Source organism: Bufo bufo, chromosome 3 (assembly GCF_905171765.1).
Source record: "Bufo bufo chromosome 3, aBufBuf1.1, whole genome shotgun sequence".
NCBI lineage: Eukaryota > Metazoa > Chordata > Amphibia > Anura > Bufonidae > Bufo > Bufo bufo.
The window spans coordinates 570,437,276-570,581,454 of record NC_053391.1 but is presented as its reverse complement, the minus strand read 5'-3'; the positions used below and the strand labels follow the sequence as shown (position 1 = coordinate 570,581,454).

The window sequence follows — 144,179 nt, the reverse complement described above, 5'->3', positions numbered from 1 at the left end:
GGATTTATTGCTATAAATTTAAACATGTTCCCTATAAATTTAAACTCATCATAGCTCCATTATAAATAGAAAGACATAATGTTAGTAGTAACAGAACTTTAGGTTCTACTAATATCTTGTTTTGGGCTACATAGGACATATACTTTTGGAGAAAATGAAAATATGATATGCAACTCCTCTCTTTCAATGACCTTTGGACATGTTGGAGGTAGCGATGAGCAATCAGTTCGTAACAAACCAAGTTTATTATGAACTTCCCAAAATTTCATCCAGCAGATAAACCCAAAGCTTTTCAGGTTTGTTTTAGACGAATCCTGTAAAACGGCGCACAGCTCCAATTTAACACATATGTTGATGGGAAAATGCACAAAGGAGGATAATCACATGACCCTGAGAGGAAGTGTGTGTTGGGGAGGTTGCCTTTATTCATTCATTCACAGGCCGACAGACAGCCTGGATTAACCAATCTGTGCTACAGCAGGCAGGAAGGTGCCCTTGCAGAACAACTAGAATGTCATTCTGTGTTGGGCTGTGATTGAGGGTAGATGGGTCTTGCAGTGTCTGACATAAAACGATCTTAGGCACAGTGAACAGCCACAATCAATCTCTCATTCTAATGTCAGGGAAAGTGAAAAGAAAGGGTAGAAAGAAGAAGAATGGTCTAGAATAGGGAAAGGCAGGGGAAGCTTTCAGCCAGTGAGTGAGAAATGAGGAGCTGAGGCTGGGTGTGCCTGGCAGTGCCTTCTAGCTGCAGTTACTGTCTTATAACACAGCTGCAGCTGCTGCAGAAGCTTAAAAGCAGCTACCTGCTAAAACATTTTTTTTTTTCACCAATTAAATTTTTTTTGTGTGTTGTTGTGCATTTTCATACGTATACAATATTATCTAATGACATTATAATCAAAATGAATGCTCATCTCATCGCCTTTAAGAATAAGATCAGCCTGAACCAAAGTTATATTATATGGCTGAGGAAGCCAAGATGAGTTCATGGCAAGTTCAGTATATACAGTATATAAAAAAATAATAATTGTGAACATAAACTGACATTGTATTAAAAGTTAGTGCTAAAGATATGAGACCATCTGAAGGAGTAAGTCAACTCCCTAAAACATGTCTGTCTGGAGGGGACAAGGTTACTTGATAAGGAACTCATATCCTTGAGGCACACCTGCTGTATGAGGTTCAATTTATATATTCATAATTATTTTATATATATCTCTGCATGGTATATTTAGTTTACAACATATGTTAATCAATAATTCATATAATGTGTTATCTATGTGTAACAATGTATCGATTTATATATATGTTATACCATGTATTTACCATTTACAAGGTACAGAAACAAATAAGTTTATGTTAATTGGATTTCTAAATAATAGTTATTCATAGATGTAGATAAATGAAATGTACAAGTTCCGATGCCTAGCATCAAAGCCGCTCTATAAAATTTTTATCAAGTCAATCTATATTTCAAAAAGATAGGAGAAGACAGTCAACTCCAACAAGTCCAGGATATAGGTAATTTAAAGCGTCAGGAAAAGACCTTCCTCAATGATTTATATAAAAAGGTCAACAAAGTCATGAGAATATATTATTAGATATTTCATTTTAATGCTTAAAAGTTGGGATGTTCACCTACAATACCGCAGTGCCATCTGGAGGCAGATGGGTAACATTATATTATTTAATTATTTGTTCTATACCATATTAGGAGTTGAGATAACGTCATGATGTTATTAGCATATGAATACACCCACCCTACCTGATTGGGAATCCCTAATCTAAAGGGGATGATTCTTAGATAAGGGGGGGAATAATTACTCGTGTGCGGAGGAGCATGGGAAAAAAAGTTAGCAAGAGGAAAAAAAGAGCTAGAGAAAAAGATCCATATATCCATTGATCCATCCATTCATTCAATCAAAAAGAAAAACTTTACCAGAAGAAACTTGGATTATTCCTTTTGGATTACTAGGAAAGTTCTTCAGAACTGGTCCCATCTGAACTCTGTCTACCTTTGACCCGGTAACGTATATTTTGTTTACTACTCGTGATATTAATAAGATATTTCTCTCGGTATATAGCCAAGAGTTCCCATATTGTGGGAATATATAGTGTTAGGTGCCTCCATAATGCTGATTATTCTCTTAGCAAAGATGCATATTGTTAATGGAAGATCTGACATTATTTAAAAAGAGGACTAAACCCTTGGAAAGTTATTTTCCCTAGTCTGATTGCCGAGTTGAATATTTTATCATATTGATATCATATATTTTTGATTGGTCATAGGAAAACAGAGTCAAGGGATAACAGTTATTTTCCTGTAAATCCGTGTTTTATTGTTATAGCCACTGATGAAGGTGCAAGAGTGCACCGAAACGCGTTTGGTATAAAGAAGGAATAGTACATGGACTCTGGACCCAATAAAGATCGCCCATACAGATAGGAATTACAGGCGATTATTCATCACATAATCTGCTGACGCAACTAGTCAGCTGACCGGAGGAACAGATCGTCACTTCCGATCTCAGAATCTGTAACTTCCTGTATTGTGGACAGCATACCGGTAACAGAGGAACACGCCGAGGACGCCGAGGAACACGTGCGCACCAACGACACACAGGACCGGAGCGCTCCCTGAGAAAGACATCCCCCTACAATAGCCTCCTGGAATTCGGCTATACGGGGTAAGACTATTTGTTTTCTCCCCCTCCTCTTAAGGTGACCGCTCCTTGGGACAAAAACCGACTGCACACCAGTGCAAATTTTTATCTTTTTAACTCATTTTTTCTTACAGTGTACACTAATGCAGCACCTACATGCAGACTGATCACCTGCAATAGTAGGTCCTTATTTTATAATTTCTATGCAAGTTTGAATTTCCTCCCAACTACAGGAGGACATATAATTGTGATTAATTAGCACGTTTGTTTTATTCAGTGATCCGCTGAATGGTGTGAATTGATATAATAAATTTATGGTTATATACCACATTTTACTCCTATATATATACCCATTCATTTGAGTGCCCTCCATCTCTTGACTATATTGTTATAGCCTGTTTGATAACAGAAGATCCTAAGTTTCTCTTGGTATATGAGTCAGTTTGTTAAAAGTATGACACTGGTTGTCATGAATCAATAAATCATACTGTGCTGATCAGATAGGGGTGTGTGAACACCACCGTGTGGTACATTTTGGATGTTACGTTGTAACTTCATCATTTGTTTTGCAGTTGTATTGTTTTTATATTCTTTGTTTTTATAATAAACGATTATATATTTTTGCATATACAATTGTTCCTTTGTTTCACTGCTTGCACAAATCAAATTAAGATACTTGATAAAAAGAACTTAGAGGCTTTTTTTATGTCCGCCTGAAGGATAATATATTTTTATATTTTTTTTATCCTCTCTTTTATATGAAGATTCTTTTTCATATAGAAGATATTTGACAGTGTGGGGGGAATAAGCTCAACATTGTACAACACGCGCTTTACCATCCAGATGATGGATATCAGTTAAAATCTCAGTATGTTTTTCTTGTTTTGCGAAATATAGCAACACAGAATACTAATATGCCACATGTGTCTTATAAAACAGAGGGTAGTGTTTTGAAATCTGAGTGATAATGTGAAATACTTGGCCGAAATCTGTGTCAGGGCACCTCCAGGCAGTTCAATTGTTTTTTGTTTTGTGAAATATAGCAATACAGAATACAAATGTGCAATGTGTGTCTTACAATACAGAGGGTATTGTTTGAAATCTCTAAGTGATAACACAAAATACTAGGTCAAAATCCATGTCAGGGCATCTCCAGACAGATAGTTTTTTCTTTTTGTTTTGTAAAATATAGCAATACAGAATATAAGTGTGTAACGTGTGTCTTATGACACAGAGGGTAGCATTTGAAATCTCTCGATAAAGTGAAATAGTAGGCAGAAAATCCAGAGGGTATCGCTTTAAATCTCTAAGTGAAGACAGGTAAAATACTTGCCAGAAATCTGTGTCAGGGCATCTCCAGACTGTTCAAGTGTTGGTGTCAGTTTCTTTCTGAATTTGCATATTTGAATGCACAGAAGAAATTAGGTCCAAATCTGTTAGTGTCGCCAATACTGCATTATTTCTAAAGTCAATTGGCAGTAGCAGTGTTCTCGGTGTGTTTGTGGAAAGGGAAGGGCATTTTATTGTGCCTCTCTGTCTTTAAGTTCTAGAAAACAGACTTGCAAACTGCTCCATACTTTGTCTGACTGTGTACATTAGTCCCAAATCTGATCTGATCGGTCTGGGTGAGAGTAGCCACACAGACAAGCAGTTGCCAAAGTTTAAGCCATTCCTATGTGGATAGGAATGCTCTTGTGGACTTGCAGTGACAGAATGATCTGCCCTACACCTCTTAATCCGCGACATTCCAACTTGCTGGAATTCAACATTGCACATGCTAGAGTGTCTGTACGAGCAGCGTAAAGCCGTAACCAATTTTGCTCCGCAAAGAGCATGTGTTGCTTTGAGGTCAGGCAGTGGCAGCTCATCGGAGATACGTGTCGGTTGCTGAAGCCCTTTGAAGAGGCCACAAATTTTGTCAGCAGGGGCAACTGCGGCATGAACGAGTTCATCCCCCTCATAGTTATCTTAGAACAGATGTTGATGCTCATGCAGCAGGGGACAACAGCGGAAGAAGGACAACTGGTGGAGGAGAAAAAGGAGCAAGAAAATGATGAAGATGGTACCAGCCAACACACCCAATTGTCTCAGTAGGAGGAGGAGCCGGAAACAACTGGCTCCTCTGGCACAGTGGCCAGAATGGCGACCTGTATGCTCACTTGCTTATGCACTGACAGGTATATCATTATTACTAGATATCCAAGCTTTTAGACCCTCCCTATCAAAGCAAACTGGGGGAATGTTGTTTTGCTCCCTCCAAAAGGGAGGCCAAATTACATTAGTATCAGGAAACACTGTGTACGCAACTTGCTGCAGCTTTTGGCAAGCATACTCCTGCTGCCAATGTGTCTAAAAGAGAGGCCCCTCTCTGCCTCCAGCAGAGTCACCCACCTCCTGCTGCCACAAGCAGTAGAAGTAGCAACAGTAGTAGCAGCAGCAAGATCCAGTTCAGTCTCCTCAACATGATGGAGCAGATTTTTCACATGCCGTGCCAGGCTGAGGCAAATCAGCATGTCAAGACCTCCTGCCTCAACAGTCAGGTTCAGGCCTTCCTACCCTCTGGCCTATCTGGTGGTGCGTACCATGTTCCCTAACCCCATGGATTTCTGGGCAGGCAAACTGGAACAGTAAACTCTGTGTATCAGTGTATATCTATATAAGACAATAATATATCTTTATTATAAAAAAAACTATGCAAGTTAACACACAAAAAAGCCCTTAATAAATTAAACACTTAAAGGGCCTAAGTGTAGGGAGTCAGACCCCCCCCGCCAATCAGATGTTTAAGGAAGCGGCGGCACTCAGTGGAGCTCTGGTTAGTGTCACGGCCTCCTCACACCTTACTAAGCACAGCATCGTCCATTGGATAACGACTGTGCTTGGTTTTACAGCTCAGCCCCATTCACTTAATTAGGAATGAGCTGTGCCAAGGACATGTGACTGATAAAAGTGACATTGTATAGTCTAGGAAGAGGCAGTCTAAGCAGTCATGAGGCACTATGGCATCTTTATACAGCTGATCAGTGAGGGTGCCGGATGTCGGACCCCAAACTGAGGATAGGCTCAATATCAAAATCTTGGAGAAGCCCTTTAAAGATGTAATCTAGGACTAGCATAAAGGTCTACTTATACCCCCAGAAATAGCATCACTCTTGTACATAGGTTATTTCTGGTTTTAAAGCTCATCTACATTTCCCCAAATAGGACTGAGCTGCAATACTGAAAACAATCCCTGGACAAGAGCAATGTTCTTCCTTTAAAAAACATAACAGGTAAATATATAAGGTAAACCCATACATCACGGAATATACACAATGTGTAAAGAATAAGTGTGTTTTATTGTAACGGTAGGCCTGAGGGGCTAAATATCTCGCATAAGAAAAAATGACTTTTGCAACGGTTTTGCGATATACGGATGTAATTGACAGTGGGTAGAAATACGGAACTGAGGATGCCTTAATGTATTTAGGTTAATATATAACTTTTATTTTGTCATATAAAATAAGTGAGACAATTAGGTGTATTTATATCTGCACTATAGAAGATAGGGGGCGCTTTGGGTCTATAATAGAAAATAAGGCCCAGTGACCTAGTCTATTGGCGGAGGGCGGGGATACTGAGGAGGAGCCTATAAGTCAGGACCCTAACTCTCCCTAAATGCTCGCCCTACTTGGCCTAGTCTACTAGATGTGGTTACCTCAATAGCTGTAGTCGGGGCACTCGTCCTGATAAGGACGACCCCCAGCCTCAGGAACCTCGGGCCTGTGCTGTAAGCCCTATGCTCTTACCTCCCTAGTGATTGATGATGGTACCTTTATCCAACGCGTTTCGCCGGGTGTAGACTCGGCTCGTCAGGGATATTGGTGGACAGAGCACCGGATGCAGTGGCTGTGCGTCTGTTCTCTTCTTCTGGCAGTGGCAATGTTCGATACTCCCGCGTCTCCTTTTGAACGCGCCGCTCCTCCCACATGGTGCGTCAGTCGTCACATGTCTATTCAGACGGAGACACCTATACCGAGGTACCGCCTCATTATGAGTACGGGCTCGCTGTGCTCCGTCACTGCCCGGAAGTGACATGTTCTGTGGGAGTGGTGAGTTACTATGGGGATCTATCTCCGCGTCCCCAGCTGGCTTAAGTACTGGGGACGCGGAGTAGGTGTGGCATATCTGAAACGATTTTTGTCTTTCTATGGCTTTAGTCTAATAAAAAGAACTAATTATGGAGGACAATAAAGACACTTGTGCATCAAGGCTGCATTATACTCAAGGGAGAAGTTGCCCAAAAAATAAGACCTATCTATATGTAAAAATGTGCCTATCTATATGTAAATATATACATACAAATGGAGTAACGACTGTTCTATTGCTTATGTAGGTGGGATAGTATTGTTAAACAAGAATCTATAGGTTAGGAGGAGGTATATAAAAAGTACAGTATATCACATTCTACACATACAGTCATGGGGGAAACATAGCCTATTAACACAATGTTATGATATAGAAATGCTGGGCTAAATGGTAACCAGTGGGGGAGGTAGATATACAGAGAAGAGGACCAGCATAAAAGCCAGACTACAGAAACAGACCCGCAGGAGTGAAAAGGAAGAAGGACTTAGTGTAGAGTGCCAGACAGAGTGGGAATTACAAGCCTAGCAGGCTAGAGGGAGAAATGTTTCCCAGCACTTTTAATTGACATCTGTAAATGACAGTACACATCAGCATCTGCTAAATAGCAACAGAAATGACGGATCAAGGAAATCCACCAAGAATATGGCAGAACTGGACATGGGCAACAGTGTGTGTGTGTCTGTGTGTGATGGAGTGCATGTACTCTGATGCCATATAGGAGAGGAGGAGCTGAGAGCACCTGTGCCCTGGTGCAATGCAGAAAGTGAAGATGTTGCTCCAATAGGCAAGTGTGGTGGAATTGTGGGTGGTCATGCTGAGCAAGGTGGTGTCAATATATGGGGGGACAATAAAGAGGTGGATATAAAATAATATGGTGAGATGTATGTATGTAGACTGTGAATACATATATATGGCATGTTAGCAGTATTAGGGAAGATGCTATGTAGTATGTGAAAAGATTAAGCTGGATATCATGTTGTAAAAAATGATAATAGAATAGCAAGAAGGAATGCTGGGTGATAATGAATTAAAGAGGGGGCAGTGGAAGAGGGGGTGCCACGACAGAGGGGGATAAGAAGTGCTGCCCTAAACTCCACCCCCACCTCTGTCCCTGCCTACTTACACAGCTCGTCCTAACCAACGGCGTACAACTTGGCTGCAGTCCCTCGCTTAGATACGTGCAGGGGCCTAAGAAGGTAAGAGGTATACCGTAACAGAGTCAGGCAAGCCAAAGTCAAAGCCAGGGGGTCACACTGGTACACAAGGAGCAAAACAATAACGAGGTCAAAACACAATCCGGAGTCAGAAGCCAAGAGGTCACGTCAAATCCATGGAGGTCACAAGGTCGAGGTCAAACACAGTGCAGAGGTCAAAACACACAGAGTACACGATATACACAATGCTGGTGAGGGTAGCAAGACCAATCACAGACAACCTGTGGCCAGTAGGTTACCTGTTTAAATAGTTCCTCCTGATGGGTCATGTGACATAGCCAGCATCACATGACCCGTCCCCAGCAACTCGGAACAGCTGAGCGCCGACTTATCAATATCGATGCTCAGTTCCTCACGTGCTCATTGTCTAGGGGATGCAAGACGCCAGCCACGCCAAGGAAGCATGTGCGGCCGGGTCCTCCCTGCCTGGTTGCTATGGAGATGAGGATGCCGGCCGCGTCCTCGCTCCTCTTCACTAGCGGGATGCTGGCGGCGCTGCAGAGGGGAAGCGCGTCGCCGGCTCCCCGTTACAGTACCCCCCCTTCCACGAGGGGCCAACGGACCAATATTCACAGGAGACAGGTTTTTCTGGGTGAGCTAAATGGAATCTCCTCGCCAACCTTATAGCATGCATTTTACTTGCTGGTACCCATCCTGGTACCCATCTTTCCTCGGGACCAAGACCCTTCCAGTGAACTAAATATTGCAAAGAATAACAAACCTTTCTCACATCAATAATCCTATAAACCTTGAATTCTAGTTGACCGGAAACCTCCACTGGCGGCGGAGGTTCCTGTGCAGGAGATACAGGAGACATATACTTCTTGAGTAAGGCTTTGTGAAAAACATTATGGATGCGAAATGAATCAGGTAACCATAACTTAAAAGACACTGGATTAATTATATCAATGATTTCATAAGGACCAATAAATCGAGGTGCAAATGAACCCGAAGGTACTTTCAGAGATAAATTCCTGGTAGATAACCACACCTTATCTCCCAACCCGAAATCTACCCCTCCAGAGCGCCTCTTGTCAGCATGAATTTTTTTAACCTCCTGGGCTTTTTTCAGGTTCAACTGAACCTGGGCCCAGACTGTGCACAGTTCCTTACCACTAGATCAGCTTCTGGAATCTGAGAGGAAGACGGCGAAAATTAATTAAAACGCGGATGAAACCCAAGATTACAAAAAAAAAGGAGACATACCAGTAGACGAGTTCACCTGATTATTAATGGAGAATTCAGCCAAGGACAAATGTTTCATCCAAAGATGTTGGTTGTCGGAGATGTAACACCAGGTGAAAGGCCGAAAAAAAAGACAGAGAGATATTACATGTCCGAAACTACATTCTCCGGGATTACATGTAAACATATTACATGATCCACAAACAGGGAAGCTAGAGTCTTAGCATTAGGTAATTTTGCCAGAGGGACGAAATTAACAATTTTGCTAAATCTGTCAATGATTACCCACACAACTGATATACCCTCCGAAAAAGGTAGGTCGGTGACAAAATCCATGGAAATATGAGACCACGGTCTACTAGGGATGGGCAGCGGTCGTAACTCACCCATCGGACGGGACATAGGAGTCTTGGACCTGGCACAAACCTTACAGGAAGAAAGATACATATGACTGGATATCTCTAGACAAAGAGGGCCACAAGTAAAACCTGGACACTAGTTCCTTGGTGGCATTAATACCTGGATGCTCACTGAAAACAGAATTGTGGCACTCACCTAGCAGCCGGAGACGCAAATGACAACAGGGATCTCAACTCTCCCGGAGGTTCAGGGAGTCTCCCGCTATTAGATAGCGGCTCCCTGACGCCCACATGTGAGACAATATCTCCCGGAAAAGTTTACTGATAGCAGAGCAGAGAGATAAGAGAAGTGACAGGACACAGAGTTTAGATTACAGGTTGAATTAACCCTTTAGGGTCAAATTGGCTTCTCAAGGAGATATATATGTTAAAGGCATCCCTCCTTCTGTCTCATTCAGTAGCTATATAACTATTGAGAGAGATGCATTTTTTTTAAATACATTTACACATTTAACCCTCCATTTTAATTATATAATTTACCCCAGTGTTAAATTCACCCCCCCTGGATGCTTTAATCATATACAGAAATATGATAATTTGGGGCAGGGTAATGAGCCCAGTCCTCCACACCATAGAGCAAAGTGTGCAGATACTGCATATGTTTGGAAAATGTAATAAAAAGTTCGTGAAAAAAAAAAAAAAGAAAACCTCCCTGAAATGAGAAGTACACCTCCCTGAAATTAGTTTTTGCAGGTTGGGATGTCTGTGACAAGGGACAAACAACTTATCTTTAGAGTATTGTACTGGAGCCAAGTGTTGTCCCGCAGTGATCTTGGTCTTCAAATCGGAGGAGACTGAAGCCACAATAATACCTGCCAGCAAAATAGGTTCTGTGGAGTATCAGGAGACTGAAAGGCACAAAAACTCCGGGATAGGGCATAGCTTTAACATTTTTACTTACTGGCCTAAAAGTAATGCAAAAATAAAAACGTTTTGCAGATTCCAAAAACATTAAATTCTTATGATCAGTAATTACTGTAACCTGATGTTTAGCTCCCTCCAAATAATTGCGCCATTCCTCAAAAGCCAATTTAATAGAAGTAATTCTCGATTACCAATGTCATAATTTCTCTCGGTAGAAGAGAATTTACGAGAAAAGAAAGCACAAGGTCTCAGGTTAGTGAGAGTTAATGACCCCTGAGAGAGTACTGCCCCAACTCCATCCTCGGAAGCATCAACCTCCACCACAAAAGGCCGCTCTTGGTCAGGTTGCATTAATACTGGGACATTAACTAAACACCTCTTGAGTGTTTTAAAAGCCTTTATGGCCTCTGGTAACCAATTCACTAGATCAGCTCCCTTCTTAGTTAGGTCGGTGAGAGGCTTGGCAATAATAGAAAAGTTCTTAATAAATTTCCGGTAATAATTTGCGAAACCCAAGAAGCGTTGTAACTAGTGATGGACGAACATCAGGCGGGACCGTTCACGAGCGCAAATTCACGTTCACAAGCAAATGTTCGCGAACAGGAAGTTCGCCGCGGGGCCCATAGACTTAAATGGCAGGCGAACTTGAAAAACCTCCAGGTCATATTTGCAGCCACAAAATACTTACAACATGGACACTGACATACCAGAAGTATTAAGTGAATCTGCGATCTACAAGCATTATTTTTTATATGCGAAATTTCGGTAAAGTATTAATCACAAGAGCATATGCGCAAGGAAGGCGTTGCCTACTACAGCAACTGGTTTGCACCGACAAGAACTTATATGGATGCGATGTTTGGAAACAAGATCAGCAACGAAGAACTCCTGGTGACTGTAAGTAATCTTACATTAAAGTAGTGTATTTGATTACATTTCACCTGCATGTCTGAACAATCGCTTTATATACATAAAGAGTGTTATGAAAAAAAATCGCCAGTGCGACTTTCTGCGATTTTATTTTCGCAAGTGCACACAATTTCACATTTTATAAGGTCTCACTAGATATTAGTGATTGTTGCACTAAGTATTCCTGTGACGCCACACCCACTATGTTAGTAGCATATGTGTATGGAAAGCAGAGAAATATCTTTCACATGCACATTGCACATCCATTGTCATGACGCACACTATATACCACACACACTATATACCGCACATGCACACTATATACTGCACACACACAGACACACACTACATACCGCACACACACACACACACACAGTTTATAGATTATCATTTGTGTCCAATTGGTCAGGACTCAGGAGAAGCTTTCTTTGTCAGACTGCCAGTATTTGCTGGTTCATTTAGAGTTACCCAGGGTGCACCACGGGGAGGTGAACCAGCTGTACATCCCATACCGTACCGTCACTTCACTAGACAGATACACCTCTGCTTAGCTGGACAATATCTGATAGCTCAGACCCCACCCACATACAGTCATAATACAATCCCATCTTCTAACCGTAACAGTAAGGCCGCGTGTTTTATCACAACTACGGACCATAAAAACCCGAGCTGCTTTCCTGCAGAGTGGACGAGCGCACGGCGTCATTGGTTGCTATGACGCTGTGCGTTTTTTGCCGCCACCGCTGTACAGTAAAACATTTGTATAGATCGTACAAGTGTATCGCAGTCCAGCTGCGGTGGCCAGAAGCGCACGGCGTCATAGCAACCAATGACGCCGTGCGCTCGTCCACTCTGCAGGACGGTAGGACAGGTTTTTATGGTCCGTAGTTGTGAAAAAACACGCCCTTGTGCAGGCGGCCTAAATCTGATATTTCCACTTCAAAGACTTAAATACTTTTTGCAGTTTACTTGAGTAAATTATTTTCAATACTATTATGTTTAAAAATTGGGATTATATGCTTGCATTTTTATCTTGCAGCGGATGTTGGGGCGGGGATACGATCGCACCCGATCCCACGCCGAGAAGCAGCGGATAGTGCAGCAGCTGTCATTTGAGCTCTGGCGCAAAACGGGTGTCAAACACTGACGTCTGGCCATCATAAAAAAATGGTCAGACATGAAGCGAAGACACGCCGCTTTTATAAGAAGAATCCGGGACGAAAACTGCCCAGGTAGATGCGTAAATAACTTTTGTATGTTTTGCCAACACTCTCTAATGTATACAGTTGCTAAGCAAAAGTATTCACCCCCTTTGACTTCGTTCTATTTTTGTTGCCTCACCACCTGGAATTAACATGGATTGTTTGAGGATTTGCATCATTTAATTTGTAGAAAATGCCCACAACTTAGAACTTTTTTTTAACCCCTTATGGATCGGGATCATTTTCACCTTAAGGACCAGGCCATTTTTTGCAAATCTGACCAGTGTCACTTTATGTGTGAATAACTTTAAAACGCTTTTACTTATCCAGGCCATTCTGAGATAGTTTTTTCGTCACATATTGTACTTCATGACACTGGTAAAATGGAGTCCAAAAAATTCATTTTTATTTATAAAAAAATACCAAATTTTCAAGTTTCAGTTTCTCTACTTCTATAATACATAGCAATACCTCCCTTTTTGATCGTTTGCTATTACACTTTTTGTGATGTAAGGTGACAAAAAATTGCTTTTTTTACACCGTTTTTTTTTCTTTTACGGTATTTACCTGAGGGGTTAGGTCATGTGATATTTTTATAAATAAGGTTATTACGGACGAGGTGATACCTAATATGTGTAGTGCTTTTTCTTTTCTTTTTTTTAATCAGTGATAAATGTGTTTTTTTATTTTTACTTTTTTTCTTAATTTTTTTTTGACCCAGACCCACTTGGTTCTTGAAGATCCAGTGGGTCTGATGTATGTATAATACAGTACAGTACTGATCAGACTTCCTGTGAAGGTGTCCAGTTGCCATGGTAACCATCACTCGCTGCCACAACAGAGCAGTTGGTGATGTGGAGGAAGAGGCTCCCCATCAAAAATCGGGGGGCTGAAAAGGCACAGCAGCCCCCGATGGGAGAGGGAGGGAGCTCCCTCCCTGTTAACCCCTTCCATACAGCGGTCCCTTCGGACCGTGGCATGGAAGGGGTTAAACGGCTGACATCACAGCACAGATGTCAGCCGTTTCAAGCAGAGTGTCAGCAATGTGCTGAAACTCTGCTTGCTAAGCGCTCGGCCATACTGGAAGTGAGAGGGGGCAGGCGGGATAATCTGGGCTTTTACTAGGCCATTCCAACTCAATTACATGTTTACCCTTAAACCACTCAAGTGTTGCTTTAGCAGTGTGTTTGGGGTCATTGTCCTGCTGGAAGATGAGCCTCCTTCCTAGCCTCAGATCACGCACAGAGTTGTACAGGTTTTGCTCAAGAATATCCCTGTATTTAGCATTATCTTTCCCTCAACTCTGACCAGTTTCCCAGTCCCGGCTGCTGAAAAACATCCCCACAGCATGATGCTGCCACCACCATGTTTCACTGTGGGGATGGTGTTCTTTGGGTGATGTGATGTGTTGGCTTTGCGCCAGACATAGCGTTATCTTTGATTGTCGGAAAGTTCAATTTTAGTCTCATCAGACCAGAGCACCTTCCTCCATACATTTTGGTAGTCTCCCACATGCCTTTTTGCAACTCACAATGTGCCTTTTTGTTTTTAGCTGAAAATAATGGCTTTCTTCTGGCCACTCTGCCATAAAACCCAACTCTATGGAGCGTACGGCTTATTGTCGTCCTATGTACAGATACCTTAGGTCTCTGTGCTGGCTCCTTGCCCTATTTTGGTGTGCGGCAGTCTCTTGGCAGGTTTGCTGTTGTGCAATGTTCTTTCCATTTGGTTATGATAGATTAGATGGTGCTCCTGGGGATCATCAAAGATTTGGATATTTTTTTATAACCGAACCCTGAGTTGTACTTCTCAACAACATTGTCCCTTGCTTAGGTGTTGCAGACTCTGGGGCCTTTCAAAATAGGTGTGTATACAGTGCAAGAAAAAAGTATGTGAACCCTTTGGAATGATATGGATTTCTGCACAAATTGGTCATAAAATGTGATCTGATCTTCATCTAAGTCACAACAATAGACAATCACAGCTTAAACTAATAACACACAAATAATTAAATGTTACCATGTTTTTATTGAACACACCATGTAAACATTTACAGTGCAGGTGGAAAAAGTATGTGAACCCCTAGACTAATGACATCTCCAAGAGCTAATTGGAGTGAAGTGTCAGCCAACTGGAGTCCAATCAATGAGATGAGATTGGAGGTGTTAGTTACAGCTGCCCTGCCCTATAAAAAACACACACCAGTTCTGGGTTTGCTTTTCACAAGAAGCATTGCCTGATGTGAATGATGCCTCACACAAAAGAGCTCTCAGAAGACCTACGATTAAGAATTTTTGACTTGCATAAAGCTGGAAAGGGCTATAAAAGTATCTCCAAAAGCCATGCTGTTCATCAGTCCATGGTAAGACAAATTGTCTATAAATGGAGAAAGTTTAGCACTGCTGCTACTCTCCCTAGGAGTGGCCGTCCTGTAAAGATGACTGCAAGAGCACAGCGCAGACTGCTCAATGAAGTGAAGAAGAATCCTAGAGTGTCAGCTAAAGACTTACAAAAGTCTCTGGCATATGCTAACATCCCTGTTAGCGAATTTACAAAACGTAAAACACTAAACAAGAATGGATTTCATGGGAGGATACCACAGAGGAAGCCACTGCTGTCCAAAAAAAACATTGCTGCACGTTTATAGTTTGCACAAGAGCACCTGGATGTTCCACAGCAGTACTGGCAAAATATTCTGTGGACAGATGAAACCAAATTTGAGTTGTTTGGAAGAAACACACAACACTATGTGTGGAGAAAAAGAGGCACAGCACACCAACATCAAAACCTCATCCCAACTGTAAAGCATGGTGGTGGGGGCATCATGGTTTGGGGCTGCTTTGCTGCGTCAGGGCCTGGACTGATTGCTATCATCGAAGGAAAAATTAATTCCCAAGTTTATCAAGACATTTTGCAGGAAAATTTAAGGCCATCTGTCCACCAGCCGAAGCTCAACAGAAGATGGGTGTTGCAACAGGACAACGACCCAAAGCATAGAAGTAATTCAACAACAGAATGGCTTAAACAGAAGAAAATACGCCTTCTGGAGTGGCCCAGTCAGAGTCCTGACCTCAACCCGATTGAGATGCTGTGGCATGACCTCAAGAAAGCGATTCACACCAGACATCCCAAGAATATTGCTGAACTAAAACAGTTCTGTAAAGAGGAATGGTCAAGAATTACTCCTGACTGTTGTGCACGTCTGATCTGCAACTACAGGAAACGTTTGGTTGAAGTTATTGCTGCCAAAGGAGGTTCAACCAGTTATTAAATCCAAGGCTTCACATACTTTTTCTTGCAACTGTATATAATGACAGATCATGTGACACTTAGATTGCACAAAGGTGGACATCATTTCACTAATTATGTGACTTCTGAAAGTAATAGGTATAGGTAGCACCAGAGCTTTTTATGGGCTTCCCAACAAAGGGTTTGAATACATATGCACATGCCAATTTTCAGTTTTCTATTTCTAAACAATAATTTTATTTATATATTTTTCTCATTTCACTTCACCGACTTAGACTATTGTGTTCTGATCCATCACCTAAAATTCAGATTCACAAAACATTGAACAGAAGGCTGTAATGTACTAAAATAAGTAAAAAGTGAAGGAGGTGAATATTTTTGGAAGGTACTGTATATACAGTAATGCAAATAAATATTTCATCCCTTTACAACTGATTAATTAGTACCTGGTTGGAAATGCCCCAAATTAACCAAATTACATCAAACATCTCAACCTAGCTTTGGTTGTATTGTGTATATATATATTTAAACACACAGCGCGATAGAGATTTCAGATGTAACCAGCTGATTTCATACAAGTGATGGACTGAACCATCACTGGGTCTGCAGTAGAAGCCTGAGTGCTAGCCTCCTTCCTACGGACTATGGACCCAGGACTATGGAGACCCCCACTCTGACCTATTTTGGTTAGACGGAACTATAAACCATGATTTTTTGGTTGAGTTCATAGGCCACATCTTTCCTATTCCCCATTATACAGTAGTTGCATGGTGTGAATCCATAAACGCAATAAGGGTTAACTCTGCACTGAGACTCCCAATGAATGTGTTAGTTTATTTGTCCCTTTGTTCTATTGTGTTAGTGAAGAGATTTAGAAGTAGCCGACTCTGGTGTAGAGAAGTAGATCATCCTATGATACACTCAGGAGATAATCCCATCACATGGGTCTCCTCTCTCCCTATTGTTTCATCAAGACACTGTGGAGGGGATGTCTGTTTGCATGCTGTTCATTTCTGATTGAGTTATGTGGCATAACGTTGGCAGCCACTGCAATTATATATAGATCCCTCCATATTTGAATTTCTTGATATTTAAAGTTGTTAAGATTTCAGAGTTGTTTCTCTAAAATCGGAACATTCTGTGATTACAGAAGTTCCTATTCCTTCCATTCGGAGAAGGCCATCGGCGGAGGGCGTGGAGGTGGTGGAGGTTGAGGAGGAAGAGGAGGAGGAGGCAAGACCCTCTCAGCCTATTGAGCCACCTCCACCAGATGTGGGAGAAGTTAAAGAGGTGGAGGTGGAAAGTGCTGGACCCTCCAGCACCGCCCTATCTCAAGAGGAGGAAGAGGAGGAGATCACCACCAGCCCCCGCCAGGAGGGTAAATATGTGCACATAGCAATATGATTATGTATCCATAACATGTACATAAACATTAAAAGGGCCAACAATGAGGGGACAACATACACTACAGTAATACAAAAAAAAGCACACTGGACAATAACTCTTTAATCTACATAAAAACTATTAACTTAACAAATAAATAAATAATATTAAACTCTATTAAACTATCACTAACTAACAAACAAAATAAAATTATACTCTATCATTAACCTCTTGGGGACATAGGGCGTACAGGTACTCCCTGATTTCCCGGTACTTAAGAACACAGGGCGTACCTGTATGCCCTGTGTATTTCCGTTCACCGCCGCGCGGCGTGTGGGGAGTGATCGGAACTGGGTGCCTGCTGAAATCAATCAGCAGGCACCCTGGGACAATGCTGACCGCGGCATAGAAGAGGTTTGTGTTTGAGTGAGCCCATCGAGTCCCCGCTCTGCTGTGGCGGGGACTCGATGTCTCAGAAGGCAGCCCGATGCCATGCAGAGGCTGCCCAATGCCTTGCACGGCATTGGAACCTGCCTTCTACGGGAGCCGAGGAAATACAGGGTGACTGTCTTGTGTAGTGGCTAATTTTTTAGCCACCTGTTAGTGTATGACTAATTGTCATACACTTACAGGCAATGCATTACAATACCGATGTATTGTAATGCATTGCAGAGGGGATCAGACCCCCAAAAGTGAACATCAGAAATAAAGTAAAGTAAAAAAAAAAGTGTTTTTAAGAAAATTCATAAAGTCATAAAATTAATAAAGTAAAAAAGAAAAAAAAAACACCCCTTTCCCCCTATTTTATAATAAAAAAACAGAAAAAAAACAACACACATATTAGGTATCACCGCGTCCGTAATGACCGGCTCTATAAGAATATCACTTGATCCACCCTGTCTGATAAATACCATAAAAAAATAAAAATAATAACGGTGTAAAAAAAAGCCATTTTTGTCACCTTACATCACAAAAAGTGCAACACCAAGTGATCAAAATGGCGTATGACCCCCAAAATAGTGCCAATCAAACCGTCATCTCATCCCGCAAAAATCATACCCTACCTAAGATAATCAAGCAAAAACTGAAAAAACTATGGCTCTCAGACTATGGAGACACTAAAACATGATTTTTTTTGTTTCAAAAATTAAATCATTGTGTAAAGCTTACATAAATAAATAAAAAAGTAGACATATTAGGTATCGCTGCGTCCGTAATAACCTGCTATATAAAAATATCACATGACCTCACCCTTCAGGTGAATACCGTAAAAATAATTCAATAATAACGGTGGTAAAAAATGCAATTTTTGGTCACCTTACAATACAAAAAGTGTAATAGCAAGCGATCAATAAGTCATACGCACCACAAAATAGTCATCTCATCACCAAAAAAATTTGCCACTACACAAGACAGTCACCCAAAATAAAATATTACGGCTTTCAGAATGTGGAGACACTAAAAAATCATTTTTTTTTTCAAAAATGCTTTATTATGTAATTCTGAAACAACCTTAATTGGTATTGTCGCGTCCGTGACAACCTGCTCTATAAAAATACCGCATAATCTAACCTGTTGTAAATAACAAAAAATAAAAACGGTGCCAAAACAGCTATTTCTTGTTACCTTGCCTCACAAAAAGTATAATATAGAGCAACCAAAAATCATATGTACCCTAAAATAGTGCCAACAAAACTACCACCTGATCCCATAGTTTCCAAAATGGGGCCACTTTTTGGGGTGTTCTACTCTAGGGGTGCATCAGGGGCGCTTCAAATGGGACATGGTGTCAAAAAAAACCAGTCCAGCAAAATCTGCCTTCTAAAAACCATATGGCGTTCCTTTCCTTCTGCGCCCTGCCTTGTGCCCGTACAGAAGTTTACAACAACATATGGGGTGTTTCTGTAAACTACAGAATAAGACCCATAAATATTGAGTTTTGTTTGGCTGTTAACCCTTGCTTTGTAACTGGAAAAAATGGATTCAAATGAAAAATCTGCCAAAAATGTGAAACTTTGAAATTTTATCTCTATTTTCCATTAATTCTTGTGGAACACCTAAAGGGTTAACAAAGCTTGTAAAATCTGTTTTGAATACCTTGAGGGCTGTAGTTTGTAAAATGGGGTCATTTTTGGGTGGTTTCTATTATGTAAGCCTCACAAAGTGACTTCAGACCTGAACTGGTTTTGAAAAAGTGGGTTTAATTCTGAAAAATTTCAAGATTTGCTTCTAAACTTCTAAGCCTTGTAACGTCCCCCAAAAATAAAATGGCATTCACAAAATGATCCAAACATGAAGTAGAAATATGGGGAATGTAAAGTAATAACTATTTTTGGAGGTATTACTATCTATTATAAAAGTAGAGAAATTTAAATTTGGAAATATGCGAATTTTTCAAAATTTTTGGTAAATTTGGAATTTTTTTATAAAAATGTTTTTATTTTTTTGACTCAATTTTACCACTGTCATGAAGTACAATATGTGATGAGAAAACAATCTCAGAATGTCCTGGATAAGTAAAAGCATTTTAAAGTTGTCACCACATAAAGTGACACATGTCAGATTTGCAAAAAATGGCCTGGTCCTTAAGGTGAAAAATGGCCCGGTCCTTAAGGGGTTAACTAACGCATTGAGATTTAAATCGTCAATGTGTATAAACACTTTAAAAAAAGTAAAAAATAGAAAATCAGACATATTTGGTACCGCCGTGTTCATAATGACCGTCTCTACATATGACCTAAGCCCTCAGGTGAACACTGTAAGAAAAAAAAAAAAAACATTTAAAAAAAAATTATAATTTTGTCACCTTACATCACTAAAGGTGCAACACCAAGCTATCAAAAAAGGCATATGCCCCCCAAAATAGTACCAATCTGTAATTTCATTCGGCCAAAAACTAGCCCCTACCATTAGAAAATCGCCAAATAAAAAAAATAATATGGCTCTCAAACTATGAAGACACTAAAACATGAATTGTTTTTGTTTCAACAATGCTTTTATTGTGTCAAATGGAAATAACTAAACAATAAGGAAACATATTAGCTCTTGCCGCACCTGTAACAACCAGCTGTATAAAAATATCACACGAAGTAACCCCTCACAAAATAAAAACTCTCAAAAAAGGCATTTTTTGGACAACTTTTATCACAAAAAGGTCATATGCACCACAAAATACCACAAATCAAAATGTCATCTCATCCAGACTGAAAATGAGCCCCTACATAAGACAGTGGCCAAAAAAAAAAAATGCCTTTCAGAGTATGGAGTCACAAAAAAATGCTTTTTTTGTAAAACTGAACCAAACAACCTAAAAAGTAGAATTTTTTTGTCACCTCCGTAACAACCTGCTCTATAAAAATAGCCCATCATCTAACCTTAGCAACGTTTTGACTTAAGGAAGTCTTTATCAAGCAGTGCAATAGTGTACGTTATCACCCTTAACCCCTTAACGCCCAGCGCCGTACATTCCCAGCGCAACTGGACGTGACTTAACGCCCAGTGCCGTACATGTAGGAGATATTAATATCTATTATAAAAGTAGAGACATTGAAATTTGGAAATTAGCTAATTTTTCAAAATTTTTGGTAAATTTGCTATTTGTTTATAAATATACATTTTTTTTACTACATTTTACCATTGTCATGAAGTACAATATGTGACGAGAAAACAATGTCAGAATGGCCTAGATAAGTATAAGTGTTTTAAAGTTATTACCACATAATCCAGAGGGAAAACAAACCAGGCTGGTGCAGTGAGCTGCATTTATATTTATATAAGGAGATATATAACGCGAGTTTGACAGCAACGCGTGGTTGATTAAGTGTGGTTGCGTAAGTGTGTGACTTAAGATTAAGTGACTTTAGATTCAGTGACTTCAGTGGGGGACTGCAATTAGCCAGTTTCTTTGTACTACATTATATTGTATTTTTCGCTTTTGTGGTGTAATCCCCATTTAGTATGTGTTGCACAATTGACAACGCAGTCCAGTGCACATCTTGCATGATGTATGCAGTCCTGGAACAGCCGTTCAAGGGTGTATATCTTTGTTCAAGATGTGAGCAAATTACCCGTTTGGAATCGCAAATCGAGTCTCTAAATGGGCAAGTTGCAACACTGAGAGGCATTGACAATTTGCAAAAGAGTTTGCTTCTCACTGAGCAAGCACTCTTTGGGGTAGATGAGGGGGAGGGTGACAGAGAGGAGGCTGAGGAAAGTGAGGTAGCTAGCTGGGTAACAGTTAGAAAGCGGGGTAGAGGGAAGAGTGACAGGGAGGCTAGGCTTGATCTGACACACCCCAACAAGTTTGCACGTTTGGTAGATGAGGGGGATATCAGTCCAGGAAAGGCACTGCCGCAGCCAGACACTTCCTCTGCCAGTCAGGGGAATGTCAGCTCTGGTAAGCAGGGGACCAGGAGAGCAGGGCAAGCCAGACAGGTGCTGGTAGTGGGAGACTCAATTATTAGGGGAACAGATAGGGAAATCTGTCACAAAGACCGTGATCGCCGAACAGTGTGCTGTCTTCCTGGCGCTAGAGTTCGACACATCGCGGATCGGGTTGATAGATTACTGGGAGGGGCTGGAGAAGATCCAGCGGTCATGGTCCATATCGGAACCAATGACAAAGTTAGGGGTAGGTGGAGAGTCCTTAAAAATGATTTCAGGGATTTAGGTCAAAAGCTTAGGGCAAGGACCTCAAAGGTAGTATTTTCCAAAATACTACCTGTACCACGGGCCACACAAGAAAGGCAGCGGGAGATTAGGGAAATTAACAAGTGGCTCAAGAACTGGTGTAGGATGGAGGGGTTTGGGTTCCTGGAGAACTGGGCCGACTTCTCTATCGGCTACAGGCTCTATCATAGGGACGGGCTGAACCTCAATGGGGAAGGGGCAGCTGTGTTGGGGAAGAAGATGGCTAGAAGGTTGGAGGAGTGTTTAAACTAGGGACTGGGGGAGGGTAATTACGTTACAGGATGGGAAGATAGTGCAGATAGAGACCGGGGGCAAGGTAGTGGGACTGGGGGAGGAATGGAAGGAGGGACTAGAACAGTTCAGAAAAAAAGGTGTAGGGTAAAAAATATACATAAACCTCTCAAATGTATGTATACTAATGCCAGAAGCCTGACTAATAAAACTGGTGAACTGGAATTAGTGATGTGTGAGGAGGACTATGACATAGTGGGAATAACTGAGACATGGCTGGATGATAGCTATGACTGGGCGGTTAATGTACAAGGTTACAGTCTGTTTAGAAAGGATCGTCAAAACCGGAGAGGGGGAGGGGTCTGCATTTATGTAAAGTCCTGTCTAAAGCCCACACTCCGTGAAGATATAAGTGAGGGACATGAACATGTGGAGTCACTGTGGGTAGAGATACATGGAGCTAAAAACAACATTAAATTACTACTACGAGTTTACTATAAACCGCCTAATATACCAGAGTCCACAGAAAATCTACTACTAAATGAGATAGACAAGGCGGCAAATCATAATGAGCTGGTTATTATGGGGGACTTCAACTACCCAGATATAGACTGGGAAACTGAAACTTGTATATCTCATAAAGGAAACAGATTCTTGGCAATAACCAAAGACAATTAATTATCTCTCCCAACTGGTTCAGGACCCGACTAGAGGGACGGCCATACTGGACTTAGTATTAACCAATAGACCTGACAGAAAAACAGACGTGCAGGTTGGGGGACACCTGGGAAATAGTGACCATAAAGTAATAACCTTCCAATTATCATTCAAAAGAGATTTTCTACAGGGAGGAACAAAAATACCAAACTTCAAAAAAGCTAAATTTTGCCAACTAAGAGAGGCCATAGGGCTAACTAAATGGGATAAAGTCCTCACAAATAAAAATACAGCCACAAAATGGGATATTCTTTAAAAGCATCCTAAAAGCTCATTGTGAGAGGTACATACCATATGGGAATAAAAGGTTAAGGAACAAAAAGAAACCAATGTGGATAAACAGAACTGTAAAGAAAGCAATAAATGACAAAAAGAAAGCATATAAAACACTAAAACAGGAAGGTAGCACAGAAGCACTGAAAAACTATAAGGAAAAAAAATAGAACATGTAAAAAACAAATAAAAGCGGCCAAACTACAGACCGAGAGATTAATTGCCAAAGAGAGTAAAACTAACCCTAAAATGTTCTTCAATTATATAAATGTTAAAAAGTATAAATCTGAAGGTGTTGGCCCTTTAAAGAGTAATGAGGGGGGAGTCGCAGAGAGCGACGAGGAGAAAGCAAAGCTGTTAAATATTTTTCTCTCCAATGTATTCACTGAGGAAAATAAACTGTCAGATGACATGCAGAATGCAAAAATAAATTCCCCATTAAAAGTGTCCTGTCTGACCCAGGAAGAAGTACAACAGCGACTTAAAAAGATTAAAATAGACAAATCGCCAGGACCGGATGGCATACACCCCCTGTATCCTAAGGGAATTAAGTAATGTCATAGCCAGACCCTTATTTCTGATATTTGCAGACTCTATACTGACAGGGAATGTCCCACAGGATTGGCGCATGGCAAATGTGGTGCCAATATTCAAAAAGGGTCCAAAAACAGAGCCTGGAAACTATAGGCCGGTAAGTTTAACATCTGTTGTGGGTAAACTGTTTGAAGGTTTTCTGAGAGATGCTATCTTAGAGCATCTTAACGGAAATAAGCAAATAACGCCATATCAGCATGGCTTCGTGAGGGATCGGTCATGTCAAACTAATTTAATCAGTTTCTATGAGGAGGTAAGTTCTAGACTTGACAGCGGCAAATCAATGGATGTCGTGTATCTGGACTTCTCCAAAGCATTTGACACTGTACCACATAAAAGGTTAGTATATAAAATGAGAATGCTCGGACTGGGAGAAAATGTCTGTATGTGGGTAAGTAACTGGCTCAATGATAGAAAACAGAGGGTGGTTATTAACGGTACACACTCAGATTGGGTCACTGTCACTAGTGGAGTACCTCAAGGGTCAGTATTGGGCCCTATTCTCTTCAACATATTTATTAATGATCTTGTAGAAGGCTTGCATAGTAAAATATCAATTTTCGCAGATGACACTAAACTGTGTAAAGTAATTTACACTGAAGAGGACAGTATACTACTACAGATGTATCTGGATAGATTAGAGGCTTGGGCAGATAAGTGGCAGATGAGGTTTAACACTGACAAATGTAAAGTTATGCACATGGGAAAGAATAATGCAAGTCACCCGTACATACTAAATGGTAAAACACTCGGTAACACTGACATGGAAAAGGATCTAGGAATTTTAATAAACAGTAAACTAAGTTGCAAAAAACAGTGTCAGGCAGCTGCTGCCAAGACCAATAAGATAATGGGTTGCATCAAAAGGGGCATAGATGCCCGTGATGAGAACATATTCCTACCACTTTACAAATCATTATTCAGACCACACATGGAGTACTGTGTACAGTTCTGGGCTCCAGTGAACAAGGCAGACGTAGCAGAGCTGGAGAGGGTCCAGAGGAGGGCAACTAAAGTAATAACTGGAATGGGGCAACTACAGTACCCTGAAAGATTATCAAAATTAGGGTTATTCACGTTAGAAAAAAGACGACTGAGGGGAGATCTAATTACTATGTATAAATATATCAGGGGTCAGTACAGAGATCTATCCCATCATCTATTTATCCCCAGGACTGTGACTGTGACAAGGGGACATCCTCTGCGTTTGGAGGAAAGAAGGTTTGTACACAAACATAGAAAAGGATTCTTTACGGTAAGAGCAGTGAGACTATGGAACTCTCTGCCTGAGGAGGTGGTGATGGTGAGTACAATAAAGGAATTCAAGAGGGGCCTGGATGTATTTCTGGAGTGTAATAATATTACAGGATATAGCTACTAGAGAGGGGTCGTTGATCCAGGGAGATATTCTGATTGCCTGATTGGAGTCGGGAAGGAATTTTTATTCCCCTAAAGTGAGGAAAATTGGCTTCTACCTCACAGGGTTTGTTTTTTTGCCTTCCTCTGGATCAACTTGCAGGATGACAGGCCGAACTGGATGGACAAATGTATTTTTTCGGCCTTATGTACTATGTTACTATGTTACTATGTTAAGTGACACAGCTCTGATTAGCAAAAAATGGCCTTGGCACATAGGAGAAAAATTGCCCGATCCTTAAAGGTTTAATAGGAATTGCAAATAATGTTCATATTATTTTTTTAGCAACAGTAATGAAGACATTGAAGGCCACTGCGGCAAAAATGCTGAAGGAGCACCTCCAGGATATGCGGGCCATTCAGGAGCGGATGAAGGCCATGGAGGAGAGGCACCCCAGGCCATGAAGAGGGTGGAGGAGATGCTCCTGCTATTGGAAAAGTTGCCTTAATTTTTATTTTTTACTAATATGTTATATAAATAGTTTATACAGTTATAACCTGTATTTTGGTTTTTGTAATATTGCTCTGTTTTAGTGTAACGGGGTACTATAAGTCCTACACATAGCTCGGCCTAAATCAGCCAGAACTGAAAGCAGCCAGTAAATACATGTCAAATACATATGTTTAATGGTCCTTTCACACATCCGTTATGGTTTTTTGGATCCGCACATGGCCACAACCAGAATATAAATGCCTATTGTTAGTAAATGTTCTATTTTTTACAGGAGCCACGGTGCGACCTAGGGTCGATTCACACGTCTGTAAAATGGGTCCGCATCCGTTCACAGGATAAATATGTAAATGTCGCGCCAGTACAGGCCCTGAAAATTAGCCAATAGGCGTTCACCTGACAGCAAAGAACTTTGTATTCTGCGGCTGAAGGTACATTAGCCGTTCACAGGATAAATATGTAAATGTCGGCCAGTACAGGCCCCAAAAACTAGCCAATAGGAAATCACCTGACAGCAAAGAACTTTGTATTCTGTGGCTGGATGTACATTAGACGTTCACAGGATAAATATGTAAGTGTCGGCCAGTGCAGGCCCCAAAAATTAGCCAATAGGCGTTTACCTGACAGCAAAGAACTTTGTATTCTGTGGCTGGAGGTACATTAGCCGTTCACAGGATAAATATGTAAGTGTAGGCCAGTATAGGCCCCAAAAATTAGGCATTCAACCGACATAAAAGGCCTTTTATGTTTTTACCTAAGACAGGGACCATGATTTGTTCTGGGTGGTGGCGGATATTTGTGGGCTGTCATGAGGAATTTCAATCAAACATGGTCTACTCGTCACATGTGTTAAATTCCTCCGAGATCCATGCCTCATTCATTTTTAGAAATGTGAGGTAGTCCACACTGTCGTGAGCTAGGCGAGTGTGCTTATCGGTCATGATCCCCCCCCCTGCTGCGCTGAACGTCTTTTCGGACAGGACACTGGACAACAGTTCCATGGCAAATTGTGCCAGCTCAGGCCACAGGTCAAGCCTGCCCACCCAGTAGTCCAGAGGTTCATCGCTTCTCAGAGCGACCACTGATGGTGTAGTGTCCCACTAGGTAAATGTGGGCACTACACAAGGGTCAATTGGGCCACGTTGTTCTCCACCTCCTGTGGGACAGTGGCAGTGTATTTCACAGTACATTTGTGACAGCCATTATCTCTGGCTGTGACCTTCCGTTCTTGCTTGTTCGGCGCTCCTCGCTGAAGTTCTGTTCCTGTGTATTATTTGTGGTTCTGTATGGGTTAACTCCCCTGTGTTCCTATTAGGAGTTAATCCTCTGTCTGCTCCATGGGTGTGGTCTCTCTGCTGCACCCATGGAACCTGTATATAAGGCTGAGGTTTCCTCAGTTCTGGGTCAGCTCTCCTGGTGTGTGTTGTCTTGTGCTGCTCCTGGTTTCTACTCTGTCTCCCATGCTGCTGACCCATGGGATCCGTGTCTGTTTGTCTGTGCTCTGTGGGTTTCCCTACTTGTTCATTTATGTTCTCTGATGTCTTCCTTCCTGTCTTTCTGTTATCTGTTCTGTCAGTTATGTTTTAGTTACTTTGTGTTTATTCTGATGTCTGTGTTCTGCAAGCCTTTGCAGCAGAGTGGCATGACAAGGCCATGCAGTTTACTTCTGGTGGAGCAAGTCCTTCTCTGCTCATTGCCACTCCTGCTCCCTTGCATGAACTCCTGCTTGTGTTATTATTTGCCCTGTTTTGTATTTACCTGTCTGTTATGTTTGCCTATGTGCCGTCGGTACCTTCTGGTACCTGTTGTCCATTCGCTCCTGCTGTCACTGTCTAGGTCACGCTCCAGAGTGGACCCTGGCAACTTTCTGCGGCTAAGTCTAACCCTACCATCTAGGGCTCTAGTGAAAACCAGGAGTTGCTTAGTTACGCCCCTCTGGAGTATTACTAGACAGTGGCGCAGTGGGGGTTTTCTCCCACTGTGCTGACGGTACATAGAGCTCATGTTTTCTCTGTGCTGCCTTTCATGTTTTGTTTGTGCAATAAACTCTTATGTGTCTGTACCTGATTTCCGTTTGTTTATTGCATGACGACGCGGTGGTCTCTCCTGGGACCTCCAACTCGTGACAACATTTTAATGCATTTTAATATGTATTTATGTGTATTTTCCCTGTGATATGTATAGCAGGCCTATTAGGGTGTAGTTCATCATCCTAGGCGCTAGAGGGAGCTAGGGAATACCTAGTATATATATATTTAGACCCAGACAGGGAGGAGTCAGTCTGTGTAGTCAGGAGTCTGTGTGGAAACAGAAGGGAGTGTGCACCTTAGCCAGAGAGAAGCTGAGGGCCACATCCTGAAATGCCGCTAGACAGCCCAGGCTTCTAGTTGACACCAGGAGGCCAGGGAGAGTGGACCAGCCTGCCTGAGGATATTGAGCCAGAGTTAGCTCAGAAGATTTGCCACCAGGGGAAGTGTTGCCTCCTGAGAAACCAAGTTCCCATAAGCAAAGCAGAGCCAGTATTCCAGCTAGACAAGTAAGCTGAAGGGCAGAAGGATTTATACTTAAAGCAAGGATATATACGAGAGGAAGTTTTCTACCAAGGATAAAGCCAGCATTTGGGCATCCGGGCCGTGGGATAAAGACAGACAGGAGTTCTGAGGAACAGTGTACAGTATTTCTGAGGAGAAGGTACAGCCTGATCTGTGAGTGTGTTTAACCCTCTGAGTATCTTGCAAGAACATTGTTGCCTGCCATTGATGTAAAAGCCTGCTTGTGATGTGATACTGCTATATGGAACTGAACTTATAAAAGACTGTACAAAGTTAACTTTTTCCAGTAAAGGAAGTTTTGGTTCACCATAAGAGCGTGTTCCTCACTTATTACCACTATCAATCGGTGTGCCACCGTTACAGGCACTGGCGTCACGAACCTTAAAGGGACCTTGCCCTAGGCACATTAAACATCTGCAACATCCAGGGCACCTCATCTACCATCAGGCCTGGTCCCTATATACAGAGAGTGCCCCAGAGGACTTCTGTGCCAGCCTCTCCATCACTGCTGTACGCCTACCCAGGGTCTTCCTACAAACTGTGAGTAACCCATAGCAACCCTTGTTTGCCTAAGTAACCGTGACCTCACATCGCAATACCCTGCAGGGCGGCGTACTGCAATGGCGCCCTGACTGCGACTGACCAGTTTGGTGATCTCATCAAATGGCCGCAGAAGTCTGCATGCGTCGCGCATGAGCAGCCACTGGCACGGTGAAAAAAAAAACAAGCTCCCCAGAACCTGTCCTGCTGTAGAGTTCGTACAGGTAGTCATTAACTGCACGTTTCTGCTGGAGTAGCCTATCAATCTTATACAAGGTGGAGTTCCATTGAGTCGGGCAGTCATAACAGGCAGGTTGTGTCGCCGCTGAATGTCAGCAAGGCGAGCCATGGCCGTGTAAGATCTTCTGAAATGGCCAGAGATTTTCCTGGCCTGCCGCAAGACGTCCTGGACCCCGGGGTATTTGACAACAAATTGCTGCACGACTAAGTTCAGGAAGTGTGCCATGCACGGCAGGCGTGTCATTTTGCCCTGTTTCAACGCGCTCAGCAGATTGGCACAGTTGTCGCACACCACTTTACCAACTGTCAAATTGAGCGGGTTAGCCACTGATCTGCCTGTGAACACAAAGCTGAAAGGAGTGCAGGACCCGTGTGGCTCTTGGCTTCCAGGCACAACAGACGCAGCACAGCATGGCAACGTCTCACCTGGCACGTCAATTAGGTTCTGGGGATCTTGGGGGGGCGCAGCGGAAGAGACGGTAGCAGCGTAAAAGGAGGAGTCAGCCAAGGAGGAGAGGGAGGATGGGGTAGGAGGAGGAGAAGAAGAGGCAGGCCTGCATGCAATCTGTGGCGGTAACACCAAATCTACACGGGTGCCACGGGTTGCATGCTTGACGGCCATCAGAAAGTTCACCCAGTGGGCAGTAAAAGTTATGTACCTTCCCTGCCCGTGTTTGCTAGACCACGTGTCTGTGGTCAGATGTATCTTGGCACCGACACTGTGTGCCAGAGATACATTCACTTGCCGCTGAATGTGGCCATATAGCTCTGGGATGCCCTTCTGGGAGAAATATTTCCTTCCTGGGACCTTCCATTGCGGTGTTCCAATGGCCACAAATTTTCTAAAGGCCTCCGATTTATATGGCAGTAGTTGGCGAGCTAGCAGTTCCGACAAGCCAGCGATCAACCGTTGGGAAAGAGGGTTCTTTTTACGCTAGAACATTTGGGCCACGGAAGCCTGCCTTTTGCCAGATAAACGTGAGGACGGCACGGTGGAAGGTGGAGTGGAGGACACTTGGGAGGAGAGAGGAGAAGAGGCTGGACGGTGAGCGCCTGGAGTGTGGCTTTGTGGGTTCTGACGGCATTGCTCCCATCAGGCACGGTGATGGGAGGCCAGGTGCCTCCTTAAGGCAGTCGTCTCTAGGTGAGTGTTTGGCTTACCGCGACTTATGCATTGACAGCAAAGGCTGCAGATGGCAACACTATTGTCAGCAGCGGACACGTTAAAAAAAGCCCACACTGCGGGGGCCATGTGCCGGCGTCCTGGGAGCGCCAGAAGTGACCGTGCAAGGTAGATGGCTTGCTCCTGATACATTTGCAGTCTGCTTTTTGCCTCCTGTGCAATGTAAGTTCTGCCTGCTTCTCCTCTCTATCTGCTGCTCCGTCTCTCCCTCTGAACTGCCCTCCTCTTCCTCTCTTGTGGGCACCCACGTGACATCCATCGGCACGTCATCATCAACGTCACCTTCCCCACCACTAACATTAGAGATCTCGGAGTAGGCAGCAACAGCGGGGACCAACCTCCTTGGGCTGATCTGGGTACTGTCTTCTGACTGCTGAGTGGCGGCTGTTGCAACCTCCTCTTCCTGATCCGATGCCAAGAATGGCTGCGCATCGGAAATGTCTTGTAATGGATCGGAAAATAATTCCTGTGACTCGAGCGGAGGGTATATGGTGGTAGTGGTGTCGTCTTTGGGGGTGCACACAGCAGAGAGTGAAAAGGGTGCAGATAGAGAGGATGAGGAGGGTGCAGAAGCAGAAGGATGAGTGAGCCACTCAACCAAGTCTGGTGCGTCCTTAGACGTAATCGCACACATCATCTCCAACTTCCAACTTAGGCTCTGGCCTTGTGCTCCCGCCCGACCCCTACCACCCCTGCGGAAGGGCCTGTCTCTTCCTCTGCCTCTCATTTTTTAAATGACCCTGTGACAAAAGTCTCTATACTGCACTTAGTGCAGTATTTGTGGAAGAAGGTATATAACACCCCGTTTCTATCAGTCGTTTTGGTGGGCGACTGGTATATCACACCAGTTATAATAATTTTTTCCAGTACCATTTGTCACTGTGTGTAGCAGAGGGAACGCAGCAAAACAGCAAACAAATGCTGCAGTACCCAAATACACTATAAAGAAAGTATATTGGTATATAACACCCCGCTTCTATCAGTCATTTTGGGGGGGCGACTGGAATATCACACCAGTTATAATAATTTTTTTCAGTATCGTTTGTCACTGTGTGTAGCTGAGGGAACGCAGCAAAACAGCAAACAAATGCTGCAGTACCCAAATGCACTATAAAAAAAAGTATATTGGTATATAACAACCCGCTTCTATCAGCTCTTTTGGGGGGCGACTGGTATATCACACCAGTTATAATAATTCTTTCCAGTAGCGTTTGTGAGAGCTGCAGTGATTTCCTTTTGTCTATTATAAAGAAAGTATATTGGTATAGAACACCCCGTTTCAATCAGAGTTGTGTTATCTAATCTAAGCAAACACCTTCAATTGCTTTTCAATGGCTTTTGTCTCAATATAACAAGATGAGTTAAGAAATTTGAGTTAAGAGCTGGAGTGCTAACCCTGCTCCATCTGTATATCACACCAGTTGTAATTATTTTTTCCAGTACCGTTTGCCACTGTGTGTAGCAGAGGGAACGCAGCAAAACAGCAAACAAATGCTGCAGTACCCAAATACACTACAATAAAGTATATTGGTATATAACACCCCGCTTCTATCAGCTCTTTTGGGGGGCGACTGGTATATCACACCAGTTACAATAATTTTTTGTAATTGCGTTTGTCACTCTTTGTAGTTGTAGTATCGCTGTAGAACCACTCACCAGTCACCACCACTGCTGCACAATACAAATCCACTATAATAAGTCTATTACAACCCTCTGTACTGCACACCTATCAATAGAACACCTATACCAGTCCTTAAAAGGACTTTTGTGGCCCTATTAGCTAGCGATTTGTGTCCCTAACAGTCTGTCCCTGCTCCATACAGCAACCTCTCCCTACACCGACAAAAGACAGAATGTAAAATGGCGGCCAGATCAGGTCTGTGTCCATGTGCTGAAACTTTTCAATTGGCTGTCCTGTACCACGTGATGGATCTGTCATGGGTCTAAGTTCTTCACAATGTAAAAGAATATGGAGGGAGCGAATATCGTCATATGTTCGCATGTTTGGCAAATCGCGAATAAGCAAAGTTTGCCGCAAACCGACCGCTGGGCGAACCGCAAGGCCATCTCTAGTTGTAACGCTTTAAGAGAGGAAGGTCTCACCCACTCCAAAATGGCCTGTACCTTCCCTGGATCCATCTTGAAGGATTGGGGTGTGAGAATATAGCCTAAAAACTAAATTTCCTGTACTCCAAAAGCACACTTCTCACCGTTCACGAACAATCGACTCTCCCGAAGAACCTCCAGTACCTGTCTATTATGATTCACGTGAGAATCCCAGTCAGGTGAATAAATCAGGATGTCATCTAAATATACAATTACAAATTTTCCAATAAATTGTGTAAAGATGTCATTGACAAAATTTTGGAAAACCGGCGAAGCATTACTCAACTCAAACGGCATCACCAAATATTCATAATGACCCTCTGGGGTATTAAAGGCCGTTTTCTACACATCCCCCTCCTTAATTCGTATAAGATTATAGGCCCCCCTGAGATCAAGTTTAGTGAACCAGTGATCTCCAAGAATTTGTTTTAACAGGTCTGTAATCAACGGCAACGAGTACTGATTCTTAATATTAATCTTATTCAACTCTCTATAATGAATACACGGTCTCAATCCACCATCCTTCTTAGCAACAAAGAAAAACCCTGCCCAATAGGTCTAATATGTCCTTTTTGTAGACTCTCCTTCAAGTAGTCCGTCATAGATTTCCGTTCCGGACCTGACAAATTATAAATACGACCCCTAGGGTACCTAGATCCCGGAATAAGTTTGATGGCATAGTCATATGGTCTATGAGGGGGAAGGAAATCACAAAAAACATCAGCAAAGTCAATAATGTAAGTGGAAAGAGAGTTTGACTCAGCAGAGACTCCAGCCTGAATACCAGGTAGACAACATGAATTTTCACTTCACTCCCCACTTTTCTAATTCACCCGTGGACCAATTGATGACTGGATTATGAACCTGGAGCCAAGATATACCCAGAACTACCTCCACAGGTAAAAAAAATTTAATTAAAAAAGAAGTACACTCCATATGACAGACCCCCACAGTCAAGGTTACTTCCGAAGTACAATATTCTACTGTCCCGCCCACTAACAGCGTGGTATTGATAGCAATGATATGGATAGGGTTAGCAAGGGACAACTTGGGCACACCAAGGGAAAGAACAAAGTTATGGTCAATAAAATTAGCGGCAGACCCAGAATCCACAAATGCCTTACCAAAGCCCTTACTGGAGCCAAAAGAAACAACCACCAGCAACAACACGTTCTCTTTAACCACGTTGGGAAATACCTTATCCTTCTGGGCGTCAGGACGTGGAGATCTCCCAGAAGGAGGAACTTTAGGACATTGTCGCAACCAGTGGTCCGATTCTCCGCAGTAGAAGCAAGAACCCTTTTGACGTCTCAGATCCCTCCTGGTCATTCCGATCTGCATGGGCTCTTCTGGATGATTCTCCAATTGGACTATTGAGGGTGAGGGGTTGCGTGTGAGCACCACCAGTGGAGACGTCAGTTGTTCTCTTTGTCTTTCCCTAATTCGTCGTCCAGTCTAACAGCTAGAGTGATAGTGTGCTCTAAAGTGTCAGGGAGGGGGAAACTGACCAACATATCTTTCAAGTCTTCTGAGAGCCCCAACTGAAACTGACATCTAAGCGCTGGATCATTCCAACCAGAGGAAACGTACCATTTCCGGAATTTGGTGCAATATTCCTCCACAGGTTTGTCTCTCTGACTAAGAGACCTTAATTGACTCTCAGCTACTGCCGCCTGATCAGGTTCATCATACAGTACACTTAAGGCCTGAAAAAACGCTTCAACATTAGCTAGATAAGGGGAATCTGTGGGGAGAGAGTAAGCCCATTCTTGTGGGTCTCCCTGCAACAAAGAGATAACAATGACTAACCTTTGTTGTTCAGAGCCTGAAGAATGTGGACATAAACAAAAATAAAGCTTGCAGCTTCCTTTAAATGTCAGGAAATACTTTTCATCCCCTTAAAAATGGTCAGGCAGTTTGACACGAGGTTCAAGATTTTGAGCGGTGGAAATTGATACAGGTGGGGGTCGATGCTATTCTTGCTGCTGAAGCCTCTCTGCCAAATCCTGTACCATTTGAACAAGACTATGTACCTGATCAGTAAGGACTAGCATAGGGTACATGGTTTAGGTAAGGCCTGTGATTCTGTCATGACAGAGGGGGATAAGTGCTGCCCTAAACTCCACCCCACCTCTGTCCCTGCCTACTTGCACAGCTCTTCCTAACCGACGGCGTACAACCTGGCGGCAGTCCCTTGCTTAGATAAGTGCAGGGGCCTAAGAAGGTAAGAGGTATATCGTAACAGAGTCAGGCAAGCCAAAGTCAAAGCCAGGAGGTCACGCGGGTACACAAGGAGCAAAACAATAACGAGGTCAAAACACAATCCGGAGTCAGAAGCCAAGAGGTCACGTCAAATCCAAGGAGTTCACAAGGTCGAGATCAAACACAGTGCAGAGGTCAAAACACACAGAGTACACTATATGCACAATGCTGGTGAGGGTAGCAAGATCAATCACAGGCAACCTGTGGCCAGCAGGTTACCTGTTTAAATAGGTCCTCCTGATGGGTCATGTGACGTAGCCAGCATCACATGACCCATCCCCCGCAACTCAGAACAGCTGAGCACCGACTCATCAATATCGGCGCTCAGTTCCCCACGTGCTCGTTGTCTAAGGGATGGAGGACGCCGGCCATGACGAGGAAGCATGTGCGGCCGAGTCCTCCCCGCCTAGTTGCTATGGAGATGAGGACGCTGGCCCTGTTACAGGGGGATGGAGGGCAAAATGATGGGGGCAAAGGGGGAGGGAAGGGTTGGTTGATAGGATAGGGAGAAGAAGTCGGAGCTTACAGGATGGAAATGTCCTGTCATCTGTAGACCCATTTATTGGAATATTCTTCTGCATCCCTTTGGAACTTTGCCTTTTTCCAAGGCTTGCGATGTTCAGTTATGGTTTTATCTTAAATTTTTGTGTTTCTCATTCATTAGCTGGTAGAGTTGTAGTCAGTTAGTTCTCTATAGCAGTAATGCTCTGATTTGCATTCTCTATAGACTTCTGTAGGGACTCGTTCAGGAGCACTATAAATTCAAGGGGGCATTTATTGAGTATTTGCTGGAAACAGTCACAATCGTCTTGGACATCAAGATAGGTCATCAATATCAGATCGGCATATCAGCTGTTTGAAGAGAAGGCACCCCATGCCAGTGCTGCCTCGTTTTCATTGTTTATCTGTTCGCCATCAAAACTGCAGCGGTGAGCAGGTGTAATTACACCTAAGCCGTCCCATTCAGTTCAATGGGATGGCTTGTTCCTATACAGTGTTGGACCCCCACCGATCTGATATCGATTACCTATTCTATGGATAGGTCATCAATAAAAAATAAATTGGACAACCCCTTTAAAGTGGCTTTGATAAAAAAAAAAAAAAAGGCCCAATTTTGTAGGTAGGTTCAGATTGACAGAAGGTGGGGCAGCACACGTAGGCAGGGAGCACAGAAGTAGGTGTGGCCAGCAATAACTTATTGCAGCACAAAATACCACCCCAACAGAAAAAAATACCACAGTAAAGCACAAAATCCTGCCACCCCTGTCACAGTATTTAACTGTATCACAGTACTGGGGAAGGCAATACAGTTTAATTCAGGAGGGCACCTGCGCTGCCGACCAAGTAAATAAGTACCTGATGCTTCTAACATAAATTATTGCTGAGAAGATCAAATCATTATGTACCGGTACCTGGCTTATTGCCCCCTGGGCATCGGCCCATCAATTTCCTGGTAGGGTAATGCCCCCTTTATAAAAAGACAATGTGACATCAGAATGGTATGAACAGAAGCTGTGAAAAATAACAAAAAATAAACACTACTTAAAAAGAGTAACACTATCGGTGATTGATATGTGCCTGTACAACATTGGGCCAAGTGACTGTTAAATGGGTTTTCCAGGATTTCATAACTGATGACCTTTCCTCTGGATAGGTCATCAGTATCTGATCAGTGAGGGTTCGACATCCGGGACCTCCGCCGATCAGCTGTTTGAGAAGGCAACGGCGCTCCTGTGAGCGCTGTTGCCTTCTCTGTGCTTACAAAGCACTGCCGTACATTGTATAGCGGCTGTGCTTGGTACCGCAGCTCAGCCCCAGTCACTTCTATGGGGCTAAGCTGCTCCAAGGCCACATGACCTATAACCGTGACGTCAGTGGCCTAGGAAAAGCTGAGAGAAGGCCGCTGCGCTACTGCAAGCACATCTGCCTTCTCAAAGAGCTGATTGTTGGGTTTCCTGGGTGTCGGACCCCCACCGATCAGATTTTGATGACCTACCCAGAGGATAGGTCATCAGTATTTAACTCTCGGAAAGCCCCATTGAGAGCTAAAGTTCTTTAATGACAAAAAATGAATGACTTACAAGCATCCATAATTGTCATAATTTTTTCATCAAGTTGAATTATTGCTTTATTCTGGTGGAAATTTTTTTTTTTTAATTTCAGTTTTTTCAATTATTTAGGCGCTGGCCTATCACATCCCCTAATTTAACTCTTCTCCACCCCCACCCCCTTCCTTCAACATCATTCTTCTAAACCTCTAACCCTGATCCATCATCAAACACTTTCCACCACACCACATGCACTCAGAAGCACTACAGAAATCGGCTGGTGGCTGTCTCATGCAGCTTTATATGTACTTTCCTATTTTGTTAAGATGGCTGAATCATTGTACAAAACAAGCACGTTTTGAATTTTTGTGTCACCCCTATATCCTCATAGATTGTACGTTTTTTGCAAGCAGGGTCCTCATTCCTCTTGCCTTAATTGTTGACTTACCATTTATTTGAATGGGCACCATGTAATCCCCTGCTGTGATTGGAGACTTAGTTTGTCTTATGTAATATCTGAACATAAAAAATTGTTTAAACCTTTTAAAAAATTAATCTCTGTGGAACTTATCAAGAGCATTGGCATAAAGTAGCACTTCATCCATGCACAGGGCAATCTTATAAACTGTTAAAGCTATAATCAGATCTTCATAAACTACAGTGAGATGATTTACATAAAATTTGACCTTTTTAAAATTTCAGACTGATTATTTGTATAACAACAATATCTTGAGCCTTATTCATACAACAGTGTTTTGGTCAGTGATTTGTGAGCCAACACCAGGATTGGAGCCTCCACAGACATGAGGTATAAGGGAAAGATCAGCACCTGCTCTGTGATTAGACCTAGCCTGGTTTTGGCTCACAATCACTGATGGAAATCACTGACCAAAACACTGACGTGTGAATGAAGCTTAAGGCATTACTGAGTCATTGTGAGACTGAAATGCATTTTTTTACAATTGTTTTGAGACACAGTTTTGTTATCCATCAGATATGCATTGTTTTATTTTTTGTCTGCATTGACATTAAGTATTTGATAGCATGTTTTATACTTTTGGGATTTGGGAACAAAATGTTCAATGATTCAGGGCTTCACTCTCAAAATAAAACTATTTTCTATAGTTTCCTGTGGAACAGTCTTCCATCTTATTAGTTTTAAAGCTTAAAGGAGTTGTCTACTTCTTTTGATGGCCTATCCACCATACCATGTGCCTGCTTATCGGACCCTTTGAGAGATTGGGCCCATCCCTGGTGGTCCACTCTATTTTGCTCCTGTATGGCGAGGACCTGTTCAAGACTCCTCTTCCAGATGAGGTGGAGAATATCCCAAAGGTAATGGAATTTGAAGTTGAAGGGAGGGAAAAAACATCAGCCGTCGTTCTCCACGGAGTGTCAAAAGCCAGCACTGCTATGGGGTGACAGTTTGGATCTTTGCTATGTTGCCTAAGCAAAACTCAGTGACTGTACATACCACAAAGTCTGATGTGGAAGCGAAACCTTAAAGGGGTTTTGCCACTACTATAAATGTATCCTGCCCAACAGATATCGCTTTTATATCACTTCCCCCAAATACCACCATTTATCAAAATTGCCTAATTCTAAAGTTATTAGCCTACCATTGCAACCTGTGGCAAATCTTTTTTGATGGTCAGTTCCTCTAGGTTACATCCTGCATTGAAACCTCGTAATGTAGTAGTGTCACCTGCCCTGCTGATTTCAGAACATATCTCACTATCTTAAGACATGATGGGACAGCAGACACATTACAAAACAGGACATCAGATTCAAGCATGGGGGATAAAAGAAAACTGCAAATGAGGTAACTCTAAATAAAAAACAATCCAAGGAGGAATGGAAGCTGCAGTAATTGATGAAAATACACTTTAGAGCAGAGGTCTGAAACTATATATTGGCCACACATAGGAAAAAATGGCCGACAGGCCGTGTGCAATTCAAATGTGATACAATATATGTGTCACGCTCACCGCCCCTGGGATTTACCTCAGTAAGCCATGTCCGGGAATGACAAAAAGAGCTCCCTAAGTGGGATGAGACAGGTATCACTATTTTTGTGGCCCCAAAATAATATAGACTCCCAAATTCATAGACTCCTGATAAGCCCTAAATTCATAAAAATCCCAGATCAGACCCCAAAATTAACACAGACTCCAAGACCAGATCCCAGAGTTAATACAGACCCCCAGACCAGACCCTAAAATTAATACAGAGCCCAGGTCAGCCCATGAATTTATACAGACCCCAGATCAGAGCCCAAATTTAGACAGACCCTAGATTACACCCCAAATCAGCCCTCAAATTCATACAGACCCCATATAAAACCCCAAATCAGCCCCAACTACATAACGACCTCAGGTCAGTCCATACATTTGTACAGACCCCAGATCACACCCCAAATCAGCCCTTAAACCTATTTAGAATCCAAATTAGACCCTTGCCATTGATAAGAAAAAGCTGAACATATTGATATTCAGTATAACTTGTACTGTATATCATTGATTTAAATCTCTGCTTATTCTGGGTTTAAGATCCAGGTAGTGGTTCTTCTAGGTGACCAGAAGCTTTCCTCATATGACTATGCATACAAAGATTGCAGTCAACCACTAGGTAGGACCACCCCAGGACTCTCAAAGAGGTTGTCCAGTTTTTGTCAACCTTTTTCATATATTACAATACTGATATTACAATATTACAATGTCCTCCAATCACTTTTTTCCTAGTATAATTTCATTACCCGTATGGCCTCTATCACCAGCTGTGGATGTCAGTCACATAACCTTGACTGTAGCTCTTTGTGTTTCTTCCCGTAACGTCACGTCTACTGGCTTGCTCCAACTTATTCCTGTTTCCTCCTGTTCCTGGCTCCATCCTGGCCCATCTAAATACATGGATGGATAGAACTGTTGATGTCACCTATTGCCCAACCATGTGAATAGGGGCCAAACAGGTAAAATATATTAGGATATGAGTGATCAGAGGACATTATAATATATGACAAAAGGTTAAAAGAGACTGGACAACTTCTCTAAGCAAAGATAGAACAAGGATGTAAATGCCTACAGATCAGACTAGTCCACAAACAAAAATCCAGCTCGCCATGTATCCATCATCCTCCATAGAAACATAGAATGTGTCGGCAGATAAGAACCATTTGGCCCATCTAGTCTGCCCAATATATCTGAATACTATGGATAGCCCCTGGCCCTATCTTATATGAAGGATGGCCTTATGCCTATCCCATGCATGCTTAAACCCCTTCACTGTATTTGCAGCTACCACTTCTGCAGGAAGGCTATTCCATGCATCCACTACTCTCTCAGTAAAGTAATACTTCCTTATATTACTTTTAAACCTTTGCCCCTCTAATTTAAAACTGTGTCCTCTTGTGGTAGTTTTTCTTCTTTTAAATATGCTCTCCTCCTTTACCGAGTTGATTCCCTTTATGTATTTAAAAGTTTCTATCATATCCCCTCTGTCTCTTCTTTCTTCCAAGCTATACATGTTAAGGTCCTTTAACCTTTCCTGGTAAGTTTTATCCTGCAATCCATGTACTAGTTTAGTAGCTCTTCTCTGAACTCTCTCTAGAGTATCTATATCCTTCTGGAGATATGGCCTCCAGTACTGCGCACAATACTCCAAGTGAGGTCTCACCAGTGTTCTGTACAGCGGCATAAGCACTTCACTCTTTCTACTGCTTATACCTCTCCCTATACATCCAAGCATTCTGCTGGCATTTCGTGCTGCCCTATTACATTGTCTTCCCACCTTTAAGTCTTCTGAAATAATTACTCCTAAATCCCTTTCCTCAGATACTGAGGTCAGGACTGTGTCAAATATTCTCTCCATAACCGGTATTCACTCCATGAACGGAACAAACCAGGCGTTCTCCAGACGTAAACAATGTGAAGAAAGTTCCAGCACTTGTAAACCGTTTAGTTGCTTAGTCTTTATTTTCGGTAACAAATTACAACATGTGGACACCACCTTACACCACCGCACAATTACAGATCAGACTGCCTGCTCAGTGTGACAGGTTCCTTTTGAAGAAATTCTGCAGGTAAAACTGATTCAGTGTTGTATAGTGCAGTGTTTGATGTGGCTTTTCACAGGGATTCAAAGAACACTGAAGGGAGGGACCTGGTCATGCTGTACCCCCTCATGCTCTGCTCTAGACATATGTCAGTGGGCGCTAGGAAAATTATGCATTATGGGCTCCATCACGTTCCATTACAGTAGTCAATTTTGGGATCGGGAAAGTCTATTTTTGGACCAGAGTTTACAGTTACTAAGGAAAACTCTACATAGCTCCCATTTGCACATGAATCAGCATCATAAAATAGCTTGTTTTTTACCGAGTTTTCCTGGTTTCATAGTTTTGTGATTTGCACTATTTGTGCTCTTTCTTTTTATATTTCTACAATGATGCTGGTGCTTGAGACTCTATTTTCATCCATACTCAGACATTCCCCTTCTCTGACATCAATTTTTCTTACACATTTCTTCCCTGAAATGGCAGTTATTCTGCTAATAGGACGTGATGTTTTCCTCAAAAACCATCTTAAAGCAATTTTATCCGATTTTTTTTGTTATATAATTTTAAAATAATAATACATTGGTTTGAAATGCTAGCTCATAGTTAAACCATATGTCTCACATGTTTGTGTATTTTATTGTGTCAGTAAAATTATATATTTTTTTATAGTTTTGCTTTTTCAAGATTAGTAACTAGCAAAGGCATTTTTGTATGGTTTTAAAGAGGGCCTATAGGCTCTTCTGAGATGTTTTTTTTCTAGCAAATACATAATTTCTTCGTGAAGCTATTTTGGGGCATGTTTACTTTGGGGCACTGTCAGGACTGATTGGATAGTGTAGAAAAAAAAAGAATATTAAATGGAAATAAGCACAAAACGAATGTAGGAAAAACGAATTATTCCATTTAAGTCAGAAAGAGCTGTTCGGTGTTGTGTATAGTGCACAAATAAGAACAGCAGAGAATGGTGCTGAAGTAGAAGATGATTTTTTTTTGTCTATTGCAAGGCTTGTCTGATATTTTTTATTATCTCTGACAACTCTTTTAAGGGGAAAAATGCTGGATCCTAGAAAACAATTCACATTTTTCTCAATGATGTTCATGGAAATACACATGGGCAGCACGATGGCTCAGTGGTTAACACTGGTGGCTTGCAGCACTGGGGTCCTGGGTTTGAATCCGACCAACGACAACATCTGCATGGAGTTTGTGTGGGTTTCCTCCGGGTTCTCTGGTTTCCTCCCACACTCCAAAGACATACTGATAGGGACCTTAGATTGTGAGCCCCACTGGGGACAGTTGGATGCTAATGTCTGTAAAGCGCTGTGGAATATAGCAGCGCTACATAAGTGCATAAAATAAATAAATATGATGTTGAGATGGGCAAGGCTTGTAGTGGTGTTGACATTTAAAGGTGAGGTATTTCTTAAATTTTCCAATGAGACAATATATGGTATAAGCAGAAACTCTGAAAAAGTATTTGACACTAGTGATGAGCGGCAGGGGCAATATTGAAATTTGCCATATTTCGCAAATATTTTGTAGAATATTCGTCATATATTCATGAATTCGCGAATTTGAGATTATATTCTTGATTGCGAAAATCGGCAATGTATTATTTGCGTAATGCGCGCAAAATACCAGCGTGGGGTAGGCAACTTTTCTATTGGTTGCTAGGGATGTTGCTAAGCTGTGACAAAGCCTTCTCATTGGCCCACAAGCTAGAAGAAGGGAAGGATGATCACCTGATATGCACTGTGTTAAAAAACAAACAAAAAATAATAATATTCGTCATTACGAATATATAGCACTATATTCTAAATATTCGTGCCGATACTCACGAAAAAAAATGTGCTTTTCGAATATTCGTGCTCAACACAATTTGACACCTAGACAACAGTGGATGACAGTTGCTAAGCATTAATTCAGTGCAAGACCTTTGAGAATGGATGGGCAATAAAGAGGAAAATCCTTTAGTGATTTCCTGAGGAGATAAGTTAGGTTAGGCTATAATCAGGACAGTATATATATATATATAGCACAGTGTGTATTAATGAAATGAGCAGCATCTTCTGATACCACATCTTAAGGTCAAAAACAACACCGATTCTCTATGGAACACTTTTCTTCAGGTGTGGTAACATACTCAAATTTTCAACTGGACACGTTGGAAAAAGTGATTATGGAGTGTTAGATAAAATTGTGCAGTCTAATTGCCATCCAATCTGGAGAAAAATTCTAGTGAAAGATTTCTCTTGCAAGCTTAGGCTAACTTCACACTTATTTCAGAGGCAGAGTTAAACAGTGCATCCTGCATGGTAGACCAAAAACGCAGGTGCACATAGTCATAGTCAAAAGGAAAGTCAGACAGGCTTAGCAGCATTCTTTAACTGTGTGATCGACTGTATATACAAATGAATACCTCATCTAATATACAATCAGAGGTTCTTAGCAGATATATTTAAAAAAATATCTGTGCCTGTAACGGACCGTTTCAGCAGACAAGGGGTTAAAATCCGTTTAGGCGATAAGCCCCTTTCTGAGAGACAGGCACAGCTACTGCAGAACACCAAAGTCCCGAACTGGATACAAAGTAGCACTCCAAACTGGAACCTCACGAATAGCTGCTAGCAGACGAACAGGAAAAGCATACAATCCTGGCAATCGGTCTTCTAACAGCATACAGTGAATCCCCCCAATAACGAGACAAGGCTCCGTGTTGAGGGTCAAACAGTGGTCTGACTGTACTTCACGTACAGCCTCTTTTATTCATAAACCACAAACATAGTACTGCCCACAGGGGTTTGAAATACAACCAATCAGTAATTAACAACACATACAATGTAACTACAGCAACCAATCGTTCACGCCCCCAGAGGACCAGAATGAAGACTGTGACATAGGACAACATATCCCCACAATGCATCATGGTCTCCTCCCCTCTGTCTGGAGACAACCTGAGGAGCAATCCAATTATCTCTCAGAACAAAGGGAGATCGCCAATACACATGTAGATACAACAGGACAGACATCACCATTTAAACACACAATGGGACAATGGCACAATAGAAACACACCCAGCATTTTCCTCCCAAGCTGACAAGTTACAATTATTATAGATTGTTACAACTTTGTGAGTTTACATTGGCCATACATATAACTTACATTAATTCAAACAGTATAACGTGGGGACAAACCTATCCAAAATTCACTTGAATCGGTTCAGGGGTTTAAAAGTTAGTATATGGCCCATAATCCTTGGGCAAGAGGCCAGCAGCCAGTTCTCTCCAAAACCCAGTGGCGAGGTTGGTTTCGCCACAGTGCCCATCCATCAACAGCAAGGTGACCTCTATATGGACGGGGACCCAACTCTAAACCTATTTCTATGCAGTTAGTGGGCATCTACGCTTATGTTTTTCCTCTATCATGCCAGATTCTGTCTCTGTTGCTTAACTTTTTTTGCAGCATATATCTCAGATGGTGTGGTGGCCTCCATGTTGAGTGATGTAATTAACTCATCCTTTTAAGCCTTTTTTTGAAATTAGGTGATATGTTTAGTTGACAATGTGCCTCTTGTTCATAGAGGTTTGCTGGCACGGAGCAATGCAACAGGTCGCTGCCTGCTCACCCTGAGAGGTAAAAATAATAGCAGTCAGGGTTTTTATGGGTTCAGCTATCCTTGAAAGTAGATGAACAGCATGGAAATAGGTTTCCAGTTAGGTACCCATCTGCTGGTGGATGGCTCAGATACTTTTTCATCAAAAAATATATTTGCTAAGAAGATCATGCAAAGTTAGTTGAAAAAATGCTGCTATGCCTGTCTGACATTCCCTTTAACATCACACTTATGACAAAGCTCTGAATCTGGCATAGCCTGCTAGTGCCATGTGCCTGCCGGAGCCCATTGATTATAATCCGGCAGGGATCCAACCCCTCTCCAGCATAAATTTCAAGATTAAAAAAAACATTTGGTTATGCTGGATGCAGTGAACACCGGTAGGCTGTGCTGTGCCAGAATAGACTGCCGGATAGCTTTGCCGCAAGTGTGAAGTGGCATCAGTTTAGAAACATGAGCTTAAACAGCATCAACATTGGGGTAATAAACATAAAAATAGCTCCAGTTAATATAGTAAAAAGATTGTACGGATACATTTTTTTTGAAAGAATCGATTTGCTCATCTCTAGTACCAATAAAAATGTCAATTCATCCTACAGAAAAAAATAAAAAACAAGCTCCCACACAGCTCTGTTGACTGAAAAATAAAAAATAAATGGCCTTTTAGAATATGGAAAAACTATTTGTTTCATGAATTCATGAAGGTATTAACAGTTATTAGCCTTTCAGGACTTTTGGTATGAAAATTCTACATGTGATAAATCCTTAAATGATCTACATGGATTCCTACCTTATTATTATATGTACATGCAGTGAACTGAAACTTACACAATGTAGCGAAGCTTGAATTTCTGTTCAACACAAGACTATGTGGTTCGTGCTTTTACATAAACCTACAGGATTTTAGTTTACTCAGAGTTCAGATCACAATCTACAAACAATGCCGCTCTATACTGTCAAAGGACGCATTCAGATCCGCTATATCTGCACATTTAGTGTATTTGTGATAAAATAATTCTGTGACTATTCATCTATAAGGAAATGCAAAAGAAATGAATGTGGAAGAAACAGAACAGACAGGGAAAAGAGAAGATTAACAGGAATAATACACAATACACAAAAAATGCTGGAGGGAGAGGAAAAGAGGGTGAGAGAGGGGGGGGGGGGAGGCAGCGACTGGAAAATAAATAGGATGAGTTATACTGAGGAGAGGGAGAGAAGGGTTGAGTGACAGGAACATCGCATCACTGAGGACCTGGGTCTCTATTTAAAGGCAGAGATCCTGTGCTGACTCTTCAAGACAGCTCCCAGCTCTTCAGCAGAGGATCCGAGTGACTACACAGGTACAGCATCCACTACCACATATACTCCAATGGCACTGCTCTAATCTATTATCTGTCTTATCTTTTAAGACTTGCTTACTTCTAGGATTAGATGTATATTGAGATACATAAAAGTTGACCTTAGCTAAATCATACTATGTGGATAGGAAATGGCTAGTTCTTCTAGGATGTGTTCTATAGACTACAGCATAACTCTACTAGATCTTTAGATTAATGATTTCCTGATCTCTGTGGGATTAATGTGCTTTTCAATGAAGGATGTTTTTATCATTTACAAAGCTGTAAGACCAAGAAAAGTCCAGCAGCAGGTTTATCATGTGTTTTGCAGTAAATAGCATTAGCAATGGGATGGATTTTAGGATGCCTTATGAAGCCCACTCTTAGAACCTGGGTACCAGCTGTAAACTAAACCCTGCAGAAATCAAGCCTATGTTTCGGGGTAGAGCAGTGGACCATATAGAAGTATAGGAAATGTAAAGACTGTCCCTATTTCATATATATGACTGACTGATAAAAACTTATTGATGTCAATGTCTTCAACACTGTAGAAAGTAGAATTATAAAGGCAAGATGATGATGATGGTGAAGATGATGGCATATTGTCTATTAAGGCATCAATCTGTAACATGTAGTTAGAGCGAAACGTCCCCATGCAGGTTGCGTTGAATGTCAGATTTTTAATGGGAATGACATTAACATTAGACCAAGCTTTTAACTCTTTCATATCTACATTATTCTGCAAAGGTTATTCATAAATACTTTTGAAAAGGAAAGTAAAATTTAACTAACTAACTAAACAGCTCACTCAATGTCATTTTGGGAAATGAAGTATAAGCAGATCGGTAGGATGGAACTAGGAACAAGTAATGGTTGTAGTTGTATCTGTATTATATAATTTCCCCTACCAGCGCAGTCATCTTTAGTATGAGCAGTTGTATTACATAATAATTAGCATTTAATGAGATTGTCTAGGTGGGCAAGACCCACGACAGAGAAGGAAAGATTCCTTAGAGGGTTACGCAATGTGTCCCTGGTGTCAGGCGGCAGCAGGTGACCCTTTGTAAAATGCCATCCTAATAACTAGGAAACTGCAGAGCTCTGGAATTGTGTTTAATAATTAACCAGTACAGCGACATTAATGACAAGGCTAATGAATGCACGCCATAATGAGAAAAGGTCTCTTTTTAGCTTTATTAAAACCATAGTAATTGCCACGGAGGGAAATACTCTACATGGCACTTATTGATGCTATCATGGGCATGCAATTTAAGTGAACTAACTTTGCAATTTTATGTTATGACAATGATTATTAGGTGTTATTTGTTGTTATTTCTACAGCATTGTACACTGCACGGACTCGGACACATGTACACACTATTCCAATATACTAGTGGTAATGAATATAGGAAGTTTAAAGCAACACTCCAGTTCAAGAAAAAAAAATCCCATTAACTACTGGGGAACAAACAGAACAGCTACCTGGTGATATCCTTTTCATCTTTTTAGTTGCAGATTCATTAAAGGGGTTATCCAACCTCCATAATGACCCCCCAATGCACGGGTACCTCATATTGACTATACTTAACCCACTCGGCACCCAAGTTGCTCCTGTTCCCTGCACAGCCGGCATGGGGGGGGCAGCCAATAGCAGGCTGTGATGGGGAAGAGCCTCCCTAGCCCCCTGATGCTAGGTAGGCTCGTCCCAGTCATGGCCTGCTATTGGCTGCCCATCCCCATTGCCAGATGTTTTGATCCGCACAACGGGGAGATACAGCGGCGGGCGTGCAGGAATCGGGAGTGATGGCGACACGGGTGCTGGGGAGCAGGGTAAGTATAATCTATATGGAGGTGCCCAGGCATTGGGGGGGTCATTATAGGAGTTGGATAACCCCTTTAATTCTCGGTCTCCTCTTGGTCATCCAAGATGGCCACACTGCTTCTCAGACTACCTGGTGCACACTTCCTGCTTGTCCAGTCCTGCATTTGGATTGGTTAGCACTGTTCACATGAGTAGTACTGGGCAGTAGGAAGTATCTTAGGCTACCAAAGACATGGTATGCATCATGCAGTTTGAGAAGCAGTGCGGCCATCTTGGATGGCAGAAGTGGAGCCTGGGAATTGGTGGATCTGTGGCTAAAAAGGTGAAAAGAAGGTTTTTTTTTTCCACCAGTTACTGTGAGGGGATCTTTCAGTGGAGGCTGAATGATAACTACTACTACCTATTTCAATTATATAGTAGATGTCAAATAAATTAGGAGAAAGTTTAAAATAAATGCAAAAACCCTCATTGTGCCAATTTGCACCACTAGATTTGAGGCCTATTAGTAAATCTGGGCCCTTCTGTCTAGCAAGTCATAAATTAAACAAAATTGTGGTGCATTTTCAGGCCCAGTGACATTGAATTATCTCTGTCCCATTGTTAGGCCTCATGCACACGACCATCTGCAAAACGAAGATCCACAAAACATGGATCCTGAATGAGTGTATTTTTTTTTAAACTCCTGTAGAAATGTCCCATCCTTGTCCGCAAATCTACCAAGAATAGGACATGTTCTATGTTTTTTACACGGCTGTGCAACGGACATATGGATGTGTAGACGGAGTGCTATGCGCATCTTTTGTGGCCCCATTGAAATGAATGGGTCATCATCCAATCCGCCAAAAAATGCAGATCGGATGCGGACCGAAAGTAAAGTCGTGTACATGAGGCCTTATTCTGTATAGAAATCAATGTGATTATCACTGAATATCATCATTAATCAATCCTGACTGTGTAAGTATATAACATAGGGCACACTGCAAAATATTGGACTCCCCGCTCTCTTCATTGAGTTCTGAAGTGATCTACACCGGTAATTTAGCATGCTTAAAAAAACATACCTCTTGTCTCTGAAGGACCTTTCATCCTGGTTCAAAACATTGCACCTGATGGAAGTTTCTGGGATAGCACCCTGGGGCTCCTGGTTGCTTTTGACTTCAGATGAAACGCAATGTTGGCAGCTGGGGATTCCCTTCAAAGCAAAGATCAGCTTGTAAGGAGTCCAAGAAAGATAGCAAATTACTTGTGCATTACAGTAATTTATATGTTCATCACATATTTATACTGCTTCAAGGATTGGGTTTGCCAGCACTAATTTAGCACACACTGATGAGATAGTGACAGAATGAAATGGAAAGAATTAATTAGGTGTCCCTCCTTCTTTATGTTGTATTTGCCATCCGGGAAATGACGTGGTGTTTCTTTCCCCTCTATGCACTTTCCATGACCCATGACTAATGGAGCAGTTGATGTGGAGAGTAAGCCGGCCATACACAGATAACTGTCGGCCAAAAGTTTGGCCATTATATGCAGCTGTCATGCCGTGTACACATGCATGCTCATCTTGGTTGAGCATGCATGTTTTGTGAATGGGAGAGGGGAGAAACTGCTACAAGACATCTCTGGTGGGCAGCTTATTTCCCTGAGAACATGCACTGGTAAATGTTAAATCAGTGCATGCACAGTTTACATCTCAAACAGCTTTCCTCGATGCTGAGATCCAAACTGCACAGGAGCTGATTCAGTATTTACCAGCACATGGGCAGAATTACAGGAGCAGGCAAAAAGACAGTGAGGATGTCTGGCCCTGTCACTCAAAAGGAGGGAGAGTGGCTAAAGGAGAAAGACAGATGTGCTCCGAGGATTAGGCCTGCCTCTCAGTGCCCTGAGCCCCTCATTAGCTTATGCAATTAAGTGCAGATTTCTCTACAACAGGGCCATCGATTTCAAATAACACAGGATCGATAAACTCAGCATGATCAACCCTAAAAGGCAGTATGTCTGGTTTAGTATGGCTGGTCATGCTGACAGATGCTCTTTAACCACTCTGTGTATTAATATGTAATGAAGTGCATGTAGACACTGCGTATTATGGTGGACATTTTGTCATCACTGCTTTGTAAAATGTATAAATTTGGAAATTTTGTGGAAAATGCTAGCATGGATAAATGTACATGTTAGCCTGATAAAAACTGTTATTTGCTGCTATTATGGGGAATTTTTTGAACCTTCTTTCTTAGATATCCTAACATCTAAGGCCTCTTTCACCTCTTCATTGAAGGCTCTGATAGGGGTCTCCATCACAGACTGGACCGAATAGAACAGCATACTGCACTATTTTGTCCAATAAAATTACCAACACCATGATGGAAACCCCACAGATCCCGTTATATTCAATGAGATCCGGAAGAAGAAATTGATGTATTTTTTGCTTTTATTCCATTTTCTGTTTCTGTGATGGAACCGAACAGAATACCCATCGAAGAAGTGACTGAAGCCTCAGTTCCAAAAACACAATGCAGACTGAAAACTAAGCTAGTAAGAAAAGTAGCATTTTGCCAAGACCTAGCAATGTTATAGTGATAGTGATTCCTCTTATTCAGTCTTCTTATTGAAAAAACATCTCTACATTCGATTTCTCAGTTACAGTAACCCAAGACCATTCTCTTTGATAAGATGAGGAATTCTGCCCTTGGCCTGGCAATACTTTTCTTCATGGCAGTGAGGACATGTCGAGGCAACTGTGCAGAAACGCGGGACGCTCAGAGCTCTGGTGAACAGTTCAAGGTAGGATCACTTATTTCTCAAGCCAAATAATCTATCACCCAATGATCAGCTCTTAACAAGGGAGAACCCAGAAATTTGAAGAGGTTTCCACTTTCTGTTAATCTATTTGTTTGTAAGATGCTTATATCACACTTATGTACTAATATGGCCGTTGTTGAGATTCTGCACCACCAAGTTATTTGTGCTCTCCACACAGAGGTCCTGTCCATAAAATGGCTCCTGATGGAGGGTCATGTGACCATGTGGTGCTACATTTGCACTGTTGGGAGTTTAGTACAGGTGCAGTGTTTTTGAATGGAGAAGGCTTCACATGGAGGGGATTTGCCTGGTCACATGACCCTCCATCAGCAGCCATTTTATGGACAAAACCTTTATGTGGACAGCAGAAAATACCTTGTAAATAATGGGGCATACCTTATGAAATATAGAAAACAGAGCCAAATTTCAACAAAGACTCTGTTAGTAAGTGCCATATAATCCCTCACAAACACATTGGTCAACAATAACCAGAAAGTGGCCAACCCCTTTAAAGCTCTATACCCTATCTTGACATCTTTGTTTTAGTAACTCATTGCATTTGCAGCAACTTGCAAAGCTGTGAGCTGAGAGGAGGATGGGAGTGGTAGTTGTGGCATTGATAGGAGTGGTGGTGTTTCATGGTGGCTGTCCTAACCCCAATGCTCCCAAGGAATGTGCAATGAGTGGAGGGCATACCCTTTCTTCCCTCAGGGCAAGCCCTGGACCTTTTGGGAACTCGTGCGTGGTGTTAGTTGGGGTGCATGATGTCAGGTAGATGGGTGCACGCAGGAGGGCAGATATAGGGTCTGGAAAATGGATGGTGGAGACAATGACCAAGCCCATTTAATTGAAACAAATAAAGGTGTCTAAGGTAGTTTTTACAGATCACACTTGTAAAATAGGTTCAGTGTAGCAGCTATCTCCGACTGTCTCTCTCTCTCTCTCTCACTTAAATCCAAGCAAGTCTCCAAAATGATCTTAGGCATGTAAGGCTCTCATCCTAAACGTAATGCAGATCCTACAGCGGAGTGCAGATCTTCTACAGGCGGCCAGTCCATTCTAAAAATGTAGCAGGCCAGGTACCAAAGCAGTATACCTTTTCCTCAGGCAGTAAGTTATTTTGCCATACTGTAGATGGGCAGTACCTTACTAACAGTTTTGTCACTCTCCTTATGGTCCTAAATAGTCCTTAATTATTCCTTGCTTATGTCCTCTCAGAGTTTTAGGTAATTCTTAGTAACTTCCAGGGATGGAGTAGGCCTCCCACTATACAGAGAAGGCAGCTTCATTTCATCTTGGCTACTAACTACAGACTACACTAGACAGTGTCGGACTCAGAGGGTGTAGGGCCAGCCTCCTTCTGCTGAGTAGGGCAGAATAACTCTGTTCTCATATTCAGCTATTAGAAGCGCATAAAGGGTGCAAAAAGTATACACTGACAACAGATGGTAAACATTAAATGATCCATACAAATTAACCCCGTTTTAGCATCTACTGGGTTTTAGATCTACTGGGTCACTGTGCTATTTAACAAAAGCCGTAACCAGCATCTTGCTAGATCTTCTGTGACCTGTAAGGCAAAGACCATGCTTATACACAAGACATAGATACATTCTGGCCCCTTTCTTCTTTTATTCTTGTTCCTGAAAGAAGTTAATTTAAAGAGTCACTGTACCTTTGCACAATTTAATTTAATTTAATAGAGAATGGAGTAAATAGCACATTTCTAAATCACTTCATTTAAAAACTATGCCATCATCTACCTGAAAAAAAAAGATGTAAAGTCATGGCTACTCCACATGGCCCTCCCGACAATCTCCTGGCTGATCTGTCAGTGTAATAGGGCCTTAAGTCTGATCTCTCCCTCATTATCAGCTTTCTGAGCTCTCTAGAAGAAAACAAACATAGTGGGAATTAAGGCAAGTGAGGTCACTGCAGTACAGTGCACAGAAAGGAGACACCTGCTTCTGAGCGAAATGCATCTAGCTGTGTAGCTGAACCAGGGAATAAAATGTTTAAAAGAGACTTTAGGGAAGCCCAAACATAATTGTTCCTTCAAAGTTATGATTGTACAAAGAAGCCATTATGCAAACTTTTCTGAAAAGTTACACTTTAAGTCACATGCAGGTGAGATCTGGGCAGATGGTATCTGTGGTAGGATGAGATAGGGCAATGTTTTCTCACAATGGCAATGTTCATAACTGGTACAAAAATGGTCTATGAGTAGTAAAGAATTAGTCCATGGAAAGTGCAAAACTGGAACTGCAGGATTTATTCAGAGGGTGTTAAATACATTAAAGTCACTCACTGTGGGCACAATGGGGCACATTTATTAAGACCAGCGTTTTAGATGCTACTTTTATTAAAGCCCTAAGCTGGCGGTGGTTCCGCCGAAGTTACGAAGAGGCGCAGGCCTCTTCATGACTTTGTCGGATCCTGCGCCAATTCTAAATGTAAGACAGCTTCTGAGCTTCCTGCAGATCTTTGGTGCTTTCAAAACATCGGAGTGATCTATGTCAGGTCTTCAGAGCAGCGGTACAGCATGGCTCCACTGACTTTCATGGCAAGGAGCTCAACATCCAGCTGCAGTTCAGGTGTACATGGCGCAGTGTCTCTGGTAGCATTACTTTTTGGGTTATCTCTTGGTGAAGTTGACTCTGGTATAGCAGGTGGTATTTCTGGGCTTCTGTTGCTTTCTTTGGCTCGGATGAGCTTGGTTCAGCATCTAGCTGAGAGGATTCTACAGAGAATGCTGTAGGCAGTAACACATTGATGGTTGCTTCCTCCATGACTGCAGTGGTTGCGGTCAAATGGCGCAGAATATCATGTCAGAAATGTGCATTTCCATCTCAGACTTGTTCTGCGGAGGCTTCCTGATGAATCTTTTATAGGCAACCTCAGGCTGAGCAACTGCAATTAGCTTCACAGTCAAAGGCAGGCAGGTAACTGGGGGGACTTGCTCCTCTTGGTCTTGTGGGACCTCAGGGGTCCTTCCCAGCAAGAAACACCAGAGAGTTTTGGTGGCATCAATGTTGGTTCAGCTGAGGTAGGGAAGACTGGCGGTGCAGGATATCTGATGCCCACAGTACACGGGCCCTGCAGATTTTCCACTTAGGTAACAGTTGTTTTACAAAGGGCATAATTTTGGCACTTGCTTCTTAGTTCCTCATGTAGAAACATAGAAACATAGAATGTGTCGGCAGATAAGAACCATTTGGCCCATCTAGTCTGCCCAATATACTAAATACTATGGATAGCCCCTGGCCCTATCTTATATGAAGGATGGCCTTATGCCTATCCCATGCATGCTTAAACTCCTCCACTGTATTTGCAGCTGCCACTTCTGCAGGAAGGCTATTCCATGCATCCACTACTCTCTCAGTAAAGTAATACTTCCTGATATTACTTTTAAACCTTTGCCCCTCTAATTTAAAACTATGTCCTCTTGTAGCAGTTTTTCTTCTTTTAAATATTCTTTCCTCTTTTACCTTGTTGATTCCCTTTATGTATTTAAAAGTTTCTATCATATCCCCTCTGTCTCGTCTTTCTTCCAAGCTATACATGTTAAGGTCCTTTAATCTTTCCTGGTAAGTTTTATCCTGCAATCCATGTACTAGTTTAGTAGCTCTTCTCTGAACTCTCTCCAAAGTATCAATATCCTTCTGGAGATATGGTCTCCAGTACTGAGCACAATACTCCAAATGAGGTCTCACTAGTGCTCTGTAGAGCTGCATGAGCACCTCCCTCTTTCTACTGGTAATTCCTCTTGCTATACACCCAAGCATTAGGGTAGCATTTCCTGCTGCTCTATGACATTGTCTGCCTACCTTTAAGTCTTCTGAAATAATGATCCCTAAATCCCTTTCCTCAGATACTGAGGTTAGGACTGTATCACTGATTTTATATTCTGCTCTTGGGTTTTTACGTTCCAGGTGCATTATCTTGCACTTATCAACATTAAATTTTAGTTGCCAGATTTTTGACCATTCCTCTAGTTTTCCTAAGTCCTTTTCCATTTGGTGTATCCCTCCAGGAACATCAACCCTGTTACAAATCTTTGTGTCATCAGCAAAAAGACACACCTTACCATTGAGGCCTTCTGCAATTTCGCTGATAAAGATATTAAACAATATGGGTCCCAGAACAGATCCCTGAGGTACCCCACTGGTAACAAGACCTTGGTCTGAATATACTCCATTGACTACAACCCTCTGTTGCCTGTCCCTCAGCCACTGCCTAGTTTTACTTTCTCGGGTATCAGGTCTGGTGATAGTTTGGTTGCCGTCACTCCAACTTGATTGCACTCAGTTGCTGTGGCAGCAGCACCAGCTTTTGGGGGAGATGGCTAGTTGCTATCAGTCTCCAGGCTACTAGGGGCTTCATTAAGGCAACAGGGCCCTGCATTGTCTCAGAAATAAAATGGACTGGGTCAAGATAGCGAGTGGAACCTTGGCATGGGTTCTTCCAGCACAGCTTTAGGCACATTGCCCCAGAGACCCATACCAATACATATCATGCTGGCAGAATAACATGCAGCACAAGTTTTCACCCATGTCCTCTCTTGATTACATAGTCCAAAACAAGCAATTATATACTTTTGTTGTACATTTCTATGGGCACTGGCCGTAATAATGGGGTGCAGGTCCGTTTAAGAAGTATGACTTGCGGCACTACAGAGACAGTTATAGGGCTCAATGATGGCAGTTATAGTCCTAAAAAAACTATGCTAAACGAGTTATTAACCCCAGAGGTACTCACAATTGCTGGACTGGAACCTTTTCTTCTCTTTTAGTCACAGTGCCAGAGCGGTACTGCGTTGTGATTACGGATGTATCTTTTTCAAGATGGTGGTGCCTGTTTATTGACGGGATCTTAGCTGACCCCTTTTGCTCTTGGCTTTCTGGGTGGCAAATCAGGCCATCGTGAACCGGTCTTCAAATATCAGCTTTTTGATCTGGTGAATCTTCTTATTTGTAACAGGGTTTGGCTGATGGTGCTATTTCCCCAAGTGCAGGGGCGGATTGGTCATAGACCATACAGGGAAATTTCCCAGTGGGCTGATACCCAAGGGGCCACCCGAGTCCTCCCCATGGCCACTAGCCAGGTAAATAATGAGCTCTCAGTGGTAATTAACACTGTGAGAATCAGGTGCTTATGTACCTGGCTGGTGAGCACACATGCCCTCCTGAATTCATCTGCTGGGCCTATATCTCACCCCCAGCTCCATATCTTAAAGAGGACCTTTCATGGTTTTCTATTAATTGCGATAAATACCTTTACTGGCGTCGCACCCAGGGAGAAGGTGATTTTTTTTTTCTCCCTGGCTGTGATGCTTTCCGCTGTGATTGGATCGCGGCACAGCCAGGGAGAAGGAGACGCCCATTGAGAATCCCTGGTGTATTAGCATACTGAGCGCGAAACCTACGGAGGGCACAGCGGGGCGCAGAAGTGATATTTTAAAAAATCAGGCAGGGTGGCAGCATTAGCCAATCATAATTAATACAAAACCATGAAAGGTCCTCTTTAATCAGAGAGAACTGGAGGAAGAGGGCAGACAATGGCAGCTATTGACTAGCTTTTGGGGCAATATATTTTGCTGCTCTGTTGTATATGGTTCTGCTGGGACAGAATTTTGCTCTATGGAATTGCTGACACCGCCCACTTGTGTTGCCCCACCTTCTGTCAATTTGGCCACTTTTAGTTTTTTTCTAGGGCCATTTTAAGTTCCCAGTCCATCCCTGCCCAAGAGTGATGCACACAGCCGCCTCAGTCTTGCAGCGAGATTGGTAGGGGAGATGGTAAGTGTGGTGGCTGCAGCAATGATGGTGGTTGGAGTACTCATGGTGGGTCTGGTCCTCCCCTATGCTCCGTGGGCCAGTTCAGGGAAGAAGGGGCGCCTCTTGGTTCCCTCAGGGCACACTCTAGGCTAGGGATCGCCTGCCTGGTATTGGTGGGTGTAGGGGTTCAAGGTAGGGTTCCCTGAAGGAGAGGCAGACGATGATACAATAGTGCAGTGGTGCAAGTATTGGCTCCAGATTCATGTGGGCCCTTAGGCGATAAGGTCTCAATGGGCCCCCTTACACACTGAAAACTCTCTGAGTACAGATAATATAGTAGATGTCCCCTGCAGTCTTATGTAACAGCACAGATAACACAGTGATGGCTATCTGAGTACAGAAAATGTAGTAGTGTTACCTGCAGTCCAATGTAAAACCACAGATACCACTAGTGCTAATAGTGTGTTAATGTTACCTGGAGTCCTATGTAAAACCACAGATAACATTAGTGCTAATAATGTGGTAGTGTTACATGCAGTCCTTTGTAAAACCACAGATAACAATAGTCCTGATAATGTGGTAGGGTTACCTGCAGTCCTATGTAAAACCACAGATAACACTAGTGCTGATAATATGGTACTGTTAGCTACGTCCTTAGAGTGCCTTCCTGTGCCTCTCCCACGGACTCCTTACTGGCGGAGCTGCCTCCTCTTCCATCTTCTTCTTCTTCTTCTTCTTGCCCCACACAGAACGTCCTGATGCAGCTGCGTCAAGACATAGGAATACTGTGGGCATGGTGATGGTGACACACACACACAAGGAGAGACATACACACACACAGGGACAGACATACACAGGGACAGACATACACACACACAGGGACACACATACACAGGGACAGACACACACATACACAGGGACAGAGATACACACACACAAAGGGACAGACACACACAGGGACATACACACACACAGGGACACAAATACACACAGGGACACACATACACAGGGACAGACACACAGATACACAGGGACAGACACACAGATACACAGGGACAGACACACACACACACACAGGGACAGACACACACACACATGGACAGACACACACACACATGGACAAACAAACAGGGACAGACAAACACTCTTGGATGGTCAAATACACATAGGGACAGATACAACTCAGGGACACACATACACACAGGGACGGATACACACAACGGGACACACACACACAGGAACAGACACATACATATGGACAGACACTTATACGATGGTGAGATCGTCAACCAACTTCTATCTAATGTTTGTGGCCTCCTTTAGGGGACATTAAAAGGGTATTCCACCTTTAGTTATGCTCCAACCATTACCTTCTAATATGATTCCCACTGATTCCCAGTACTGAGGGGACAGGGACTGGGGTTTAAAAGGGAATTATCAACATGTACCAGAAGGTGGTCTAAACTGTAACCCATTAGGCACTGACTAGACTGTGGTATGGAGTCTATGCAATGCCTCTTAAACACACACACACACAGGGACAGACACACACACACAGGGACAGACACACACATGGACAGACACACACACACGCAGGCTCGGACTGGCCCACAGGGGTACAGGGAAATCCCCCGGTGGGCCCCTGAGCAAGGTGGGCCCCTGGTCTCCCACCCCCTGCACAAGTGGCTCATAACACATTAGATTTAGTACACTACATACATATATTCAATGTACAGCACCTCAAGCAGCTTATGTTCATATAAAAAACTTGTTAGATTATTTATTATATTTGAATGTATCTGTACGGTGGGCCCCCAAAATAAATTTTACTGGTGGTCCCTAGGTACCCCAGTCCGACACTGCACACACACAGGGACAGACACACACAGCTAGGCCTCACCACACTTCAGCCTGGCTGCTCTCCATACAGGAGCACAGCTCTCTGCTCCTCTGGCTCCTCCCCCTCTGGTCACAATGGCGGATGACATCAGGAAGGTCCTTTAGCCCGGTAGAAAACTCCATCTACCCTGTTCTGAGTCCTGGGGCCACCCATCCCAGCAGTGCACTCCCCAAAAATTGTCTGCATTGCTTGGGTAAGCTGCCCTAGAATTCAGAACAGGCAGTTTAATGAAGACCAGGACACAGCTGCAGGAGTGAGCAGGCACAGTCGGCCCCTCCAGGAGCAGTGGGCTCCAGCACTTACCGGGTGTTCCGGGTGCTGATGCCGTCCTTGCATGCAATGATGAGGCCTGCTTTGCCATTCCTTTATTATTCCTGCTAGAATTTATGAATGAATTACTAGAAGTTTACAGTGAAGGTCCAGATGGGTGTTACAAGTTGTGCAGGTGTCCCTATACAGTCTGACTATATCTAATCAGTTCTGCCAGTGTCAGACTGTGCAGGGATATGCCCCAACTGGTAACTCCCATTTGAACCTTTATTGTAAACTGCTGGTAAGTCATTCATAACTTCTAGCAGGAATAATAAAGGAATGGCATAACATAGATTCATAAGAATAAATGCTCCAGAATTGTTATTAAATGCATATAGTTGCTAAAACAGATATGTAACAAAAAATAACTATAAACGCTGAGCACTCACCACCTGGACCCCACGGAGAAATAGATGAACCTGAGTAGTAATAACACCTGAGTATTTTAATATTAGGAAATGCAGATATTGCGACATAAGAATAATAATAATAAAACAATAAAATATAGTAAATACACAAACGATTACAATAACTATGGTACAATATAAAATCTAAAATAGTGACTGAGGTAGTTATGTAGCAGTAATAAATATTGACAGCGTGGATGGAATCACTGTTCCGATATGCAGCAGTATGTGTCTTCTAATATAATTAGGATATTCAACACTGAAACATCGATATTGGATAATAGTAATAATCGTAACTTATATCGCGTGTAATGTTCCCAACTCGATTGTTTGTTATTGATGTGCTGGCAGTGAAAAATTCTGCATAAAATCGCTGATTGATATATTGTGATTAGAATTCCCAGTAGAAGGTGATAATGGCGATCATAACTGGTATCGCATATACTGTTCCCAGCTCGATTATATATTATCGATATGTTGGCAATAGAAAATTTGACATAAATTCGCTGACTGATATATTATGATTGCACTTCCCAGTATAGAGTAATTGTATTGCCGTACGACTTGCGCACACAGTGGCATCCCACGTGGCTTACAATGTCGGATACAGCGGTACCTGGTTACAAGTTGTCAGCTGGAACGACTCGGACGATTCGACGGTAACTAGTCTATACGGTCTCCAGTTGCCTTCCGGGCTGTCTCCAACCGTGGGGATTATTCAAGTGGTATCTCCCAATTGTCAGGACCGAATATTTAAACCGCGGCGTTCCTTATATGCCAGGTAAAAATCGAGCTTCTATGGTAGTGGATAAGTAGATAAATAATTGTCCATCAGCTGATGTGCGGGTCTCTGAACAACCAGATGCGTTTTGGGGTCTTTTCCTGGCCCCTTCCACAGATATGTCAGGAGAGGTGACAGGTCATCTTTAACTTGTGACGGATAGTACAATGCATGCAACTGTAATGTATCAGGCTGGCTAACCTTAACATTGCTTGCATAGATTTTATTTCCACACTAATCTACCATGTAATGTATCAGGTAATGTTTTTAGCCAGTATGAACTGGTGACAAAGACCTGGATGAAAATGCTGCATCGCTTAATTGTTCTGACCCAGTTTTTGACCCAGGTTGTTTTCTTTAAAGGGAACCGGTCATCAACTTTATGCTGACCTCACTGAGGGCAGCATAAAATTGTGACAGAAATGCTGATCTCAGCGGTGTGTCACTCATGAGCTAAAAGTAAGTGGTTGGTGAGAATCAGCATCATAATCACAGCACAGGCCTTGAAAAGAGTCCTGGTTATTCATAATCTCCTGCTCTCCCGCCCATCTGCTGATGATTGGCAGTTCTCTCCTAGAGAGAAGGGGAGAAAACTAGGTAGAAGACTGTCAGTCATCAGCAGGTGGGCGGGAGAGCAGGGATTCATGAATAACCAGGACTCTTCTCAGGTGGCCGGGACTCTTTTCCAGGCCCAGTCTGCAATGATTGTGATGTCGGTTTTGGACAACCACTTACTTTTAACTTACTTTTAACTTTTAAATGACAGACCGCTGAAATCAACTCACCTGTGTCTACTTTATGCTGCCGTTAATGCAGGCTGCATAAAGTTGATGACAGGTTCCCTTTCAATCAATATTGAGCTCAAATTCATGAGTTCCTGTCTCTCCTTGCCCCCACGACTGATTGGCAGCTTTCTTCTTACACACAGTATGGGAGAGTTGTCAAGTGAACCCTGGGGACATGTGTGCCCTTCAGAAGTTAACAGTTATATCTATATGCATAACATAGCAGACAGAGTCACCATAGATTCAGAGATGGATCCCACCTTCCCCAGGTGCCTTATAGTTTAAATAGCAAAAACAAATGCACCCTGCAAACAAATAATAAAGTAAATACAATAGTGCCATACTCACTATAGAAAATGTACTAATGCTACGTTATAAATGTGAGATTCTTGGCAAATACATTATGTACGTACAAAATTATTTGTGCCTGTCCGCCAAAAACAAGGTGAGCTCTTTAGGACAGGAACCTACACTAAATACTACCTCCTCTGGTGCCATACTGACTTCCATTAAATTCAGGGAATGCAGGTTCCACATGCATGCTGAGCCCACACTATATTATACCTATTTTGGTGCCACAATTTCCCTGGTCACTGACTTCCCCACTCCCCTCACTTTGGCTGGCATGTTCTGTTGCCAGTTGACATCGAGGAGGACAGTGAGTAGGAGAAAGCAGCTGTACAGCTGTACTTACTGGTCCATGAAGAATTGGTGGGCTGTGAATGCTGCTTGCTCCTGAGATCCTGCTGCTTTGCCTTGTGCCGGGCCCAGGGGAGGTGTTGTTGCAGCAGCTGGAGAGAAGGGAAGGGGAGGTTGACGGTAGCAATGAGTTAGAGTCTGTAGCTAGCGGCAGCATCAGGAGGCCACAGAGTGGCACAATGACAGAGTGTGGAGGTGGCCGCAGTATCAGAAGACCACAGAGTGGCAAGGTGACATAGTGTGGAGGTGGCAGCAGCATGAGGAGACCACAGAGTGGCACAATGACAGAGTGTGGAGGTGGCAGCAGCATCAGGAGGCTACAGAGTGGCACGGTGACATAGTGTGGAGGTGGCAGCAGCATGAGGAGACAGCAGAGTGGCAAGGTGACATAGTGTGGAGGTGGCAGCAGCATGAGGAGACAGCAGAGTGGCAAGGTGACATCCTGTGAAGGTGGCAGCAGCATCAGGAGGCCACAGAGTGGCAAGGTGACTTAGTGTGGAGAGGGCAGCAACATCAGGAGACCACAAAGTGACCCGGTGACAGAGTGGGGCGGTGGGTGGCAATACCAGTACCTGCTGAAGATGGTGGGTGAAATAAGGAGCACTTGGCATCAGATGTGTGGCATCAGGCGGGTGGCAGCATCAGAATAGTAGCTGAGGCAGGTAACCAGAATAAACTGGTCTCTTTTGTCAAAGTGTTGGTGTAGCACCATGGATGATCTAGTCTGATGCATCAGGAATTGGTGGGTGGAAATCCTGGCTGATCCACGCCTGATTCATCTTGACAAAGGTCAGTCGCTCCACATTTTGGGCGAAGAGGCGAGTTCTTCTTGGGGTAACTATGGCCCCCACCACACTAAACACCCGCTCTGATGCCACAATACTGGCCGGGCAGGACAGCTTTTCCAGGGCAAACTCGGCCAGTTGCAGCCACAAATCCAGTTTGGCTGCCCAGTAGTCCAGCGGATCTTCAATGACGGCTGGCAGGGTGCACTCCAAGTATGCCACCACCTGCTGGTTCAGGTTCTGCTCTACGTCTAGCTGCTGGTGAGTAGTTTCTTCATTATGCGGATAAAGAAAGCTGCTCATCAGCGACTCTAGACTCAGGCTGCTGCTGATGGAGCTGGTACTGCTCCTGCCACCCCACCCCTCCCCAGCAGCCATGGCAGCGGAACGTGAGCGCAGAGGGCCCCCCCCTCCGGTCAGACCTACGAGAGGATGGACGATGGCGCAGATAGGTCGGTAGCGAGGGTCCAACAAGGTGGAGAGCCAGAAGTCATCCCTCTGCCGAATGGTGACAATTCAGCTGCCACTACCCAAGCAAGTGAGCATGCAGCGGGCCATTTGCGCAAGTGACTCGGAGAGACTCCCTGTCTCTATCTCCACTGTATACTGCCACGGTGTGTCTGGGTCCTCTGCCTCATCTTCATCATCGCCCTGTAGCTCCTCTGGCTGCTCCTGCTCCTCCTCTTCTGTCCCCTATGTATAAAAAACACCAATTTCACTACACATTGCTTGTGCTCCAATGTCCTCATCCAGTTCAACCCCCACAGGGATTATGTGGCCGTGAGATCTAGGCGCCACGTCTCCAGTCCCCTGACCAGCCATATTTACCAGCATCTGTTCCAGGACATGAAGAAGTGGAATGACATCGTTCATCCCATAGTCCTGGCGACTGACAAATAATGTGGCCTCCTCAAAGGTCCTGAGCAAAGGGTAGGGGTCACGCATGAGCTACCACTGGCTGACATCAAAGTTACACAGGGGAGTACTCCTGTCTGCTTGGATCATCAGGAAATTGTTTATGGCCTTTATGGCACATGGCTCAGCCCTCCTTGACGCAGCGCTGATACAATGTTCTTCCCGTTATCGGTCACCATGGTTCCGATTTTCAGTTGTTGCGGAGAAAGCCAGGATTCGATTTCTTGCTGAAGGGCATGGAGCAGTTCCTCCCCTGTGTGACTTAGTTCGCCCAGGCAAACGAGGTGCAGAACAGCGTGACACCAATGTGCCCTGCACATGTGGTATGCTGGAGGGGCACTGTGCATTTTCCCTGCAGTGGAGGCTGAGAAAACGGTGGAGGATGAGGAGGCAGAGGCGGACATTGACACTGGATCAATGACGTGGCAACGTTGAGGTGGAAGCAGCGTCACCTGGCCAAGTGGCTGGTGTGGCTTTGCAGGAACCACATTGACCCAGTGGGCCATAAAGGACATGTAGTGTCCCTGACCGTAGTTACAGCTCCACACGGCGCTGCCGCTCACTTTGGCAGACACCAACAGGCTCAAGGACTGGCCCACCTTCTGTTCTACATATTTGTGCAGGGCTGGTACTGCCTTTTTTGCAAAGAAATGACGGCTTGGGACTCTCCGCCTCGGCTCGGCACAAGCCATCAGTTCTCTGAAAGGAGCAGAGTCCACCACTTGGAAAGGGAGGGACTGCAGCACCAGCAACTTGGACAGCAGCACGCTCAGCTTCTGAGCCGTTGGATGCGTGCACCCATACTGCTGTCTCTTGGCAATCGCTTCGGTGACGGAATGACTGACGAGGAGGAGGAGGAGCAGGAGCAACTGGACCAGCAGATGATGGGAATAACAGACAGCTCCCTTCGGCTGAGGTGGTGGAGCCTTGACTGCCTGAAACCGGGTGCATACCACTGAGTGATGCAGGGTTGCTGCGGCAGGCTGGACCACTACATCAGAGCCACAGTTCTCCCAGGCCACCTAATAGCGACTCTGCATATGTTGACGCAGGTCGGTAGTTCCAACATTGGCACCCTGGCCACGCTTCACCCTCTGCCCACAGATTCTACAGAAGGCCACGTTCACCTCCTCCGGCGGCTTAACAAAAAACTGCCAAACCACCGAGTAGGTGATTTTACCCCCAACACAACGCACTGACTGACTGCTACCGCCGCTGCCTCCTTGAACCCTGCACCACTAATTCCCGGACAGGTAGGCTCCCACCTAGCGGGAGGTCTACCCCGGGCATGTTTGGCTACTGACCTCCCAGTGCTGCCCCTCTGCTGTCTCCCACTTACACTAGTGACTTGCTGGCTCTGTGCTGGCTCACGGGCAAGATGCCACCATCTTCTCCCGATGATGATGAAGCCCCTAATTCACCCGGCTCCCAAGTACGATCAGCTACATCATCATCATTGAGTACTGTCTGCATGTCACTGATGTCCTTCTTAACCGTCTCTGGGTCAGGAGCCTGACCGCTCGCAACACCAGCTCCCACACCACTCTTCTCATCACTACTTGCCCGCCTAGCGGAGGAAGCGGCGGATGTCTCCTCCAGATTTTGGCTGAGCAGTAGCTGCTGACTGTCCTCTAGTAGCTCTTCCTCGCTGAAAAATGGAGCCGAGCCTATGGCATATAATACTTCTAGCGGTGAGGGAACTGAAAATGACAAAGGAAGGTTCAGGACCAGTGGGGGCACATGGCCTGCTCCCGGGCCCTGCCAACTAAGCGTTGTGTCAGAGGAACCCGCCGACTCTTGGCTGGGGGTGTCTGATGTCACTTGGGATGAAGTGGATGACCGAGTCAACCATTCAAGAACCGTTGGGTTGCTGGTCAAGACACGACCGGTAGATGACACCGGGAGCTCAGGCCTCTCGCTGCGACCCCTGCTGCCAAGCCCCCTTACTCTGCTGCGACCTAGGCCTGCGCCAGAAACATTTAGGCCTCTGCCACTCCCCTGTGCAGGGCCTGGCACTTCTCTGTCTGACATACTGTTAGATCAAATAATCAAATGTTAGATCAAATATTTTTTATTTTACCACTAATACACAGAAAGCAGGGCTGTAGAATACAGTATATCATTGCTCCGCTGAACAGCAATTAGGCCATAATTATTTTCTACTTTTACACAACACAACAGGCTTTTCAACAGATAAGTGCAACACTGAACGGCAAATATATTTTTATTTCGCCACTAATACACGGCAAACAGGGCTGTCGAATATAGCACTGCACCACTGAATGGCAATTAGGCCCTAATTGTTTTCTACTTTTACACAACACAAAAGGCTTTTCAACAGATAAGTGCAACGCTGGATGCAAATATATTTTTATTTCGGCACTAATACACGGCAAACAGGGCTGTAGAATATATCACTGCACCACACAAGGGCAAATATATTTTATTTTTGCCACTAATACACAGCAAAAAGGGCTTTACAACATATAACTGCACTGCACAAGGGAAAATAAGACATACTGTAGAAATATTTCCTTGTAATAAACCCTGTTAATGGCTGTATCAAACAGCACTTGCACCCCAATAACAAGAACGGTTTGCTGGAATGACAGAGCTTCATAATGGCAATTTGGATCCCCAGTCAGTGCAGCAAGGTGTAATAGGATTGTTCCTATTACCCAGTCTGTTACCTCCCCTACTGAACCCTGTTCTACACAAATGCTGTGGAACAATTCCTCCCTATCCTTTCCCTGCACTTATAAATAATATTTTCACCACAATAAAGTCTTTCCTAGCACTGTCCCTAGTGCCTGCAGACGTCTCTCCCTGAACTAATAACACTGGTAAATGGCAGAATCTAAGATGGATGATGCTATTTATAGGGCTGTGACATCACAGGGATGGCTGCTGATTGGCTGCATGCATGGCATTATGGGTGATCCCGTCTTCCCAGAGTTCCTTTCTCCATGTCAGCCATTTTAGGAAAAAATGCAATTCGTTACCACGAAGCGCAAGGAAATTTGGCTTTGGTGCGAATCAAACTTTTCCTGAAATTCGGATTGAATTCTACTTCATCAGCTTCGATTTGCTCATCTCTAGTAAAAATCATGATCTCCTCAGGCAGCTATATTGTATGTACAGGGTGAGTCAAAAGTCGCAGGACACCTTTTTATTTCAGAAACGAAAGGGAAAATGAAATATCTGAATACCCCAGCAAGTAATGGGTGAGGTGGCCTATCTTTTATCTTATGTTCATAATGTTGTGGAAAAATTATTGTTCGCCGTATGGTCGCCATCTATCCTATAGAGATGCGCAGATTCGTTCGCATTCGCATCTGCGCAGAGACTTTCGCACGATGGTCTGGTCGTCCCGACCTGTAGCTGATTTGTGCCCGGCCTGGTATTACTGCAGGATACCAGTGTCATGGCGCCGGCTGAGGAGGGAGGGATGGGGACCGTCGAACAGGGGTTTCTTCATCCACGAGGATAAGCGTGGCAACGGAAAGGGCGCGAATATGTGTGTGAACGCGCGAACATAAGTTTGCGCGATCATTCACATCTTCGCCAGCCAATCACTTCATACCATAACCTGTCTCCTCATTGGTCATGATTGTAAGACCGCCTTCCAGCCAATCACTTCATACCATAACCTGTCTCCTCATTGGTCATGATTGTAAGACCGCCTTCCAGCCAATCACTTCATACCATAACCTGTCTCCTCATTGGTCATGATTGTAAGACCGCCTCCCATCTTCTGGTATAAATAAACCACGCCTAGCCACTGGGAGGCAGGCACATTATTGGAACCTACTTGAGAACATCTCTGTGATGTTATTTTGGAGGAATTGCGCACACATCGACGCACACTACACCAAGGATTTCCGGATTGTACTTCTGGCGGTCGTTTTCGGTTGTGAGATCGATACAAAAGAGCACACGGCGACATCAATAACATGGCCGCCATCTTGAAAGCCACCATATTGGATCATGGGCAAATTTTTCCATATGTATCATATCAAAGAAGACCAGAATTTTCTCAGAAATAGATTACCTCAATCAGTTTTGCAATATAGCTTGTGGTTCAAAAGTTATCAACACAGAAAGTTGCAACAACAACCAGGTATTTGACTTGTTCAGTGTGTTGTCCCTGGTGCTGAACACAAAAATTTGAACTTTGAAGTTTTGAAGTAATAGGTTATTTTTTTTAATAAGGTATTTTCTCTAAAGTTTTTTTTTTTTGCAAACACACAAAACAAAATACCAAAGTCCCCTCCCCCAGTTCTGCATGGCATTAAAAAGAAAACAAGCAGATAATGCTGGTAAGCAAGACAGAAGTTTGTGGTTTCTTTGTGAAGGGAGCAACCCAGCACAAATAATCATAGAATATACCCTTTTTCCTTTCCGCTATTGAGATGTGTCATAGGATCTCAATAGCGGCGGGAAAACGCTTCCGTTTTGTCCCCATTCATCGTCAATGGGGACAAAACTGAACTGAACGAAACAAAATGAAATGTACCAGAATGCATTCCGTTCGGTTTGGTTGCATCCCCATTGCGGACAGAATAACGCTGCAAGCAGCGTGTTTTTGTCCGCGATGTACGGAGCAAGATGCATCTGTCATAACTCACAATGTAAGTCGCACTTAAAACGGATCCGTCCCCCATTGACTTTCAATGGTGTTCATGACGGATCCGTCATTGCTATTTTAAAGATAATACAACTGGATACGTTCATAACGGATGCAGACGGTTGTATTATCGTGACAGAAGTGTTTTTGCTGATTCATGACGGATCCAGCAAAAGCGCTAGTGTGAAAGTAGCCTAGGTCAATAAACATACCATATGTCATAAGGATAGACAGATGATAATAATAAAAGCCATTCTTTATCAACGCTCTAGAACAATTACTGTACTCAAGAACTGAAACTCCAATATATCTCTCACTTACCAAAGTCAAAAGAGCCAGGTCAGGTGTAATGGAGAGTATAATTGAAGTGATGGCAATACATGTACAACGCTACAGAACATATTAGCATTAAATAAATAAGTAATAAAAATAAGAATAAATAGTATATAATCCTGATTTAATGTAAACCTATTTAAAATGGCAGCAGTTACCCTGGTTAGTCTTTGCTGTCCACAGCACAGACTTCCCATTTAATTCTTCCAAATATATTTGCATAGTTACTAATTATGTGTTATTTATCACTCTCGTGTTGAAATTTGGGTGCAGATCATCTGATCGTGACACACAGCTGATGCTCTCTCTGCCTGCCCACATAGGACGAGTAATGCATGTTAATAAGCAATCTGATTATTACTTGTTTACAGATTGCCTTTCCATATCCAGCTATCGTCTTATGCATTTCATTTAGTAGGTATTATTTGTACACATATTCTTGGCTGCACTAAGTGAATTCATGTGCCTTTAGCTTTCAGCAAACAAATAGACTGCAAATTCGGGCAGGTTTACTTAGCCTAAAATGTAAATGGAAGAAACTTAGGCAGTCTAATGGTGCCCCATATTTATCTTGGTGGCTTTGGCTGGATAATAAATTTGGTGCATGGCTACGCAGTGTGGTACACAGAAAAAAAGGGGTTAAAATATATTTTTTGTACAGTACATGCATTTCTGTGTATTTTGGTACTAGGTGAAAATAGACCATATTCACAGCTACCACTAGACCTCGTAAAGGGCTGGTGTAACCCTCTCTATATAGATAGAAGTCAAAACAGTCTAATCAGTCAGTCTAGCCAGATAGGTCAGTCTAGTCTGAGCCAGTAAAGTAAACGGATGCAAAATGGTGTAGATGATATAGAAGCCAACCCTAGTTTAGGCGTTAGCCAGAGCCAGGCCAGAAAATAACTTTACTGGAAAAGCAGACCAGAGGAAATAGAAAGAGGTGCAGAGTAGAAGATCTGTAGAGGTAAATAGCATCACGAGTAGCTTATAGACTCCAGCGCCATATTATTTGTTTGTGTAAAGGCTTCAGGCCCTGGCCAAGTTTACCAAAGTAAGAAATCTATGAACACCATTCCACATACTGCTGAGGCGATTGTGGAAACTTAAACTGTGAGTACAGAAACCTGTTCAAAAAAGGAGCAGAGCATAGTTTGACGTGAGGGTCCAACCTGTGGTTCATTCGTACCGGAGAAAGTGTGCAACCCCCATTCTTTAATGCTCAAGTACAAGTCAGCCAGAGTAGTGCAAAGTGAGAATTGCTCTAAAGGAATACTTTGGTCTATTAAAGAAGCACTCTCACAATTTTTTTTTTTATTCTCTGACTTGTTAGAAAGGTACATGATGTAGACTGAAGTGAATCTTCTTACCAGTGACTGTATTTGTGAGTTTCTGATCCTCATCTGTGTCATGTGACCAGCACTCTAACTTTCCAAATAACACAGCATGTGTGGACAGGAAGACAGTTTCTCTATTTATTACTGGGGGGGGGGAGGGGGGCGCCAATGTCAGTCTCATAGGAATGAATAGACAATTAACTGACTTCCTGTCCTGTGTCAGATTGGAAATCAGAGAGTTGGACACATTAAACAGCTGAGGATCACAATGAAGATTGCCTTCACTACAGTTTACATCATGTATCTTTCTAAAGGGCTAGAGAATAAAGATTTTTGTAAGAGTGCTTCTTGTGTAGTCATGTAATCTGTGAGATGTGTGAAGTTGCATTTGTCAACATCTGCATGCTGAGGACTGTAATTGATTAGCCTGACCTTAATTCTTCAGTAAAGAACCGTTTTGCTAGTAACCTGATGTCATTTTTCCCTGCACCATTACACTGCACTGACAATCAGAGCTGCACCAAAGAACCCTGCCATGCAACTCCCAATTCATTACCATCAAGGGCTCCCCAAACTACATCAGGCAGGAGCCCCAAGAGTGAGAGTGTGCCCTGAAGGGAAGAACGGGTGTGCCCTTCCCATCACTTTACGTTCCAACAACAGAGTGAGTGAGTACTGCAACCACCATTCTAGCTACTATCACTCCTATCCTCTCCTCTGCTCTCCTCCTCTGTGCTCACTGCAGCTAGACACTTTTGTCTAATAGTATACTACCAATCGGTTGAATTACTTTGCAATAGAAATTTGTGCCAAAATGGCACAACTTGAGGCATGTTCTTTCTATGAAACCATAGCCTGTTCTTGTCAAGCCATGCTCCAGCAGATAAGGCACATTATTAATTTTGGCTTAATTTATTAGGATATATACAGTACAGACCAAAAGTTTGGTCACACCTTCTCATTCAAAGAGTTTTCTTTATTTTCATGACTATGAAAATTGTAGATTCACACTGAAGGCATCAAAACTATGAATTAACACATGTGGAATTATATACATAACAAACAAGTGTGAAACAACTGAAAATGTGTCATATTCTAGGTCCTTCAAAGTAGCCACCTTTTGCTTTGATTACTGCTTTGCACACTCTTGGCATTCACTTGATGAGCTTCAAAAGCAGTAATCAAAGCAAAAAGTGGCTACTTTGAAGAACCTAGAATATGACATATTTTCAGTTGTTTCACACTTGTTTGTTATGTATATAATTCCACATGTGTTAATTCATAGTTTTGATGCCTTCATAGTCATGAAAATAAAGAAAACTCTTTGAATGAGAAGGTGTGTCCAAACTTTTGGTCTGTACTGTATATATATTGTGAGACGGGACCACTCAAACAGTCTCTTTTCAGGGTTTATTAGGCACACAGTACCGTACAGGCTTGCTTTCTTCAAAAAGCAGAACAGTCCAAATGAAATAACAAAACACAGTGATACAGGCTTCTCACCAGCTGCAGTTTTCTCCCAGCAAATCCTCACTGCCTAGAGGTTTGGTTCAGTAGTCTTCCTCTCAGACCACCATCCACACACACTGCTCTCTGGCAGAGTGTCTTTTTAAAATCACCCTCGCACCTGTGTGTGTGGCGGTAACACCCGAGATGGAGTATAGGAGTGACCTTCCCACCCAAGCTCTTCAGTCACTCCTAAATCCCGGACCCAAATTCCAGCTACCACCAACTCAGTGATCTACCACCACTGGTCACTACTTACCTCCGGGATTTACATCACTGAGCGTAGCAGCCTCAGTGACACATACCTACCATCTATGATGTCACCCACTGCATGCTTACATATCCCCCCCCCCTCTGCCTAAAGCCGGGGGGCTTGGCACCTTTCATAACCAAACAATGGACTCTTGACAGGGCATCTGCATTGATGTGCAATTTATCTGGCCTGTGTTCCACCACATAGTCAAAATCCTGTAATGCCAGGAACCACCTTGTTACCCTAGCATTATTTCCCTTGTTTTGACTCATCCACTTCAGTGGGGCATGGTCTGAGACGAGTCTGAACTTTCTGCCTAGCAGGTAATACCTTAGGGACTCTAGGGCCCATTTTATTGCCAGACATTCCCGTTCCACAATCGAGTAATTCCTCTCACAGGGGTTCAGTTTCCTACTTAGATACATGACAGGATGCTATTCTCTGTTAACCTCCTGGGACATAACAGCCCCTAGTCCCACCTCTGATGCATCTGTCTGTACTATAAATTCCTTGGAGAAATCTGGCGCTATTAGCACTGGTTGCCTACAAAGAATGGACTTTAGTTCTACAAATGCCTTTTCTGCCTCCGGGGACCACTGAACCATAACTGACTTTTTCCCTTTCGTGAGGTCAGACAAAGGAGCAGCAATACTGGCAAAGTTGGGGACAAACCGCCGGTAATACCCGACTATCCCTAAGAAAGCCTGCACTTGTTTTTTTTTAAGAGGCCGGGGCCAACTCTGTATGGCTTCTACCTTGTTGGCCTGGGGTTTAATCATGCCTCTTCCCACAACATAACCCAAGTATTTGGCCTGCTCCATACCTATGGCACACTTCTCTGGGTTGGCTGTAAACCCTGCTTCTCTGAGTGAGTCTAGAATGGCCTGGACTTTACTTAAATGGCTTTTCCAATCCAGGCTGTAGATAACAATGTCATCTAAGTACGCTGCTGCATATTCCCTGTGGGGAAGCAAAATGTCATCCATTGCCCTTTGAAATGTAGCAGGGGCCCCTTTCAACCCAAATGGCATCCTCACATAGTGGAAACATCCCTCTGACGTAGAAAAGGCTGTTTTCTCTCGGGCCTCTTTTGCTAATGGTATTTGCCAATACCCTTTGGTGAGGTCTAATGTGGTTATATACCTGGCGGGACCCAACCTTTCAACCAGTTCATCCACCCTAGGCATAGGGTAAGCATCCATCTTGGAAACCTCATTAAGTTTCCGAAAGTCATTACAAAAGCGCCAGCTTCTATTTGGTTTTGGGACCAACACAATTGGGCTGGACCATTCACTTTTGGACCTTTCAATTACCCCTAATTGTAACATCCTCTGAACCTCTTCTGAGACTGCTTGTCTACGGGCTTCTGGGATGCGATACGGTTTTACTTTAACCCTTATGTGGGGTTCAGTGATGACATCATGTTCCACCACATTAATGCAACCTGGTAAGCTAGAGAATATGTCCGTATTACGTTGCAACAACTCTTTAGTTTCCTGTCGTTGGGGACGTGATAAGGAACTAGCCATTGTCACCTTTCCAAACTCAGGACCGGAAACAGTGGGAGATAAGAGCGTAGCTGACAAGGACTCCCGTTCTCTCCAAGGTTTCATTAAGTTTACATGATATACCTGCACTGGTTTCCTTTTCCCTGGCTGATGGACTCTATAATTTACTTCCCCAACTTTATCCATCACCTCAAAAGGTCCCTGCCATTTAGCCAATAACTTGCTCTCAACCGTAGGTACCAGAATTAATACCCGATCCCCTGGCTTGAACTCTCTGATTCTGGCAGAACGGTTGTACACACTTCTCTGAGCTTCTTGGGCCCTCTGGAGATGTTCCTTCACTATGGGCATCACCTTGGCAATTCTCTCTTGCATTTGTACCACATGATCAATGACACTTCTGTATGGAGTAACTTCAGTCTCCCATGTCTCCTTAGCTATATCAAGCAAACCCCGAGGGTGTCTACCATAAAGCAACTCAAAAGGCGAGAACCCTGTAGAAGCTTGAGGAACTTCCCGGATTGAAAACAACAGATATGGCAACAAACAATCCCAATCCTTGCCATCTTTCTCAATGGCCTTTTTCAACATGGCTTTCAAGGTTTTATTGAACCTTTCTACAAGGCCATCAGTTTGGGGATGGTACACTGAAGTTTTTAACTGTTTAATTTTCAGTAGTTTACACAGCTCGACCATGACCCTGGACATAAATGGGGTCCCTTGGTCAGTCAAGATTTCTTTGGGGAGTCCCACTCTCGTGCATATATGAAACAACTCCCGAGCAATAGTTTTAGCGGAGGAGTTTCGTAACGGCACAGCCTCTGGATACCGGGTAGCATAATCCAGCACTACTAGAATATACTGGTGTCCCCTAGCTGATTTGTCTAATGGTCCCACTAAGTCCATGGCGATCCTTTCAAATGGTATCTCAATAATAGGAAGTGGCACCAACGGACTTTTAAAATGAGACAGTGGGGCCTTTAATTGGCATGTAGGGCAGGATTTGCAGTATTCGTCTATTTCTTTATAACACCCCGGCCAATAGAACCTCTGAAATATTCGTTCGCAGGTTTTATCTGTACCTAGGTGACCCCTAACACATGAGTTTGGGCCATTTCCAGGACCATTTTTCTATAGGGCCCGGGAACCACTAACTGTTCTATCACCTCATTGTGAGCTTTGGTAACCAGATATAAGAGGTCATTGTGCATTTCAAAATACGGATACCTGTGGTCAGCACCCGGATCTTGGGGAACACCATTTAGAACAGTCACATTTGCTAAAGCCCCTTTTAGAGTGGGGTCTTGCGCCTGGGCCGTCCCAAAATTCCCTTGCGGGATATCCAGAACGGGTATGGTCTGCTCAGATTCTACGGTCTCACTCTCGTCTCCCACCAAGACAGATAGCGGAAATCCCTCAACTATCTCAGCTGGTTCACTAGGCATAGCCTGGTTTGTGATTTCCTCAACATGAGACACATCATAAGCAGGTGCAAATTTTACTTGTTTGGGTGACATTTTTCCCCACAGTTCCCAAAACAACGGAAGATCCCGCCCTATTATCATGGCATGCAATAAGTTCTTCACCATGCCTACCGTATGCAATACAGTCCCACATTCAGTGGCTATGGTGACCTGAGCAACTGGATAGTTCTTAACATCCCCATGCACACACATCACCCCCATGCCCTGACCAGGTGCCGGCAATACGGGAACAAGATTTTCTCTAACAAGTGTAACCAGGCTTCCTGAGTCTAGTAGTGCAGTCACAGGACTAGCATTGACAGTCACCTGGCACATATGAGGCCCGGTTGCCTGGTACTGGATGGCACTGCAGGCGGGATAGGCAAACAGGGAGCACCGTCGTGCCATATCACAATCCATATGTTCATTTGTCATGGGACAGTGAGCTGCAATGTGCCCCAGGTTATGACACCTCCAACAAACAAGACGGCGGGGTGGAGGTCTAGAACCAGTTTCTGGTGATTCTTTTTTCGTTTCCACGGGCACTTGTCCCCTCTCTCCCCTGGGTTTAAACCCCCTCTTACTGGGTTCCGCATAAACCTTGGGGTTACCGGGAGTTATTTTTATTTTCTCAGCTCCTGCAAGGAGGTTCTCCGCTGCAGTGTACCTCTCAACCAGGTTTATCAGCTGGTCAGCATTCTGGGGATCTCCCTGGGCAACCCAGCGTTGTACTGGCCCGGGAAGAGAGTGCAGGTAACGATCCATTACCCCTTTTTCCACCATCTGCTCTGGGGACGACGACTCTGGTTGCAACCACTTCCGTACCAAGTGGAACAGATCAAACATCTGTGACCTCGGTGGTTTGTCTTGGCAAAAGATCCACTGTTGTACCCGCTGGGCCTGGAGTGCAGGACTGACTCCCATGCGAGCCAGTATTTCCGCTTTTAATTTGCGGTAGTCTCTAGAATCCTGCAAGGTCAGGTCATAGTATGCTTTCTGCGGCTCCCCAGTCAAATATGGAGCCAGCACCTCAGCCCACTGATCTACAGGCAGTTTCTCTCTGTCTGCAATACATTCAAAGACAGTTAAATAAGCCTCCACGTCGTCCTCATTTGTCATTCTCTGTAAAGCAGACTGCACAGTTTTCCGCACCCCACCTGAAGCTTGCCCAGCCATATGCACCACTTGTGGTGCTGTCACAGCATCTCTGAGGGCCACAATTTGCTCAGTCAATAAACGGTTAGTCTCGTGTTGCTGTGCATTAGCCTGCCGTTGAGCCTGTAAAGCCTCTGCATGGGCTCTTTGCTGCTGCTCCAGTGCCTGCCGCTGCTGCAGATTGCTCTGCACCATCTGCTTGAGGAGCTCCTCCATTTCAACAGATTCTTGTTGCAATCCTGCTGCTGCCTTAACCCACGACATTCACCACTGACAGGTTTTCATGTCGTTGCTCCTAGCAACCAATTGCCCGCATCCTCCACCATATGTGAGACGGGACCACTCAAACAGTCTCTTTTCAGGGTTTATTAGGCACACAGTACCGTACAGGCTTGCTTTCTTCAAATAACAGAACAGTCCAAATGAAATAACAAAACACAGTGATACAGGCTTCTCACCAGCTGCAGTTTTCTCCCAGCAAATCCTCACTGCCAAGAGGTTTGGTTCAGTAGTCTTCCTCTCAGACCACCATCCACACACACTGCTCTCTGGCAGAGTGTCTTTTTAAAATCACCCTCGCACCTGTGTGTGTGGCGGTAACACCCGAGATGGAGTATGGGAGTGACCTTCCCACCCAAGCTCTTCAGTCACTCCTAAATCCAGGACCCAAATTCCAGCTACCACCAACTCAGTGATCTACCACCACTGGTCACTACTTACCTCCGGGATTTACATCACTGAGCGTAGCAGCCTCAGTGACACATACCTACCATCTATGATGTCACCCACTGCATGCTTACAATATATATAGAGAGAGAGAGAGATGTACATTTATGGAAATCATGGATACAAATAGCCGTCAGCTGAGCACTTGTTCATCCAACAGCTGTTTCTTTAGTTCAAGTTTATTTCAATGGGGACAGGCGAATTAGCCACTACCAAAAGCCTCTGACAGTGACTTATCTACCATGGGAAGAACGTAATTAGCATTGAGCAAGTAGACCACATAACTATGGGAGAGAGCTGGGAGGTTCCCATACACATGAAATCAATGGGCAATGAAATTGGCAGGATCAGATGACTATATCTCATGTGTTTGGCCAGCTTGAAGAAGTTGTCAAACTTCATACCAAATTGGGACAAAGGTGTCCACTGACGCTCGCTGCTCTGGAGCTTCTCAGATATGACATCACCTCTTGCAGCCCAGTTAATAATGACTGGCGGGTAGCAACACAGTGGAGGCCTTGGAGCAGTGTGGGATTCAGAAGGTAAGAAATCCTTCTCTTACAATTATCTGCCTTTGCTAAAAATGTTATGATCTATGAAAACCCTATGGGGTTTCATCAAACAAAACTGCTGTAAGGCTAGGTTGACAGCTGCAGCAAAGGTTCTGGTAGGAGGCCCCATTTCAGATTCTGACAAAAAAAAGTACAAAATATCTTTACATGCAGCAATATTTTGTCTGGAAGAACGAATCATGCTTGAAACCACACAGACCGCATTATATGGCATCAGTAAGGCGCTTTTGATGTCCAGCAATTATGGTATTCTGTTCCTATACCATAACAGAACTCTGTAATTTGCTTGCATGTGCACTTAGCCTGACCACAAAACAATATGTAAGTGCAGTTTTATAACATAGGCATGGACTTAGTTTTTATTGTTGTGCTCCCTATGGTTCCCAAGTTCCTTTACCTCTGGATAGAATATTAAAATTTTTATTTTTGCTGTGTACTAGGAACTGCCAGCAAAGCAATGTACAGACATCTGTTCAGTGAATTCTGAATGAGTCTTCTACACTGGATATTTTTTAAAAGTCATGCCAAGGATCACCAAACATCACACATATAGGCCCTTCTTTCAGAGGAGTAAGGTTTATCAGGATAGATAACATCATTAGCCAAATTTACTTTGATGGATCAAATAAACTAGTGTCAAAGTAGGGTTCCTTACACAAAATTGTAGGATGTATCCTGTAACTATTCAGAACATGTCAACTTTTAATTGTGTTATATTTGTAGCTATCATTGCCTTCACAAAGTAAATTATTAATACGGTTATTTGTGAACCATCTTATAAGAAAGGGGTCTTAGTGGCAAGGTATTGGCTCCAAAGCCAACTTCAAATAGGGTGGTGTTCTGTTAAACCTTTGCAGCCATTACTTTTTAAACCCATCCTTCAGTACTCTGTTATGCCTCAAAAAGCAGTGCTAGGATAGTATAGCCACAAAGCTGGTTCATTTATTCAGTTTAGATATTTCCCTTTTCTCTTCCCTTACATCTTTATTAACTCAGATGTTATGTCTATGTACATAATGCATGTTGGTTTTGTATGACCAAAGCTTGGTGACCCTAATTCAAATTAGAGGTTTCAGAAATAGCTGTGCTTTCACACATGGATTGTAATGAATCAGGGAGAGAGAACCAGAGGCAACGTTAAGCAAGATATAGGAGTGGAGAGCAATCGATTATTAGATGGACAAAGAGGATTACACATAGGAAGAATGGTGTTAGAGACATCAGAAGAGGAGTCAGATTTATTATTGCTGACTTAAAGTGTGATAGATTTGGGATATTTTGCTAGACATGTTAGACACTTTTCCTTTTTCCACATATTTGTTGGTTTACTCTAGTTTAGACCAATATTTTGACCCACTCCACTTTTCTAGACACTTGTCTAGAGAGTAGTCTTTTCTAGTGAGACACAAAGAAGTCTAAAACACATAATAAATATAGCACTTAGACCAGTTTCTTGGTGCAAATTAACCCAAAATGCTGGCACATTTAGCTTAGTAAATCTTTCCAATTTGCTCTGCTTATGACTGAAGAACACAGGGTACATTTCCATGTTTTCATACATTACTCTGCATTAGGACTGCCCAGAATGATCTCTGAGCGCTATCCAATGTATAATGTTGTATACATTTCTGTATAAACCACCTTCTCAGTTGACATAAGGTTACTGATGACTGCAGCTGGAGAAACTACTGTACATGGAAAATTATCAGACAGATTATTGCTAATGCTATATAGAAAACATGGACATTTTAGGACTCTTGTCCTTTTATGACTTAGATGAGCTACAGTTTTAAGTAATAAACTCAGAACTTGCATCTTGACCACCTATCAGGAAGTACATATAGATTTGACCTTTTGCTGATTTTTATACCTGCTCTAGAGATAATAAAACACAATAGAGTAACTGTCAAATGACAGCTGCTCCATTCACTTGCCGTGATCTCTGCATGCGAACAAACAACAGGGCAAAAATAAGAAGCTACACATTAGATTAGTCTGCTTGTATATAGATTCCTATTAGTGGAGGAGGTAACACCACTGGTATAGAAGTAGATTTGTTTCATTTTGGGCTTGAGTTATAACTTTTTAATCACAGATCACCATACTTGACAACTCTCTCAGAATGTCCAGGAGACTCTTGGAAAAAGCAAGACCTCCGAGGCTCCTTAAAGAGCTGTCAAATTTCCCTGGCACAGCTACTTCTCACAGACAACAGCCCTCCAAAAACTGTAACTGTTCATAGTGCTGGGATGCTCTGTCATCAGACTAAGTCTCGCCACCCAGATGTTCATTGAGGGGGTGTGACACCTCTGGGATGCCGATAAAGAAAAGTATGGCGATCTTTGATTAAAAAGTATGGCAAGTATGCTGTTTGCACTTGCCTAAAGGGAATCTGGCAGCAGTTTTGAACATGCAAAACCACTGACAGTGCTGGGTAGTAAACCTAGAAAGTTTTCTAAACATACCTTTGTGTATGGTTTTATCATTGGCATCGATAGTAGTCTATGTTCGCATGCAAAATTTTGGTAATCTGCCACGGAGAACAGGTCAGAAAATCCACAATACACCCCAAATACATATCAGTGTATTTTACCTCTTTTCCATTGAATTCAGTGGAGAATCAAAAATGCTTCAAAGAAGTGCCATTTGAAGAGTTTGGAAGTGTGTGTGTGGTTTTTTTAAAAAAAAAGCTGCATAAAAATACGTGCCCATGTGCACAAGCATGCGTATTTACCATAGAAAATAATGAAGCTGTTTTGTAGTGTTAAAACGTCATGGATGAACACAACCTAGGTGAAAGCTAGTCAAACGAAATAAATATATATGGCACCCAAAATAAAGATTCTGAATAAATTGAGTATTGGAGTACCTTAAAATGTATATTTTATTAATACCATTTAAAATAATAGGCCCAACGGTGAAAAATTAGCACAACGCCTCACTAGGAGGTTACAAAACATCTGCCAACCAAAGATGAACTGGTAGGGAGAAAAAATATATATAAGCCAGGCGGTGTGTACACTGGCTCACTCAGAGGGTGAGTTAGGAAAAAACAGGGATAGAATATAGGAGGGAGACAGATGCTGGGTCTCTTCCCCTCAATACGTCCCTGTATCCTAACTATAAACTAAACCCTCTCTGGCTGCCCCTAGATGGCCCTCAGACCTATCCGTTTGACTGCCCAGCTTCGTCAGAAGCAATGAAAGACCAGTCACTCGCTAGGGCAGGCAGACAAGAGAAAAAAGTAATAATAATAAATAGAAAAACGTCCCTACGCATTTCACTGACGGATGCCAGATCATCAGGGGACCAAAACAGTGCCAGGAACGCAGGCAAACAACAACAAGACAGTGTATGCTTGTAGCCTAAGTCATAGGTTATGGCAGTTAATAAGACAATCCATACAGTACATCCGGATATACTTAGCTTGCCAGAGTAGTTAACCTGCGTCCTCGGTCCGCACCTCTCCTGCGTATGGCAGTGGGAGCAGGTGACTAGCGCTGGCGTCCTTTTTAAACCTCGCGCGTTGCATAGGCCCCTCCCCCCGCAGCACATGATCAATCACGTGACGCATGACGTATACCGTCGCGTCACTATCAGGAGTCACATGATCGGGTGCGGCGGAGAAACCCTCCCTTCTATTGTGGCCGTATCTCCTTGGTATCTGATAGGTCAAACAGTATAGGGGAGGGGTGGGGGGCGGATGCCAAGGTATGCTCCTAGCGATGTGGGGATGGGCTAGTTCCACTCACCACTAGTAACCTTGTATCACGGCTAAAATAGCCTAATGGAGGTGCGTCACTCCGTATAGTCACAGGAGGCGCTACCTAGGATATTTAATGGCAGATTAAAAGGACAAAATGCTGGATAGGTATATATCAAGTTGTGGGGATGATACATACCAAACAGTGTTTATGAACACCCCACATAAGATGACAGGGCACATAAGGAGAGAGCAGAGGAAGAAGGGAAGAAGGAGGAGGGAGGGGGAACGCTATAAAATAGAAGACATCATAAATTCAGGTAGCCCAGATTGACAGCCTAAATAAAGGGCTGAAGGATATGACCCAACTTAAAATAAGGTCCAATAGAGCTAAGGTTGAATCGAGACTACACACAATATAATGGTATAGTGTATATATAGCCTGCAAACATGGGGCATACTGTAGTCCATATCAAGGGTGAATGACGAGTGTATTACTCCTATCAACAGGAGATTCATTCATATCAGGTACAGAACTGTAAAAGTGTTGAAACGTCCCCACGATACACATTTATTTATTTTTTTGTTTGCTATGTGAACACAGCTGGAAAGGGATACAGTATTCCAAGTTCCTGCAGTCCCTAATACTGAAGTGCCCTTGACTCCACAACCCCTCCCTTCTGACAGCTCTAGTGTTTTCAACCAGGAGACCAACACAACCATCATTCAAGGGCAGAGGGAAATGGTTGCAGAGCGCTTAATTCAGAGCTTCTGTTTTTATGAGACAGGTCCAAAAGATTGTGATGAACCTCATTCACTTAAAATGGGTCAGTCCGGATTCTGTTTTTCGTTAGTCAAGAAAAGTGTTCTACATGGGCAGCAGAAACCCAATAAAATAGACCCATGAGAAATGGGTGAACACAGTATAGTCTGGATATTTAAAGGGCATCTGTCATCAGTGACCTCCCTATCAAACTATTTGCATAGACCTATAACTGTAGTTCTCCCGAGTAAAGTACTGTTTTTCTTTTGTTCATCCAATGCTCCATTCCTGAGTTATGAAAATAGACTTTTGGCACAACAAGAGTCTCACCATTACTCTCATTGCACCCAAGCTCCACTCTTTTCTGCAGCCAGCCCCTCCTTCGCTGCTTTAAATGACAGGTCCAGGCAGTGGCAAAGCAACAATGATGCTTGGGCACAATAGGAGCACAAAATGATACCCTTGTTGCACCAAACATCTAATTTGCCTATTAGGAGAAAGTACTGTGTCATAACTCGAGAACCGAGTCTCAGTTCAGCAAAATAAAAACAGTGTTTCAATCAGGTAAACTACAGTTATGTGTCTATGCAACTAGTTTGATAGGAAAGTTGTTGATAACAGATTCCCTTTAAAAGAGTTGTACAGTTTAAAAAAACAAAAACATTTTCATATATCCTATTAGGGAATTTTAAGTTAATAGAGTTCTCGTCAGACTTCTCGTCTCTGGCCAGAGGTGTTACAAAGAGGGTCTGTGGCTCTGGAGGACATGTCCTGTCCTGCATTCCTGCATTAAGACAGACAACTCATTAATTTGAAAGGGCATTGTGTAGTGTTTAACCGCTTCACGTCCACCCATAGGATATAAACGTCCTATGGGTGGACGTCTATTTCTGAACGGACGTTCCAGAACGTCTTTTCAGAAAGTGCAGCTGCACGCTAATCGTGCAGCTGCTGATCGGGTTGCCCGCTGTCAGTGACAGCAGGGCAACCCTAAGACAAGGCAGGGACAGTGCCCAGGTGTCCCTGCCTTCTAGATCGCTGCAGACACAGCGCTCACCGAGCGCTGTGTCTGCAAAGAAGGAAGCGCTGTGCGCTTCCTGTTCGGGCCCGGCGGTCATGTGACCGCCGTGACCGGAGAGTGCAGGAGCTGTGTGAGGTCTCTCAGAGACCTCGATCAGCCCTGCTGTGAGGCTGTACAGCGCAGGATTGCTGCTGTACAGCCTCTATAGGGGTGCATTTGTTCTGTAACTGGGGCTACTATGTCAGCCCCAGTTACAGGAGAAATCAACTGTGAAAAAAAAAAAAAAAAGTGAAGTAAATGTCCCCCAGAGGTCTTGTATGACCTTATGGGGGACGAAAAGTGTAAAATAAAAAAAATAAAAATAAAAGGTTAAAAAAAAAAAAAAAAGTTTCACATGTAAAAAAAAAAAGTCCCCAAGTAAGGAATGAAAAAAAATTAAAAAAAATAGAAAAAATAAAAAAGTATACATATTAGGTATTGCCGCGTCCGTAAAAACCAGCTCTATAAAAATATCACATGACCTAACCCCTCGGGTGAACACCGTAAAAAAAAAAAAAAAAAACTGTGTCAAAACAAGCAATTTTTGTCACCTTGCATCACAAAAGGTGCAACACCAAGTGATCAAAAACGCGTATGTCCCACAAAATGGTACCAATAAAACCGTCACCTCATCCTGCAAAAAATGAGCCCCTACATAAGAAAATCTCTCAAAAAAATAAAAAAACTATAGCTCTCAGAACATGGACACATTAAAACATAATTTTTTTGTTTCAAAAATGCTATTATTGTGTAAAACTTTAATAAATGAGAAAAAGTATACATATTAGGTATCGCCACGTCCGTAACGATCTGCTCTATAAAAATGTCACTTGACTGAACCCCTCAGGTGAACGCTGTAAAAATAAATAAATAGAAACTGTGCTAAAACAACCAATTTTTTGGTCACCTTGCCCCATAAAGTGTTATAATGAATGATCAAAAAATCATATGTACCCAAAAATAGTACTAATAAAACTGGCACCTTATCCCCTAGTTTCCAAAATGGGGTCACTTCTTGGGAGTTTCTACTGTAAGGGTGCATCAGGGGGCTTCAAATGGGACATGGCATCTAAAAACCATGTGGAGTTCCTTTTCTTCTGCGCCCTGCCGTGTGCCCATACAGCAGTTTATGACCACATGTGGGGTGTTTCTGTAAACCGCAGAATCTGGGTAATAAATATTGAGTTTTGTTTGGCTGTTAACCATCGATGTGTTAAAGAAAAAAATTGATTAAAATGGAAAATCTGCCAAAAAAGTGAAATTTAAAAATTTGATCTCCATTTTCCTTTAATTCTTGTGGAACGCCTAAAGGGTTAACAAAGTTTGTAAAATCGGTTTTGAATACCTTGAGGGGTGTAGTTTCTACAATGGGGTCATTTATGAGGGTATCCACTATGTAGGCCCCACAAAGTGACTTCAGACCTGAACTGGTCCTTATAAAGTGGGTTTTGGCAATTTTCTTATAAATTTGAAGAATTGCTTCTAAACTTCTAAGCCTTCTAACGTCCTAAAAAAATAAAATGACATTTCCAAAATGATGCCAACATAAAGTAGACATATGGGGAATGTTAAATAATAAATATTTTATGAGGTATCACTTTCTGTTTTAAAAGCAGAGAAATTGAAATTTAGAAAATTGCGAATTTTTCAAATTTTTGGGTAAATTTGGGATTTTTTCATAAATAAAGGTGAAATATTTTGACTCAAATTTATGATTATCATGAAGTACAATGTGTCACGAGAAAACAATCTCTGAATGACTTGGATAAATAAAGGCGTTCCAAAGTTATTACCACATAAAGTGAGATATGTCAGTTTTGCAAAATTTGGCCTGGTCAGGAAGGGGGCAAATGGCCCAGATGGGAAGTGGTTAAATGTAGTAAAACATTGATGACTTATTCTTAGGATAGGTCAACAATATCTGATTAGCTGTTTGAAGAGGCTGCTGTGGCCTCCTCACAGCATACCAAGCACAGGGATGTACGTTGTATTGTGGCTGTGCTTGGTATTGTAGCCCAGGCCCATTCACTTGAATAGGACTGAGCTGCTCATAAGCCAACTGACCAATAAATGTGATGTTACTGGCCTTGGAAAAGGCTACAGCACTGGCCAGAGCAATGCAGCTTCTTCAAATAGCTGATTACTGTGGGTGCCAGGAGTCAGACCTCATGATCATGTATTTATGAACTATACTGAGGATAGGTCATCAGTATTCTAGTCTTGGAAAGCCACTTTAATTTCCCCTAGGTTTATCCATAGGTTACAGCTGATTCTAGCCAGGAAGAATTTTATCATCCGCTTGTTTTGAAAGGACTCTTCAAACAAATTGGGATTTCCAAAGCAGAGCACCGCTTTAATACAGTCTACTTGTCACGGGGTTGCACGGGGTGCACTCGGTCCCCCATTGCCCGCAGACCTGTTGCTTAGCTTTTGGAATGAGGTTCTGTGTTTGACCTCATTCCCAGGGCGGCTTTACTAGCTGGGTGGCTCCCTGCTCCTAGTCTGCCTTGAGCGCCGAGCTGATCACTTGGTGCTCGACTAGTTGGTCTGTCGGTCATGTGACGCTGGCCACGTCACATGACCCTCACTCCCCACTATAAATACAGGCAGCCTGCTGGCTACAGGTTGCCTGTTAATTTCTAGGTTCCTGGCTATTTGTTGGACTGCTGAATACTTACCTGATCCTGTTCCCTGACGATCCTTTTGCCTGCTCCTCCTGTACTGCGCATCCGTCCTGGTATTGTGACCTCGGCTCCCACCTGACTACTCTCTTAGGACTCCTCTTGTACTTCTCTGCTCTCCTGGTATTTGACCCAGGCTTCTCCTGACCATTCTTTGCTTAATCCTTTGTACTGCGTAGCTCTCTTGGTTCTGACCCGGTCCGTTCATGTTCCGTATTTTGTCTTCTCTGTCTTCCCTGCACATATCCTAAGTTAGGGACTGTCGTCCAGTTGTCCCCTGTCATCAGGACTCGTGAGGCAAGTAGGCAGGGCCAGGGGTGAGGGTGGAGCGCAGTGGTCACTATCCTTTCCCCTGTGTGTGTGTGGACGTGACCGTTACACTACTAGTCCACAAGGTATTAAAACTATTAAGTTAGTGGTTCATGTCCACTGCCGCTTCTCTACCTCCATTGGACATGGTTGCCGCATCTCCTTCCCGCTCCTAGCTGGTCACCATTGTGTACTATGGGAGGGTGTCTAAGCAATAGGTACTAGTCAGCTAGTCCTTCAACTGTGTGCTGTCCTACACTCAACTTCCTGTGGAGCGACTTCTCCCTGTTTTCCAGAACTGACCCTTTGCTAGCTGACCTGACTTCTGCCTGATCTCTGTTCTGACCCTGAGCTGCCTGTCCTGATCTTTGACTGTTTTTTCAGATGGCTCAAATTCTGCCTACCATTTCCCTGTGCCTCACAATGGTTTTGCCTGATCCATTGATGCTCTGCACTGGTGTCAAGACAAATCTGTTCAAGTCACACAGCGAATCCACATCCACTTTGAAACAGGCTTTTCCTACTCTAAAAGGCAGATTGTGATATAGTTTAATTTGTGAAGAATGTCCCTATAACTATATAAAGTTTTTTTGGGTACTACTGGATCAGGAAGAATTTTAGGGGCTATTTTGGTGTCCCTACTGAGGTTGATATACTGCAATACACTAGTTTACAGTGCCTAAGTAATCAAGAAACATGAAATTCTAACATTAGTAAACATCTTCAACTATGCAAGTAAAGGTTATGAATAGTACGGTGCTTATTTGATGAGCTTTAACTGTTTTGGACCCCTGATGTGGTTTAATTTCAAAGCTTAATCAGCATACTTATTAATCTGTCTAAAAGCTAAGTCATCTCCTTTATGAATAAGACCTGTGTGACCCAAGTCTTAACTCAAGTTATCTAACACCTTACTAACCAAATCAGTTTTTATTCATAACAAAGATTATATAAGAATATATACTCAACTGGCTAACTGTAGATATGGTTCAAGCAAGTTAAATAAGGTAAATGTGAACAAGGCTCCGGGTCCAGATTGTTGTAGTATAATAATAATAGTTGTAATCCACTCGCATCAAAGTTTGTGTAAGGAAAAAGGTGAATCCCCCCTTCCCTCAGCCCCAGTCAGAGAGAGACACATCTGTTACCATCTTGATAGAAAATTCTGAGCAAACTCCTTCCGCCCTGCTCAGCCTGCTCACCTTTATTTACTAACAAAAGGTGTAAAAGGGGCTGGCCCAAGACAAGGACACAGGAAGTGACAACATGCAGGAAGTGATGTCAAAGGACAGGGCGGGGCAACCAATGTGGCTGGGCAGACAATGCACACGCCCCATCCCTGTATAAGGAAGGATGAGTCATGTCTATTGTCTGATCAGCCAGGTGGCCGCCCATCCCCCATCACTGTCAGCATGGACCTCACTCAATACTGCTCAAAGGTGATCAGTATCTAATAAAGATCATTCTACTGGTTCCCATAGGTTTGAAATTATCTGCGAGGCATTGCTACGGCTATTGTCAGTATACGGTACTAGTATACCGACAAGGCAGATATGCATGTCTTAAAGGCAGATATGTCTCCAAGCCCACGGGAAGGTTTTCATACTGACGGTTTTGCCACTGGTCCCGATTCAGCCAAAGTACCCTCTGCAAGAGCGCTCCTTGGCTAAATCAGACACAGGGAGACAGATGACAATTTATAAAAACACACACACATCCTAAAGTAAAATGTCCGCATAATAAAATTTCCACAACAAGATGGATTACATCCAAGAGTTCTTAACCACCTCAGCCCCCAGTGCTTAAACACCCTGAAAGACCAGGCCACTTTTTACACTTCTGACCTACACTACTTTCACCGTTTATTGCTCGGTCATGCAACTTACCACCCAAATGAATTTTACCTCCTTTTCTTCTCACTAATAGAGCTTTCATTTGGTGGTATTTCATTGCTGCTGACATTTTTACTTTTTTTGTTATTAATCGAAATTTAACGATTTTTTTGCAAAAAAATGACATTTTTCACTTTCAGTTGTAAAATTTTGCAAAAAAAACGACATCCATATATAAATTTTGCTCTAAATTTATTGTTCTACATGTCTTTGATAAAAAAAAAAGTTTGGGTAAAAAAAAAATGGTTTGGGTAAAAGTTATAGCGTTTACAAACTATGGTACAAAAATGTGAATTTCCGCTTTTTGAAGCAGCTCTGACTTTCTGAGCACCTGTCATGTTTCCTGAGGTTCTACAATGGCCAGACAGTACAAACACCCCACAAATGACCCCATTTCTGAAAGTACACACCCTAAGGTATTCGCTGATGGGCATAGTGAGTTCATAGAACTTTTTATTTTTTGTCACAAGTTAGCGGAAAATGATGATTTTTTTTTTTTTTTTTTTTTTCTTACAAAGTCTCATATTCCACTAACTTGTGACAAAAAATAAAAACTTCCATGAACTCACTATGCCCATCACGAAATACCTTGGGGTCTCTTCTTTCCAAAATGGGGTCACTTGTGGGGTAGTTATACTGCCCTGGCATTCTAGGGGCCCAAATGTGTGGTAAGGAGTTTGAAATCAAATTCTGTAAAAAATGACGAGTGAAATCCGAAAGGTGCTCTTTGGAATGTGGGCCCCTTTGCCCACCTAGGCTGCAAAAAAGTGTCACACATCTGGTATCTCCGTATTCAGTAGAAGTTGGGGAATGTGTTTTGGGGTGTCATTTTACATATACCCATGCTGGGTGAGATAAATATCTTGGTCAAATGCCAACTTTGTATAAAAAAATGGGAAAAGTTGTCTTTTGCCAAGATATTTCTCTCACCCAGCATGGGTATATGTAAAAAGACACCCCAAAACACATTCCCCAACTTCTCCTGAATACGGAGATACCAGATGTGTGACACTTTTTTGCAGCCTAGGTGGGCAAAGGGGCCCATATTCCAAAGAGCACCTTTCGGATTTCACTCGTCATTTTTTACAGAATTTGATTTCAAACTCCTTACCACACATTTGGGCCCCTAGAATGCCAGGGCAGTATAACTACCCCACAAGTGACCCCATTTTGGAAAGAAGAGACCCCAAGGTATTCGCTGATGGGCATAGTGAGTTCATGGAAGTTTTTATTTTTTGTCACAAGTTAGTGGAATATGAGACTTTGTATGAAAAAAAAAAAAAAAATCATCATTTTCCACTAACTTGTGACAAAAAATAAAAAATTCTAGGAACTCGCCATGCCCCTCACGGAATACCTTGGGGTGTCTTCTTTCCAAAATGGGGTCACTTGTGGGGTAGTTATACTGCCCTGGCATTTTCCAGGGGCCCTAATGTGTGGTATGTAGGTAAATGACCAGTGAAATCCAAAAGGTGCTCTTTGGAATATGGGCCCCTTTGCCCACCTAGGCTGCAAAAAAGTGCCACACATGTGGTATCTCCGTACTCAGGAGAAGTTGGGGAATGTGTTTTGGGGTGTCTTTTTACATATACCCATGCTGGGTGAGAGAAATATCTTGGCAAAAGACAACTTTTCCCATTTTTTTATACAAAGTTGGCATTTGACCAAGATATTTATCTCACCCAGCATGGGTATATGTAAAATGACACCCCAAAACACATTCCCCACCTTCTCCTGAGTACGGAGATACCAGATGTGTGACACTTTTTTGCAGCCTAGGTGGGCAAAGGGGCCCATATTCCAAAGAGCACCTTTCGGATTTCACTCGTCATTTTTTACAGAATTTGATTTCAAACTCCTTACCACACATTTGGGCCCCTAAAATACCAGGGCATTATACCTACCCCACAAGTGACCCCATTTTGGAAAGAATAGACCCCAAGGTATTCGCTGATGGGCATAGTGAGTTCATGGAAGTTTTTATTTTTTGTCACAAGTTAGTGGAATATGAGACTTTGTATGAAAAAAAAAAAAAAAAAAAAATCATCATTTTCCACTAACTTGTGACAAAAAATAAAAAATTCTAGGAACTCGCCATGCCCCTCACGGAATACCTTGGGGTGTCTTCTTTCCAAAATGGGGTCACTTGTGGGGTAGTTATACTGCCCTGGCATTTTCCAGGGGCCCTAATGTGTGGTAAGTAGGTAAATGACCAGTGAAATCCGAAAGGTGCTCTTTGGAATATGGGCCCCTTTGCCCACCTAGGCTGCAAAAAAGTGTCACACATCTGGTATCTCCGTACTCGGGAGAAGTTGGGGAATGTGTTTTGGGGTGTCTTTTTACATATACCCATGCTGGATGAGAGAAATATCTTGGCAAAAGACAACTTTTCCCATTTTTTTATACAAAGTTGGCATTTGACCAAGATATTTATCTCACCCAGCATGGGTATATGTAAAATGACACCCCAAAACACATTCCCCAACTTCTCCTGAGTACGGCGATACCAGATGTGTGACACTTTTTTGCAGCCTAGATGCGCAAAGGGGCCCAAATTCCTTTTAGGAGGGCATTTTTAGACATTTGGATACCAGACTTCTTCTCACGCTTTGGGGCCCCTAGAATGCCAGGGCAGTATAAATACCCCACATGTGACCCCATTTTGGAAAGAAGACACCCCAAGGTATTCAATGAGGGGCATGGCGAGTTCATAGAAATTTTTTTTTTTTGGCACAAGTTAGCGGAAATTGATATTTTTTATTTTTTTCTCACAAAGTCTCCCGTTCCGCTAACTTGGGACAAAAATTTCAATCTTTCATGGACTCAATATGCCCCTCACGGAATACCTGGGGGTGTCTTCTTTCCGAAATGGGGTCACATGTGGGGTATTTATACTGCCCTGGCATTCTAGGGGCCCTAAAGCGTGAGAAGAAGTCTGGAATATAAATGTCTAAAAAATTTTACGCATTTGGATTCCGTGAGGGGTATGGTGAGTTCATGTGAGATTTAATTTTTTGTCACAAGTTAGTGGAATATGAGACTTTGTAAGAAAAAAAAAAAATAATTCCGCTAACTTGGGCCAAAAAAATGTCTGAATGGAGCCTTACAGGGGGGTGATCAATGACAGGGGGGTGATCAATGACAGGGGGGTTGATCAATGACAGGGGGTTGATCAATGACAGGGGGGTGATCAATGACAGGGGGGTGATCAATGACAGGGGGGGTGATCAATGACAGGGGGGGTGATCAATGACAGGGGGGGTGATCAATGACAGGGGGGGTGATCAATGACAGGGGGGTGATCAATGACAGGGGGGTGATCAATGACAGGGGGGTGATCAATGACAGGGGGGTGATCAATGACAGGGGGGTGATCAGGGAGTCTATATGGGGTGATAACCACAGTCATTGATCACGCCCGTGTAAGGCTTCATTCAGACGTCCGGATGCGTTTTGCGGATCCGATCCATCTATCAGTGGATCCGTAAAAATCATGCGGACATCTGAATGGAGCTTTACAGGGGGGTGATCAGGGAGTCTATATGGGGTGATCACCACAGTCATTGATCATGCCCCTGTAAGGCTTCATTCAGACGTCCGGATGCGTTTTGCGGATCCGATCCATCTATCAGTGGATCCGTAAAAATCATGCGGACGTCTGAATGGAGCTTTACAGGGGGGTAATCAATGACAGGGGGGTGATCAATGACAGGGGGGTGATCAGGGAGTCTATATGGGGTGATAACCACAGTCATTGATCATGCCCCTGTAAGGCTTCATTCAAACGTCCGGATGCGTTTTGCGGATCCGATCCATCTATCAGTGGATCCGTAAAAATCATGCGGACATCTGAATGGAGCTTTACAGGGGGTTGATCAATGACAGGGGGGTAATCAATGACAGGGGGGTGATCAGGGAGTCTATATGGGGTGATCAGGGAGTCTATATGGGGTGATCAGGGGCTAATAAGGGGTTAATAAGTGACGGGGGGGGGGGGTGTAGTGTAGTGTAGTGGTGCTTGGTGCTACTTTACTGAGCTACCTGTGTCCTCTGGTGGTCGATCCAAACAAAGGGGACCACCAGAGGACCAGGTAGCAGGTATATTAGACGCTGTTATCAAAACAGCGTCTAATATACCTGTTAGGGGTTAAAAAAAACACATCTCCAGCCTGCCAGCGAACGATCGCCGCTGGCAGGCTGGAGATCAACTCTCTTACCTTCCGTTCCTGTGAGCGCGCGCGCCTGTGTGCGCGCGTTCACAGGAAATCTCGCGTCTCGCGAGATGACGCGTATATGCGTCCACTCGGAATGAATCAACCACCTCCAGGACGCGTCTGTGCGTACAGCGGTCCGGAGGTGGTTAAAGAGCTCAGTTCAGTCATTGCTATGCCCCTGTTTATATTTTTTTAATATTCTCTAGGTACTGGTACAGTGCCAAGTGAGTAGCGCAAGGCAAATGTGGTGCCCATATTAAAAAGCGAACTAGGTCATCCACAGGTAATTATAGACCAGTTAGTTTAACTTCTGTTGCGGGAAAAATGTTTGAAGGACTCTTAAGGGACTATATACAGGAGTATGTGACTGTAAATAATAATATAAGTGATAACCAACATGGGTTTACCAAGGACAGAAGTTGTCAGACTAACCTGATTTGTTTTTATGAGAAGGTGAGTAGAAGCCTGGCCAGAGGGGCGGCTGTGGATGTAGTGTTTCTGGATTTTGAAAAGGCTTATGATACTGTCCCTCATAGACATTTAATAGGTAAAGTAAGGTCTATAGGCTTGGAAAGTATAGTTTGTAATTGGATTGAAAACTGTCTGAAGGACCGTGTCCAGAGAGTTGTGGTCAATGATTCCTATTCAGAATGGTCCCAGTTTATAAGTGGTGTACCCCAAGGTTCAGTGCTGGGTCCCCTATTATTTAACTTATTTATTAATAATATCGAGGATGGAATTAACAGCGCCATTTAAATTTTTGCAGATGACTAAGCTATGTAATACTGTAATTATTGTTTCATGATTTTGACATTGCTGACCCATCGTGATATTGTTCTACTATTTAGATTAGTTGTTGTTATTGTATTTATTAATCTATGTGGTCTGTGTAAAGCTGGGATGGTGTCTTTTTCTCTGCCACCTTCATTTTTTAACGGTAATATGCTCGTAATTTATTAATACGCTATTAAAGATATATTTTTATAGGTATTCTTTGAGCTGCATGTCTTTTGTTTCTTTAATTTATATGTAGAACTGTACAGTCTATGGAAGATGTCCATAAACTACAAGCTGACTTGAACACTCTGAGTGATTGGGCATTAACTTGGAAAATGAGGTTGAATGTGGATAAATGCAAAGTTATGCATCTTGGTAGTAATAATCTCTGTGCATCATATGTCCTAGAGGAGGTAACACTGGGAGAGTCACTTATAGAGAAGGATTTGGGTGTCCTTGTGGATGGTAGATTAAATAACAGTATACAATGTCAATCAGCTGCTTCTAAGGCCACCAGCATATTGTCATGCATTAAACGAGGCATGGACTCGCGGGGCAGGGATGTAATATTACCGCTTTACAAAGCGTTGGTGCCGCCTCATCTGGAATATGCAGTTCAGTTCTGGGCACCAGTCCATAGAACGGACGCACTACAGCTGGTTTGGGGTGAGCTGGACCGCAGAGTGAAGGCAAAAGGGCCAACAAGTGCTAAGCATCTCTGGGAACTCCTTCAAGACTGTTGGAAGACCATTTCAGGGGACTACCTCTTGAAGCTCATCAAGAGAATGCCAAGAGTGTGAAAAGCAGTTATCAAAGCAAAAGGTGGCTACTTTGAAGAACCTAGAATATGACATATTTTCAGTTGTTTCACACTTGTTTGTTATGTATATAATTCCACATGTGTTAATTCATAGTTTTGATGCCTTCATAGTCATGAAAATAAAGAAAACTCTTTGAAAGGTGTGTCCAAACTTTTGGATTGTACTGTATATATATATGTATACTGTTCTATATATGTATATATATATATTCTCCCTCTGACGCTCTCCGCTGCAATTGGCCAGCTCACAGTCAGGGAGAAGGAGACGCCCCTTGAGAAACACAGCCATCTTCTCCTCCCTGTACCGATGGTATGAAAACATACAGGGTGGGAAACCAAAACCGGGGGGGGCACATCGGGGGAACTGAGCAGCGCATAGAAAAAAAAAAACAGCGATATCAGATGTTATCATTATGCCCTACACTGCCAGGTATTTATATGGTAATGTCAGGACCGGTGAAAGGTCCTCTTTAAATAGGGGCCTTAGATTGATAGAACATAAAATATATTTATGATTAACATTTCTAAAGTTTTCTAAATTCCTGTTAAAATTAATAAATTAATTACCCAATATTAATAACAGATAACATTCTTTTTAAGCTGGAGTCAATACATTTGTACCGAGACTGACTCCGACTCCACCAAAAACTAGCTTCGACTGTGACTCCACAGCCCTACTAGTGGCGCCGCCCTATAGTACAGTATAGTACTACAAATCCTACACTGCTCTTTATCTATATCAGGGTGAGCTGCTCTTTTGGACAGGTAATATAACGCTTTCCCCGCTGAGAAACAATATTTCCCTTTTCCCACACTACAAAAAAGTGTGTGTAATGTGCTGGGTAAGGCCTTTTTCACACGTCAGTGTTTTGGTCAGTGATTTCCATCAGTGATTGTGAGCCAAAACCAGGATTGGAGCCTCCACAGACATAAGGTATAAGGGAAAGATCTGCTCCTGTTCTGTGTTTAGACCCGCACCTGCTTTTGGCTCAAAATCACTGACTGTGTGAATTAAGCCTCATGCACACCGCCGTTGTTTTGGTCCACTTCAATGGGGCCGCAAAAGATGCGGACAGCACACAGACAGCATCCGTTGCTCCGTTCCATGGTCCGCAAAAAAAAATATAACCTGTCCTATTCTTGTCTGCATTTTGCAGACAAGAATAGGCAGTTATTTCAATGGCTGTCCATGCCATGCCATTCCGCAAATTGCGGAACGCACAGAGATGCCATCCGTGTTTTGCGAATCCGTTTATTTGTCATGGGTTTTGCTGGGAATTTGCAGATTTCACACTGTGTACTACAAAGAGAAAAATCTGTGTTGAAAATCTGCCACATGAATTGACATGCATCTGATTTGAAATATCCACTACAGAGCAGTTTACTCTATGGATTTTTTTCTGCACCGTGTTTGCTATATCCTCATCCACTTTGCCGATACTGTACTACACTGTAGATTTACCATAGACAATTGCAGAACAGTTTATCCATGTCTAAATATAGCCTAAAATTGAACTTTTATCAAAAACACATGAAATCTGCAAGGGTTGTTGGGACAGCTTCCCCATACATGTAGTTTGGCAGGCAGCTAGCTATTGAAGATGTATGTGCCCTTTTAGGGCAATTTTGGGAGCCAATATCAGAAGTGGATCATAAAAAGGAGAGGAAGTATTAAGGACAGATACGACTTCTCTTTTTTTTTTACTCACTCCTGGTTTTGGTTTTCAAAACTGCATCAAGAAACCTGACCATGTGGCCGTCCTCTTGTTTATTCTCGGACCTCTGATGTAGATGTTTAGTCAGTGTGCTTAATAGATGGGATTATAAATCATAACATGCCCCAAACCCACACCTACACACACCACAATACAAATAAAAAACATACACCACTACTTTCACTGGAATACATATTTTGATTATGGCATTTATTAGTTAACCTTAAAGGGGGTTTCCAGGATTTTACTACTGATGACCTATCCTCAGGATAGATCATCAGTATCTGATCGTTGGGGTCCGACACCCAGGACCCCTGCCGATCAGCTGTTTGAAGTCAGTAACACGTTCATCGGTCACGTGGCCTAGGTAAAGCTCAGCCCCATAGAAGTGAATGGGTTTGAGTGCGATACCAAGCACAGCTGTTATACAATGTACGGCGCTGTTCGTGGTAAGCACGGAGAAGGCTGCGACGCTCATAGGAGCACCGGTGCCTTCTCAAACAGCTGATCGGCAGGGATCCCGGGTGTCGGACCTCCACCGATCAGATACTGATGACCTATCCTGAGATTAGGTCATCAGTAGTAATATCCCAGCTTTAATCATTGACAACCAATTTTAAACTCACCATAAAATCTAATATATAAAGCTGAGTGTATGTGTGCGTATGTCCGCTAAAGGAATCCGCACCATCGCATTTACAATAACGAAATTTGGCACACAGGTACATCAGGTGTCTGGGAAGGTTTTAGACCAGGTCTCAGCTCTCTAGGACGTACCGTTCCTGAGATATTCCCCAAAAAATGCATTAGCCAATAGAAGCCTGGTCACATGACCCTTATCAGCCAATAGAAGCTCGCAGGTCCTCCAGTCTCCACATACACAGTTTTACTCCAGGTTTCCATAACAACCCAGCCATTTTTCTTCACTGCTGTAGGAGAGCTTTAAAGGTAATCTGTCACCAGGATAATTGCTATTGAAGTAAAGCCATGGCCTAATAGCACTTAGTACCTTATTTCAAGATGTGCCTTTATTCCAGCAATAGATGTTTTTATCCTCTGAAAATCCAGTTTATTTGGTATGCAAATGAGCCAGTAAGGTGCCCAGAGGGCCATCACTCTTGCAGGAAGGTGCCCAGACACGCCCTCTGCCACAATGTGTCCACCCTCAAAAGACTTAAAACCCTGCCCCATGTATAAGCCACACCCCCTCCACTCCCGAGCCGACAGGGGTTGAACAAATGAAGGTAAAAATCAACTTCTGTCAGCTGCAGCGGTGGAAGGGATGGTGACTTTCTCCCTGCAGCTTACAATCAGACAGCACAGTGCTGCTGTCTTAAAGTGAGCTGTTCAAAAGGACACGCCCCTGATCCGTTAGGCCACGCCCCCTCCCACTCCTCAGCCGACTGAGATAGAAAAAATGAAGGTAAAAATCAACTTCTAGTTCCCACTAAGCCACGCCCTGATCTGGTTGGGCCATGCCCCCTCCCACTCCTGAGCCAACGGGGATAAAAAAATGAAGGTAAAAATCAACTTCTGTCAGCTGCAGGGGGTGGGAGGGAGGGTGACTTTTTCCCTGCAGCTCACACTCATACAGTAAAGTGCTGCTGTCTTAGAGTGAGCTGTTCAAAAGGACACGCCCCTGATCTGGTTAGGCCACACCCTCTCCCACTCCTCAGCTGAATGAGATTGAAAAAATGAAGTAAAAAATCACCTTCTAGATCCCGCTAAGCCAACGGGGATTGAAAAAATGAAGGTAAAAATCAACTTCTGTCAGCTGCAGAGGTGGTAGTGAGGGTGACTTTCTCCCTGCAGTACAGTGCTACTGTCTTAGAGTGAGCTGTTCAAAAGGACACGCCCCGAAACAGTAAAGGCCACTGTTAAGGGGGCGGGCCCGTGTGGAGGTCACTGTCAAGGGGGTGGTATGCTGTGAAAGTCACTGTTAAAGGGGAAGGCTGCTGTAAAGGTCAAAGTTAAGGGGGTGGGCTGCTGTGGAGGTCCAATTTTACGGGACGGGGCACTGTGGGGGTGGGGGGCTGTGGAGGTCACTGGACTGTTTTGGGGGCGGGGTGCTGTAGATGTCACTGTTATAGTGGATAGTGTTGATATCTTTTAACGACACATACAAACATTAAATGAAGTAGATTAAATATACCCGAGCGAAGCCGGATCCTTCAGCTAGTTTAATAAAAATCCATATCATTAAATAACCATATTAAACACATTAATACCAACCTTAATGAAAATGAAAAATATATAAGCTCAGCCATAAACTTGAGCCTCTTCACCAATTCTCTTATCAATAAGCAATATTACCCAGGTTAACTACAGGCCATGAGCTTAAAAAACGTAGATTCCAGATGAGGTAAAACAAGAATCCCCCCACATACCCCTGCATTTATACACCAAGCACATTACATGCCCAGTACTTCTACACCAAACAACCTATTGTTGCTGGGCCAGAAAGAAAACTTCAACCTGAACCAGCAACAATTGGTCACTTCAGGAAACCAATACAAAAACCACATACTGACCTGAGCAAATTCTGCCCAGGCCCAGCAACAGCCTTGACCCCATCCCTGACCATTACCACCCTAGCGAACTCTGCTCAGTGATGAAACCTACTTCACCCAAAGTTTTCTCTCCAAAACTATAAGACGAAACCCGCCATGTATGACTATAATTAGTGTTGAGCGAATCGATGTGTGGACTCAGGGAAAATTCGATTCGCCGTGAAGCCAAATTCCCTTGTGCTTCGTGGTAACAAATCGATTTTGCCTGAAATGGGGTAAAAAAATAAATAAATCATACTCCCCACATCCGTTTGAGCGCGAAGAGCCAGCCACCGCCATCTTGATTGAATATTTCACGCTGGATGTTGAATCAAGATGGTGGCGGCGGGCTCTTCACAATCAAATGGATGAGGTAAATATGATTTTAGATTATTTTTTTTATTATAGATCTTAATATTAATGTCAGATGCCACGATTAGCGATGAATGTGGCATCTGAGGGGTATATGTATAAAAGACCCCTTGTTTGCCAAGTCTTTTGTGCTGTCCACATGGAGGTCCTGTCCATAAAATGGCTGCTGATGGAAGGTCTCCTATGTCGAGATACACTGCACCTGCCATCTGTACTTGCACTGTTAGGAGTTTAGTGCAAGTGCAGTGTGTTTGAATGGAGACATCACATGGAGATGATTTGTCTGATCACATGACCCTCCATCAGCGGCCATCTTATGGACAGGACCTCTATGCGGACAGCACAAAACATTTGCCTAACAAGGGTGCCTGGCTTATGAAATACAGCAAATGGCGCAGGATATCAACCAAGGCTATATTAGCAATTGCTATATATTTATCTTACATACAAATTGGTCACAAGTACCCAGAAAGTGGACATTAGGAAGGTCCAGAACTTTACATTAAACTGGAAAATCCCTTTAAATGGATTGACAATATGTAGAAAAGAACACTACCCAGTGTTCTGAACACACCAGCTGCACTTCCTTTCACACTGGTAGAATAGAGGACTTGGTGGGAGATGTCAGAGCACCAGTATGAAGCAAATCATTTGCCGCTACTTGTAAATTTCAGTGTTGTGTACCAACATGTGGAGGACACCACTCAGCTGCCAGCTCTATGCAGGGCTGATGTTAGCTGGCGCTTTCACTGTAAACCACTTTCAAAACCTTAGAACAGGCAGCTAAATACAGATCTTTATAGCTGAAGGACAGAACTCTGCAGCTGCCAGGCCCTCTGCACTTTAATTGACAGGACCAGGCAGAGAAAACATGATCATACCTGTCCCTGTCAATGAAAGTGGAGAGATCGTAGCAGTTGGATAGAGAGCGGAGCCTCTAGGTGTAACAGCAACGCCCCCATTGCTCCTAGAGGCTCATTTGCATATATTAAAACTTCATTTTCTCATTAATGTGTGCACATATAAACATGGCACCAACACAGATGACTTCAGCTGCCAAGTGCACATGTAACAGGTCAGCCGTAGGTACAAGTCTGCTGACAGATGCCCTTGTCATGTTGTAAGGCGTGTACCGGGGTGGGCTCCCCAGGATATAGCAAAGTCGCAAACGAGGAAAGCAACTCAAACCCCAGTTTTGCCAAAAGCGTATTTTTTTACTTAAACGTGGTCATGAACGCAACCGCAGATGCTGGTAACACACAAATACATTTACATACACCCAGTCAGGAGGCTGAGACCCTTGTGCTGTACAGCACTGCACCCTCCGGTGGATGCTGGAGGTATTAGCAGTAAATTTACCTGCTGGCTGCTCAAGTAGACCAGCCATGCCTTACCTGTTATTACCCTAGAATCAGGAACAATTGTTGGGTGTGTAGTGCAGGCCAGCCTTCAGTATAGCACAGCATCTTACAATCTTATTCCATGCTATAACAATTCCCTCCACCAACAACTGGTTAAACAGCACATGCTATAGTGTTTTTCCTGAATACACCAGCCTGGCTTGAATTAGTTCTAAAACTTCTCAGCTCTCAGGTGTGAACTGACACTTTAAAACGTGAAGTCCTTGTTAAGAGCAGTTAACAATACTTGTGGCCTGACACAAACAGCAAACCTAACTAACTACACGCCTGGTCTCAGTCTCTAGGATCTTAGGTGCTAAAACTGTATGAAATGTATACACGATTAGTCTTACCAACCCGGGTCTGCTTTCTATGAGCTGGTGATTGTGGACGGGATAAGGGTTTCTCCAGCAAGCGTGCGGTACTGCAGTGTCTGTGGCTTTACTCCTCAGCTCCCATCTGAGTTCCTGGCAGCAGTTCCCCTTTGTTTGGACAAGATCAGTCATGGAAATGATCAGCTCCACTTGACTGCAACTCTGGTCCCTGGAGGATGCTCTCATGCCTGGATGTCGAGGGATTCTCCTGGATGCCTCTTTCAAGCTCACCCTAAGATGGCTGCTGCTGCCTTCCTCTCCAGCCTTTTCAACTCCACCCCCTGAGAGTTTTTATCATCACATGAATCTAGAAATGCATTCCTTTTTAGCTATGCTTAGATAACACCGGCCTCTTGTGGCCAAACAGCAGAATGTCGGTCCAAATTATTTAACTTTATTTACACAAATACAATGTCCAGACAATGAGTGCTGTTTCCTCATCTCACAACGTTAGCGGTAGGAAACATAACTAAAGGGCAGGGGCGTAGCTATAGGGGGTGCAGAGGTAGCAGTCGCTACCGGGCCCAGGAGCCTGAGGGGGCCCAAAAACCCTTGTGCCACATAAGACGCTGGCATTATAGAAAGTGCATGCTGGTCAATTTACATTTCTGGCTGGAGGGAAGGGGTTAAGTCAAGAATATGGCATGAGGGGGTGCCCTTTCAATGTTTGCCTCTGGTAGCAGGAAGGCTATGTGATCCCCTACCCCTTGCCAACAAGCACTGAGGGAATGGGGGCCCAAGCTGAACTCTTGCACCAGGGCCCATGAGCTTTTAGCTTCGCCCCTGCTAAAGGGTAAATGCAGCCTTAAACACCCAGCCCCACTTTCCCTACCTACTTGTACAATCAGCCTAAACAGTGACCCACAACTGGACAACAGTCCCTACACTGAGTAAGTAAAGACAAAAGGAAAAACACACACGGGAAGACAACAATAATGGAAACAAGAGCAAGGAAGGTCAGATGAACCCGGTGAAAACCTGATGTCACGGATGGCAGGAGATCGGTGAGACTGGCAACACATGATTTGATCTGACAATTTTTCTGTTTGGATCAAATGACGTCTGTGTTGTTTCTGATGCTTGCCACACCTTCTTTCCCCAGGTGTGGCTATTATGATCATTTGACTTTCTCTATTTATTGTTGTTTCTACCACTATGCTATGCGGTTTATAGCTTCTGTTGGAGTTGTGGATAGCTGGTGTGTGGATCTCGGCTGAGTTCCTGGTACTGCCATAGCCACTTGAAGTTAAGTATTTTATTTCCCTTTTGTATTTTGTTTGGGTTATTTTGTGTTTGCATTTCCCTGTCATTTGTATTAAGGCCTGAGGGAGACTCCTGTTCGTCCTTCCTTTTGGAGGAACAGGTTGTCTCAGTCCTGACATTAGTACCAGGGTCCTATAGGGTGAGTTAGGACACTAGGTATTCCTGTGTATGAACTTACCTACCTCTGGGGTCTGTTTATACTGGTAGTTAGTCAGGACTTTGATTAGGGTTTTACTAGGAGGTGTTCATCTCCTTTCCCTAGTTTCCAGGCCTTATTCCCTCACCCCTTTCCCTTCTATGTTCGGTGTGGTGTTTCCCTCCCACACCTGAACATGACATTATAAACCGTTTATTTCAGAACAGGCATAGATCCTATTGCTGCACTGGCCGGACAGCTGCAGGGGCTGTCTTTGGAGGTACTGTAGCTGACCTCCGCACGACCGTCTTGCAGATCCAGAGACCACAGGCTGCTGGTCCTAGTGGTGGTGGTTACCAGGCCTGTCTCAAGCCTAAAGTTGCCCTCCTGGACAGATTCTCTGGGGGAAGTGATAATTTCATTTTGTTTAGGGAAGCGTGTAAATTGTATTTTAGGCTACGTCCACACTCAGGGGACGCTCAGTCATGGGCTTTTTCTCTGCCAACTGGATCGCAGTCTCTCCGGGTGGTAGATGAATTTTTCAAAGCTCTGGATCTCATCTATGATGACCCGGATCGGACCTCCCTGGCCGAGACCAAGCTACGTGTCCTTCATCAGGGAGAGCGTTCTGCTGAGATCTATTGCTCTGAGTTTAGGAGGTGGGCTGAGTGGAACAATGTTTTGTCAGGGATTATCAGAAAGGCTGAGAGTACTATCGCATAACGTATCATCTTCCTTCGGGTGAAGATACTCCTGGGTTTATGTCTGGGGACGAACCCATGCAATTAGGGGGAGCTACTTCTGGAGTGTATTAGTCGTAGGAAGGGAGTGTGTTTTTTCTGCGGACAAAGGGACATTTTTTCAATGTATGTCCATGCATTCAGCTTCAAAAAGAAAAAAAAAGGGGGACGTCTAATTCCCATCTGACTCTTGGAGGGGTGAGAGGCGAGTCAGCAAACATGCATTTGTCTTTGACTGGTAGTACTCGATTTCTCCTGACTGCCGAGGTGGCGCTATAGTCCAAGTCTGTGGGGATTGAGGGGTTTGTCGACAGTGGGGCAAGGATGAACCTGATTGATGCTCAGTTCGTTGTATGCACGGGTTGTCTCCAAGTGCATTAGAGAAAAAAAATTCCATTTTTGCTATTGATTCTGCACCTCTAACTCAGAAGTGTTTATCTCAGATGGTACATGACATCCAATTAAGAGTGGGTGACTTTCATCAGGAATTCATCCCGTGTTTTGTGTTGGAGGGTCTCCCTGCTCCGTTGGTTCTGTGTTTACCGTGCTTAAGCAAGCACAATCCAACTATTGATTGGCAAACTAGACAGGTTCTGGATTGATGTAATTATTGCATTGACAATTGTCTGAATACATCTTTTTCTGCTTTAAAGAGGACCTTTCACTAGTTTAAAAACGAAAAACTAACTATATCAGTGGGCAGAGCGGCGCCCAGGGGTCCCCCTGCACTTACTAGTATGTCTGGGCGCCGCTCCGTTCGCCCGGTATAGGCTCCGGTGTCTGCAGCTCCGGAGTCCCAGGCTATGAGCTGTGCGCTATGATTGGCCAGCGGTGCAGCAAGGGACAACCCTAATACAAAAACTCTGCCCAGTACAACAGAGGGAGCTGCAGACACCGGAGCCTATACTGGGCGAACGGAGCGGCGCCCAGACATACTAGTAAGTGCAGGGGGACCCCTGGGCACCGCTCTGCCCACTGATATAGTTAGTTTTTCGTTTTTAAACTAGTGAAAGGTCCTCTTTAACCACTAAAACATTACCGTCTTTTATATGTGATTTTGCCAATGTATTTTCTGAAAGTGGATGCCAGGATTCACCTCCACATCGGTAATATGATTGTCCTATCAACCTTATTCCCAGAGCTAAATTACCCAAATCTAGGTTGCATAATCTTTCTGGACCTGAAAGAAAGGCCATGAGTGAGTATATTACCGAGAGATCGGCTAAAGGACACATAAGACCTTCCAAATCTCCAGTGGAAGCAGAGTTTTTCTTTGCTAAAAAAAAGGACTGAACTCTTAGGCCATGTCTGGATTTCCGTGAGCTCAATTGGATTACTGTCCATGATCCTTACCCCCTTTTCTTTGATTCCTGATTTGTTTAACCAGACTGTTGATGACAAGATGTTCTCCATGTTGGACTTAAGGGGGGCATATAATCTGGTCAGGATCAAGGAAGGGGATAAATGGAAGATGGCTTTTAATACCCCAGAGGGTCACTTTGAGAACCTCATCATGCCTTTTGGGTTGACCAATGCTCCTTCGGTTTTCCAGCATTTTGTGAATAACATTTTTCATCACCTGGTGGGGAGGTTTGTTGTCGTATATTTGGATGACATACTTATTTATTCTCCATACGTGGAGACTCATCAGGATCACTCTAGACAGGTGTTACAGATCCTAAGAGATAATAAATTATACGCAAAATTAAAGAAATATGTTTTTGCTGTACAGGAGGTGCAATTCTTGGGCTACCTGCTGTCATAATCAGGTTTTCGAAATGGATCCAGAGAAAGTCCCTGCTGTAGTGGATCGACCCGAAAATCTGAAGGCTCTTATGCGGTTTTTGGGGTTCACCAACTGATATAAAAAATGTATTCAGAACTATTCGACAGTGTTGAAACCTTTAACTGACATGACTAAGAGAGGGATCGATGTTTCAGTGTGGTCTGATTCGGCGTTGCAAGCCTTTTCTGCGGTTAAAGAGTGCTTCGCTTCTGCCCCTATATTGGTGCAGCCAAATGTATCACAACCTTTCATTGTGAAAGTTGACGCGTCCGAGGTGGGGGTAGGAGCAGTCTTATCGCAGGGCCTGTCACCTGGTAAATGCGCCCATGTGCATTTTTCGATAAAAAACTCTCTGCCATAGAGAGAAGTTACTATGTGGGTAATAGAGAGTTGCTGACCATTAAGTTGGTTTTTCAGAAGTGGCATCATTGGTTAGAAGGGGTGATTCATCCAATCATGGTGTTCACAGATCACAAAAATTTGGCTTACCTGGAGTCTGCTAAACGACTGAACCCGAGGCAGGCCAGATGGTCTTTGTTTTTCACCAGATTCAATTTCATTGTCACTTATCGTCCTGGGGTTAAGAATGTCAAGGCAGATGCCTTCTCACCTAGTTTTCCTGGAGATGGTGATTTTGAAAATTTGAGTCTTTGATACTGTCGGAGGGGGTGGTGATAGCCGCTCTATACCCTGACCTAGAGGTGAAGGTGTTAGAGGCTCATGGAGATGCACTGGAGTCTTGCCCCTCTGGGAAATTGTTTGTTCCATCAGAATTGCGTCATAAGGTGTTTGAGGAGCATCACTGTACTGTTCTTACAGGACACCCTGGGAGTAGATCCACTGCCGACCTCATCTCTCGTAGATTATGGTGGCCGGGGTTGCGTAAGTGTGTTGAGGACTATGTGTCGGCTTGTAGTATCTGTGCGCGCGATAAAGTGACACATACACAACCTTCTGGTTCTCTACTTCCGTTGTCCATACCGTCCAGACCATGAACTCACTTGTCTATGGATTTTATTACTGATCTGCCTAATTCGTCTGGAAAGACCGTAGTTGATCGTTTTAGTAAAATGGTGCACTTTATAGCGTTGCCGGGCCTACCTAATGCTAAAACACTTGCGCAAGTGTTTGTTGACAACATTGTGAAACTTCATGGCATTCCCTCTGACGTGGTCTCAGATTGCGGGACTCAGTTTGTGTCCAGATTCTGGAAGGCGTTCTGTACTCGGCTGAGGGTACAACTGTCTTTTTCTTCTCCTTTTCATCCTCAGACGAATGGACAGACGGAGCGCACTAATCAGAGTCTGGAGACTTACTTAAGATGTTTTGTCTCTGAGAACCCGGAGGAATGGTCCTCGTTTTTGTCTTTGGCAGTGTTTGCCATAAACAATCGTAGAAAGGAGTCCACTGGTAAGTCGCCATTTTTTGGGGCATATGGGTTTCACCCGCAATTTGGCACATTCTCTGCTTCGGATACTTCCGGTATCCCTGAGGAGGAATGTTTTTCGTCATCATTGTCTTCTATAAGGCGGAAAATTAAAAATAACTTGATAAATATGGGCAACAAGTATAAACATGTGGCTGACAGTAAACGTATGAATGGTCCGGACCTAAGTGTGTGTGATTTTGTGTGGCTGTCCACAAGAAATAGTAAGTTGAAGAGTCCTTCTTGGAAGTTGGGTCCAAGGTTTATTGGTCCATACAGTATAGGATCACTGCCATTATTAATCCTGTAGCTTTTTGTCTTGAATTTCCTCAGGCTCTGAAAATTCATAATGTGTTTCACAAATCTTTATTGAATAGATATGTTGAACCTTTGGAGTCATCCCCCTTGCCACCCGCTCCTGTCATGGTGGACGGCAGTTTGGAATTCCAGATCGCCAAGATTATTGACTCTCGAGTTCCCTGTAGATCTCTTCAGTATCTTGTTCACTGGAAGGGTTATGGACCAGAGGAGAGGATGTGGGTACCAGCATCTGACGTGAATGCCAGTCGTTTGGTGAAAGCCTTTCACAGGTCTCATCCGGGTAAGGTTGGTCCTGGGTGCCCGGAGGTCACTCATAGAAGTGGGGGTACTGTCACGGACTATCCCACGACAGGTGGCAGGAGATCGGTGAGACAGGCAAGACGTGGTTGATCTGACATGTTTTCCGTTTGGATCAAATGACGTCTGTGTTGTTTCTGGTGCTTGCCACACCTTCTTTCCTCAGGTGTGGCTATTATGGTCATTTAACCTTCTCTATTTATTGTTGTTTCTACCACTATGCTATGCAGTTTATAGCTTCTATTGGAGTTGTGGATAGCTGGTGTGTGGATCTCGGCTGAGTTCCTGGTGCTGCCATAGCTACTTGAAGTTTTGTTATCTTTCACTTTTGTATTTTGTTTGAGTTATTTTGTGTGTTGCATTTCCCTGTCATTTGTATCAAGGCCTGAGGGAGACTCCTGTTCATCCTTCCTTTTGGAGGAACACGTTGTCTCAGTCCTGACATTAGTACCAGGGTCCTATAGGGTGGAGTTAGGGCACTAGGTATTCCTGTGTATGAACTCACCTACCTCTGGGGTCTTTTCATACTGGTAGTTAGTCAGGACTTTGATTAAGGTTTTACTAGGAGGTGTCCATCTCCTTTCCCTAGTTTCCAGGCCTTATTCCCTCACCCCTTTCCCTCCTATGTTCGGTGTGGTGTTTCCCTCCCACAAGTGAACGTGACACCAGAAGGTAACAACTAAACCAATACTCCAGAGGCAGAACACAGTCAGGAGAAATGCTGAGGTTAAAACCAGGAGGTAGTGACAGTATCAATATGCCAGAGGCAGAACATAGTCAGGAGGAATGCTGAGGTCGAAACCAGAGAGGATAGTCAGACAAGCAGGATCAAGCCAGGAAACGAAGTAACTCTGTACTGGAATGGCAGAGCACAAAGCCACAGAAATTCACAGGCACTTGCTAATGCAAGTGCCTGGTTTAAATAGCTTGCTGGCTGGTATCACTAGTCGGTTTCTCCACACGCTGGGTGGTCCTATATAATTGTCGGGATTACATCATGGAGCACCAGTGTGCAGCGTCATTGGTACGGGGGTCCTGCATGCCAACAAGCCGAATGGCCGACTTGCTTCTGACAGCACCCGGAGTCTGCTGCCGAGCTGAGATAGCAGCAGAGGGAGAGGACATAACGGCATGAAATGTTGCTGATTTTGTGCAGCCAAAAATCTGTCAAGTGTCTGGAGCTGGAGATATGTAGCAGAAAATAGTATCTCAGAAGCTGAGGGGTTAATACTCAGTGTTATCTCCGATCCCAGTCATGCCACAGCTGACACTCTCTGCATATGGAGCAGGGTCAGTTCTTGAGCTTGCTCCATAAACTTACACTGCACCAATGACGTACAGTTATGTTGTAGTTCATGTAAGAATTAAAGTAATTGTCTCACTTCAATGGCATTTATCATGTAGAGAAAGTTAATACAAGGAACTTAGTAATGTATTGTGATTGTCTATATTGCCTCCTTTGCTGGCTTGATTCATTTTTTCATCACATAAAACACTGCTCGTAGACAGGGGTTATAACCACCCTGCAATCCAGCAGCAGTAGTCTTGCATGCATATGCTATGCATATAGCATTGCATGGTAAGAAATGGCTGTCCATGTAATGCATGGATGCCCAATCCACAAGAGTGGATTTCAGAGCTGGACTCTATTCTGGTCCACAGTATATATACAGTACCCTATATTAGACAGCTTGTTTAAAGATTGGTAATAGAGGGCAGGCAAAAAGATGTCAGTGCCATGTAGTGCCTTCTACACACATTGAGCAGATACTGTAGAAACTGTTCTGATTGTCAATTTTATTGTATGATCTCACAATATGTATGTCCTGTTCAATGACAATGTTCAATGATTTTAATGAAGTTTTGCGATGCAGATGTTTACATGCAGATATATCCGACAATTTCTGGTGTGCAGTCCTAACCCTGGTTTATGGAAGATTATGATGGGGATGAATGCATATTTGTAATTGTGCCCAAAATTACTCAACCTTGCCTGGTACATAACAGCTGTAAATGTAGATGACTCACGAACAACGGCTTATTATTTTAAAGGGATGCTTTGAATTTTAAATTTTTTTTCCATCAACCTATACAGTGCCTTGCAAAAGTATTCACCCCCTTGACTTTTTTTGTGTTTTGTTACATTACAGCCTTAAGTTCAATGTTTTGTTAATCTGAATTTTATGTGATGGATCAGAACACAATAGTCTAAGTTTGGTGAAGTGAAATGAGAAAAATATATAAATAAAACTATTGTTTAGAAATAGAAAACTGAAAATTGGCATGTGCGTATGTATTCACCCCCTTTTTTAGGAAGCTCATAAAAAGCACTGGTGCAACCAAGTACCTTCCGAAGTCACATAATTAGTGAAATGATGTCCACCTGTGTGCAATCTAAGTGTCACATGATCTGTCATTACATATACACACCTTTTTTGAAAGGCCCCAGAGGCTGCAGAACCTAAGCAAGAGGCATCACTAACCAAACACTGCCATGAAGACCAAGGAACTCGCCAAATAAAGTAAGGGACAATGTTGTTGAGAAGTACAAGTCAAGGTTAGGTTATAAAAAGATATCCAAATCTTTGATGATCCCCAGGAGCACCATCAAATCTATCATAACCAAATGGAAAGAACATGGCACAACAGCAAACCTGACAAGAGACGGCCGCCCACCAAAACTCATGGACCGGGCAAGGAGGGCATTAATCAGAGAGGCAGCACATAGACCTAAGGTAACCCTGGAGGAGCTGCAGAGTTCCACAGCAGAGGCTGGAGGATCTGTACATAGGACGGCAATAAGCCGTAAGCTCCATAGAGTGGCCAGAAGAAAGCCATTACTTTCTGCTAAAAACAAAAAGCGTTGCAAATTTGCGAAAAGGCATGTGGGAGACTCCCAAAATGTATGGAGGAAGGTGCTCTGGTCTGATGAGACTAAAATTGAACTTTTCGGCCATCAAAGAAAACGCTATGTCTGGCGCAAACACATCACCCAAAGAACACCATTGTGAAACATTGTGGTGGCAGCATCATGCTGTGGGGATGTTTTTCAGCAGCCAGAACTGGGAAACTGGTCAGAGTTGAGGGAAAGATGGATGGTGCTAAATACAGGGATATTCTTGAGCAAAACCTATACAACTTTGTGCATGATTTGAGGCTAGGACAGAGGTTCACCTTCCAGCAGGACAATGACCCCAAACACACTGCTAAAGCAACACTTGAGTGGTTTAAGGGGAAACATGTAAATGTGTTGGAATGGCCTAGTCAAAGCCCAGATCTCAATCCAATAGAAAATCTGTGGTCAGACTTAAAGATTGCTGTTCGCAAGCGCAAACCATCCAACTTGAAGGAGCTGGAGCAGTTTTGAAGGGAGGAATGGGCAAAAATCCCAGTGGTAAGATGTGGCAAGCTCATAGAGACTTATCCAAAGTGACTTAAAGCTGTGATTGCCGCAAAAGCTGGCTCTACAAAGTATTGATTTTAGGGGGGTGAATAGTTATGCACATTGACATTTTCTGTAATTTTGTCCTATTTGTTGTTTGCTTTACAATGAAAAAAAAAAAAAAAAAAAACATCTTCAAAGTTGTGGGCATGTTCTGTAAATGAAATGATGCAAATCCTCAAACAATCCATGTTAATTCCAGGTTGTGAGGCACCAAAATACAAAAAAAGTGAAGGGGCACTGTATGTGAATAATCCCTGTATTTATATTTTTTTGCACTAAACAGGTGGATGGTTTTCTAGATATAATGGATGAAATCACTCCATGTATTCTTCCTGTCTTGGCTTTTTAACTTCCTCCATTATTTGGACTTTTAGCATGACAAATGGCCTTGATTGACTTTCTCAGTCAGAACATTCACTGCGTTCAGACAGAGACCCTCTTTAGTGACTCAGAGCTTCACAAATTATACTAATCAATACACTGGGATACACTGGAAAGATAAAGGGGTGAGCTACCGTGATCAGCATTGAGAGCAAATGGAATATGCCAGGAACCTTGTAAAATCATTTGAATACATTTACTAACATGAGTACACCTTGTGCCAAAATGTGACACAATTAGGCACGTCTTGAGAATTTATCTGCACCTAGCTCAGGAAGGGGGTATGGCTTAATGGTCAAAATAAGTTTGGCTTGATGGGAAAGGGGCATCTTTTAGTGCCAAAATTGCACAATTATACTGAAGTAAAATTCTGTAATAAACTAAGCTAAGCAATAGGTAGAATAAATTTAGACAAAAAATGTCTAGCCATGCAACAAATTCATCATCCAGTATGCGCCACTGTGAGAAATGTGGTGCAGGTGTAGACAGTTTGTCTAAGTGTATGCCATTTATAGAATTAATAAATGTGCTACATAGATTTTTAGCAAGCTATATTACACATTAGTGTTTATCGAGCAACAAAGTGTTTGTGTGCTCGTGTGCTCTGGCCGAACACATTGGTATGCTCATGTGCTCTACCGAGCACCCGAGCACAATTGAAGTGAATGGAAGGACCCCAGGCACCCCCTTCTTGGAAGAGAAGATGGTGTCTGGTTCACAAAAAAAGGTCAAAAATTTAGGGAAACCCCATCAAAATGGTTTGGAAACAGCATTAAGAGGATAGCTGGATGAATCTTGGACTCCTATTATCTATGATATACAATAGACAACCATACAAAGGCTATATGCCAAAAGCCAGGTATGTGTAAGTCATCAATCTATCTATGAGACAGATTACATGCTTAGTCAGCATACCTTACAATGGCAGCTTTGTGCAATATGAGACATTCCAAACCAGCTCTCATCTGACTAAGAGCCAGTAAGCCTCAAAGTTACTTCAGATCTGTTGGATGGCTTGGGTGGACCTGCGCACCTAGATCAATATCATTAGGGTGACAAAAAGTTTTCTGATTGTCCTAACATAATATTTAATAACCTTTCTATACAGTTTTTTCATGTAAAAACTCATTTGCATAAACATGGGCATATGGGAAAGACATGCAAAATTTGCGATCTACACTACTTATGAACAGTGCCATCTATTGGTTTCATAGTCTTATGACAAGACTAATAGTCTTGTCATAAGACTATGGAACCAATAGATGGTGCTGTTCATGAGTCATGAACAGCGCCATCTATTGGTTTCATAGTCTTATGACAAGACTATTAGCCTATGAGTCTTATGACAAGACTATTAGTGTAGCCTTTTGCATGGAAAACTTGCGATAAAAATTTGTGATTAGAATATTTGCGATCCGCACTACTCATGAACAGTGCCATCTATTGGATTCATAGTGTTGTCATAAGACTATGAAACCAATAGATGGAGATGTTCATGAGTCATTACAAGCAGGGCAATAGTCCTCAGATACACCCTAGCAAGCTTATATTACCGCAGATAAAGTGCTAGAAGATGTGTGAATGATAGCAGCAATCCGATATACCCCTCAGTGTTAGCGCAGGCTATTATAGGCTGAGTGCTACACGGTGTGTGGACTCTGTTGAGCAGTGTGCCCCAACAAGATGAACAGCACCATCTATTGTTTTCATAGTCTTATGACAAGACTAATAGTCTTGTCATAAGACTATGAAACCAATAGATGGCACTGTTCATGAGTAGTGTAGATCGCAAATTTTTCATGCAAATGGTTTTTCAGCTGAAAAACAAGACAGATTTTGCTCATTTGCATGTCTTTCCCATATGCCCATGCAAATGAGTTTTTACATGACAAAACTGTATAGAAAGGTTATTGAATATTAAGTTAGGACAATCAGAAAACTTTTTGTCACCCTAATGATATTGATCTAAGTGTGCAGGTCCACCCAAGCTATCCAACAGGCTTACTGGCTCTCAGTCAGATGAGAGTTGGTTTGGAATGTCTCAGAGTGCACAAGGCTGCCATTGTAAGGTATGCTGACTCAACCTGTTATCTGTCTCATGGATAGATTGATGGCTTGCATATACCTGGCTTTTGACATATAGCTTTTGTGTGGTTGTCTATTGTATGTTGTAGATAATAGGAGTCCAAGACACATCCAGCCATCCTCTTAATGATGTTTCCAAACCATTTTGATGGGGTTTCCATCAATTTTCTAACCTTTTTTTTGTGAAACAGACACCCTCTCTTCTTCAGAGCAGGGGGTGCCTGGTTTAAAGCTCGGGTCTCTCATTGACTTTCATTGTATTAAATTGTACTTGAGCACCCGCAGTATTCGGCCGAGCACTCCGATGTGCCGAGCATAGCGATGCTCAAGTCGAACAGCAGTTCGGCTGAGCATGCTCGCTCAACACTATTACACATATAGGGAGGCAATCATTGGGGCAGAGAGAGGAGAGGCAGGTTTAGAAACCTGCCTCTGCATATTACAGTTAGTCATCTTCACTATTCAGCAGACGCTAAAGACAGAATTTTCTGCGTTAGAGAGCTAGGGGGATACTTTAATGTCAGTTTTCTATATATAAACACATATTTTAAGTTTTAGCATGCAATCTTCATTCCTTCATTTATCGTCAGAGTTCATAATATGCAACCTGCTCCTACTTTCAGACTTGTCTCATGTGGTCGTGTCCCTCCTATTAATGTATGCAGAAGGGAGGTTTGTGTACCCAGAATGTTGCTGCCTTCCCTAGCTCTAATGTATGAGTACAACTTCATTCCTGAAAGGCAGAAAATGCCATCAGAAACAGGAGCATTGCCCTAATGGGTTTATATCAGATTCGGCAGCTCTATCAGCTAGGTGAAGGACAACAACACACAAACATACATAAACACACATACCTCCTCTGATGGCTTACAGGGAACCTGTCACCTCCAAAAAAAATCCCATGCCGGCAGCAGTACCTGAGAGTAGCCAGCAGCGTGTTTGTAACGATCATTTTCTTCCTGCAGGCAGATGAAGCAAAAGCTGTAAAAACGTTCTTTAATCCCCTGCCGGCGCGCTTCTCCACAAATGCTTGAAGTCACAGAGGCAGCGGCCTCCTTGCTTCAAGTCACGGTAACCACTCCCCCTTCCCTGCCTCTTCGCTGTGACTGACAGCCGGCTGTTCGGCAAAGCCAGCCAAACTGTTGTGCATAAGTGCTGTCAATCACAGCAAAGGGGCAGGGAAGGGGTCGTGGTTACCGTGACTTGAAGCAAGGAGGCCGCTGTCTCCGTGACTTCAAGCCTGACTAGAGAAGCGCGCCGGCAGGGGATTAAAGAACGTTCTTATAGCTTTTGCTTCATCTGCCTGCAGGAAGAAAATGATCGTTACAAACATGCTGCTGGCTACTCTCAGGTACTGCTACCGGCTTGGGATGTTTTTTGGAGGTGACCGGTTCCCTTTAATGAACATTTCTCATGTAATCTCTTCCTTTTACCAGCATTACAAATAGACCATCAAAGCAGCTGTTGGAAGAGAGAAGGACTGAGAGGGGAGACTTTTCCATGCAACTCTAACCTTGTCTAGTTGGAAGCAGCAGGAAAAGGCCATTGTATCATCTTAACATACCTTATATAGGCCATGAAAGTGATTGTCACTGCCATTGCTGCATCTAGGGTTCCTGTTTATTCATTATTGTGTTTCTCTGATATGCCGTTCCTGGGATTTACAAGTAAATATAAATCGTTAATGCTTTTTTTTTTTATCAGAAATCTTTAGATGTCTACAAAATGCCAGCATCACTTCTGAAAAGGTTCTATGAAGATGATTCATATGATGGTTTTGTTGGACTTATGGGCAGAAGAAACTCTGGTAAATTAAAGTGAATTTTATTTATTAATTTATTATATTTCCAGTTACTCATATAACACCAATCAAATAACCAGTCAGTAGGAATCAGAGTACCTGGAAGAAACCCAAACAAACACAGGGAGAACATGCAGACTTCTTGCATATGTTGTCCTTGGTCTGGTTTAATCGTAGACCCCATTAGTAGAAGGCTCTGAGCATGCAATTTTATTTCAGTGGGAGAGGGGGGAAATCAATTTTCGGACTCCTCTGTCAATGGCTTAATACCCACAAGAACAAACAAGTTCAGGGTTGAACCCAGACATAAACCCTTCTTCACCTAGGCAGCCCTTCTACCAGTAACTGTTATCCATGAAATTCATTATTTCAGTCCTATACATACAATATAATAGACAGAAAAAAGTTGTTTTTAAACGAGCTGTCCGGGTTCAGAGCCCCTCTGATATGCTCCGATGCAGTGGTGAAGCGTGGGTTGCCAGCACCCGGGGCAAGCCAAGTATTGCCCCCCCCCCCCAACCTATGGCCACGTTCCTTTTTACAGAAAATGTAGTAGATATCACTTGCAGTCATACGTAACACCACAGATAACATAGTGGAAACTCTCTGAGTACAGATAATGTAGTAGATAGGTGTGTGTGAGCCCCCAGAATTCAGAACACACACTGTGTGACCTAAAGTCTGGGGCCAGGCTGCTACAGTGTGGGCCAAATTCTATATTCACCCTCTCATCACTACAGAACATACAGGGTAATACAGCACCCCATACCTCTTACATCCAGTGATGTCTCCTTTGATGTAGATGTTCTCTTTCCCCATCTTCTCCTTTCAGACCTTCAGACCAGACCACCATTTTTCAGCCATTTCTCGTCTCTGCAGTTTGACAAAAAAAAATCTTAGTTTACTACTTTTCCATCATCCTCCCATCTTCTGGACAAATCATCCTACCACCCCCAATACTGTGCCGCTGTTCTCCTCAATATTATACTGCAGAAACAGATAAACCCCCTGATAATACTAGTACCACACAGATAATGCCCCCTTCAATAATTATTGGCACACAGTGTCCTAAAATAACTGTGCCCAGCAAATAGTGCCCCTGACACTAATAGTGTAAACATAACGTCCCCCAAAAATAATTGTGGTAAGGTGATATTGTGCCAAGGTGCCCCCACAGTAATAGTGCCCCCAACATGTCCCCACTGTGCCCCAGAAGTAATAATGCTCTCATAGTGCCCATACTAGTAATCATGTTCCCCATAGACCCCCAGTAGTAATAAAGCCCACCATAATGCCCCCCAGTAGTAATAATTGTCCTTATAATGTGACAGTACAAAAATGCCCACTCATAATGTGTGCTAGTGCAAAAAATACCCCCTTTTAATGCTAATGTCCCCATAGTGCTCCCATAATGTGCCAGTATTAAATACCCCTATAAAGTGCCCCCATAGAGCTCCTATACCGCCTACCTCCTAGTGCCCCCCCATAATGTACCAGTATAACATGCCCCATACAGGTATATAGTGCCCCGGTAGATGCCCTCATTATGTCCCCCATAATTTGCAAGTATAAAATACCCATAAAATGCCCCCATAGTGCGCCCCAATAATGTGCCAGTAATAAGTGCCCCCATAGATGCCCCCCCAATAATGTGCCAGTAAGAAGTGCCCCCATAGATGCCCCCAAAAATTTTCCAGTAAGACGTGCCCCCATAGATTCCCCCCAATCACGTGCCAGTAAGAAGTGCCCCCCATAGATTCCCCCCCAATCATGTGCCAGTAAGAAGTGCCCCCCATAGATGCCCCCCCCAATCATGGGCCAGTAACAAGTGCTGCCACAGCGCTCCTCTCCTGTATTGTACCATGTAAAAAAATAATAAACATGCTTACCTCCAACAGGCTGGGAGCGATGCGATGCAGGCCTCTTCCGGCCTGTGTCTCGCACTGTACGGCTAAAGTATGTGATCGCGCCCCCTGTACCGGCCTCTGATAGGCTGCAGACCTAGTGCCTGCAGCCTATCAGAGGAATGGGGAAGGGAGACGCCTCTTCCTCCCCTGCCCCGCAGCATCGATCTGTATCGCTGTCCTGAGGACGGCGATACAGATGACTATGGAGATGAGCGCTTCCACAATGGAAGCACTCATCTCCCTGTGCCCTGCTGCCCCCCACTTGTCACCAGGGCAATCGCCTCACCTCGCCTAATTGGCGGTGCGGCCCTGCTGGCGACCCCTGCAATTTTGCGCCCAGGGAAATGCCTCCCCCGGCCCCTCCCACACTACACCACTGCTAACCCTTGCCCTGTGCTGTATCTTACAAGGCAAGGGCTGCTTGTTTATATTTTTTACACTGCTAGGCGGGAGTTTTTTACAGGCTAGAACAGCGCTAAAGCCCTCCAATTAGTGCCAGTGACGTCACTGAAAATCCCAAAAAAGCCCTTGCCCTGCGCGATTCATGAAATGCTCCGATGCTCATATCAGGGGGAATGCCTGGGCAAAAATGGGGTCATGTCCAGGTTCAGCTCTGAACCTGGACAACCCCTTTAAAGGGGTATTCCAAGGCAAGAAAAAAGCTGTCTCAGGGACTTCACATGCTGTAAAACAATAACCATGCTTATACTCATCTCACTAATCCCCCACCACTACTATTCTGACAATGCCAGAGTCACGGCTGCTCCTCTTCTCAAGATGACAGGAAATGGCTGTGAATGTGGTTCAGCCAATCGCTGGCTGAGGCAGATCATTGCTGCAGCCAGTGGTAGGCTGAGCAGAGGCAGCAGAGACCCTGTGCTGTCAGAATAGCAGAAATGGGGGATCGGTGAGTGTAATTCTGCTATTTTTTACAGCATGTGCAGCCTCTGAGACAGCTTTTTTCATGTAGTAGACTACTCCTAGACTAGTAGACTACTCCTTTAGGCTTCTTTCACACGTCTGTGTAACATGGTCCGTGAGATACCATGGTCCGTGCAGGAGCCATGGCATCATTGGTTGCTATGACGACGTGGCGCTGCAGCAGTACAGTAATACACTCGTATGATCTATATGAGTGTATTACTGTTCTGCGGCGGCGACACAAAGCGCCCGGCGCCATAGCAACCAATGATGCCGTGGCTCCTGCACTAAGCAGGATGCCAGTCCGGTATCTCACGAACCGTGTGACACGGACGTGTGAATGAAGCCTTATTGCTACACATTTATTTGTCAGCTGATTGTATTATATTGTGATCAGGGGTGCACCTAACCTTTCTGCTGCCTGAGGCGATGCCTGAAACGGTGCCCCTCCCCAATGGCAATTTATTAACCTAACCCCTATGCCACATTTAAAGCGCTCATTGCCCATCGGCCTTCCGCTCTCTGAGGTGATCACCTCACCTGGCCTCATTGGTGGTGTACCCCTGATTGTGATTGACCCTCCAACTGAGGACCACTAAGAAAGGCATCTTGAACCAGATGACCACAGTTTTTATATGTGTAGCCTTATTTAGTAATGTATGTTACATAACAGGCTGAACTAGATGGACAGATGTCTTTTTTCGGCCTTATAAACTATATAAACTATGTTACTATTTTTATTTCTGAGCAAAATGAGTTCTGACATTTCAGTAATGACCATAAATAAGGATTGAAGATGAGCGAAATGCTCAAATTTATATTCGGGTTGAATTCAGCCAGCAAGTTGACTGATTCAATTCTGGTCTGAATCGATCCTACCCAAGTCAAAAGTGCTCCTACTGTCCTGAAAATGTGTGTTGGTCACTCTAAAGTCACCTAGTACTCATATTTCTCTCTCTTGTCGCTTACTTTTTTTCTCACCCCAAAATTTGCCTGAATTGAACCACCAAAAACCATTTTTTCAAAATTCAGCTAGAATGTGATTAGCTTACAAATAGAATCAATACACTCATTTCAAATATGGATTATATCCAATGTATTGGTGTCCCATGCTTTATAGGCCCCAATCAGACAACACCAGTTGGGATATGTTAGATTTTGAAAATATATATATATTTTTTAAATTAGCTGAAATAGTTAAAACTAGAATGCAATAATGTTATATTTGTCAAAATGGGTTGTCTTGTAAAAAAAAGAGTGCATGTGTTATTAATATCACTTTACTATAGTTTATTCATAAGACTTCCAGGGAGATAGCAGTGCTGGGTAATGGGGCGTAGAATGCAGTACAAGTAACATTTATACATAATAGATAGCAGTTATGTTGGGTGTAAAGAGCAGCCGGGCAGGAAGCAGATGTGAGCAGCAGGTGTGATGAAAACATGGGGTAATAAACCTTTCCAGTGACATCTTGATATAGAAATGTATATTGAATACTGTGATTCCTTAAACCTAAAACTGTTTTGTTATTTTATAGATTCCAAGGAATTTGCCTCATTGCCATTAAAAAGTAAGTAAGATACAGAATATTATAAAAACAGAATAGACAACATGTGGAGAAACTGTCCAAAGCATCCAAGCAATCAGATCACATTGGAATCTAATGTGTGCTATAAATAACACTTTTATTATTTGTCTCAACTAGTTCGGGACCAGGACATTCTCATATGATATGAAGCTTGAGCCTTACAGATCAAAACCCTTGTAATTTGTGTCCATAATTCTATGAAAAACTAGTACTGGGTTCCAAAGCCCCAAAATGTCATCCCAAGATAAGAGAAAATGAAGAGTTAAGAAAAATAAGCAGATAACTAAGACAAATAAACTAAATTAGGTGTATTTCTGGTTGCAGATTGCAGCACAAAGGTCCTTTGCGCCACAATCTGTGACTTCTCCCCTCTCACTCCAGGTGTAAAAAAGTGGCCATGGCGTGGGAAGGAAGGAGACGGGCCCGCAGATGTACCGCCAGTGCAGGGCTTTATTAAGAACGGCCTCTAAAACACTGGTTTGAATAAATGAGCCCCTAAGTTTTTCCATGCACTCCTCAAAGTTGAAATAGCAACATCAATAAGGACAAGCTATAAGGTTTTGCAAAATGAAGAAGTAGGAGGTGTCGCTAAGATCTGCAGATGATCACATTTTCAAGCACCTAGTTCCAATCTGTGGCATGTGGAAATGGCATAAATTCCACATTGAAAGCAAAGTTTTTTAGCCACATCAAACCTTAAAAATTAGATCAAGTCATGTGGGATGATTGTGCATTGCCTCCTGTTCGTCAACATGCCAGTTATCGCCATTGTGGCAAACGAAGAGGGACAGAATCCTTGAACTGAGAGACCTTGGTTTATCACTCTGGCAGAGTGGCCAGGATGCCACTGTTCGACCTTGCTTGTCCCGGTGGTTGGAAGAAAAACGATGAACTAGAATGTCAGCAAGAGATGTACAGAGGAGAGCTTCTGCATGGACAGATCATTTGATTAGAAGAATTACATGTAGTGATCCATTCATCAGAATAAATTTGCTCAACATTAGGCTAGGAGACAGACATCCAGCTACAGATGTTCCATTTTACCTCATGCGACCGCTCTAAAAGGCTTTCATGGTGCACAGTAGTGTTGATCGCGAATATTCTAATCGCAAATTTTTATCGTGAATATCGGCACTTCGAGAATTTGCGAAGATGTAGAATATATAGTGCTATATCTTCGTAATCACAAATATTCTAGATTTTTTTTCATCAGTACCCTCACTGCTTCTTGCTTGTGGGCCAATGTGAAGGCTGCAATATCTTTGTCAGAGCTTAGCAACATCCCTAGCAACCAATAGGAAAGTTGCCTACCCCTTAATATACACTGCTCAAAAAAATAAAGGGAACACAAAAATAACACATCCTAGATCTGAATTAATTAAATATTCTTCTGAAATACTTTGTTCTTTACATAGTTGAATGTGCTGACAACAAAATCACACAAAAATAAAAAAAATGAAAATCTAATTTTCCAAGCCATGGAGGTCTGGATTTGGAGTCAACCTCAAAATTAAAGTGGAAAAACACACTACAGGCTGATCCAACTTTGATGTAATGTCCTTAAAACAAGTCAAAATGAGGCTCAGTGTGTGTGGCCTCCACGTGCCTGTATCACCTCCCTACAACGCCTGTGCATGCTCCTGATGAGGTGGCGGACGGTCTCCTGAGGGATCTCCTCCCAGACCTGGACTAAAGCATCTGCCAACTCCTGGACAGTCTGTGGTGCAACGTGACGTTGGTGGATAGAGCAAGACATGATGTCCCAGATGTGCTCAATTGGATTCAGGTCTGGGGAACGGGCGGGCCAGTCCATAGCATCAATGCCTTCGTCTTGCAGGAACTGCTGACACACTCCAGCCACATGAAGTCTAGCATTGTCTTGCATTAGGAGGAACCCAGGACCAACAGCACCAGCATATGGTCTCACAAGGGGTCTGACGATCTCATCTCGGTACCTAATGGCAGTCAGGCTACCTCTGGCGAGCACATGGAGGGCTGTGCGGCCCTCCAAAGAAATGCCACCCCACACCATTACTGACCCAATGCCAAACCGGTCATGCTGGAGGATGTTGCAGGCAGCAGAACGTTCTCCACGGCGTCTCAAGACTCTGTCACGTCTGTCACATGTGCTCAGTGTGAACCTGCTTTCATCTGTGAAGAGCACAGGGCGCCAGTGGTGAATTTGCCAATCTTGGTGTTCTCTGGCAAATGCCAAACGTCCTGCACAGTGTTGGGCTGTAAGCACAACCCCCACCTGTGGACTTCGGGCCCTCATATCACCCTCATGGAGTCTGTTTCTGACCGTTTGAGCAGACACATGCACATTTGTGGCCTGCTGGAGGTCATTTTGCAGGGCTCTGGCAGTGCTCCTCCTGTTCCTCCTTGCACAAAGGCGGAGGTAGCGGTCCTGCTGCTGGGTTGTTGACCTCCTACGGCCTCCTCCACGTTTTCTGGTAGCGCCTCCATGCTCTGGACACTACGCTGACAGACACAGCAAACCTTCTTGCCACAGCTCGCATTGATGTGCCATCCTGGATAAGCTGCACTACCTGAGCCACTTGTGTGGGTTGTAGACTCCGTCTCATGCTACCACTAGAGTGAAAGCACCGCCAGCATTCAAAAGTGACCAAAACATCAGCCAGGAAGCATAGGAACTGAGAAGTGGTCTGTGATCACCACCTGCAGAACCACTCCTTTATTGGGGGTGTCTTGCTAATTGCCTATAATTTCCACCTGTTGTCTATCCCATTTGCACAACAGCATGTGAAATTGATTGTCACTCAGTGTTGCTTCCTAAGTGGACAGTTTGATTTCACAGAAGTGTGATTGACTTGGAGTTACATTGTGTTGTTTAAGTGTTCCCTTTATTTTTTTGAGCAGTGTATAAGAAACTCCGCAGCAGCCATTTTCTGTTCACTATTTTTTGCAGTTCTGAGAGAGAGAGAACAGTGTCATTGCTGTGTTCTGTGCTTTGCTGAGTCATCTGGATCCTTATTTAATTACATTAGATAGTTAGTTAGCGCATATATATAATACAGATAGTTAGTGGGAGATAGTCAGTGTAGGTTAGATAGTGATATAGTGTAGCTGATAGGTTGCAGTGCAAGGTGTTAGGTAGTGTGATAGGAATTACTGTACTGTGCATTTTCTCCAGTCTCAGGAAACTTCTAGCAGCTTGAAAAATGTAGCAAAAGTGAGCCACGCCTGTATTGCGCGCGCAATACGCGCATATTACATTGCCGATTTTCGCAATCAAGAAAATAATAACTGGAGATCACAAATTATAGAATTTGCGACTTTATGGCGATGATTAAGCCAAAATTTGCTAAATAACGCAAAAACGAATATTGCCTATGCTGCTCATCACTAGTGCAAGCAAAGGAGGTCTATTCTCTTCAAAGAGGACTCCTGCTTTTGTCGCAATAATGGCCAGAGATTTGTTTGGAGACCATGTGGGCAACACCATAAATAGGCCCTTTCAAGGAAATTTCACACTGGTCCTGCTCCCTAGATTATGGTCTGGTGTGGCATAATGTATGGTAGCCGGACCCCTCTAATCTTCATTTCAGGTACACTAACAGCTCGGCATTACAGAAATTTTGGTCATGGAACACAATGGTACAGCCAATTCTCTAAAGTTTCCCAGGAGCCGTTTTTCAACAGGACAGTATTGCATATTGCTTATGCTGTTGTGAGAAGCCTGCTTGGCCTAAACATGCTACCGTGGCCTGCAGCATCTCTGGACTTATCTCCCATTGATCACATCTGAAATATAATTCGCCAATAAAGAGGCCTTTACTAGGTAATGTCATACTGGTCCTGCTCCCAGGATTATGGTGCAGGATGGAATAATGTACCTCTCTAGTCTTTATTTCAAGTACACTAACAGTGTTACGTTGATTTGGTCGTGGAACCACATGTTGCTTGTGCTACTGTGAGCAGCCTATTTGGGCTAAACATGCTGCCATGGCCTGCAGCATTGATCACATCTGGATGTCATGGGTCAGCAATTGCAAAGGGAGCTGCCAGCAGCGGATCTTGATGATTTGCGTGCCCAAGTGTATTCAGCATGGCAGAAGATTTCTCAGACAACCATTAAAAACCTAACTGATAGCATGCAAAGGCGTATAAATGAATGTATTTCTGCACCCATACCCGATACTGAATTCATCGAGATATTTTGAATATTTTGTTTCCATTTTTTTAATAATTTGCATATCATTAAGGCTATTTTCACACTAGCGTTCAGAGCGGATCCGTCTGGGGTCTGCCCAGACGGATCCGCTCATATAATGCAGACTTGGAATCCGTTCAGAACGGATCCGTCTGCATTATATTGTAGAAAAAATTCTAAGTGTGAAAGTAGCTTCAGACGGATCCGTTCAGACTTTACATTGAAAGTCAATGGGGGACGGATCCGTTTGAAAATTGAGAAATATTGTGTCAAATTCAAACGGATCCGTCCCCATTGACTTACATTGTAAGTCTGGACGGATCCGCTTGCCTCCACACGGCCAGGCGGACCCCCGAACGCTGCAAGCAGCGTTCAGGTGTCCGCTTGCTGAGCGGAGGCTGAACGCTGCCAGACTGATGCTTTCTGAGTGGATCCGCGTCCACTCAGAATGCATTAGGGCAGCATGGATGCGTTCGGGGCCGCTTGTGAGCCCCTTCAAACGGAGCTCACAAGCGGAGCCCCGAACGCTAGTGTGAAAGTAGCCTAACATGTCTATCGATCCTGTGATTTCCATAATACCACAACTTTTCCTTCTTGGTGTCATAATTTCAATGTTGAGAAGTGTATAACAGTCAGAAAAGGCTGCTGGATGCTGTAAATCATTATCTAGATGAGGACATGGGCTTCTTCAGGACACATATTAGGCTACAACCCTTTTCTGCTAAACTCTGCGCCATAGTCGAACGAAAAAGTGCAGAATCCCTAGTTGCTCCAAATAGTGTCAAAATTGCACCAATATGCGTCACTTTTTCAATATTCTAGATGCAGGCACATTAGTTAATCTATGTCACTGTGTGAAAAAAAACACTAGAAAAAAAACACGTAAAAAAACCCAGATGACCAAAGAAAACGCAAGTGGTTATTCTGGCTTTTTTAGTGGTAAAAAAAACCTCAGTTCCAAAATCATGTGTTTAGGGGCCCTTGTGTGTGACACCGGCCGAATGAGAGTTTTCTTATTTTAAAAGTATTTCCATTTGCATCTTCCAGGAGACATGCATGACTTCTTCGTGGGTTTAATGGGGAAGAGGAATCTACAGACAGGTACGTCTCCATAATTACTAGGGTAATTGTCTACTCTGTTATCCTGGAAAAGATAATGATTACTTATCCTCAAGATTGGTCATCAATATGACATCAGCGGAAGTCCAAGTCCCGACATCCCCTCCAATCAGCTGTTTCAGGGAGCCGCCGTGCTCACCGGAGGTCTGGTGAGACCAACGCAGGCTCCTGGCAGCTTTCCACGGACTGCTCCGACCATCGTATAGTGGCTGTGCTTGGTATTGCAGCTCAGCCCCATTGACTAGAATGGGGCTTAGCTGCAACTAGGCCATGCGATCAATATACAGTGATGTCACTGGCCTAGGAAGAGGCTGTGGTGCTCAAGGCCAGTCCCGTGTCTCGCACCCCCATAGATCTGATACTGATAACCTATCATAAATATCTTTCCTGAATAACCCCTTTAACAATCCCACAATTAAGACACACACACATACAGCATCTCTCTTTGAAATACTCCTCATTTAGAAACTAAATCCTCTCACAGGTGGAGCACCCTCTGTGTGACACCATTGGAGTTTTTGAGATCTTTGAAATGCACACCCAGTGTTACAAAGGTCCCCGAGGTGCCAAGAACAGCTTGATGGATTATTCATCAACAGATTAATCTGTGTTAGAAGATGGCGTCTTTGTGATGTTGAAGCTGTGTTCACATATTGCAGAGGTCTGCAGAAAACTTACACTAGACAAACATAAGATAGCCACCTCTAAATGCAGCTTGAGGCTTCATGCACAAAACTTTATCTGTTTTGCGGTTTGAAACTCACGGATCTGCAAAATATAGATGCAGTCCGTGTGGTGTCCGCATTTTTTGAGGACCCACTGATTTCAATGGGTCCGTGATCTGCATTTTGCAGACATATTTAATCCTTTTGCGGTACGAATATAAGGATACGGAAAGCAGACGGAGGATCCATGTGCTCTGTACATCCATACAGGTATGTCCGTTCCGCAAAAAGATAGAACATGTCCTATACTTTTCTGTAAAATGCAGACTGCTGACCCCATGGGTCCGTAAAAAAACGCAGATGCAATATGGACTGAATATTTATTTTGCGGTTGTGCAATTTGCGGGCGAACAAAATGGATTTGGTTGTGTGCATGGGACCTCATATATATTCACGTTCCAAATAAGTAAAAATCGCAAAATAACCACAAAATATATGGGATTGATAGGGCATGAAAATCTGCAGCACATTCTACAATCAGCACACAATTTTCCCAGCTAAATGTGAAAAAGATATTATGACTGTTTGTAAAACAGGTGAGCTGGAGTTGCAGCCATATTGGATGGTACACAGGTTTCAAAAAAGTTAATAAAATTTTTTTTTTTGCAGCACACAACTGTATGTTAGGACCATATCTGATCCTCAAAAAATGTGGAGATGTCAATGGGTTCACAAAAGATGCTGTCTGCATCCGTATGTGCGTTCGCGGCTTCCCCAAAAAATGTAACATGTCCCATTTTTGTCTATTTTGAGGTTAAGTATAGAACATTACTGTAGGATTTAAAAAAGAAATGGCGAAAAGGCACTCGGCTAGTATCCGTGTTTTGTGGATACGGTTATGTGCATGAGTTCTTAGGCTTATGCACACGGCCATGTTTTTTGTCCGCCATGTTTTTTGCAGATCGAATGTGGACCCATTCACTTCAATGGGATGGCAAAAGATACAGACACCGTGTGCTGCATGAGTGCACTTAGCCTTTCTGCTGTCTGAGGCGAAAACTCAAACGGCGCCCCCCCCCATTCAAATTTCTTAACCAAACCCCTTTGCCACAATGAAAGTGCTCATTTCCCATGGTCCTTCCACTGCCCCCCTCTTGCCCCTACCTGGTGCTCCCTGAAGCGATCGCCTCACCTGGCCTCATTGGTGGTGCACCCCTGGTGTGCTGTCTGCATCCGTATGTCTGTTCTGCGGCACACACAAAAAAATAGAACATGTCTTATACTTGTCCGCTTTACGGACAAGGACAGGACTGTTCTATAGATTGCAGGGCGTTCCATTCAGCAAAATCCCAAATGCACATGGCCGGGTGCATGAGCCCTTGCAGGTAAGGTCAACTCAAAGGGTGTTTTTGCACGGTGAAGCAAATTTCTTGCAATAATTTCTCTTCCATATGTGAATGGGGTTGTATTTGCAGGATGTGCATCCATTCACATGGTGCAGTCCTAGAAATATCTGCAACAAATCTCCTTACATGACTACAGTATGTCAATGAAGCTTTTTTCCACTGGGGCAGCAATCCTCAAGGTCCGCACTTGGAAAGACATTTTTACCCAGTATACAGCATATCAGAAACACAGATCACCGGTAATATACAGTCAGGTCCATAAATACTGGGACATCAACACAATTCTAACATTTTTGGCTCTATACACCACCACAATGGATTTGAAATGAAATGAACAAGATGTGCTTTAACTGCAGACTGTCAGCTTTAATTTGAGGGTATTTACATCCAAATCATGTAAACGGTGTAGGAATTACAACAGTTTGCATATGTGCCTCCCACTTGTTAAGGGACCAAAAGTAATGGGACATAATAATAATAATCATAAATCAAACTTTCACTTTTTAATACTTGGTTGCAAATCCTTTCCAGTCAATTACAGCCTGAATTTTGGAACTGGGTTTCATCCCTGGTGATGCTCTGCCAGGCCTCTACTGCAACTGTCTTCAGTTCCTGCTTGTTCTTGGGGCATTTTCCCTTCAGTTTTGTCTTCAGCAATTGAAATGCATGGTCAATCGGATTCAGGTCAGGTGATTGACTTGGCCATTGCATAACATTCCACTTCTTTCCCTTAAAAAACTCTTTGGTTGCTTTTGCAGTATGCTTTGGGTCATTGTCCATCTGCACTGTGAAGCATTTGGCTGAATATGAGCAGATAATATTGCCCGAAACACTTCAGAATTCATCCTGCTGCTTTTGTCAGCAGTCACATCATCAATAAATATAAGAGAATCAGTTCCATTGGCAGCCATACATGCCCACGCCATGACACTACCACCTCCATGCTTCATTGATGAGGTGGTATGCTTAGGATCATGAGCAGTTCCTTTCCTTCTCCATACTCTTCTCTTCCCATCACTCTGGTACAAGTTGATCTTGATCTCATCTGTCCATAGGATGTTGTTCCAGAACTGTGGAACAAGAGAGCCAAAAATGTTAGAATTGTGTCGATGTCCCAATATTTATGGACCTGACTGTATTAGCCTGAATCCATAGAGCCCACTCATTAGTAATTGATCACTTGCAGTGATCGATGACTCCCTCACTCGTGGCACCAGGTGTGGACACAGTTGTTGATGCAACATCTAATGAGTGTAACGCATGGGTACAATTAAACAGAATGGGATCCTGGACAATACTCGCTGGGAGTCATACGATTCTCTCGGTCGCTCAGTGTGCCGTTCCATTCCTCCACAGCCAACGTCAGTTCAGGCAGGAGAATATGCCTGAAGGAACACCACAAAATATAAGTTTTGATGAAAAAGATAATTAAAGGGAATTTGTCACCTGGTTTGAGCATATTAAGGTGTTACTACTGCCATGTACAATAAAATACCTTATTTCTTGCTGTAGTCTTTATTTTTTGTTTCATGATTTCATTAGCGATAAAATCCACTTTTTATGTTATACAAATGAGTGTCCAAGGTGCCCAGAGGGGCGTTATTATCCTTCTCTGGAGCCCAGTAACTCCCCCGTACAGTGCCCAGCCCGCCTTCCTTTAGAGCCCAAGCATGCCTCTTCCAGCAAAGGTAACTGCCCACACCCGAACTCTTTGCCGCAACCCCCCTCCTCTTTGGGAAATCTCACGACTGCCTGCGCCTGTGCGATGTAGAAGCTCCTGAGGGCAATAGCCTTAAATTTGTCACTGGGCTCAGGGCATGCCCAGTGACACGGCGGCAAAGAGTTCGGGTGTGGGCAGTTACTTAGGCTGGAAGAGGCGTGCTTGGGCTCTAAAGGAAGCGGGCTGGGCACTGTACGGGGGAGTTACTAGGCTCCAGATTAGGATAATAACTCCCCTCTGGGCACCTTGGACACTCATTTGCATAACATAAAAAGTGGATTTTATCGCTAATGAAACCATGAAACAAAAAATGAAGACTACAGCAAGAAATAAGGAATTTTATTGTACATGGCAGTAGTAACACCTTAATATGTTCAAACCAGGTGACAGATTCCCTTTAAAGAAGTAAATTAATTGTTATATGAAGCAAGTATTTTTGTGCAAGCACATATATATAATTAACACATCAATCTTAATTCAAGGGACCTCTAATAATGAAGCGAATGAAGCTGAGCCTGAATCCAGGTACTCAACAAAATGCAGGATGAAGTAAGTATCTGCTCAGTTATATATTGGCCATAGATGTTACGCTAAAAGGCCCATTTAAAGAGGACACACCACCTCTCCTCACATGTTTGTTTTAGCAACTAATTGCATCCCCCTTGTGATAACGATTCTGGAACCTCTATGACTCTGTGAAAAAAATATTTTCACACTAGTGTTTTTGCTGGATCCGGCAGGGTTCAGCAAAAACGCTTCCTTTACTGATAATACAACCATCTGCATCCGTTATGAACGGATCTGGTTGTATTATCTTTAAATATACCCAAGACGGATCCGTCATGAACTCCATTGAAAGTCAATTGGGGACGGATCCGTTTTCTATTGTGTCAGAGAAAACTGATCCATCCCCATTGACTTGCATTGTGGGCCATGACGGATCCGTTTTGCTCCGCATCCCAGGATAGAAAGCAAACCGCAGCATGCGGAACGGAATGCATTTTGGGGCACTCCGTTCTGTTCAGTTACGTTTTGTCCCTATTAAGAATGAATGGGGACAAAACGAAAGCATTTTTTTCCGGTATTGAGACCCTATGACGGATCTCAATACCGGAAAATATTAATGCTAGTGTGAAAGTAACCTAAGCCATTCCTTTATTATTCCTCCTGGAAGTCATGAATGAATTGCTAGCAGTCTGCATGACCCCTAAGCATAGAAGGAGCAGAGATTAAAATGAATAAACTACAGATTTTACTGAATCTTGTACAATAAAACTATTTATCAGTCTACTCAGTTCCTCCTGCTCTATAAAATGCTGTCTTTTACTACGTTTTCATGGTGACAGGTTTATTTTAAGTCATTTTTTTGTTTTTTGTTTAATTTTCTATTATTAAATGTTCAGTTTTACTTTCTTCATTCATGTCCTCTACCTATCCTGACTGAATTTGATTGACATATATATTTTCAACCACTGTACCGAATTATGTAATATCTTACAGTCATTATACTCTCTGAGAAAAGAAGATAATGAATACAGTGTAGTAAACGAATGCAATATTTAAAAAAATTGCATCATAAATTTACATGTGCTAAATGATATGTAAATCTAAACTATTACTAATTTGCTAAGAATGTCCTGTGCCTTGATCACATATACTGTGTTTTTTTTTTTTTGTGTCAACAGGTTCAGACGCTCAGTTTAGAAAGTACAGAAGAAGAGGTCCTATCAGCATAAACATTATTGGTCCAATGCCAAACACGCTGGATTTCTTATTTTATATCACCGAATTAAAGCCCCAACTATGTTGCAATATACTGTAGCTTCACCTCCCCTCTGCGTGGCTGAGTCCCATCTTGCTAATTCATTTAAACATCACGTATCAAAGGAAAAGAGACACATATGGACATAACTGTAGTAGATATACCATTTACATCTGCATACACTTTGGTCCATGTGTTTGCCACATCATGTATGTAGTTTGACACTTGCCACAACTTTTCTGATCTCTGTGAGTAGCATTTGAATATTGACAACTTATTTTTGGTGAACAATGAGGCATTAATAATGCTGTATTTCTGTACATTTTAATTTTTTTTTTGCTAGATTGTCAGTCATATGATTGACTACGGATGAAAGTTCAAAGGGGTTTTCTGGGAGTAAAATCTTGAAGACCTAGTCTCAGGAGAAATTATCAATATCAGATCAGTGGGGGTCCGACTCCCAGCACCCGGCCAATCAGCTGTTTGTAGAGGCCACATCGCTCCGGTGAGCACTTTGGCCATTTCCTAAGCCAGTTTATCGGTAACATGGTCTGTGTGCAGCTAAGTCCCATTCAAGTGAATGGGCCCAAGCTGCAATACCAAGCATAACCACTATATAATGTATGGTGCTGTTCTTGGTACCCTGTGAGGAGGCCGTAGCACTTGTGCAAGCACTACGGTGCTTTCAAACAGCTAAGCTGCGGGGCTGTGGGAGTTGGACCATCACAAATCTGATATCATTGACCTATCCTGATAATAGGTCATCAATATTGTACTACTGGAAAACCATTTTAACCTTTGATGAAGCTGGGTGCCTTGCAAATGAGTAATGCAAACGTTAAAGAAGCACGAGGGTTTGGAGAGTAAAAGATAAAGAAAGACTTCTTGAGCTAAACATTCCCCCTAATTATCACCACCCATAATACTGTCTACCACACTATTAGCCATACTTAGCAGATATAATGTAGCTTCAACAGAAAATAATCACGGTCAAAAATAATAACAATATTTTTACATATGATCTCCTGTGTTGCGTCTTTTCTATGAATGTAATATGGACTTTGTTAAAAAAAAGGAAAGTAGATCCTATACATACATAATTTAAAGGGTTCATCCAGAGTGGAGGCTCGCCAGCCATGAGTGGCTACAGGTCTGGCAGATCTGGCATGTTACAGCAATGGGTGTGGAAACTCTGTGTTAACCCAAAAATTTGGCTTTGGGCTAATCGTAAGGGTGTTAACCTGGAAGTCACCTGATATTCACTCTTTAACCTCTGAACAGGAATCTGGACTTCGTTGTAGTGGAACCACTAGGTTGCTACCTAGTGGTGTGGTCTCTCTGTGGCTTACAGCTGACCAATTGGGGTCAGAGACACCGTTGCGAGGCACTGAGGGGGTCAGGCAAAACTGAATAGGCTGGTCAGAGCAGGAAGAGTATGAGCTTAACGGTGAATGATCTGAAGTCAGGCCAGGCAGCGACAGGTCCATAAGGAAGTCAGGCATGGGTCAAAACATGCAGTGGAAGGTCAGAATCAAGTAAACAGGCAAAAGTTGGTACACGGACAGAAAAACTGATACAGCACACTTTCGCAAGATTGCAACATAAATACCCCAGGGTTGCCAGCTATTAGCTGATGAAGATGAGGGTGCGTTCGCTGGCCCTGTAGGAGCCAGCAGGAGTGAGCATGACCTATGGGCAGAGGAGGTGAGATACAGAGATCTCACATTTTGCCATCATTTTTGATGGCACTAATGGCGTATCATCTTCTTAACTTTGTTGTGAACCCAGAATGGCAGCCCTGGAAAATCCCCAGTATCTTGCTCGGTAAACAGAACCTACGCCGTGAAACATGTCTCTGCAAAGCCTTTAGTTGATCATGTGAATAAATAGGTGCTAAGTGTTTTCTTCCTTTGCTTTTGCACTCGCAGATTGACATAGCAGTACTAGTCCATTTAGGTACATCCCCAATCTCTTATATCCATGTTCAATAAGAAGGGCAAGAAATCTGCAACAGTAGGCTGAAGTCCATTCAATCTACAGAATGACATCCCCAGACTCGTGCCACATGGAACCTACTATATATAGGTTATAATAGGCCTACAGATGCTGATACATGTGTACTTTTCCAGAGGAACACCTCAAAGGGTTAATTTAATGTTACTGTGTTAAATGTTATGATTTACCGTTAAAGCACTTATTTCTTTGTTTACTGTGTATACCTAATGGCAATGTATGGGCAATAAATAGTTAACACTGGCAAACCTGGTTAGGTGATGGACTTTGCAGGGCCTGCCACTGGTTAGTGAGTGTTAGCTTTAAGAAGCTACAGGCAAGATGTGGGTATGAAAGCTTCTGAAAGTAGGCCCAAAGAGAAGCGTCATCCAGGAGACACCACTCTTGAGACTGAATAGCTGCTAGAAAGCCATTTAATTGAGAGATGACCTCTGAGGGAAAGAGAACAGACACCCAAAGAAGGTCTTCTACAACCACCAAGGTCATGCACTGGATTCAGAAAGTAAGGCATTACCTACTGGCATTAAAGACTTTCCTGCTGTGGAAAAGGTTAATTGCCACTGGTACCTGCCACACTTTGAGAAGGAATGGCTATTCTGATCTAAGATCTACCCCTTCAGTCCTGGTAATCTCAGAAGAAGTTAACAAGTACAGACTAGTAAGCCTGTGGTTATTTTAACACTACAACGTGTTTGGAGAATGACTAAGTGGCTACTACCATCATCATTGCAGCTACCCATACACAGCTTTTAGGATAAGAACTACACTGTGATATACTTTGGACTTGTGCCTTTGCTGCCATATGTACTACTACACCCATCATCAATTCAGTGAATATAAACTTTTTTATTGCAACCAACGGTTGGTTATTGTCTACACCTTCTAACTGCCCATACATCTGCCCTTCTGCCTTGCATCTCACCAGCTATCCACCATTAAGATCACCCCAACTACCGCCAGGCAGAAACCCCAGAAAATCAGGGCGTGCCCCAAGGGAAGAAAGGGTGCACACTCCATTCATTGTGCACACCCCGGTTAGCACCATAGGAAATAATGCCACCATGAACTGTGAATACTACTACCACCATTATAGACATTACCACCTTTCCACCCTCCCCTCAGGGGCACTGCACATGTTCACAATTGTACCTACTTATTCAACACTAACATGCTGGTTCAGCACTCCTCTACCTCTCAGCATGCTTACCTGCAATGAAAGCAACATGGCAACGCACATACTGTAGAGTCAGTCTGGGACACAGCCATCATAGCCCTCTTCTCCATTGTGGTATTTTCTCCCAACTGCCCAGCCAGGTTCTTCATGTTACAGCCTAACTACCTTATTCAGCAGCCAGATGCTCCAGATCTGCAACTGCCATGAATAGGCCAAGCTAAAAGAGAAGTCAAACAGCACACACACCGCAGCAATGCCAAATTCAATTCTCTTTATCATCTCCCACTGGACTCTTCCAGACCTAACAAGTCACTCTGCTTAGCATTCTCACAAGACTATGTTCCAGCTACATCACCCAGCCTTCACTCCATACCGCCAGCACAGCAAGAAGACCACAGCAGCGAGGGCTGCAGCAGTAGGCACTGCACAAGAAAAAAACAAAAAAAAATTTCCCAAAAGGAGCTATACATTAAGCGACACATATATAACTCCGCTACACAACCTACAAAGATACACGAGTCTCCATGTAAAGAACTGTATCAACACCATATACATATCAAAAAATATATTTTATTAGTACATCACTTCATAATATCTATTCACATGATTGACAATACACAACATTTAAAATTTTAAAACAAAAATGACTGATGGTACACGACTGTTGACAGGATAATAAAGTGCTAGTGCAAATTTATCATGGTCAGTACATAAGCTACTCAGTGCAAAATATATAGCTAGCTCAGAAAATGCAGTGAGATTTTTGATATCTGCAGCCAAGTTTAGTACCTAACAGATACGCAAGCTACATACATCCATAGTAAAAAAAAAATAGATCACACCAGTGAACAATTAATAAATAACAAGACTAAATGCATAGATACCATATAATAGAATAACCACAAGGACTGTATAAATGGCAAACAGAAATTTACCAAGCTAAGTACACAGATAATGTGTGAGTCACAACACTAAATAAAATTCCTGACTAACATGTAAGTAAGTCATAATCATAAGCACTGTACTGACCCAAGAAGAGATTCCCACCACAGAAACGCACCACCAGTCCACACACTGCTCAAGAAAAACTCCACAGCAGTGAAGCACAGAAGAAATACATTGCAACCAGCAGAAGATCAGGGAGGAAACTAGTGCAGGACACTGAAAGCACCAGGGGACTGAAGTCCGAGGTGACATGGGAGAAGGGGGGTGATCCAATCCAGATGAAAGAGAAGAATACGGTAATAAACAACGTGAAGTAATCCATGTGATAAAAATGAAATAATGGGAGCCTGACCACGCTTCATGACAAATGTGTAACTGATGTTCTCCTGCTGCTGAAAGCTGTAAACCTAGCTTAACTCTGGTCGCCTTGCACTATGGGAAAATTGGGCAACAGTGACAAAGCTAAAGACCATACAGATACCCCCTTCCTCTAAAACAACAACAGGAGATGGAAAGGTTTCTGAGAAAGCAGCAAGTGGAGTCCCCAGGGTGGAGTTTCAAGATGGAGCCAAATGCATACCTCAGCTTCACTAGGAGGACTAAGATGAAGAGAGTGTTGTGGAGAGCCACATTGCTGTAGGCTCCCTGTCCATCTCTAGAGGATTTTTTTTTTAAAAAAGGCTCTCGCTAAGGCTTTGGCTCTTATTGCCATGGAACTGACAGACATCAAAGACGATACATATATTAAATATAGGGAATAAAATTAAATCGGTACAGTTTACAGAAGTTATGAAGGAAAGGCTTTCAGTCCACAACTGAGGACCAGGAAAATAGAAGGGCAGAAGCTGGGTTTAAGGTAGCCCCCAACACTATGCTGGGTTCCCCAGACACCGTCAAGGTGTCACCACGTGTTGCTGCTCTCTGGAGAGGATGGTAAGGCATGGTGCAACCCAATGGGAAATAAGTCCAGGAAGGCAGGGTTTGCAGTAAACTTTACTGGAGGAACTCAAGTGAAAAACAATACAGGCAATGCACTGAGCTGGATTTTCCACTGTCTTCCCTGACAGAAGAAGTTTCTGTGCAGAGGAAAGTCCTGAGCTAGCTGTCCCTGTAGCTGAAGGCCTGGCCAATGGGCTGGTTAACCCAGGGACTGTGGCTCAGTCATGTGACTGGTTCCCTGGTCAAAGGGCTTGTGAGCCAGGGTCTGTGACAGTGTATCCCTGTATCAGCATCTTCTTCTGGTCACTCATGCAGTCTGGCAAAATCTTTCCTAAACATCGGTCGCTTTCTGCAGACAACTAGGGGCTTTGACTGCTCTACTTTTAAAAAAATTCTAACTGATCCAGAACTTTCTACTGGGAGGGGTGAAACTGGAAGAAGCACAGCCTAGCAGAAACATGTTGCAGTTCACAGCTGACATAGACTTTCCTCAATACAAGTCAATGGGAATGAGTAAGCAGTTTCTAGATTTAAACAACCATCTGACAGACAGTCAAAAGTTCACTGTCTGTTATTCTCTCCAAAACTCAGCTCGTCATAGTCCCTTATGACAAAAATAGAAAACCACAAGTTTCTCAGTGTACAGACTAGAAAGTCACAAAGTCTCTCAGTATTAGCAGGTAGTGTATTAACCCTTTCTACAGTGTAGTGAAAATACAATGTAATAACAGTGAAAATCAACAGGATATATTACCATAAACATAAAATGCAGTTCAACAATGTAAAACAACAGCATAAATCACAGTGAAAGTTAACCCTTCAAAGTGCAATAAAGTAGGGGTTGATGGCTTTGCATAACAACAATAAGGGCAAATGTCCACAAAAGTTCAGACTCCAAAGCACCCTTACTCCAGGGCATTACAGAAGAAAGTCCGGATTAGAGGCGTGCCCAAGTCCTACCTTGAGATTCTATCCCATCATGAAGTGACAGATTTTTGCAGAACTTCTTGGGCCTGATTGACCTGCAAAAACCACCTTCAAACAAGGTCCTAGAGATCTGTGGCCCAAGCCAGTGCAGGGAGAGCTGCGTAGGAACATTATATGTGGACTATTGAGCTATGTCGACATAGCAGCCATCATGTGAGCAGCTTGGAAACTAACACAATTTTCTGTTAAGGGTTCTCCTTCACAGCTATTGCAATAGTTATCACTTTGCAACCTTCTAAAATGCAGGAAGCACCAAGCACCAAGCACATCTCATATAGGGACTTTTCCCATTTGAGCTTACCATGACCTTCCCTGGCAAGGTGGAGGACTTAAAGCTGGTTTGAGAGCACTTACAAATAGAAATTCCATCGTGGCTACACTTAGCGGAGGATGATAGTTTGATAATTGTTCTGTATGTTATATTGCATAATTGACCAGACCATTATTTTTACATGCATATATTACAAATTCCAGTGTTCTTCCAATTAGAATTACCTCTTGTCTCCTATTCCTTCCCATCCCACCCCCCACTCATTGACATACGCCAGTGGTGCTTAAACTATACATTTTATTTTAGGGATGCTTGGAACCTTTCAAGTTCATTTTTACTGTTCAATGAACTAGTGTCTGCTCATGTTCAGATGCTCACGACTACCGTATGTTTCCCCCAAGACTAGTCCACTAACATCCATAGTTATATTTAATATGAACAGCTGTAATTCCTTAGCAAAATGCCAGCACATCTTCCTACTGATGAAAAAGGTTGACATTTGCTGTTGTAAGAAACCCATTTTTGTAAAACGCATATTACTGTCCTCACACATTCACTGTACAACAATTCTCCCTGACATGACTCTGCATCCACAGAGATCAGTATAGGCCTCCACAAACACACTATTTTTGAATACAAAGACTGTGGTAGACCCAGAGGGATGGCACTTGGTACTTGAAGACTCAGTGGGGAATGAGACCATAACCATATCTTATTTATATGCACTTAATAAACGCAAAGCTTCATGGTTGAGGGAAAGGCTGAACAAACTTAATGTCTTCCATAGTTGAGTGTTATAGTAGTGGACTGTGACCCCCGCTGCTTGACTAACCAGTCCCACGTTTCTGTACTCTGGCAGGACAGATCAATTTCCTGCTCTTCTCGATGGGCCTGGCCACCAGGGTTGCTCTGTTCCCCCACACAGGCTGCAGCCTTCTTACTGGCAAGGCCTTTCCTCCTCTGCATGTAGGACAGGCATGCATGCTCCCTCTGGCTCTTAAGGGGCCAACCTGTGTGTACCCTTATCTGCTCCAGCCTATGGATAACTGCCTTTCAGGGTTGTCAACCAGGATTTTTTTTCTGAACAACTTAAACAAAAACCACGGACAAACAACATTTTTTATGGACAAATTGGAAAACCATAATTAATTATAAAGATTTTAAATTATACATGTTGTGAGACAGTGACAGATCTCACACAGGTTAGAGGCAAGGAAGGGGTGGATAGTTCGGTCCACACCCCTATTCCACCACAGGTGACACCAGCTGGAGGTACTCAGGCTGGCATAAAGCACCTCCCAGGGTGTCAGTAAGGGGGGAGTGTGTTACCTGTGGACAGAGGCCTGGAGGCTCTAGGAGTGTGGTCTCAGCCGGGCAAGGCTGAGGGGCCACGAGGCTGGGTGGTAGCCTGGAGTTGGGGGATACAACAACACCTAGGAGGGTCGCAGGGCCATAGTCAGGCAGACTACTGAGCCTTAATACCCCACAAGCGATATTGGACTTGAGACAGTGGGTGTACTGTGCTCTGTACAGCCAGGAGGCTGTGGGACACTGGCTGGGAAAGCCGCATCGGCTCCCAGGGTGTGAACTGTATCTAATAGCTGAGTCAGGGACGTTAATGTATTACTTAGAGCCTGGACGGGCGAGTGTTTATTGTTTTGTTGTTCTGCTTTTGCTGGTGTGCCACAATAAATGCACTGTTTGGACCTTAAACCTGGTGTCCTGAAGCCGTATCTGTGAGGATGATCCCCTGAAAGAAAGTTACCCCTCACAATTGGTGGATGATGCGTGCACAGGGAACCAGCAAGGGCCGTGTCTGTGCAAAAGGGCATGACAACAGGTTGCTAAGGGCACTAGCAAGCATTGTCCGTGCGGAGTGCTGCGGAAATTGCTGTATGGTGATGTAAAGTGTTGCTAGGGGCAATGTGAAAGTAAGAAAGACTGACCTGTGGAAAAAATTTTGGTCAAAATGGCGACCTGGGTGAAAGATGGTCCGGTCTGGCGGAAAGTGCTAATACTGAAGTTGATGTCATCTGTGAGAAGTGGCACGGTTTGTCAGAAAACCAAGGCGACAGAGGAAGTAATGGAGCAGCTGGTGCGGGAAACTAATTCCTTGTTGAGGAAGTCAAGTGCTGCACTTGGAGAGGGTGCGCTGAGTCGGACTAAGAGTGGAGTGTCGGAGGAAAGGATGTGTGCCGTTGCAAAGGGCAACCGTCGGGAAGACAAAGAGATGGAGAGCGGTGCGGCTCTAAGGAGTGCCTGTGTTTCCTGCGATTGTGCACAAAATCCTAAAGGGGACTCCAGGCCTTGTCGTTTCCAGTGGCAACGGCTGCATTAAGGAGTCTGCTGGTGAGCATGGTACCGGGAACCAAGAGAAGGCTGGTGATCTCGGTGGAGATGTCCTCGTCTCCCGAGACTGCAGGGTACGTGGCGTCAGGCGGTAAGAACGTTCCTGTGGTTGTTTGTCTGGCAAACCCAGTAACAGGGAGCCGGCAGCAGTTGCTACCTGCTGGGCCGGTAGGTGTAAAGACACCGGGATTTGAGACTGCTGTCAAACTGTGCATACATGAGGTGAACTGGGGCTACGGTTTCCTTTTGGCATGGGGACTGTGGGGAGGTGGAGACCCTTCTGCAGAAAGTGACGAGGCTCCTGCAGAATTGGTACCGACCCCGTTAAGTGATGTGACCGTTGAAAACAGTGGAACCCCTAGGGTACAAAGTAAAAGTGCCCAGTCGTCTGCAGTGCATAATGAAAGTATGATGTCATGTGAAATAGGTAGTGATGTTACTGACCTGCCTTTTTTATTGCAGGAGGTAGTCAGGGGAATAGCGCCCCCTGGGGAAAAATTATAAAAGTTGCAGAAGTGTGGATAAGTGTTGGGAGCACAGAGTTGATGGAACCCACTATGATGAACGCGCAGGAAAGTGTGGCAGTGCTGGAGGGTGTACCACACGTACCAGAGGTGGATATGCAGTTTCCACAGGTTTCTATGTTTAATAAGGAAATGTCCCAGATGGGGATTGACTCATCGGTGCCCCTAGAGGTCAGGATTAATAATGACCTGTGTAGTATGCATGAAATATGTGCTGTGACTGATAGCAACTCAGAGCGTGAGGCTGCCACATCAAAATCTGGTGAAACGAAGGTGGTTGCTAGTGGCAAACAGACGTCGGTGGAATCTGACGGGATGAGTGGCAAGTCTGTGAGCTTGGTGTTTGTGATAAGTGTTGAGCGCAAATATTCGTATTACAAATTTTTATCGCGAATATCGGCACTTCGAGAATTCGCGAATATTTAGAATATAGTGCTATATATTTGTAATGACGAATATTCTTTTTTTTTTAAACACAGTACACATCAGGTGATCATCTCTCCCTTCTTCTAGCTTGTGAACCAATGAGAAGGCTTTGTCACAGCTTAGCAACATCCCTTGCAACCAATAGAAAAGTTGCCTACCCCTTACTATATAAGAACTTCCCCAGCAGCTATTTTCTAAAGTTTATTGCAGTTATGAAAGAGACAGCAGTGTCATTGCTGTGCTATGTGCTTTGTTGTATTACATTAGACAGTTAACTTACGGTATATATTTAGTTCAGATAGTTAGGTGGAGATAGTCAGTGTAGGTTAGATTGATCTATAGTTTAGCTGATAGGTTCCCCTGCAGGGTGTTAGGCAGTGTAATAGGTTCTGCTGTCCATACATACATGCTACAGACATAGTGCTGTGATGTCACAAGTTGCACGTATTGCGAAAAATATGCGCATCGTTAATTGCCAAAAATTCGCAAGCGCAAATATATTGGAGCACTCTATCTGAATATAAAGCTATTCTAATGTTCTGCCGTGCCAACCATTTTCTCCAGTCTCAGGAAACTTATACCAGCTTGAAAAATGTAGCATAAGTGACCCATGCCGGTATTTCGCGCGCATTACATGAATATTACATTGCCAATTTTCGCAATCAAGAATATAATCTCGAATTCGCGAATATATATGACGAATATTCTATAAAATATTAGTGAAATATCACGAATTTGAATATTGCCCCTGCCGCTCATCACTATTGATAAACTAGGCTCTGCTGGCGTGGGTCTGGTAGAACAAAGGGAAGGTTATAGGCCAGGGGGATGCCCTCTCACCAGCCTCCCGTGGTTATGCATGTGTTCACCCTCACGGGCTTGAACAAAGAGGGGGGGGTATGTGAGACAGTGACAGATCTCACACAGGTTAGAGGCAAGGAAGGGGTGGATAGTGCGGTCCACACCCCTATTCCACCACAGGTGAGACCAGCTGGAGGTACTCAGGCTGGCTTAAAGCACCTCCCAGGGTGTCAGTAAGGGGGGAGTGTGTTACCTGTGGACAGAAGTCTGGAGGCTCTAGGAGTATGGTCTCAGTCGGGCAAGGCTGAGGTACCACGGGGCTGGGTGGTAGCCTGGAGTTGGGGGACGCAGCGATGCCTTGGAGGGTCGCAGGGCCATAGTCAGGCGGACTACTGAGCCTTAATCCCCACAAGCGATATTGGACTTGAGACAGTGGGTGTACTGTGCTCTGTACAGCCAGGAGGCTGTGGGACAATGGCTGGGAAAGCCGCATCGGTTCCCAGGGTGTGAACTGTACCCAATAGGTGAGTCAGGAACGTTAATGTATTAGCTAGAGTCTGGACGGGCGAGTGTTTATTGTTTTGTTGTTCTGCTTTTGCTGGTGTGCCACAATAAACTTTGTGTCCTGAAGCCGTATCTGTGAGGATGATCCCCTGAAAGAAAGCTACTGCTCGCAATGTCTATAGCTATATATATCGAAAACACCTCATTACCAGCATTTACGGTGAGCTTTAAAATGATGATAATTACCACCAAAATAATTTGGTCAAGTACCACCAGCTTTTGTGGACTTTCCAGAAATTTCTGGACGGACGGCAACCCTGTTACCTTTGGGTACTTAAGGCACCTTCCCTTAGGGAGGTTGCCTGAGCAATACGTTCCTAGCTTGCTAGAATCCTGCAAATGTATGCTGTTTCTGTTGTCTGCCCGTGTGCTTAATTTCTGCCTTTTTCTGGTTTGTGAACCTTCACAGCCTGCCGTGGCCTTGGATCTTTTACCATGTGGAATGTACTCTGCCTGTCCTGACCTCGGGTTGCCCCTGACTATGATTTTGCCTGACCCCTCAGTGCTCTGCACCGCTGTCTCTTGACCCCATGGGTCAGCCGTCAGTCATACAGAGACTTCTCCATGTGGTTTACCTGCAGTGAAGTCCAGATCCCTGTACAGGGGTTAAGGGGTGAAAACCAGAGGACTGCCAGGATGGCTTTCAGGGTCCCTCAGGTGACTGGTGTCAAGAAATCAAGGAGACTGGCTGAGCATGGAGGAATCTAACAGCCTCCTGGATTTCTCTTGATTCAGTGTTGATAGGGTTAATGACCACTATCCTTTTCTCAGCTGTTGATCAGTGGTCATCACTTCTACTCTTTATAGTCTGACCCCACCCTTCTGACTATGCAGTAGATAGCTTCATTTGAGTTTGGCTGAGCTAGTGTGAGTTCGTCTCTGGTGTTCCTGCTCGTCCGTCTCTACAGAAGCTAAGTGTCGCGTTTGTTTGTGTTTGTTATTTTTCCTGTTGTTTGTATCTGGACCTGAGACAGAGACTTCCATTCGTCTATCTGGGGAGGAATGGGTTGTCTCTGGTCCTAACCTTTTTCCAGGGCCTTATAGGGAAATAAGGGCCTAGGTATCCTGCATATGAATATTCCTACCTTCAGGGTCTATTCATATTGATAGGTAGTTAGGGCCCGGAATAGGGTTGGTTAGGACGGAGGTGACCTGTTTCTTCCATAGTTTCCAGGCCCAGTGACTGTTCCCCTTCCCTCCTGTGTTCAGTATGGAGTTTCCCCCCCCCCCACACTAAACGTGACAATGGCGCCCTTAGGAGTAGCTTAAAGTCAAATCTGTTGGTTGACACAGTGGTTCCATATCTACTGCCATAACACTGACAATAAAGATTACACCATTTTCTCGAATGCAGACAGGTTCTACCAGCGTATATATTTATATATTAGTGATGGGTATCTTTCTTAGATTGCTAATTCGGCCATTGGAAATATAATTCTGAACAAGACCCTGTTTATTTTTATTTTTCCCTTAGACATTCTCCCAAGAGAACAGACATGGAAGCTTACACGTGTTCTCCGGGAATGAAGAAAATGAAAATACTTAAATATTAATTTATTATAAATATATTCCAAAATATCTTCCATTAGTTATAATGGGTTTTTTGTCTAGGGAACAATCATTAGGAGAAATAAAATGGCTGCCGTCTAGGGATGAGCGAACCCGAACTGTATAGTTCGGGTTCGTACCGAATTTTGGGGTGTCCGTGACACGGACCCGAACCCGAACATTTTCGTAAAAGTCCGGGTTCGGGTTCAGTGTTCGGCGCTTTCTTGGCGCTTTTTGAAAGGCTGCAAAGCAGCCAATCAACAGGCGTCATACTACTTGCCCCAAGAGGCCGTCACAGCCATGCCTACTATTGGCATGGCTGTGATTGGCCAGTGCAGCATGTGACCCAGCCTCTATATAAGCTTGGGTCACGTAGCGCTGCACGTCACTCTGCTGTTACAAGTGTAGGGAGAGGTTGCAGCTGCGACGTTAGGGCGAGATTAGGCAGTGATTAACTCCTCCAAAAGACTTCTTTAAGTGATCGATCTACAGCTGTGGATCATTGAACTGCTGCTATTCAATTGCTCACTGTTTTTAGGCTGCCCAGAGCGTTTTTCATTAATTTTTTTCTGGGTTGATCGGCGGCCATTTTGTGTCTTGTGGTGCGCTAGCACAAGCTACCACCAAGTACATTTAACCATCAATAGTGTGGTTATTTTTTGGCTATATCCTACATCAGGGTCAAGCTGAGCCTGTCACCAAGTGCATTTAACCATCAATAGTGTGGTTATTTTTTGGCCATATACTACATCAGGGGCAAGCTGAGCCTGTCACAAAGTGCATTTAACCATCAATAGTGTGGTTGTTTTTTGGCCATATACTACATCAGGGGCAAGCTGAGCCTGTCACGAGTGCATTTAACCATCAATAGTGTGGTTATTTTTTGGCTATATCCTACATCAGGGTCAAGCTGTCATCAAGTGCATTTAACCATCAATAGTGTGGTTATTTTTTGGCCATATACTACATCAGGGGCACGGGAGTACGTTGTTTTTTTTTTTTGGGGGGGGGGGGGGGGGCAACTGGTATATCACACCAGTAGAAATTATATGTTCCAATAGCATTTGGCACTCTGTATAGCTGCGGTATCGCAGCAGAACCGCAAACAACTGCTGCACAATACAAATGCACTATAATATACCGTACTTTCTATGTTAGAAAGTATATTATAAGTATATTACACCCCTCAGTATGTCACACCTATCCATAGCACACCTATACCAGTCCTTAAAAGAACTTTTGTGGCCCTATTAGCTAGCGTTTGGTGTCCCTAACAATCTGTCCTTGCTCCACACAGCAACCTCTCCCTACACTGGCAAAAGACTGAATGTAAAATGGCAGCCAGATCAGGTTTATTTATAAGGTAGGGGGTATGTCCATGTGCTGAAACATCTCAATTGGCTGTCCTGTACCACCTGATGGATGTGTCGTGGGTCAAAGTTCTTCACAATGTAAAAGAATATGGCGGACATCACCATATGTTTGCCCGTTCGGCGAATGAGAGAAGTTCGCCGCAAAACAACCGCCGGGTGAACTGCAAGCCCATCTCTAGTTACAAAGGAACATATTGGTGCTCACTCCCTCTTCACTACTTACAAATTCTGCCTTTAAGTGAATAAAAATAAATCTATCACTGGCACTTAATCATTAAAATAACCCATATTACTTTACTTTGGTTGGAAATACAGATTTCAGAAATAATTTGACTGGAAGGAACAAGTTGGGTTGTTGCTAAAGCGGTGAAGGTTGTAAAGGTTACCAGCCCTGGAGGAGCAGTCTGTGTGCTATTAATTCCATTTTTAACTCTTTGAGCTCAGGAGTGAGTGGTGCTTAGCGCAGAACAAGGAGCCTTTGGTATAGACTAGTCAGTTTGGTCCTGAAGTGTAGCAAACCTTGGTATTCTTAATACTAACAGTGGATATATAGGAGCCTTAGAAGTAAGGGCCTTGGGTAGTAGAGGTCAATGTTCTGATCAGATAAAGGGGCTCTTGAGGTCAGGGAATGACAAGAGAAGCCCAGTGTGGATCCCAAGAGGGGTAGGAATCATAACAGAAGATCTATGGAGTTAACAGAGAACTGAGACTTTGCCATTGAAACTTTAAGTTTGTATTCAGTAACATTAAGCAAAAAAGTTCGGTCCAGGCACATTAGACTGCACAAATACTGGAAAGGATGGGAAAGTAGGAAAAGGGTATTTGAGATCAGGGACAGAGTAGTATGTAGTATGTATGGTTATACACTGCCTGTCCAAAATAAAGTCGCCACCAAAAAAAAAGCCTTTAGCTTTGATTACGGCATGCATTCGCTGTGGCATTGTTTCGATAAGCTTCTGCAATGTCACAAGATTTATTTTCATTCAGTGTTGCATTAATTTTTCACCAAGATCTTGCATTTATGATGGTAGAGTCTGACTGCTGCGCAAAGCCTTCTCCAGCACATCTCAAAGATTCTCAATGGGGTTAAGGTCTGGGCTCTGTGGTGGCCAATCTATGTGTGAAAATGATGTCTCATGCTCCCTGAACCACTCTTTCAAAATTTGAGCCCGATGAATCCTGGCATTGTCATCTTGGAATATGCCCGTGCCATCAGGGAAGAAAAAAATCCATTGATGGAATAACCTGATCATTCAGTATGTTCAGGTAGTCAGCTGACCTCATTCTTGGAGCACATACTGTTGCTGAACCTAGACCTGACCAACTGCAGCAACCCCAGATCATAGCACTGCCCCCACAGGCTTGTACAGTGGGCACTAGGCATGATGGGTGCATCACTTCATCTGCCTCTCTTCTTACCCTGATACGCCCATCACTCTGGAATAGGGTAAATCTTGACCACATGACCTTCTTCCATTGCTCCAGATTCCAATCTTTATGCTCCCTAGCAAATTGTAGCCTTTTTTTCTGGTTTGCCTCACTGATTAGTGGTTTTCTTACGGCTACAAAGCTGTTCAGTCCCAATCCCTTGAGTTCTCTTTGCATTGTGCATGTGGAAATGCTCTTACTTTCACTATTAAACATAGCCCTGAGTTCTACTGTTGTTTTTGTTCGATTTGATTATACCAAACGTTTAAGTGATCGCTGATCATGATCATTCAGGTTTTTTTTTTCCCGCCACATTTCTTCCTCGAATATGATGGGCCCCCACTATCCTTCCAGTTTTTATTAATGCGTTGGACAGTTCTTAACCCAATTTTAGTAGTTTCTGCAATCTCCTTAGATGTTTTCTCTGCTTGATGCATGCCAATGATTTGACCCTTCTCAAACAGACTAACATCTTTTCCACGACCACGAGATGCGTCTTTCGACATGGTTGTTTAAGAAATGAGAAGCAACTCATTGCACCAGTTGGGGTTAAATGACGTCTTGCCAGCTGAAAGATAACCGCCCATGCAGTAATTATCCAATAGAAGGCTCATAACTATTTGCTTAGTTAAATCCAGGTGGTGACTTTTTTTTTGGACAGGCAGTGTAGCTAAGTATGTGATGTTAAGAGTTGGTGTTTGTATCAGGTTAGATGGACGATGTGAAGGGAATAGTATTTTTTCTAGGGAACACTACAACCAATTTTCACAAGACAGGTATCATTTAAACCTGCAATATACCTGGTTCAATAGGGTTTATCCTGCTGACAGTTACTTTTTAACCTCTTCAAGACACATGACGTACCGGTACGGCATGTTGTCCTGGTACTTAAGGACACATGACGTACCGGTACGTCATGTATAGTTCCGATCACCGCCGCCCGGCGGGCGGTGATCGGAACCTGGTGCCTGCTCAAATCATTGAGAAGGCACCTTGGCTAAATGCGCAGGGGGGTCCCGTGACCCCTCCGTGTTGGGGATCGCCGCAAACCGCAGGTCAATTCAGACCTGAGGTTTGCGGCTTTTACTTGCAGTTGCGGCGATGATCAGAGATGCCATCGGGTCCCCATGCGGCTGTAGGGGGGACACGATGGCATGGAAGACAGCGCAATGCCGAAGGAAGGCATCGCACTGCCTTCCGGTGACGAGCCTGTGAGATCCAGCCCCCTGGATCTCACAGGCCAGAAGCTGTATGAGTAATACTCACTGT

General features: G+C 43.4%; 1 protein-coding gene across 1 annotated transcript; it reads left to right on the top strand.

Moving 5' to 3' along the window:
• Positions 1-50,026: 50,026 nt before the first annotated feature.
• On the top strand, positions 50,027-126,359 carry TAC3 (tachykinin precursor 3). The gene is made up of 5 exons (XM_040422379.1): positions 50,027-50,137; positions 112,210-112,312; positions 116,672-116,704; positions 121,944-121,997; positions 126,289-126,359. The coding sequence occupies exons 1-5, from the start codon at positions 50,027-50,029 to the stop codon at positions 126,357-126,359; spliced, it is 372 nt and encodes a 123-aa protein (XP_040278313.1).
• The last annotated feature ends 17,820 nt before the right edge of the window (positions 126,360-144,179 follow it).

Bases quoted from the DNA above. Each gene is read 5' to 3' on its own strand.
- TAC3 (XM_040422379.1), top strand. From the start codon at position 50,027: ATGAGGAATTCTGCCCTTGGCCTGGCAATACTTTTCTTCATGGCAGTG. The intron at 50,138-112,209 runs GTAGGATCACTT...TTTTTTTATCAG, and splicing joins GCTCTGGTGAACAGTTCAAG to AAATCTTTAGATGTCTACAA. The intron at 112,313-116,671 runs GTAAATTAAAGT...GTTATTTTATAG, and splicing joins TATGGGCAGAAGAAACTCTG to ATTCCAAGGAATTTGCCTCA.